The 142179-nt window shown below is 50.2% G+C and overlaps 3 protein-coding genes across 3 annotated transcripts; 1 reads left to right on the forward strand and 2 right to left on the reverse strand.

The window, feature by feature from the left end:
• The first annotated feature begins 40353 nt into the window (after positions 1–40353).
• Positions 40354–80552, forward strand: ACAN (aggrecan). Its single transcript, XM_052659857.1, has 17 exons — positions 40354–40423; positions 42886–43269; positions 44586–44760; positions 46059–46186; positions 46467–46760; positions 49347–49751; positions 51981–52155; positions 52958–53085; positions 54166–54459; positions 57153–57368; positions 59947–64128; positions 73832–73945; positions 77093–77251; positions 77660–77742; positions 78830–78974; positions 79786–79968; positions 80476–80552. The coding sequence occupies exons 1-17, from the start codon at positions 40354–40356 to the stop codon at positions 80550–80552; spliced, it is 7212 nt and encodes a 2403-aa protein (XP_052515817.1).
• Positions 80553–83594: 3042 nt separating this feature from the next.
• HAPLN3 (hyaluronan and proteoglycan link protein 3) lies at positions 83595–100341 on the reverse strand. The gene is made up of 5 exons (XM_052659893.1): positions 100269–100341; positions 92338–92518; positions 88372–88740; positions 84911–85213; positions 83595–84258 (listed from the first exon to the last, which is right to left on the reverse strand). Exons 2-5 carry the CDS (start codon positions 92459–92461, stop codon positions 83972–83974), a joined length of 1083 nt encoding a protein of 360 aa, XP_052515853.1. The 5' UTR covers positions 92462–92518; positions 100269–100341; the 3' UTR covers positions 83595–83971.
• Positions 100342–104107: 3766 nt separating this feature from the next.
• On the reverse strand, positions 104108–119303 carry MFGE8 (milk fat globule EGF and factor V/VIII domain containing). The gene is made up of 9 exons (XM_052659402.1): positions 119139–119303; positions 115927–116055; positions 115416–115544; positions 113078–113259; positions 112349–112504; positions 111339–111483; positions 106211–106395; positions 105010–105165; positions 104108–104886 (listed from the first exon to the last, which is right to left on the reverse strand). Exons 1-9 carry the CDS (start codon positions 119209–119211, stop codon positions 104749–104751), a joined length of 1293 nt encoding a protein of 430 aa, XP_052515362.1. The 5' UTR covers positions 119212–119303; the 3' UTR covers positions 104108–104748.
• Between the last annotated feature and the right edge of the window lie 22876 nt (positions 119304–142179).

Below are 142179 nucleotides of genomic sequence, written 5' to 3' on the forward strand. Positions count from 1 at the left end.
TCATGTCCAACTCTTGGTGACCCTATGGACTATAGGTCGCCAGGCTCCTCTGTCCATGGGATTCTCCAGGCAAGAATACTGGAGTGAGTGGGTTACTGTGCCCTCCTCCAGGGGATCTTCCTTACTCAAAGATCAAATCCAAGCCTCTTGTTTCTTTTGCATTAGCAGGTGACTCTTTACCATTGAGCCACCTGGAAAGCCCAACTGACGCATGGGCCAAAGGTTAACTAGCACAACACAAGGTCATTATCACTATTCCCAGTGACCCACACTGCCTTGTTTCCCAATCGTCCACTTTTAATTTTGAGTCCATGTCAACACCTCGGTCCTAACACAATGAAAGTGTCAGAATGCCGCAGAATCCTCTTGCCCTGCTTTAAGACTCCAAATTGATTATCTTCTCTAAGTCAAAGATGCCAGCTCTTCAGGATTTGGTAGATTCTAGTTGCATGTTAAGGTCAGGATTAGTCAGCTACAGGTGGCAAAGCTCGGGCTGCCAACCAAATACCAGAAGTTGAACTGTAACATGTGGACTGACATCAGACTCTGGAGCTCAAACACTTCTTGCCAGATTTGACTAAAGACAAACCAACTTCACCTCTTTTGAGGTTTCATCTTGGACAAGAAGAACTCCCACCTGTGGGTCCTGACTTGATAGATCACCATCTTCAGCTTCCCGTCCTGATGTATCCTAGTGGTACTTCTGTTCTCCTATTAATTTTCTAACTTGCTATGCATGGGATTTGTAGCTTCTAGTCTTTCTTTGCTGCCCACCCTTGTCAGCTCTAGCCTCAGGCCATGGCCTTGGCCTGCCATCACCGCCTCCGCCCCCCCATCTCTTCCTGTTACTTAAACATTTCCTAACCTTACCATCCCCAGGAAGTTCTCTTGGGTGATAGAGCCTGGCTGATTGGTACTGAGGCCTCACCCTACCCACCCTTAGAGCTCCCCATCCATCCACTCCCATTCATCACTATACACTTTATACATCTTTACTGTCGTATAAAGCTCTAACTCGACCCTCTCAATCAAGCATGCAGGCAGAGGGAAAGAATAAATGAATGTTTATGAGCTTCTGCAATGAACTAGCTTCTTTCCTTCACTCACCTCTTCATTCAAGCAGGATGGTGAGAGGTTAAAGATACAGATTCTGCCACCTAATTATCTGGGACTGAACCTCTGCTCTGCCATTCACTAGCTATGATTTAGGCAAAGCGCTTGACCTCTCCGGACCTCAGTTCCTTTTTTGGAAAACAGGAATAAGTTATAATGGCCATTAACCAATTGTAAGATTACTACGGTTACTAAATGGTTCACTAGATGTCAATGCTTAGAACAGTGCCTAACCCAGAGTGCTCAATGGATGTGAGTTATTATGATTCACCTCCCGAGTCTCTAAACGTGCCAGACACAGGAGAAACAAAGAAGAAAAAAACACCTATTCATTCATTCATTCTCTCAACAAATATCGATTGAGAGCCTGTGTATGACCCACACTGAGCTGGGAGCTGGCGATATGTGTCCCTACCCTCATGAAGCTCAGAGTCTGGTAAGAGAGGGTGGGGGACAATTCACGTAAACAGCTCAAAATACACACCAGCAAGGCGTGGGCTAGACCAGGAAGGGAAGGAACGAGACGCCGTAATAGAAACTGGGGCAGCAAAGGAGTTGGATGGTCAGGGAAGGCCTCTCTGATATTTAAAGTACAATATGAAGATGAAATGGAGCCAAAACACAGAGTGGAAGAGTAAAGTGGCTGGAGGGCACATGAGGTGAGAGAGGCAGGGCCAGGTCATTCAAGCTCTGTTGGCTGCTGTGTCCTGAACTCAACCAAAAGCCACTGGATGGTTGTAAGCAGTGAAGCAACAGGAACTCCCCTGCATCTTTCTCTGGGGATATTGTCCTTCTTCTTTCATTCATTTATATTTATTTATTTGGCTTTGTCATGTCCTAGTTGCCACGTGCGACTAGGATCTTCGATCCTCATTGCAGCATGCAGGATCTTTAGTTGGGGCATGTGGGATGTAGTTCCCAGACAAGGGATGGAACCTGGGCCCCCTGCACTGGGAGTGCAGAGTCTTAGCCACTGGACCAACAAGGAAATCCCTGCAATTCCTCTTCTACTAAAAAGGAAACTGAGGCCCAAGGTCACACTGCTGATAAATGGTGCAGCTGGAACTAGAACAGGTCTCGTAAGCCCTAGCTCAATGAACCTGGCAGTTCACCCCACACTGCTCACCCACCCATGTCCCATACAGTGGGAACCAAGTGCATAGGGTAAGAGCTCATTACCTCCAAATGCCCTTCACCTGCTCATGGGGTCATGGTGCCTGCCTTGATTTAAACTCATACCACACCCAGGACTCTGCCATGTGCAATTGGCTGTCCAGTGAAAGTTTTCACATCAGTGGTTTCTGCAAATGAACTGCTTCCCCGCACTTTTTCCCACCACTGTTTCCATCCCCCACAGTCACCAGAGTTGACACCCAAGCCAACAACCACAGGTAAACGTGTCTCTCCCTGGGACACAGAGTTAAACACACAACCACAGAGATGCGTCTTGGGCCCAGAATGGAAGGGACCAAGGTGCCAGGGATGACAAATCCCCGAAGAATCCAGCTCAAAGCTCCCTCCCCTCAAGAGACACCCCTCCTCAAAATAGGCAGAGGGGTCAGGAAGACTCGTGCAAACAGCTGATCCACAAAACCCCACTGTGTCCATGACTTTCCCCACCTTGGCACTTTCTATTTTTATCAGGAGGGTGAGAGGGGGTTGCCAGGTGGGGCTATGCCGCTGTTTATGTCTGAAATTTGAAAAGATGCACAGTGTACTTGGGAGAAGGCGTTTGCAGTTAAAGGAATTTTGAAGGAGAATTTCAAACCCAGCAGGGTGAATAGGTGCCTTGTCCTCTTGGCTTTTGACTCTGGAAAAGCCACGTTTCCAACCAAGGCATGCAGAGGGGCCAGAGACGGGGAAAAAAACGCACGGGTGTGAGATTTGGACAGGTAGTGGGACCCAGCTCACCTGGGCACAGGCCACAGCTAATTTTCAGACTGAGGGTGCTGGGGGAGGATCTCCTTTGACCCTCTAGTGTAATTTCTATTTATTTCTTCACCAGATAATTCATAGACTGTCCTTGTCCTCTTACACTCACCAATACACCCCCACTCACTGATAGCCATTCTCTCCTCTGTGTCTGTCATCTCTCTCCTCTCTATTGGGGAGTTTTATTGAGTATTAATTTTATCAAGTATTAATTTTCTCATGGGCTTTCCTGGTGGCTCAGACAGTAAAGAATCTGCCTGCAATGCAGGAGACCAGGGTTCGATCCCTCGGTTGGGAAGATCCCCAGAGAAGGAAAAGGCACCCACTCCAATATTCTTGCCTGGAGAATCCCATGGACAGAGGAGCCTGGCAGGCTACAGTCCATCAGGTCGCAAAGGGTCAGAGACAACTGAGAGACTAAGCACACACACGCAAATTTCCTCGTATGTTCATATTTGCTTCTTATGGCTTTAAGCACTCTCATTTGTCAATTTTCTGTTTTTGAATTAAATCGTAAGTGTTCCCTTGGTAGCTATATGGTGCACACACGTACACAAACACACACAGCTTAGGACCTAGTCAACCATTTTACTCTGTGGGCATAACAGTGGGACTTGATGGTCCTATTCCTTCAATTGTGGAAAATGGGAAGCAACAAAGAGCAATTAAATGACACCACCCCCTAAGTTAATGAATTTTACCATGTCCCTTTCCTTCATCCTTCAAAGGTTAAAGTGGCTCTGAAACAACTCTGTGGAGAACTTCTAGCCTGAACTATACATGCCCTTATGAAACCAAGGATCCTCAGGAAGGCTGGCACTACTTTTGTGGGGATGGACATCTGACTTGATCCAGGAACTAAGATGAACTTAATGCCATGGTTCCATGGTGAGATCTGGCCAGTGTGTATAAAAAGATCATAGCTGTTGACCTCATTCATTTGGGCTTATGGGTAAATGCCATGAAGCACCAGATTCATATCTGTGCCTATAAGCTGCAAAAATGCAACAGTAGTTCAAAAAAGGAATTTAAAGACTTCCCTAGTGGTCCAGGGGTTAAGACTCTGCTCCCAATGCAGGGGGCATGAATTCTATCCCTGATCGGGGAAAATTACACATGCCTTGTGGTGCACCTCCCCTCAAAAGAGAATGGATTATGTTACTGAACACTGCGAGGATAAACTGAATTTAAAAGTTCACTAACTGCAAAGTCCTAATAGCCACAAGATGCAGCTGTCAGGCAATCAAACCCCGGTTGTGTCTGTGGCTGATGGAAATTCATCACTTGACACTTGCCTACATTTCTTTTTCTCTAGAACCCCATTACCGGCATCACTTTTCTTTGGGTGTCAAGGTCTCTGGCATATCCTTGCATTTCTCTCCAAAGCCTCTTTTCCTCCCTCTTTTCTGCCCTTCTACTTTCTCCTTTCATTAGCTACAGTATGAAATTAAAGTATATTTTAACATTTGTCAACTACAATTTAATGTTCCCTGTTCTTATCCTGGGGACTTCCCTCATGGCTCAGCGGTAAAAAATCCACCTGCCAATGCAGGAGACATGGGGTTTGATCCCTGGGTCAGGGAGATCCTCTGGAGGAGGAAATGGCAACCTACTCTAGCAGTTTTGCCTGGGACATCCCCTCGACAGAAGAGCCCTGGCAGGCTACAGTCCATGGGGTTGTAAATAGTCAGACATGATTTAGCAGCAGCCATTCTAATGCTAAATGCAGACGTGTGGAATTGCAGACCCAGCATTTCCCTGAGCCCCAGTCCCACATTTCTTCTGCTGTCTTGCCTTCTTCCCCTGGATGTCTCTCCACCTCGGAAAACCAAGCTTGTCTACAATGGGACTCGCTGTCTTGTCTCCCCAAGCCAGCTGCCCTTCCCCCCTGCCCGTTTCCTGATGCTGCTAAGTTGCTGCTGCTAAGTCACTTCAGTCATGTCCGACTCTGTGTGACCCCATAGACGGCAGCCCACAAGGCTCCCCCGTCCCTGGGATTCTCCAGGCAAGAACACTGGAGTGGGTTGCCATTTCCTTCTCCAATGCATGAAAGTGAAAAGTGAAAGTGAAGTCGCTCAGTCATGTCCGACTCCCAGCGACCCAATGGACTGCAGCCTATCAGGCTCCTCCGTCCATGGGATTTTCCAGGCAAGAACACTGGAGTGGGGTGCCATTGCCTTCTCCAAGCAGCCTCTCTCCTTTCCTGATGGGACTCCCCATTCCCAGTCATTCAGCTTCAGAAGGTTGAGGCCATTCTTGATTCCTGCTTCTATCTCTCCCTCAAGATCCAGTGTCTTTGATTCTCCCTTTCAGATGTCCTTTCCTGCCCATTCTCGCCATCATAATATTTATCCAACCACCCATAAATGAATTTTGCTGATCCTTCAGTGTTTTGACACATACTATATTTAAATGTTTAAGTTAATCACCATTGATTAACTTAACAAGATCTAGATAGTTGGTTTCTCAAGGAAAACAACAACTACGGCTACTGTTACCACTGCTAGTTCATGACCCAGCAACATGGAGCCTGAACTCCTGAATGGTAACATTTGGGTGAAGCTGGCTAGTGGCTGGTGGCTGTCCCTTTGGATGGGCCACACCCTCTCCAGTTTAACGCCTCTGGTTTGAGTAAAAGAAGCCAAACGAAAAGGAGTACTCATGGGAAGATGACATTTCTATCAAGTAAAAAATAGACAAAACTGGTCCATCAGTGAGGTCAGAACAGTGATCTCCAGAGGGGTGGGGAGGCGGGAGCTATTGACTAGAAGATGAACAAGGGAATGGTCTACATCCTGATTTGGTTGTGATTGCAATGGTGTTTGTAGATGTGAAAAAATTCACTGATTGTATACTGAAGATGCACTTCAGTCTACGTAACGATACAGCAAAAGAAAAAAAGGGAGGGGGAAAATGGTATAATGCCTAGTACCAGACACAGGCTAGGTGCTCAATAAAAGACTGATATTAGCATTTTAAGTATGAGGGTTCTGAAGCCAGGAGGCCTGGGTTAGAGGCCTGGTTCTATCATTTAGCAACAAAATGAACCTGAGCAGCTTCCCTGTCCTCAATTGCTTCATCAGTGAAATAAAGCCAACAAGACCTCATTGAGTCATTGTGAGGTTTAACGAAGCATTTAGCACAGGTCCTGGCACATAGTAAATACCCAGTAAATATTACTGTGAAAAACAGAAAGTCTGACACCGGTTACAACATGGATGGACTTTAAAGACATTATGCTAAGTGAACAAGCCATCAATAAAGGACTACCACTGTGTGATTCCAGTCATACGAGCTACCTAGAGTAGTTGGACTCATAGAGACACAAAGTGGACTGGTGGTTGCCGGGCACTGGGAGGAGAGAGAGGGCATGGGGAGTATAATGGGTACAGCATTTCAATTTGCAAAGACGAAAAAGTTCAGGAATTGGATGGTGGGGATGGTTGTACAATGGTGTGCATTTACTTACTACCATGGAACTGAACTGTATATTTTAAATTGTTAAAATGATAAATTTTATGTGTGTTTTATAATAATAAATAAATGACAAATAAATAAACACACCAATAAATATTACTATGATGATGACGCTGTGCTAACCCATGAAGAAACTGAAATCCCATTTTTTTTAAACTTGAAATTTTGAGACCAATCAGACAGCCCTCCAGCATCTTAATAATGCCTATTTTTATGCCTATTTTTATGATTCTTTCAAGATTAAAATGCTAACAAGTATAAGTCCTAAGAATAAAAAATAATATACTGAAACACAGCTTTGTCCCCTTATGTATTCTGGGTTTTCTCCTCTTGAAGGAATACACAGTAAGAAGCCAAATAGATGAAGAAGAGTAACTAAAATGTCAAGAGGACTATCCCCCAGCAGTGTATACCAAATGAGTGCCAGGGTTTGTGGGGGAAAGTCATGCCTGTGTCTTAGCAGGTCATTTTCAAACTATGGAGTTGCTGTCTGTCCCTCTTATGTTTCATTTCTAGAAAGCATTTGTTTAGGGGCTATTTTATTTGTTCATATGATACCAATTTTGTTTCTCTACTAAAAGGTGTGAAAATCTAGGAAAATTTCTCCAGAATGACACAATATTTATCAGTGAAAGGAAACAAAAAAATCAAGCCCAATGTGACAAGGGCTGGGCGATCAGTTTCAAAGACTCTGATGGCTGGAATAAAGGGAAAAAAGAAGAGCCAGCTCAGGTCCAGGTGTGGGAGATGCCCCATAGGATTCGGGGTGATGAAGAGATAAGATGGGAAAGCTCCGGGAACTGTGGGGTCTGGAATTACCTAGAGAAGCATCCTTCTATCCCTCTTCTTACCCCAGACCTGTTGTAATTGGTGATGACGATAATGCTATGATGATGACTATGATGGTAGAAACCAACACATTAACACCTCAATCAGCGTCACTCCCTGCGTATCCTCAATAATAAAGCACAAGTGAGTCACGAGTGAAACGTTTGCCATGACTTTCTCTTTTATAAATGGCAGGGTTTATTGAAAATAGAATCTGCGATGAATTCAGGGGGGGAAAAAATCAAACTGAATCTTCAAGAAATGAGTTTCCTTAAACACGTCCTTCAACTTCTATGTCTTAAGTGACACAGCACTTTCCTCTCACTGTACGTCATTGTTCCACACAGTCCTGTATGGAACTGTGTTTCATTAACGTACCCCATGCTCTTTATTATTAGAACCTTTCCCTCTGAGTTCATCACTCACACAGTGTTGAAGAAATAAAACACTTTTCAAATGTTCCACTAGTTCTCAGAAGACTTGGCTTCCTGGCTCACAGTTCTGCTATAAGAGGGCTATTTCTATACCATCTGTCTATGGTCCTTTGCTTCCAAAAAGGATCACAACGTTTTCTACACACATTACATATAGTGTTAATCATTGCCACGCTCTAGGAGGTGACTATTTTTAACTTCTTTTACAAACCCAGAGACCAGCAGACAGAAGAGAATGCACTTATTCAAGGCCATCAAATTGCAGTGAAGGGGACCAGAGAAGAAAATTAACCACCTTGCACCTTGAGCTAGATCATTTGCTCGGTGCTGACATCCCAGCTCTTATTCTAATTCTCATAAAAATTCCATAAGTTTGCTCCATTTTACAGATGAGAACATCAAGACCCAGTGAGGTTACACAACTTGCTCCAGATGTCTGTGCCAGAACTGGGATTCATGCCTATAGCTCTTGAACACACTGGGACCCTTCCCCCACTCAACCCTGTTTTGTTGCTTGAGATAAGCCCTTTTGTGGTGGCCGGCATGAGAACAGTCTGATGGTTTTAACTGCCTACAAGTTTCATTATCAACCAAAAGCATGACATAGTGCTAAGACTCGACAAACTTGTTGACCATACCACCTGACCTAGTCTGATCTCGGAACCCAAGCAGAGTTGGGCCTGGTTAGTACCTGAATGGGAGACTCAACAATCTCTGGCAGCATCAGTAGGTGCAAAATGCCCAAATGGTGAGAGGGGAAGGTTGTCTTGGCTCTGCCCTGGTCAGTCCACAGCCAAACTTGGGCATCCAGTGCTGGGAATTACACATCAGAGGAACAGCCACAAATAAGAGTTTCCAGAGAGCGAGGACGTCAGAAGGAAACTCCTTCAGAAAATAGTTGAAGGACCTGTGGGCATTCTACTATGAGAAAAGACAGAGAAATTCCTCTTGAGCTAAATGAAGCCTGTCCTACAGAGACTGGAACAAATCTGTTGTCGCAGAGGGCAAGCTAGAACACTCACTCATGCAGGAGTATTGGAAAGATGCTTCAGAGGAATTCTGCAAATACATTATACTTGAACTGGTGAGGCATTTACATGGCATCACCATGACAGGGTCAATAACAAGCACTCCATGGTAATACAGTTACATGGACCAGGAGACTGGCCATCCTCTAAGAGTCAGTTTAATGGAGAGTGGAAACCAGCCTCCAAGATGCCACTCAGCCATCACCAGACCCATATTCACACCTTTGTATGTTCCTTCTCACACTAATTCAGGGCTGGCCCTATGTGACCAACAATCTACAGTGAATATGACCATCTGTGACTTCCAAAGCTAGGGTATAAAAGCACTGTGGCTTCCCCTTGGGCTCTCGCATCACTCACTGTCATGGAAGCCAGGTGTCGTGCCTTGAGGGTGTCCCACTGGCAGTGCCCATCCTGAGATGACCTGAAGCCACTGGCCAAGAGCCAATACCAACTTGTAAGCCATGTGAGTGAGCCACCTGAGACCTGGATCCTCCAGCCTTGGTCAAGTCTTCAGATGATGGAGCTGCAGCTAACGTCTTGACCACAATGGCATGAGATGGCCCAAGCCAGAAGTGCCTGGGCTAGCTTCTCCCAAATTCCTCATCCATAGAAACCATGAGAGACAGTGACTTAAGCCACCAAATCTTGCAGTCAAGTGACACACTGCCATAAAAACTGGGATATGGAGCCACGGCACCCTAGAAGGGCTATCTCAAGTGCCCTGTCCTAGAAATCAGCCCCAGCCCAAGTGAAGATACAGAAAAAGTTGTCCTCAACATTCTTTAAGAGCACTTCCTAGCTCAGAGATTCTCTTGTTCTGTGATTTTGTGACTGAATGAGTAAACCTGCTGAAAGATGCTTCTCAAACATAAGCAGATACAGAAGACACCTTATTAAAATGCAGATCCTGAGTCTGGGGTGGGCCTGAGGGTCTGCATTTCCAAAAAGCTCCAGCTGACCTTTCTAGTGTGTCAACAAGTCTGAGCAGCAAGAGGTTAGAACTTCCCAATGACAGCAGACCGGGTCAGGGCCTGGAAAAGGCAGGGGGCAAACTACAAAGTGTTCAGCAGAGGAGGGAAAACCAGGATCAGAAATACTACACAAGGAGTTCTCTTGTGTAGACACCTGAATGGAACAGGGGAATGTCCATATGCCACCAAGGGCTTTCAGACACTCAGGTCCTTTGATTTGCTGAACATGGTCTTTAAAGTGTTCAAATGCTTTCCCATCATGCTGGGTTTTCTATAGCCTGTAAGGGCAGGCAGTGTGGAGTCATGCCAACCTGCACTCATTCACTACCTCTCAGTCTCTTGGTGTGTAAAATGGAAATAAAAACTACCTGCCAGGCTGTGGTATCAAGCAGTGTTTGGCATGCAATAGGTATCTATTATATGCTTTCTAGCCTCAATACAATCTAGATAATCAATAAACATTCATTCCCTTCATTACAAAGATTAACTACCTAATTAATATTTGTTCCTGAATTGAATTATCCTTCACTAGCCCCACCTGTCCTGAGACATACATCAGACATGATCCATTTCACAAATGATGGTATGGTTTGTTCTCACCAGAGAGCATCAACTGAATGAATACTGACAGGGGGAATCCATGACCTTCCTGTTTGAATTTTAAGGATTGTCTTTTTTCTAGAAGGGTCATTTCCTCTGGTCTGGACACTGAGGTCAGTAACTAGTAAGATTTCATCCCAAAGACACTGTTTTCCTACGAGGGGTTCTGATCACCATCTTGTCAGCTATGCCCAAAGTGTTCTGCAACTTAGATACCCGACTCAGAAAAACCAACAGACTCAGGTAGAACAGGGGTGAAGTCAGAGCCGGCAACCAAGGGAACACCTTATAACCCCAGCTCCCAGGACCAGCAGGTGGACTGGGCACCACACCCTCCTCAGGCCCAGGGCAGGGAAGGGATGGGGGGGTGGGGGCACCTCCAGAGAATGTGCTGGGCCAGGGCCAGTCCTACCCCTCCAACAGAGGGAAATATCCACACAATTCTAGAGTAGTCACACTAGGGAAACTGAGGCAGTCTGGCCCCCTTTAATGGAGGAAAAACTGGGTCTATTATCTCCGTAATGGGGCAGCCCACAAAGATCCCACCCCTCGTGCTTCTCCATTCAGTCCCTACCCAGTGACGGGTCTAGCGGCTTCTACCACACTGACCAAGGCCGATAAATCTTATGTCAGTCACCAGCAGTTTCCTCCCTAAAGATGCTGAAGGCCACCAGCCAGCCTGCGTCCCCCAAAAGTTCTGAGGCTGAACCGCCAGCTCGCATAGCAGCAAAGCCAGTGTGACTTTGGGTATGAATTCAGACCCGGCCTTGAGAGGTAATTCCATCACCCTCTGAGCCTCAGTTTTCACTTTTTTTTTTTTTTTTTTTTTTTTTGCGGGAGGTAAAGTAGTTGTAATATGTATTTCCTTGGGCTCTTTGGGAAAATTAAATGAGATATTAATGTGTATTAAGCAGCCAGCTCACAGGTTTTCAAATGCTGTTAGCTCTTTTATTCTTTTGCCTGGAATCAAAATTAAAGAGGGTGGTGTCTGCAGCTACTGGAGAATTCCTGCTCCGATTGAAATACATCCTTGTCTGTCTCTCCTGGATTGTGAAGACCCTCAGCCTTTGATGCTGAGGCTTCCAGCCCCCAGAACGCCTCCCCGCAGTCCCCTAACCTCCTTTGCCTCCTCCGCACTCCCCTGCCTTCTCGGAGCACCCCATCCCCAAAAACTTTCACCCAGTTCCCCAGGAGAGTCCTTCCGGAGCGCGGCCGGGGAGCAGGGGGCCGCGCCCCTCGCTATCGCATCTTGCGGAGCATCAGCCGCAGACCCCGCGCGCGCGCCGGAGAGCCCGGTCCGGCCGCGGCGGCCGCGGAGCCCGGCCCGCCCGGGGCTGCCAGAGCCGGTGCGGCCCTCCGGGGCCCCCTCCGACTGCGGAGCGGCCCGACCGCATTGCAGACGCGGGGCCCTACAGCTCTTCCCGCGCCGCCGTCCTCCCGCGGGCCCCGGTATTGCCGGGGCCGCGCTGCCGTGGGAAGCTCTCCTCTGGCGCCCTGCGCGCCGGGCGGCTTCTCCCGCTGCGCGCCGGACCGGAGCCGGGGTCCAGCGCGCTCCAGCAGCCTCTGCCTTCCCCTCCCCCTGTCGGCCGCCCCTCGGGTCCCCCGGGGGTGGGGTTTCCCTTCGCGCTCGCCCCCTCCGCCCCCTCCCGGGCCCTCCCCTCCCCCGCCCGCCCCTATGTATGTGTCACCGCGCGCCGTGCCCGCCCGCCTGCCCGCCCGCCCACCTACCTTCCCGCCGCTCCAGAGTGGGCTCGCAGAGCTGAGGACGCGCGCGGCGCTGCTCAAGGTCTCTCTCTCTCAGCACCCTCGCCGGCCGGCGTCTGACACGGGTGTCAGGGGGCTCCGGGCGCCTTTCAGCATCCCTTCCCCTGGCCGACCGGGACTCCGCTACCCAGACGCCGCCGCTGCGGCCACCGCCCGAGGGGACCTGCGGACAGGACGCCGGCAGGAGGAGGGGTGCGCAGCGCCCGCCCAGAGCGTCTCCCCCGCGGCGCGGCCAGACCCGGGCCTCCCGGCCCCAGGAGCCCCCGCTGTCTCGCCAAGTGTATGGGACTGAAGTTCTTGGAGAAGGAAGCCCAACTCTTGAAGGTAACCGTCTCCTGCCCTCCAGAGGGAGTCTCTCCCAGCGCGCCTGGCGAGCCGGGGGAGGTGCTGTGGCTCCCCCTCGATGCCGGAGGCTGCGCTGCCTCGGTCTCCCCCTCTCCTGGGAGGCGTGTGCTACGGGCCCCCGACATACACCCGCTGCGTCCGCAATGGACTTGAGCAAACTTTCTGGCTGTTGCAGACTTAGCGTAGATGGGGCTAGGGAACACGTGAGGAGGGGCTCTTGTCTCCCGGAAGAGACAGCAAAGGAGACTTCGCTCCAAACTCCCGTCCGTTTTCAAGCCCCAGGGCCTGGGAGGAGCCGTAGTGGACAGAGTAGCTGCTTCAGAGTCAGAGAACTGTGGGTCCCAATCCCGCTGGGCTACTTTTGAGTTGACGGGGGTGGGGAGATGCTTCATCTTCCCGAGCCTTGGCCTGTCCTCTGTCAGAGGTGAAAGAGGAGGCTTCCTGACAGCAGAGTGATTGGACACCGAATGAAATGACAAGGCAGTGTGCCAGGTACCCAGCAGGTGCCTAAGCAGAGGCTGAGAGAACCCCCCATTTGGTCCCACTTCCTTGGCCATTGGGCACCTGGAGGTGGAAAAAGCCGGGAGAAATTGGCAGACCCTGGGACAGGGTGCCCGCAAGAGAGCCAAGAACAGTGCTCTGAACATGCCACCCAGGAGGAGCATTCCTCAAGGAAGAAGAGGAGAGATGAGGACCCAGGGCCACAGGTAGCCTTTCCATCTCTAGGTTCCCCTGCAGGAGAAGCCAGTGACGGTGCAGCAGGATGGGGTAACCCCCATTACCCCTGGGGTTGGGTAGGCAGTTGCCAATGTCAGTGGAACCCATGTCCTAGGCTAGAGCAGACTGTAGGAGTGGGCGTCATTTCTTATAAGGGGACAGCATCCAACCCAGACTTTTTCATCATTCTCCTCCTTGCTGTCATAAGCGGGGTTCTGATGGGGTTCTTCGACGGTTTCACCACTAAGGAGCCCAGGGCTGTGCATTTTGATTGATGCGTAAATACTGTGGGCTGCCAGGAGGGAAGAGAGGAATATGCAAAGCTGAATTGGGTTACTGTGACGTTTCAGGTCTTGGATACTGCAGTGGGTGGGTGTCTGACAGTCCGGGGAAACCCTGAGCCTTGGAAACACCCTCATCTCTGAGGGAAAGTGATTCCAGAAATGATTAAGGGGCATGAGTAGGACTAGAATGTAGGTTTTCTGAGGCCACAGTCGATCACTAGTCCTGACTGAAGGGTCCAGACGTCTGGGATGAAATCCTTCTCTTTCTTCCTTGCCTTAAGGGTTGCCAAGGAAACAGGACAGTCAGGTTGCCTGAGCTCCTGGGCAAAGGAGCTTACAAGGCTCAGTTTGATATAAGAGTGTTGACCTGTCAGTCACTGGGCCAGGAAGAGACTACCCAGGAATGGAAAAGCAATAGGGGAGAAAAGCCAAAGGCTTATTAGGGGTGAGAACGTGGGGTGGGGGGAAATGATGATTCTAACCTGGAAGATAAAAGTACAGAACAAAAGATCTCTCCAGTTTAAAAAGTTTTGGATGAAGGAATATTCAAAAGGAAGAAAATATCCCTCAGAGAAATACTGGAATTCCTCAGGTGACATAGAGTTGTGTTTAAATTAGTTGTACTTCTGTGAAGTTTCTAGCTCTACACCGGGTACATTCATTCATTCTCTGATATCTGCAAGCGCCACCTAGGTACTGGGCTCTGTGCTCAGTGCTGGCCCAGAGCGGGTCCTCTGTAAACGGAAGGTTTGACATGACTCAAGCAAAGCTCTCAGCACAGTGCCTGCCACCGGACAAGCACTCAAAGCTGTTTGATATTATTATTATTACTAATTTTAATATTAAGTAGAAGGTTTTCTTTCACTAGAAATTTTCAGTGAATTTCATACTTAAATTGGGATTCTCCCTTTATTATCTGAAAGCCCTCTGTTCAACAGCAAAGAATTCAGAAGGGGAAAACATATTATTACTTCTTTGGGTGGGGAGTCTGTGTGTTTGAGGGGTGAGAAACTGCACTGTCTGAGCCCTTCCTCACACCCACGCATACATTTTCCTGTGTCATCCTCTCATACACACAGTCCCATCCCAGGCAGCCTGCACCCCCACCTGCTGAGATGGGGCGTTTCTCCATCCTCACAGACCCAGAATGGCCTGTCAGACTCCCCAGTCAGAGTTGGAATCTGAGAGAGAGCTCACCTCCTGAGCTGGTAGAGAGGAGCCATGTGGCTAAGAAGCCTGCCAGCCAAGGCAGACCTGGGTTCGAATCCCAGCTCAGCCAACTATTGGCCACATGACTTTATCTTACTTAGCCTCCCTGAGACTCAGTTTTCTTTTCTCTAAAAAGGGGAGGAAAACCTCCAACTGGGGATTTTTGTGAGGATTAAAAGACATAAAATAATGCCTTGTTCAGCTCTCAGCAGGCACCACAAACCTGAATTCCTCTCCTCTAGTGGTTTCTAGCCACTCCCTCCACCCCAGGGTCCCAAATCTGTCTCAGTGAAAGACCATGTGTCCAACTTTTGATGTGGACTTTTTTTTAACGATCTTTTCTAGAATCTGGTCCCTCTCAAGGCCCCTCTTGTTAGATGCTAGGAAGACCTCAGCTGAGCCAAGGGAAGCCCATGGGCCCCAGTTAGGAGTGTCATTTTCAGTCTGTTCCCACAAGAACATTTAGCACAGGAGTTGTCCAACTGCCAGTTTTGAAACCAATTTAGTGGCAGTTTAATGAAGTAGGAATAGTGTCTCCCATGTTGCAAAGGTAAGTATTGCTTCTAAAACTTTGCTTTCTGATACATACTTTGCAGTTCTACAGAAGCATATTTGTGTTGACAATCTACATGTATATGTATTAATATATATAAATTTGGTATTTGCATAATATATTTCTCACTGCGGGTTGCGATCAAAAGAATTGGAAAGCCTCTGGTCCTGATGATGTTTCGGCTCTGAGAAACTCTTGCCTCATGGCCCCAGCTCGCAGGCACTGGGGCATCCTTGCTGCCCTTGTAGGAACAAGACCCTTAAGTATCTTGGAAGATGGAAGTTGGAGGTGGGAATGAAGGGCAAGTTCAAGGAAGAGGACAGGCCTGCTTACAAGTGGAGCAGGCAAAGGGACAGGGCTAACTGGCCGCCTTTAGAAAGGGAAGGTGGAGGGGTGGTCTATGGATGGGAACATGTCTTGAAACAGGAGCTGTCCTCTCCTGGTGTCACCAGGCCACCTCTTAGCCATGCTCCCATCATATTTGATGGGAGCTTTACTGCCCCCCTTAAGAAAGCCCTGTTCCAGGGGGCAAAGGCCAGGCTGTCTGTGTGACATCTGCCCTGGGGAGCTGGGGTGGGGGCTGCAAAAGATCTGCTGCTGGGGGCGGGGCAAAAGTAGGGTTCGGGGGAGGGCACGGGATTGAGGCAAAGGGAGGACCAGAAAAAGGGGGAATTTGTAGGGAAAGCGGTAAAACGGTTCCTTTTTTCAAAAGTTGAATCCAGGGCAACAGCGGAAACAGTAGGGTTTACTTTTAAAAACTCAGAGCCTTCTTGTAAGCGGCCCGAGTATGTGTGTGTGTGAGTGTGTGTATGTGTGTGCTGGGAGGGCGGCCCTGCGGGCTGGCCTGGGTGTGTAAGAGGCGACTTTTCTCCCTCTCAATGGCCTTACAGTGTACCCTAAAGAAGCTTTTTGTTAAACTCATGAATAGGTGGATTTGGGGTGTGTGGTGCTGGGCACCATGATCAGGATATTTGGTTACCTTTGAGGTTACATGTTTTTCCTTTTAAGACACACGCTCTGAAAAGGAGCCACCTCTACTGCATAGGGTCTTGCGGGGGACGGTGAGGGGGGAGCACTTGACTGTCTCTCTGTAATTGATTTGACTTGAGGAGCGTGGATAAAGAAGGAGAAACTCAAGATTGGGCAGATCTCAGTGTCCAGCCTGTGGGTAGACAGCCTCTCTTCTGTCCAGGGCTGAGACTCTTCTCAGCCCCTGGACTCTGGGCCTCAGAGATGGAACGTGGCAGTTCACAGACCACTGATGTCCAGGGCTTCAGGGCCAGGGAGGACCCTCATTTAAGAGATGGCAGAGGGGGACTGAGGCCTAAAAAGGAAAAGGTATTGTGCACCAGGCCGTGCAGGTCGATGAGGATCTGGATGGGAACATCGCCCTTCAGGCCCTCATCCTGAAACATACCATGTTCATGGAAACCTCATTCATTCATTCATCCTTTCAGCAGCACTTGCCACATGCCAGGCACTGCAGTAGGCGTGGATAACACAGCAGTACATCAAACAGTTCGCTCTTCCTGCCCTCCAGCTGCCCATGGTCTAATGGGGAAGGCAGGTTATAAACAACTTGACCCTGACTCCTCATTTCTATAAGACAATGGTTCTAAACTGGAGAGCTCGTGTGCACCCCAGGGAATATTTGGTCATGTCTGTAGATACTTAGTGTTGTCGCTGTGAGGGAGCAGTGATACTGCCTGCTGACCTTTAGTGGGTAGAGACCAAGGATGCCGCTGAATATGTATGATGCACAGGACAGTGCCTTCGCCTCAACAAGAGAGAATTACCCAGCCCCAAATGTCAATAGTGCCGAGATTAAGAAACCCTGCTCCACATCATCATTTAGTCACTGGGTCAGGCCATGTCCGACTGTGTCTAACAGCAGAAAAGTAAGCCAGGGGTAGGAGGGCAAGAAGAGAGAGTGTGGCAGGTGAGTAAGAGCAGACAACAAATGAAAAAAAGAGCCAGGGCCACAGAGGTAAAGTAGAGATAACTTGGACTTTGGTGGCCCAGATCCAAGTTGAAATCCTAGCTACAAGCACTTGGGCAAGTCATCTGCTCTGAGCCTCAGTTTCTGCACCTATGAAATGGGGGACATGTGGGACAGTTTGAGAGAATTCAAGATAAAGCAAATAAAGGAGCTGACACACAATCCAATAAAATAGCAGCTGTTATTATTATCTGAGGTTTTTAAAGATCCTGCTCTGGAAAGTTACTGCATCAGCCGGTGTAGACATGTGATTATGAGGTCCAAGAAGATTGCTGTTTGGAGCACCGTTGCCATAATAATGCCTTCTGCTTGTAAGGGTGGGGGGGTCAGCTCCTCCTCCTCATACATATAGCTCTCAGCAAGGGGTGAGAAGATGGGGAAGGCTTTGCTTCAGTGAGAAGCCCAGTGTGTGCATTCTCCACTGTGAGGCGCCCTGGACTTGGAGTCACATGAACTGTGCTGTGTGATGTGAGGAAATTGCTTCACCCCTCTGAGCCTCAGTTTCCTTATCTGTAAAATAGAGATACTAAGGCCTGCCCTCACAGGTCCAAATTAGTGAGAAGTTACTGTCTAGGAAGCTTCCTTGTGGGGGTGCCTGTGAAGCCCAAGCTAGTTTTGTATCTGGTGTACATTGTACCTGAGCCAGGACTGGACACACACAGACAGGCTGAATGTATAAATGAATGAACAAACCAGTGGACCATTGCTCTATAAACTCCTTTCAATTCTTGACAAGGAAAGTGCCAACAATACCCAGATCGGCATCTTCCACTTTGCTGATCTATCCCAAGAAGGCTAGAAACCAGGACCTATGGTTCCCACTGCCTGCTACGGTCAGGTTACTGCACCAGGCAACAGCTCCCTCTAGAGGGAACTGCAGATACAACCATTGAGCTGGGACATCCCCAAGAGCTGGATCCCCATGGGGAGAGGGAGGTAGGAATGGGACCTCAGAACTGAAAAGAGGACCAAATCAGGATCAGGCACCCAGAGACTTATCTCAGTGCAGGCATGTCATTGAATACCTCCATTTTCCTTTCTTTCAAATGGGACCATTTGTCACTCACATGGAGTTGAAATAAATTAAGGCCTAACTAAAAGCCACTAACCAAATGGGTGGATTTGAGAAATCCAACTGACTCACTGGTAAAGAATCTGCCTTCCAATGCAGAAGATGCGGGTTCTATCCCTGAGGCAGGAAGATCTCCTGGAGATGGAAATGGCAACGCACTCCAGTACTCTTGCCTGGAAAATTCCATGGACAGAGCCTGACGAGCTACAGTCCATGAGGTTGCAGAGTCAGACATGATTGAGGGACTGAGCAGGAACACACTTCTCTGAGCCTTCTCAGAATCATGAGGCCTCAGAGCACAGGGGGACTTAGGGAGAATTTAAATCACCTGCCTGGGATTTCCCTGGTGGTCCAGTGGTTAAGACTCTGCACTCCCAAGGCAGAGGACATGGGTTCAGTCACTGGTCAGGGAACTAAGATCCCACATGCTGCAAGGTATGGCCAGAAAAAAAAAATCCCCTGCCTCCTTCATCATACAAGGGAGGAGACTGAGTCCCAAAGAGGGGAGCGCACTGGACTTGGAGGGGGCGCAGGCTGCTCTTAGCAGAGTCATAGTTTTAACCAGGGTGCTGAGGCTCCTCCCTCCATGTCACATGTCACATTCAAACCAGTAACAGGAGGTGCTAGGACACAGAAACACTGGGCCATCACATCTACCTGTGGACACACTGTGTCCTGGGACCACCCATCGCCCACCATTGGGCCACCTTCTGGCTCTGTCCCTCCAGGGTCCTTGCTGGTCTCAGGGTTGTTTTGGGGAAGAAAACCTATTAGAAGAGAAAAGTCCGAAGCCAGGGGGAGTGGAGGCCACATTTTCCCCAACAAACTCTGGATCTTGGCCTGACCTTCCCACCACTACTCCCCTCCCCCGTCAGGGGTGCTCCCTTCCTCCCCAAACGCCTCTTTTTGACCTGCTTATCTGAATGGCTCAGGGGAACACCTGGATTCTAAGATGACTCAGGGAAGCAGCAGATGTTTGTCTGTTTTACAAGACACTGGAAAGGGGGCCTAGAGGCTGTCACCAGAGGTAATCTCTGTCCCTAGAATCAGAAACATTGGAGGAGTTTTTGAGAAACAGGAGTTCCCCAGAGATTGTTGGGGGGAGGCAGGTTAGGCATCTGCGTTTTTCAAAATCTCCCCAGGTGATTCTATTGCAGTCCCATTAGCCCGAACCCCTCATTTAAAGCCCAAAACGGCTTCTCTTGTTTCATTTGATTCTAAGCCCCTCCCTCTAGCCCTACCTTTTGGTATGACTTGTCCTCCCTTTTTTGCAGATAGAACTACAGCCTGTGCCCCTACCTTTGTTCTTTAGGGGAATGAGAAAGTAGAGGCCTGCCTCCCCTCTCCTGTGGGAAAGGCTACCCACTCCAGTATTCTGGCCTGGAGAATTCCATGGACTGTATAGTCCACGGGGTCACAAAGAGTCAGACACAACTGAGCAACTTTGACATATCCCCTCACCATTCTTTCATCATACAGTTGTCCTTGACCCGGGATTAAAGTACATTTAATGTACCTGAATATAAAAGTACATTCTGCCCTAGAGGCAGAAGAAGCTAGCCCAGCGTTCTCCAAAGTGGAACATTCCTTCCCGAGATGTCAATAGGCATTGCATGTAAAAAAAAAGCTCATCCCCAAGGGTTAAACAGAATAAAAAGTACCCCTTTCTTGTAGGATTTCTCAGCATGCTAATGAGCACTGGAAATCACCATCAAGTTCCTCACATTGAATGTGACCAGAGCACTCTTCTTCCCTAGAGCAGAGTGAGGTTCTCGGTCTGCAGATGCTGATCTAAGCAGTCAGCCAGATCTGATGCTGCGGCAGGAATGAAGCTGCAGCACCAGGGCCCCGGGGGCCAACCCAGGACAAGGGGGACCCCACCAAGGAGAGCATAAAGCCCTAAACCTCAAATACAGTCACTGCTGTGCTTAATCACTCAGTCATGTCCCACTATTTGCGACCCCGTGGACTGTAGCCCGCCAGTCTCCTCTGTCCATGGGAATTCTCCAGGCAAGGAACACTGGAGAGGGTTGCCATGCCCTCCTCCAGGAAATCTTCCCGACCCAGGGATCGAACCCAGGTCTCCCGCATGGCAAGTGGATTCTTTATCATCTGAGCAAAGCTGGACCCAACCTCTCCTTTTCCACCTCCTCCCTGCCACCTTCCGTTTAAACACTGGTCTTGCTGGGAGTTCGTTTTCCTTCCTTTTTTCCCTAGATTAAAAAAAAAAAGGAGAGAGGTAGAGCATTCAGTGTGGTTTACTGGAGGGTGGGGCCCTGGCTCCTCCTCTGGCTTGTGCCTCTGAACAGGGTTCTGTCTCCAGACCAGGCTGGTCTCCCTCCGGCACACCCCCCCCCCCCCCCCCCCGCCCCCGCACCCTTGGGCTGCAGGCCTGACCCAGTGTGCTCTACCTGCCGTCTGACTCCAGGGGGCGCCAGTCTCCTGGAAGTCTCTGTGAACAGCACACCCCCCGCCCCCGCCCCCGGGGGGAATGGCAGCCCCAGAGCTTAGCAGAGGTGCCCTGTCTCCCTGCCTGTCTCTGTCCCCCTTCCTCACCACTCCATCTGTGGGTGTCACCCCGCCCCCAGGTCCACACAGCCCAGTCAGGGGGCTTCTTCACCCCTTTACCTCAGCCTTTAATTCCCCTGGCTCAGCCTCATTCTGGATTTCAGTTGCTGCCTCAGCCCCACCTGCCATGGCTTCTGCTCTAGCTTGTTGACATTTTAAGAGGGAAGGTCCCCGTGGTGTGAGAGAACCTGAGTCCTTCCTGCCCGTTCCACAGGGAGAGGGCTGCTGTGTCACCCCGTCAGGAGACTGGAGTGACTTCGTGGTTAAGGAGGCTCCTCACCCTCCATTGCTCTCAGGAGCTCCCTCTCCTCTCTCAGTGCCTCAGGGGTCCCCGCCCAGGGCTTCACCCACAGGGGTCAGCAAGACTCTGATAAACACCGGTAAGGCTCAGGCAACTGCAGTGGCTGGACACTGGACACTAGTCTGGACTACTCCTTAGTCACCGAAAGAACCCTGTGTCAGTGTAGGAACCTGCCTTTAGATGCAGGCACCAGACAGTCAGGAGGGCAGAGGAGGCTCCGCCCTCTGGGGATTGCCGAGGCTCTTAGAAGACCTTAGCGGTGTGGTCCTTTCACACTTAGAATAAAGCCCAAGGCCCTCAGGAGCTGGTCTCCATGATACACTTTCCCCTCACCCACCACTGGCCTCCAACTGGCCTCTTCAGCCACTGGCCTCCCACTTCATTCCCACCTCAGGGCCTTTGCCCTCCTGGGCTCCTCTGACTGGATGCCCTTCCCACAGGGCTCTGCGTGGCTGGCTCTTTCTGGTCGTTCGGGTCCAAACGTCACCTCCTCCATGAAGCCTTCTTGGCCACCCAGTATTAAAAACATGACACCCTCAACCCCACACTCCAGCAGCCCTTTGTCATATTTTCCTTGCAGCTTATCACTGTCTGAAGGTTTCTGCTTGGTTGTTTTCCTCGCTGCTTGTCTGCCCCCTTCCCAGCCCCTCGAAGACCAAAAGCCCTGTCTATCTTAATTGTCTTCTATCTCCCAACACATGGAAAACACTTGCCACACAGAAGGTGCTCAGTAAAAGTCTGCCGAGTGGGATCTCCCTGGTGGTCCAGTGGTTAGGACTCCGCACTTTCACCGCCATGGGCCCAGGTTCCATCCGTGGTCGGGGAACTAGGATTCTGCATGCCACATGGCATGGCCAAAAACATTAATTAAAAGTCTGCCAAGTGACTTCTATCCAGTGCTTTTCAAACTATCCTCCAGGGGGTCAGCATAGGAATTGTGTGTCTCTGACACCCCACAGAGGCCACAGAAGTGAATTGAGAGGGGCAATGATTGTGGGAGTCGGCATCAGATTCTATGAGAACAACTCTGATCTTACGTCTTCTGAAAGCCATTGTATGGTGCATCTTTCTCTTGTAGATGTGAAAGCCGGAACCTAGAAAAATATATGTCCTGCCTGGAGGTGTGACTGTCAGTGCTAGATCGAGGGCCCAATTTCCCTGCTCCGAGTGCTCTGTCTGCTGAACAGGGCAGCTGTCTAAGGACAGTTCCCACCTGCCCCGCCCACTTCAGTGGCCCTGCCCACTTCAACGGCCCCACCCACCCCGGCCAGGACCCAGGGACCCTGAATAGTCACCCCAGGGAGCTGACGTTCTGCCATCAGAGGGGCCCAGCTGAGGAGATGAATGGCTGCTCTCTTTCCAAGCTTTCCTTAATGATTCATGCTGACTCAAACATCGTGAGGAGCAGCTATCTTTAGAAATAAACATTCAGTTTTAGGTCCTGCCACCTTTGGAGTCTCAGGTTCTATCAGTGGCCACCCAGCATGGGTCATGAGCTCTTTTATTGCATTTCCAGTACCTCTTTCAAGCTGCAGGGTCCCAGCACTCCCCATGACATGTTAGATGGCCAGCCAGGCACCAAGGGAGAGGATGGAGAACAAGACAAGGTTTCCCCTGGCATTGCAGCTCAGCATCTTCATGATTCTGAAGACCTCAGTGGGCAGCTCTTCTCAGCCTTCACCATCCACACTTAAGAGTATTCCCCTCCAGCTCTGTGCTCTCAGGCCTCACCCACTGTGGGCCTTCCTTGAACTCCAAGTCCATCTTGTCTCTCTTTTGTGATGGAGGGTCCAGTGCATTGTCACTTACATTTTATTTCCAGCTTCCTTCCTAATGACATCTAACACCTGGACTCACCAAGGAATCCATCAGGCCACTGTTTTCCAGGGGTGCAGTCAGGTTGAAGGGCTCTGGGCCCAGTTTGGCCTGTTCAACCAGAGGTGTGACTTGCCAGGGTTGACTAATCTTGCATGCATCAGTTTCCTTATCTGTAAATTGGGTACACTGACTCTCTTTTCATAAGGTTGTTGGAAGGATAAAGCAAGATAACATAGCTAAACCAAGGTGTGTGGCGCAGAGCAAGTACACTCAAGCAGTAATTGCTGTTCATTGTGAATGTCCCCCGGGCCCATTCCTGGTGTCTCAGAACCTGAATTTTGAGTCAGTGTGTTGGACGATTGTGTAACTGCCTCTTCTTGCCCAAGATGAAGTTGATCAGCTGCTTTCCTGCCCACTTATGCTCTTAAGTAGTCATACAAGCTCAGAACAGGATGGGACCCGAGAGATGCAGCAAGTACCTTATGTTTCCAGCCACCCTGAAGCTAGCGCAGTCCTCCTGACATACCTGGAAACTGCAGCAAGCCCTATTGAACCATTGTAATCACTTTATCTTAACTAAATTACATCTGCAAAGCTTCTATTTCCAGATAAGCTCACATTCACAGGTACTGGGGGTTAGAGCTTCAGCATACCTTTTGGGGTGAGGGGAGAGACAGAATTAAGCCCATAGCATTCTTTATTGACTCTTGTTATATTTGAGATCTATGCTTCATTTGTAGGTCCTTCCTGGTAGCTTAGACTGTAAAGAATCCACCTGCAATGCAGGAGACCTGGGTTCAATCCCTGGCTCCAGACAATCCCCTGGAGAAGGGAATGGTTACCCACTCCAGTATTCTTGCCTAGAGAATTCCATGGACAGAGGAGCCTAGCAGGCTACAATCCATGGGGTTGCAGAGAGTCAGACACGACTGAGCCGCTAACACTTTCACTTTTTGCATTTGTAAGATGTAAAGGAAGTTCTATCAGGAAAGGCAGATTAAATAAGTGATAGCACTCCAATAAGGTCAGTGCTTGTATTCTAACCAGAGGCTGGGCAAGTGGAGTCCATAGGGTATAAATGCCCCCTCATGACCTGAATTGAGCTACACACACACACACACACACACACCTCTTCACGCTGAGTCAACAGAAACTCTATGAAGTAGGTTTAATTATCTCTGTTTTATAGAGGGGCTTCCCAGGTGGCACTACTGGTAAAGAATCCGCCCACTAATGCAGGAGATATAAGAGACGCTGGTTCAATCCCTGGGTAGGGAAGATCCCCTGGAAGAGGTCATGGCAACCCACTCCAGTATTCTTCGCTGGAGAATCCCATGGATAGCTGATAGTGAAACTGAGGCACAGTGTTAGGTTGTAGGGCCAGAACTTGAACTCATGACTATCTGATTGTAAAGTTCATGGTTTCCTGCACTCTGCCTAGAGAGAAGATGAATTTCTCAGACCAGGCCCTGACATCTAGCATAAGAAAGAGAAGCCACAGAGCTTGTCCCTCAGTCTGGGGCTCGTCCTTCAGGGTGTATGTGTAAAGCCCTGTTTATTCCTGCACATCATGCCCTTGATTCATGGTGATTATTTGGCAGATTCCAGGCCACCTCCAGGAGAGGGAGCCATGAGCCAGAAAGACTGTGGGTCCAGAGTCTATTGAACACTGGGGCAGAAGAAAATTCTGTTTCCCAGCAGATTTCCAAGACTTTTAACACGGAGAGAGCTTTCTCCCTCCACCTTTCTCCACTGAGACACTCCTCTCTATCCGCCCCAGCCCCAGTTAGCTGACATTGGTCACTGGGGAGTCTGCTGGCTTTGACCCACAAACTCCAGTTCTCCTAATGGCCTCCAGGACCGGAGTTTATTCTCTTCTGTGATTGTCTTGAATGAAGTTTTTTTAAGGACATAAAACTTCCTTTTCTTTTTAGAAATATTTTTCCTTTAAAAAAAGTAGTGAACCACATAGAAAGTTTAGGAAGTAAAAACTTTCAAAATGAAAAAGGAAAATTGACTGCTAACTCTCCACCGGAAGATAACCAGAGTTACATTTCTGTATATTTCTGTGGTCTTTTTTCCATGAATAGATTTACATAAAAATGAAATGGAGTCTCATTCTACATATTATTTTGCAACTTGTTTTTTTGTGCTCCCTCATATAAGGTGAATGTGTTTCTAAGTCAGTAAATAGTTTTTCCATAATTGGAATCTTCTACATGCCAGGCTCTCTATTGGACACGGTAGGGAATACAAAAGGAGAAATGAAAAGTTTTCCTTGACCTTCAGGAGAGCCCACAGCTTAGATGGGAGAGAATGCTGTCTGCTCATCACATGATGCACAGAGCCCTGGTTCCTTGTTCTCATACATCCACTGGTTGTGCAGCTGCGGGTGAATTTTTCCATCAAGGGAAATTGGCATCAAGCTCTCCTGAGTTTGAAGCAGTACAGAGCAGTGACAGTCACTGGGAGAGAGCATGCTTTAGTGAGAAACTCTGCAGCCGCTCCACTAATGGCTCTGGGTCCCCAGTGAGGCAGAGACGAGGGGTTCAAATTTGCTGTCCCCAGGGTTGACCTCTGTCCCCTTGTTCCTCTCAGAGCATGAGGATCTTGAGGTATCACACCTGCATCTAGTATTTAATGATATGTATTTCTCGTATATCCTGGCCCTCCTAACAAGCCAACAAATTTATCTTCTTCTCAGATAAAGAAATAACAGTCCCACGCAGTAATGGAAGGAAGATGATTGCATTCAACTCATTGGGAGACAATGTTAGTGGGGGGAATCCACCAGGACACCTTTCTTAAGAGATTTTCAAGGGGAGTTTTGATCCTACTTGGGTTCCAGCTTGTGTGCAGCCTTAGAGCCCAACCCCCTGAAGATGCAGATCATTGCTGGGGTATGAGAAAGCATCCCAGGATGCTGGAGGCAGTGTGGTACCCCAGAGAGTCCTGAGTACATGAAGGCCTCCCTGGATATACAAAATATTCCAGAAAAAAATTGGATGGGAAAAATTCCAGTTGGAATAGTGCACAAAGATCTCTAAAGATTATGCCAGACAGGGCTATAGATTTGCCTCCTCAGAAGGAGTAGTCCAAGTCCAGTTCATAGAAACAGAAAGTAGCCTGGTGGTTTCCAGGGGCTGGGGGGAGCGGAAATGGGAGTTCTTGTTTAATGGGCACAGAGTTTCATTTTGCAAGATGAATTCTGAAGATGGATGGTGGAACAACGTGAATGGATGGTTATGGAACAATGTGAATGCACTTGATGCCACTGAATGATAAAATATCTGAACTTGAAAATAGTTAAGATGGTAAATTTTATGTTATTTGTATTTTGCGTGCGTGCTAAGTCACTTTAGTCATGTCTGACTCTTCGCGACCCTATGGACTGTGGCCTGCCGGGCTCCTCTGTCCAAGGGATTCTCCAGGCAAGAATACTGAAGTGGGTTGTCATTTGGAGTGGGTTGCCATGTGGAGTGGGTTGCCATGCCTTCCTCCACGGGCTTTTCCTGACCCAGGAATCGAACTTGTGTCTCTTCGGTCTCTTGCACTGGCAGGTGGCTTCTTTACCACTAGCGCCACCTGGGAAGCCCTATTTGTATTTTACCACAGCTTAAAAAAAAAAAAAAATCAATTTTTTGAAAAAGGAAAGTTGGCTTTCTTGTGAGGAAGAAACCTTGACTAGGAGGATCTGGGAGGCAGCAGACAGCATGAATCCCTAGAAGGTGTTTTCATGAAGGTCGCTGCTCTGGCATCCCATCAGGAGGCTAATAGGCACCTTAGTCCTGACAGCCTTGCAGGGCATAGTCATACCACCAGGAGCAGCTGGCAGCGAACTGGGGACACGGGGGAGAGAGCTGGAAAAGGAGGAAGCGGGAAAGGGGTGAAACATCTTATCATGTCAATATTTGCAGCTCTTCTCCAATTGTTCTGAAACAAATCAAGAGTCAGAAAGGTCTGTGAGGGGTTCAGGGAGCAAGTTCTCTGCCTGTCTCTGGGTTTTGCGCTCATTCTACCGCCCCAAGGTGCCTTGGTGCTTTGAGTCAAAATGTGAAGTCTCCCCATGTAGGAGGCACACCACAAATGTCCCTTCATTGAATCGTGCTTTAAAGCTGAGACCACAGATTGTCAAAGTGCTTTGGGTGACAAGAACAAACCCATGACAGGTTCCATTCTCAGCACCTGCCCCCATCCCTAGCACGGACATGGGAAGCAGGGATCTAGTTAGCAGTACTGGTTTTGGAGTCAGACTGATCTAGGTTTGAATTCTGGGTCTGGCGTTCCCTGGCTACAGAATTTACGGTAAGTCATTTACCGCTCTGAGCCTCTGTATCCTCTGTTCTAAAAACAGGACCAGTAATGGAGCCCCTCCCAGGATGATCGTGAACCTTGAATGAGATGATTTGTTTGTTCACACTGCTGCTGGGCACCATGCCCAGCTTGGGCTCAACCTTCAATCTATAGCCATTTTTAGAGGAAGGGTAGGTGCTCATGGACAAGGGAGAACCAAGGATGGACAAGCCCAGTGCATACCCCAGTGGGTGCAGTCTCCCTGCAGAAACACAAATGCTATAGGCCACATGCACTCCTGCTGTGAGGGAGCAGGGTACATTTGATGGCAATGGGAACTTCACAGAACAGAGATACTGGGGGCCATGGTTTCCTCCTGATAAACACCTGAGATCAGGTCATTCCCCAAAACCCTGAGACAGGCCCCCACCATCACCTACAAAATAAAACCAAACACTTTAGCCCAATCATGGAGGCTCTTCAGAATCTGGCCCAGCTTTGTTTCTAACTTTATGTGATCCTACACCAGTTGGATCTACTCCTTTCACCATACCTTTATTCACATGACCCTCCTAGAATGCCCTTCCCCTACCTCCACAGGCCCATTGTCATCGTTCAGTCGCTCAGTCATGTCCGACTCTTTTCGTCCTCATGGACTTCAGCAGGCCAGCCTTCCCTGTCCTTTACCATCTCCCAGAGTTTACTCAAACTCATGTCCATTGAGTCGGTGATACCATCCAACCATCTCTTCCTCTGTCGTCCCCTTCATCACATCTTTCAAGGCTCAGTTCAAAAGCCATCTCTTCTTCACAATTCTCCCAGGTCCTCCCAAAACAGGAATGATTTCTGTATCTTAGCTTGTGGAGCGGTCTCATTGAGAGAGGCTCCCCTCTGGTGCTGTAGGATTTATTCACACATCTCATCTCCTGCCTCACACAGTGAGCCCCGGCGGCGGATCCACTCTGATCCTTCCTCAACACCTGCTGCGGTTTTCCACATGATGGGTGTTTGACGGAGGAAAAGAGGGAGGGAGGAGAGCCAGGAAATCCTCGGAACTTTTCCAGATGAAAGGCAATGATTCCATCCACGTGAGGGCCAAAAAAAGAATGCTCAGCTCCTCAGAGCACATGCGCCAAGAAGAGAAAGCAGTGTCACTGAGGGATGGCCATGGGGAGAAGCGGGCTTGTCTGCTGTCTACCCGGACCACACTGGACCCCCTGGGCAGGGCTAACTAACCTGGTGGAGCAGAAAGTTTCAGGAGGTCTCCAAGACCTCCTTGTGGTCCAGTGGATTACTAGAAGGACTCAGAGCTCAGCAAAGCTGTTACATTCACAGTTACTATTTATCACAGCAGATGGATACAGATCAAAGTCAGCATAGGGAAGAGCCACACAGGACAGGGTCCCAGAGAGACGGGGCATGAGCATCCAGTTGCGCTGTCCCAGGGAGTTGTGTGGACAACCTTTACTTCCCCAGCAACAATGGGTTGCAGTGTGTACAGAGTGTTGCCAATCCGGGAAGCTCACCTGAGCCTGGCTGTCCAGGATTTTCACTGTGGGTTGGTCATGTAGACATGGCTGACCACCCACATGCTGACCTTAGTTTCCAGTCCTTCCAGAGGTCAAGGTGATATCACATGACCCAAGATTCTCACCATAAATCACACTGTTAGTACAGACAATCCAGCGTGGCCCAAGGCCCCCAGGTAAATAAAGACTTAGAGACTACCTTCTGGGAGCCAGGTCCACAACTCCCAGTGGCTCTCAAAGAGAAGCCTGACCCAAAAGGAACTAAGTGAATGTTCTCTGTGATGTCTTCCCAGTCCTAGAATTAGGGCATACAAACTACAGTCAAGAGAATGAGGCTTAATTCCAGTGGCCCATCCTCTTTCTTACTCTTGACTAGACCCCAAGTCTAGACTAAACTCCAAGAACCTGGGCATCTGCCCCCAGAGTTTAAGGGGTTAGGCTAGTTGCCCCTTGTTTCCTTTCAGCTGCATCCTAGGCACTTGGCCCTCTGCTTTGCTCAGGAATTCATCTGTAACCCCAAACGCCTGTGTCGTTGCTGGCCGGGACCTTCAGCTGCCAGAAAACTTTACCAAAGATCGTTTTGGAAACCTGGGCTCAGTTCCCACCAACGGAGGCCCCTGAGGAGTCCTGCTGGGTCCCCTAGCCCCTTCCCAAACTCCTACAGGAAGGAGCACTCTGTCCTGCCAGGTTGATGGTCAGTGCCAACTGGAGGGAACTCAGTTCTTGGCCCCAGATTCCTGCCCCAGGAAAGGTTCTTGTGCCTGATGGAAAGTTTGGGCCGAAGGATACTTACTCTTTTCCAAACTCCCAAGTCTGATATTTACACAACGTCTGAAATTAATGCAGAGAAAACCTCCAAGAGCCCGGGTTGGAATGGAAGACTGAGAACAGGAAGGGGCAGGTCCCAAGTACCAGTTTTTTTCCACACAGAGAACAGGGCAAAGCTCAGTGTCCTGGGCGAGTGAATCAGGAGGCATTAATGTACCACTCTCCATTTTAAACTGGTTTTACTGGGAATTTGCAGTCGAGGGTAAGGAGAGGTGGGAGTAATGGGGAAAGGCTGGTGATGTGGAGCTGAATTCTTCCCTCTGGTGCCCACCCTGGTCTGGTCTTATGCTTTCGGGCCAGGTTTGGGTGCAGCCTCCCATCCTAAGAAGCACCATCATGGCTGGCCTTCCTTCTCAGCTCTGGACCTGGCTCAGTCCCAGCTCCTGAAATACACAGCCTTCATCAGGCTGCTAGATGACTCTGAGTTCTGTTCTGTCCCTGGGTGCTATCTCCTGGGTCACCCACCACTCCCTGCTTGGTGGTCCCCAGATCCATGCTGACCAGTCTTGGCCCGCTCCTAGCAGGAGAGTAGGGTGAATGGATGTTTCCAGGGGCCATGGTATGCTGCGGGCTACCCCGACCCGCATTCAGAGTTAACACTCCTCCTAGGGTTTCTAATGTGTTTCAGGGTTGAGGAGGCAAGAATGCTTTGAAATCGGTTGATTTGCAACAGTTATTGTCAGTCTTAAGCTTAGTGCTCCTTCCATTCCCAAACAATCCAGAAGGGACATTGCCCATTCATGAAGCACCATTCATTCTTTCATTCAGCAAATATGTGTTGAACACCTTCTATGTGCCAAGCACTGTTGCAGACACCTGAAGTATGTATGCGTGTGTGGGTGCTCAGTTGTGTCTGACTTTTTGTGACCCAGTGGACTGTGGCCCGCCAGGCTCCTCTGTCCATGGAATATTCCAGGTAAGAATACTGAAATGGGTTACCATTTCCTACTCCAGGGGATCTTCCTGACCCAGGGATAGAACCCACATCTCCTCTGTCTCCTTTATTGGCAGGTGAATTCTTTACCACTGCACCACCTAGGAAGCCCAAGTAGGTATAGTGTTAGTCACTCAGTCGTGTCCAGCTCTTTGCAAACCCATGTACTGTATGTAGCCTGCCAGGCTCCTCTGTCCATGGAATCCTCCAGGCCAGAATATTGGGAGTAGGTACCCAGTCCCTTCTCCAGGGAGTCTTCCCAACCCAGGGATCGAACCTGGGTCTTCCCCATTGCAGGCAGATTCTTTACCATCTGAGCTCCCAGGGATAGTAGTGAGCAAAAGTTCCTGCCCTCATGGAGTGTATATTCTAGTAGAGGAAACAAACAATAAACAAGCAAATGGAAAAGTGCAGGAAGTTCTAGTAATGATAATGCTATAAATAAACAATAATAGGGTGACATGATAGGGAGGTGTGAGGGTGACATGATGGGTAGGGGTGAGGGAGGTCAGGGAAGGGACATTTGAACTGAGGCTGGAATGATGAAAGTGGCCAATCAGGGAAAGATCCAGAAATGTGTACCAGGAAGAAGGAACAGAGGAACTAAAGCCATTAAGAGGAAACACATTTTTATGTTCAAGAAATAGCTAGAATGTGGCTGGGAATAGAGGTATGATGTGGTGTGAGCAGGAGTGAGGGCATAGAACGTAGGGACTTAATAGAACATGAGAAGGGGCTGGACTTCACTCCAAGAGCGTTCGTCCTGTTCTGCCATGATATATAGGCCAAGATTTGTTTTAATGGTCCTTTCTGATCCGACCTCTACATCCCTGGCTCACTCAAGATTCCAATGTGATACAAGCTTCCTTCCTCCCAACGCCTTTTACCACCCCACCCAACAGATCAGACTGCTCAGGGAACAAAAGGACTTCTGTTTGATGATTTAGAGGAAATAAGACGTTTAGAGCAATTTGTCATAGGAGTCATCACTCCCTGTTCTCCTCCTAACTGGAAATTAGCAATTTCCAGAGCCATCATTCATGGATATTCTGGCCAGAGTTGTCAAGAAACTTTCTCAAGCTCATCTAAAATATAGCAAGTGATGAGTCAAAGGTATGAATTCAGGTTGTAGTTTTAATGTACCCACCTTCTCCCATACCATATGGTCTCCTAGGAAACTGAGACTAGGCTGTTTCAGGAAATTGCATGGTTCCTGGGTTCAAAGTGGACCCCAGAGAGAAGAAGAATAGCATATCTCTCATCACAGTAGATCCAGGTCAAGCAGTTGTTACTAGCAAGGACCTTTTTCCGTGAGTGAAGGAAATCAAGACAGAAAGGCTAGAGAGAGTAGAAATTGATGTTTTTAAAAACAACTGTGCGCTTCCCTGGTGGCTCAGACGGTAAAGAATCTGCTTGCAATGCAGGCAACCCGGGTTCAATCCCTGAGTTCCCTGAGAAGGAAATGGCAACCCACCCCAGTATTCTTACCTAGAAAATCCCATGGACAGATGAGCCTGGCCGGCTACAGTCCATAGAATCACAAAAAGTCGGACACCGCTGAGCAACTAACACTTTCACTGTGCCCTGAACCGGAATCTACTCCATTCAGGTTCCCACTGTGCCTATCACCCACCTCCACAGGGAGGGCCTTTACCTGCAAACCCACTCACACCTTCAGCCAACCTAAGTCAGTGCTGTTAATTACCTATTTTGGCTGTGCTGGCAGCAAGTGAAAGCTACTCTTTGTTGCAGGCTTCTCGTTGCGGTAGCTCCTCTTGCGGAGCTCGGGCTCTACAGCACGTGGGCTTCAGTAGTTGCCGCTCCCGGGCTCTAGACACAGGCTCCGTAATTGTGGTGCACAGGCTTAGTTGCACCTCAGCACATAGGATCTTCCCTGACCAGGGATCAGACCCATGTCCCCTGACTTGGCAGAAGGAGTGCCACCAAGGAAGTCCAATAAAGGCAGTCTTTAGATTGTCCATGAAGCCGCTGTATAAGCTGATCTTGGCTGTAAGGTGCTCACTGTTGCCTAAGGGTGGAACAGGGATGGCTGGGCTCATTCAGGGAACACGGGGCAGCTCTGAGAGTGACAAGGCTTGGGTCACTGGAGAGGACACCAGCAGCATCAGGATCTCACCTAAACAATCCAGACTTTTATTTAAACTCTCATCCTATCCCCAGGCTTGAGGTGAATATAGTCAGGAGCCCTAAGTTAATCAAGTTGTGGGGGATCCCACTGTTTTCTGTCATTGCAAATCAAATGACCATCCACACATGGGACATCATCTCAATTAGATCTAGGCATGAACTGTACTGGGTATAACTTCTATCAAGTCAGTTCATGTTGGTTGAGGGACTACGATCTGCAGAGCCCAGTGCTTGGTGCCCACACTAGGTGATCAGCGCACCCACAATGGATTGAAGGCCGAGATGTGTACACAATGCAGCTGTTCTCCCACCTCAGCCAGGGAGGATCCGGTCCGATAAGATTTAGGAAAGGAGACAGAATTTACTGAAAGCCACACAGTGCGTGCATGCTAAGTCGCTTCAGTCATGTCCAGCCCTTTTGAGACCCCATGGACTGTAGCCCACCAGGCTTCTCTGTCCAGGCAAGAATATTGGAGTAGGTTACCATGCCCTTCTCCAGGGAATTACAGAAATCCTATATGATAGATCCTATTTGATCAGCACTTTAGAAGTAAGGAAATTGATCCTTCAAGAGGTTAAATAATAGGGCCAAGGTTTTATGTTCACATGTAAGTGTCACAGTTGCGATTCAGCAGAATCTATGTGACTCCAAGGGCTTCCCAGGTGCCTCAGTGGTAAAAGAATCCACCTGCCAATGCAGGAGACACAGAAGACATGAGTTCGATCCCTAGGTCGGGAAGATCCCTGGAGGAGGAAATGGCAATCCACTCCAGTATTTCTTACCTGGAGAATCCCATGGACAGAGGAGCCTGGCGGACTACAGTCCATGGGGTCACAAAGAGTCAGACATGACTCAGCACACACAAGCACATGCATGTGACTCCAAAGCCATCTTCTTCTCACTACACAGCCCCACTCGCCACCCATACACCCCCCATAAGTGCTTAGCCTGGTAGTTTAAAACAACAATGGGGAAGAAATCACAAGCTGGCATGTGTTTGTTAATTAGTTGGTGGTAACCACAAGGAATGACAAAGAACATGGGCAGAAAGGAGATGGTTTCAGGCAAAGGTATCTGGAAGTTCCCAGGAGGTAGTATTTACCCTGGATTCAGAAAAGGCTATGATTAGGTCAGATGTAGAGCTGTTCTACAGATATAAAGTCTTCTGGAAGGAACAAACTGCATGAGCAAAAGGAAGGAAGAGAAAGAGGAGGGCCAGACCCAAGCCACGGGCACCACTTGAAGGCGAGCCCACATTCGTAGAGAGTGCCTGGTGGGCTACAGCCCGTGGGGTCACAGGGAGTCGAACACCACTGAGAGCACACACACACATGCACCAGATGTGACACCTTCTGGACACAAGTCTTTCTTTTTTATTTCTTAGTAACTAATTTATTGTTTTATTTATTTATTCGGCTGCTCTGGCTCTTAGTTGTAGCACACGGGATCTTTAAACTCCATTGCAGCCTGTGGGATCTAGTTTCCTGACCAGGGATCAAACCTGGGTCCCCTGCTTTGGAAATATGGAGTCTTAGCCCCTGGACCACCAGGGAAGTCCCTGGACCTGTGTCATTTCTTGATTTCTTTTCTTGATCATTTCTTGATTTCTCCTAATTCCTCCACTTGAACCTTGCTCCTCCCTTGAGAGCCTGAGGCTCCCCTGAGAGCCTAATTCCTCTGAATTTAGGCATGATACTCATAACCTCACAGCTCCCCTTTTTGCATCCCTCTGCTGCCCCCCACATCTTCCCCAGCATGTGGAGGGCATAAGGGGGCATCTTTCCCTGTGGTTTTGAACCTTCCCAGTGAATGCTGATCTGGGTGCAGGATCAGAACAAGAGATGAGCTCATTTCTAACCTGGGGGGAGGCTGTGACAGGTGAGATGTGACCGACTCTGACCCTGTATCAAATGTCTCTTTTCTGCACTGTGTGGAGCTGACACTTAGAGTCTCAGAGAACTCCAGGGCCAATTCTCCCACTCTACCCTGTGTCAAAGATGCGAAAACTACACTTGGGGTCATACAGACATTCTAGACAGCATCAAGGACCCGGCACCCATTCACATGCCTGCTATTTTCTAGGTACAGATATGTCTCCATTTACAAGAATATAAGCAACTCAGAGGAAAACCCTCCTTTCCCCACCTCACTGTGCCCTCTGTCTTAGCACAGGGCTGCTTGAGGCCAACCCTAGACAAAACTCTGGGTTTGAAAGGTCGCTCTGCAGCACCCTCAACCTGCTGCCACAGCTTTTTCCAGTGGACTCACTTAATTGCCCAGAAAGCAGGAAAACATTTACAGAATTTGCAGTGATAACCAAGCAAGTAATACAAGGCACTGTGCTTAGTCACTCAGTCGTGTCCAACTCTTTGTGACCCCATGGACTGTACCCACCAGGCTTCTCTGTCCATGGGGATTTTCCAGGCAAGAATATTGGAGTGAGTTGCCATGCCCTCCTCCAGGGGATCTTCCCAACCCATGGATCAAACCCAGGTCTCCGGCATTGCAGGCAGAATCTTTACCATCTGAGCCACGAAGGAAGCCCAAGTAATACAATAGGAATAAGGAAATCAACTCTATTTTTTAGAAAAAGATCCAGATGGAGAGAGAATAAGCAAAAAAGAGAGAAGAGAAAGAGGAGAAAATATAAAGTGAGCATCAGCATCCATGCTTCACCATGTCCCATTCTGATTCCAGTGTGCAGATGAGAAAACTGAGGGCTTGTGTGAGTTCACCTGGAATCAGTTTCCTGACTCCCCCTTTCCACGCCTTCCCACCATGTCTGTTTAGAATATGTGGGAAATTAGCAGCTGCAGTTGGAGTCAGTCTTGCCAGATGTGTCCTTGATGTGGGATCCCTGCCACTTTCCCTGTTCTGGGTTTAAAATCTCTCTTTCTGGTATTCTTGCCTGGAGAATTCCACGGACAGAGGAACCTGGGAGGCTACAGTCCATGGGGTCGCAAAGAGTCAGAAACAACTGTGTGACTGACACACTGACCGTGACAGGGGTCACCCCGTGAAGAATGAATGAGCACTTCCTGTTCAACTAGAGACTGAAGACCACCTGCCTCAGCCGTGTAGACAGGATTCCCCCCAGCGAGGTCTTGATTGTACAGCCCCAAAGCCATCCACCAGTTCTGAAGGAACCAAAAACAAGTCATTTGATCCACCATGCTGTGTGGAAAAAGCAAACAGGATGCAAAAAGATTGCGACTCCACGTAACGCAAGTGGATGCCTAAGGAAAAAAACCAGAAGGAAAACTATCAAAACATGAACAATGGTTGGATTAGGATGGAGGATGATGGTGATTTATTTTCTCTAGTTCCTTTATTTTCCAAATGTGTGGTAGGGTGGTGATGTTGGCAAAGGCAGTTTTATCCTTTATGGAAAGTCATCTCATCCAACCCTCACCCCAGGAAAAGAAGCCTCCCTGTAACCACTAGACGCTCTTCCAGTCCCCACATTCTGAGAGGCTCACCCAGGCCTGACTCTAGGGAGGAGGGAAGAGAGTGGTGCTGACGGATGCCTGCTGAGTGCCAGACCCTGGGCTTGCCGCCGAGCCAGAGACACAGCCCCCGCCCTCCAGAAGCCGGGTCTGCCTGGCACATTGTCTCGCTCAGTCTCTGAAATAGCCATGGAGATGGATCTTGGGTTATTAAAGCAGGAGGTGCTGAGCAGGACTGGGACCCAGGTCTAGGGGTCTCCACTGCATGTCGCTGGAATAAGAATTCAGGGCAAGCAGGTGAGCCCCTCCCATTCAGCCCCATAATCTGATGGAATAAAGGTCAAAGTCCTGACTGGGTTGGCAGCCATCTGATAGGGTATAGCTGATGAGGAGGTGGAAGGTTTCCATGTGTTCAACTATGGGTCTGTGTGTGTGTCTGTGTCTCTCTCTCACACACACATACACACACATGGCCTGAGCTCAGATTCAAAGCACTAGCACGCCTTCTTTCCCCCATCAAACTTCCTAATAATTCTGTCCTGAAAAAGCCAGCTCCTTGGTAATGAGCCCAACCTCACACACATGGAGCCCACAGAAGCTCTGCACAGACCCTCCAACTTTCACCCGCTCCTCAAGCCCCTCTTTCCCTCCATTTTAGACAGCCCCTTCCACTGTCCTCAGCCCCAGCCTCCCAATCCCGTCGCCACCAGCTCCACTTCCCCTGCAGAAAGGCCACCCTGTTGTGGGGACTGGCAGAGTCCACCTCCTCACATAAAGGCTCAGTGAGGCCCGGACACACTGGAATCCAGACAGAATGGAATTTCTCCCTATTTTCTTTACAGCTGAGAAAACACACACAAACACAAGAGCATATTTATTACGATATTTCTATCCCAAAGTTTGTCTTGAAAAAAAAAAGAAGAAGAAATAAAATTAATTTCTCTGCCCACAACCCGTCCCCCCTGCCCACCACCACCACCACCACCAATGCCCACTCCCTGCCCTTTTCATTCCTGGCCGAAGCCAGGGAGAAAAACAGAGCAGACCCAAGCCCCACAGAGAACCACTGCTTCCCGGACAATGTCAGGCTTGTTCAGAGAGCGAGGGAAGAAACACAACTCTGAAAACATACAGAGAACTTCCCAGTGAAGGTTGTTCTGAGGGAAGAAGAACAGGCGGCCTTGTGTCTGGACACGCTTTCCCTGAGGCTCTAGGAAGAGACAGCCCTGCAAGTCTAGCCCCCTCCTCACAGAGGAGGAGACACCTGACCCTTTAAGCCTCTGGAGGAATAGTTCTTGGCCGTGACAGATCACACTGGGCCTGAGGAAAAGTCCCCTCAGGAGCCAGAACCTGGAGTCCCAGAGATTTTTTTTTTTTTTAAGGCAGCTTCTAAGGAGAAAAATCCCTCAGGAGAAGCTAGGAGCTGCTTCTTAAGCCTTTGGAATTTTCCAGACTTCCTACTCATCCTCACACCGTCATCTCTGAGCCCCTAGCAGCACCCACACAGACAACCCTTTCATCCCTCAAGTGCCTGCTGTATGTGGAATGAATGAAGGATAGCTGTGGAAAGATCACTCAAATGACAAACTAAGGGACTTCCCTGGTGGTCCATTGGCTAAGACTCCACACTCCCAATGCAGGGGGCCTGGGTTCAATCCCTGGTTGGGGAACTAGATCGCACATGCCACAAATAAAGATCCTGTATGCTGCAACTGAGACCCAGCACAGCCAAATTAAAAATATATCAGTTCAGTTCAGTGCAATCACTCAGTCGTGTCCGACTCTTTGCGACCCCATGAACTTCAGCACACCAGCCCTCTCTGTCCATCACCAACTCCCGGAGTTTACCCACGAGCATCCCCAGAGTCCTGGCCCTACCCACTCCCTTCCCCACATTCTAGGGGTGGGAACCTCAGAGCCTCTTATCCTCAAAGCCATCCAGCCACAGCTGATGGTGACTGAGCCAATAGAGACTCCTAGTGGGTCATCAGACGCTGATGGAGTCCAGGTCAGGGACACTGGCTGCAGCCTCAGTTGGGCATTGCACTCAGCCTGTGAAAGCTCCCTTCCTGTCTTTAGGGTACACGTCATGGAGTGCAAGTCACAAGTGTCCACAGTGTGACTGCATACCCTCTAGCCAGTGGTGCCCTGGCCACATTTTAGAGCCTTCTGGGGAGCTTTTAAAATGTCTGAGGACCAGGCTGAAGCCCAGGTGATTTCAGTGTGTAGCCCAATTTGAGAACCATCCCTCGGTTGACCTCTTGTAAATTCAGATGGGTCTCCTTGAGGTCTGAGTACTCTGGCCCACTCAGAGTCAGGGTTCCAGTTACGCAGGGGGTTCCCTTTACATTTTGTCATCACAGGTTAGTATACTTTGCGGGACAGTTTTCCAACAGATGACAGTAAGGAAAGTTGGTTTCTCTAATTCATAGGAAGTCATTGTTTGGGCCAACAGGGGTTGGTTGCTTCAGGGGTCCTGGGCTGTCATTTCTCTAATGGTGCTAGTGATAAAGAACTTGCCCGCTAATGCAGGAGATGTAAGAGAGGCAGGTTCAAGCCCTTGGTTAAGAAGACCCACAGGGGAGAGAATGGCAACACACAGTATTCTTGCCTGGAGAACCCCCTGGACAGAGGAGCCTGGCAGGCTACAGTCCATAGGGTCACAGAGTCAGACATGACTGAATCGACTTGGCACACATCCCACAGAGCAATCTCAGTGAGTATCCTTCCCCTGACTTGAATGAGACCCCTGAATTGTGCCCCAAATCTTGGTACATTCTCTGACCTAAAACACATAGGTTCCTGAATTTGGAGTTGATGGCAGTTCAGATTTTATCAAAGAGATGGGGTAACTCGCGTCACTTTTCTGGGCCTGGGAAACTGTGTTAGTCAGGGTTCCCCAGAGAAACATAACTATTTAGTTGTGCATATACATACAGAAAGAGATTTATTCTAAGGAATTGGCTCACGTGATTGTGAAGGGTTTTGGCAAGCTAACAAATTGGCTCAGATGGTAAAGAATCTGCCTGCAGTGTAGGAAACCCAGGTTCAATCCCTGGGTCAGGAAGATCCCCTGGAGGAGGAAATGGCAACCCATTCCAGTATCCTCACCTGGAGAATTCCATGGACAGAGGAACCTGGTGGGCTACGGAGCATAAGGTTGCAAAGAGTTGGACACAACTCAGTGACTAACACTTTCAGTTGGCAAGCTAGAGAGCCAGGAGAGCCAGGGTGGGAAGCCTTGAAACCAAGAAGAAGCAATGCTTCCATCTAAGTCTGAAGGCAGTTTGGTGAGCATCAGGCAAGAGACATTATCTCTTATTTAGGGGAGGTTCAGCCATTTTGGGCAAACTGTGGGCCTTCAACTGATTGGGTGAGGCCCACTCACATTGGCAGTCCAGTCTGCTCTACTCAGTCTGCCAATTTAAATGTTCATCTCTTCCCAAGACACCCTCACAGACACACCCAGAATAATAGTTGACCAAACATTTGAGCACCTCATGGACCAGTCAAATTGACACATAAAATCAACCATCACAGGGATCCTTTAGGATGAGACTTTACTGGTTAGAAGATGAGAGGTTCCCTAGAAAAACCAGAAGGAGATAAATTTAATTATAGCCTCACACTGGTAATTAAGGAATCCATGAAGGTTTTGTGAGGACAGGATTCTTGGAGAAGATATCTCTCAGATCACAATGCAGCCTCCTTATAGTTTTTTTTTTTTTTTTCCAAATAAAACCTCTTTATTTTTCTTTGCAGTCACATAGGTGAGATAAACAGTAGATCAGCTGAGGATATTTTATAAGATTTAATGTGTGTGTGTGTGTGTATACACTAAGTCGTTCACTCATGTCCAACTCTTTATAGCCTTTTAGATAAATATCTGTTGTTTCATTTAATCACAAAAGCTATACATGCTTATCATAGACACTTCATAAAACATGAAAAAAAATCCGAAGTGCAAAATAAAATTATCCATAAAGCCATTGTTCGAGTATAATTATTATCACTTTTTTTAAATTAGCCTCCTCTTGATGTGATTTCAGATCCATGGATGAGGAGTTTATCACACTTGTCATGTGACACGTGACCCTCAACCTCACCGTATCTGAACCTCTGAATAACATCTCTTTTCCCCTCTCTTCCAGGTGAACTATGACCACTTTACTCTTGGTGTTTGTGACTCTGAGGGTCATCACAGCAGCCATCTCAGTAGAAGTTTCAGGTGAGGACATCCCCACACATGTCTCATTTACCCGGCAGGCACTGAGGACTGGACTCGGGGGTCGGAGACCAAGCCTGGCACTGATAGTGCTTGATCTGGGCCATCACTTTAGAGGCCCCCCTCTCTGACTCTCCTACAGCCCCAACATTCCCTAAAAATGAGGAATTGTAGGGCCAGCGATATGTGTCCACCCTGCTCTATTCTCCCCCTGGGTACCCAGGATGCCCAGAATTCCCTGTCCAGCTGGACCCAAATCATCCCCAGGGCTGCATGGTTTGCTCCTCTGGGTCCACCCTTCCACAAAAGGACCACCCACCACCGCCAGTCTGAGCCACCAGAAGGCCAGCGGGAGAGGTGAAGGGGTGACTGTTTGGGTGTGAACACAGCTGGGTTGTGAGAGCCTGGATAAATACAGATCCTTCACAGCGCAGAGCCGTGGAGGGAAGAAAAGGGGTCCTGATTCCCTCTCCTCCAGCGTGGCCACCACATCCCAATGCAAAACTCTAAGGGATCCAAGAATTCTAAATTTGAATCTGGTTTTTCATTTTGAAAGGTATCATTGTCAAATAAGATGGAACATTTTTTAAAAACAAGTTATGGGTCTATTGGCTTGATTTATAGCTTTTAAATATTTAGACATATGATCCATGAGTCTCCACTTGTACTCTTTCCCTGAGACCCTTGAATAGCCAGCTGGCTATACCCTGGGGTGATTTGCCCACACAGGCCAACCATTGCATGAGGGTTGGTTGAGAGCTTTAAAAACTGCAGGGCTGGGTGCTGCTGTCACTTCCAGTTGTCCCTGGAGAACCGTGTGTGTGTGATCAGTCAGTGCAGTATTGTCTGATTCTTTGTGACCCCATGGACTGTAGCCCACCAGGTTCCTCTGTCCATAGGATTCTCTAGGCAAGAATACTGGAGTGGATTGCCACACCTGCCTTCAGAGGATCTTCATGACCCAGGGATTGAACCTGAGTCTCTTATGTCTCCTGCGTCAGCAGGTGGGTTCTTTACCACGAGTGCCACCTGGGAAGAACCTGCCCTGGAGAGCTACCACCACAGAAACCATGCTGTGTCCTGTGCTAGGGCAGAGCCTCAGAGCGATATTTCTGTGAAGGGCCTGCTAGTGACCCCCCAGGATATCAAAAGGTTAGGGCTGGACCCCAAACATTCCTGGCTCCCTCTTTCCTGCCTTGCTGTGTATCTGCCACCCACAAATATCTGAAACATTTTTATGGTCAACCTGCAGGCTCTCCTGGAAAAAAAAAGTTCAATAAGTATATGACTGTTCATAAAAGTGCTGTTTTTTCAAAGGCTCTTTCTTTCCAATACCAGGAAGATTTTTTACTTCTAACAGAATTTACAAACTCTCTGCATCTTCCCTATCAATACCATCTAGGTTTGTTGTTGGTTTTTTTAATGGAATCTAATCATATCCCAGGAGAAGGCAATGGCACTCCACTCCAATACTCTTGCCTGGCAAATCCCATGGACAGAGGAGCCTGGTAGGCTGCTGTCCATGGGGTCATGAAGAGTTGGACATGACTGAGCGACTTCACTTTCACATTTCACTTTCATGCACTGGAGAAGGAAATGGCAACCCACTCCAGATCCCAACCTCACCCCAGGCTGACTCTTTGCAGACTTAAATGTCTGATCTTCTCTGATGCCTCTCCAACTAGGCCCCTGATCCCCCAACAACAGAAGAGAATGACTAGTCCTTCTGCAAGGTCAGGATGGAGCCCAAAGTGTTTGATATTTTTATATCTTAGCTTTACAAGTTGTATAAATTTTTTCTTCCCCATAGTAATTTTCTCTTGATGTTGTTCAGTCACTAAGTCATGTCTGACTCTTTGCTACCCCATGGACTGCAGCATGCCAGGCTTCTCTGTTCTTCACTATCTCCCGGAGTTTGCTCAGACTCATGTCCATTGAGTTGGTGATGCCATCCAACCATCTCAACCTCTGTTATCCCCTTCTCCTCCTGCCTTCAGTCTTTCCCAGCATCAGGGTCTTTTCCAGTGAGTCAGCTCTTCACATCAGGTGGCCAAAGTATTGGAGCTTCTCCCCCAAAGTAACTTACCAATTTTTGAGTCAAGCTGTCACTCCAGAAAGACAGTTTCTGCTTATCCCATGGCTTGTCACTCCAGAAAGATGGGTTCTGTTTATCCCATGGCATGGCATCACCTAGGGTACCCCAGTTTGAGAAACAAAGAGGTACACCTCTGAGTTTCCCAATGGCCCCCTCTGCAATCCTTTCTGGCTCCATAGTTCCCATCTTGAGACACAGAGACCAGGGGGTCTTGAGAAAGCTGCTCTGGAAAGGGAATTCCATATGACACAGGAGCCTTCCCCAGCACCAGCACAGACATTGTCATTTCCAGAAGGACTGACAGAGAGGCTGGGTGGTCCTCTCTGGGCACTAATGGGTCTGTCTCCCGCCCCCATGTCTCCCTGCACAGAACCTGACAACTCGCTGAGTGTCAGCATCCCTGAACCATCCCCGCTGCGGGTCCTCCTGGGGAGCTCCCTCACCATCCCCTGCTACTTCATCGACCCCATGCACCCCGTGACCACCGCCCCCTCCACCGCCCCCCTCGCCCCGAGAATCAAGTGGAGCCGCATATCCAAGGAGAAGGAGGTGGTGCTGCTGGTGGCCACGGAAGGGCGGGTGCGGGTCAACAGCGCCTACCAAGACAAGGTCACGCTGCCCAACTACCCTGCCATCCCCAGCGACGCCACCCTGGAAATCCAGAACCTGCGCTCCAATGACTCCGGGATCTATCGCTGTGAGGTGATGCACGGCATCGAGGACAGCCAGGCCACCCTGGAGGTCGTGGTGAAAGGTGAGAGCCTGCCCGGGGGTACCCTGCTTCACCTACAGAAAGAACCAGAATGGCATCCGCACTGGTGGGCACCCAGGCAGGCTGGCTTGCAAACCCCGGCTCCTCCTCCTGCCAGTTCGCACCTCGGTTGAGTTACTTAATTTCAGTTGCTTCCTCTGTAACGTGAAGCTAGTAATATCACTCTCGCTGGACTTTGAGTGAATTAAACACTCTGTGGCCACAGTCACGTGTAATGAATGACAATCTGTGCTTCCCAACAATCTTGTGATTCGATTGCTTTGTGACCATCCCCATTTTACAGACAAGCAAACTGAGGTTAAGTGACTTGCTTGAAGTTTCCCAGGAAGGGAGCCAGAGCATCTCCTGACTCTCCACCCACATGTCTTTTCCTTCCTCCACCTCCAGTTCCAGAAGCCAAAGAGGGATGAGGACTTTCTGGTCCCCTACCCTCGATGGACTAAGGAATATGGCTGTGTTCTTGGTAGGCTTCAGGACTTCAGTCAGCACCAAGTTTTTCCTGTTGGGTTGTTGTTGTTCATTTGCTCAGTTCTGTCCAGCTCTTCCCAACCCCATGGACTGCATCATGCCGGGCTTCCCTGTCCTTCACTATTTCCTGGAGTTTGCTCAAACTCATGTCCATTGAGTTGATGATGCCATCCAGCCATCTAATCCTCTGTTTCACCCTTCTCCTCCTGTCTTCAGTCTTTCCCAGCATCATTGTCTTTTCCAATGAGTTGACTTTTCACATCAGGTGGCCAGAGTATTGGAGCTTCAGCTCCAGCATCAGTCACTCCAATGAATATTCAGGGTTGATTTCCTTTAGGATTGACTGGTTTAATCTCCTTTCTGTCCAAGGGATTCTCAAGAGTCTTCTCCAGCACCACAATTCAAAAGCATCAATCCTTTGGTGCTCAGCACTCTCTGAAAGGCAGTGTGCTCCTACCTGTGCCTTAAAAAAGACTCTCACTGGGATGGCCCTGGGCTGAGGGGGCATCTTTCTGCAAAGCAAATATGGGGTCCTGGAATGACATGAAAAATTATGAGGAAAGCAGATTTTGATCCAAGTCAAATAACCTGATTATCAGAATTATCACAGGTTTCCAAAAAGATGCCTTGTAAGGTAATGAGCTCCCTGTTAATAGAAATGTTCTAGCAAAGGCAGAAGGACCCCATGCAGATATGGAGCTGGGATCCACCCATCAGCTGGAGGCCCAGCCCAGATGTCTCTATGCCCCCTTGGCTCTCCCTGATTCTATGAAGGCCTGGATGAGGGGAGGCTGTGCTGACCTGCCATCTCGCTCTCCTGTGTCTTGCAGGCATTGTGTTCCATTACAGAGCCATCTCCACGCGCTACACCCTGGACTTTGACAGGGCGCAGCGGGCCTGCCTGCAGAACAGCGCCATCATCGCCACGCCCGAGCAGCTGCAGGCCGCCTATGAGGACGGCTTCCACCAGTGCGACGCCGGCTGGCTGGCCGATCAGACTGTGAGGTGAGCCCCGGGGCCACCATCGGAGCGGAGTGGGAGATGGACTGGAACACTGACCCGCACTGAGCTGGTGCCAGCCTGACACCAGGACCAACCTGGGCTGAGGCTAGACAGGTGCCCTGGCCAGTCTGAGGTCAGGTCCCAAATCCTTGGTCCTCTGTCCTGTGGTGGATGAGTGATCACTAGCAGCATAGCTCTGCATGAGCATTTTCTCCATGCAAATTATACATCATTATTCTTCCTACTCATTTTTCCCTTTACATCTTTTTAAAATTTTGGTGTTTATATATTTTTGGGAACCACTTTCTATTCTGTTTTTAATAGAGCAAGACACATGTAAAATAAGCTTTTTGGCTCATTTCCCCTGAGCACAGCTGCTAAGGGGTGGGTTCCCCGGCAAGACAGACAGAGCCTTAGCTTCAAGGGAGGGCAATCATGTAAGCAAGCCTGTAAAAGCAAGATGAGACAATTCATTTGAAGTGGATCAAAGCTCCAAATGCAAAAGCCAGAACCACAAAGCCACAAGAAGAAAACAAAAGGAAATAACTCTGTAATCTTGGGATAGACAAAAGATCTCAGGATAAAAAAAGCCATTAACCATTAAAAAAGGCAAAGTGATTCAACAGCCTAGCACAGTGCAAAAGACCACACCTCAGATACAAGAGGTACTTATATACCACAAACCCTAGTTTTGATACTTAGAGGCTGTGTGACCTTGAACAAGTTGCTTAACATCTCTGGGCCCCACTTTCTTATAGTTTAGAGAGGTTATAGCACCTTCCTTCTTAGGTTGATGTGAGACTCCAATGTTACAGAGCAGGGTTCAGCAAACTATAGCTCATGGGTCAAGTCCAACCCACTCCTTGATTCTGTAAACAAAGTTTTATCGGAACACAGCCACGCTTGTTATTTTGTCTGTGGTTGCTTCGTTTGCACTAGGATGGCAAGGTTGAGTGGTTGGTCACAGTGGAGACCCTCTGGCCTGCAAGACCTGAAATATTTACTATCCATCCTTTTACAGAAAAGGTTTGCAAGCCCCTGATAGAACGTTTGGTACCAATAAATATTTAGTAAAAGGCGCCGCTTTCTGTCACCAATAGTTATGAAAACATCCATCTCAATAAAGCTAGGAAAAAACTGTAGAAAACAAGTAGCCCAGAGATCTCAGCAGATCCCAGCAGATCCCGGCAAACACATCAGTAAGTCACCGTTCCTCCCACAAGGGAGGAAGGTACAAGGGCACAGGTCATCGGCCCCCTCCGTCCCCCGAGTGTCACATCCCTGCTTTGGGTTCCCGGCAGGTACCCCATCCACACGCCGAGGGAAGGTTGCTATGGAGACAAGGACGAGTTTCCGGGCGTGAGAACCTACGGCATCCGGGACACCAATGAAACCTATGACGTGTACTGCTTCGCGGAGGAGATGGAGGGTGAGGCCGCCCCGCCCTCTCATGAGCCCCAGCCCAGCCCCTTCTTCCTGCCGACTCTCAGCGTCACGCGGGCCTCCTCCTGGGCAGGGCGATAATCCAGGATACCATACCCTACCTCGACGTCCCTCCCAACCCCCCATCCTACCCCTGAAATACAGATACGTGGGACCAGGGCTTTGCCCAGTTAAAGACCAAACTCAGAGGAACCTGGGGATCTCCCTGAGGACTCAGGGCAGACGTAGGAAGGAGCTCCTTACCCTCCTGGCTGTGTCTTTTGCAGGCGAGGTCTTCTATGCAACATCCCCGGAGAAGTTCACCTTCCAGGAGGCAGCCAACGAGTGCCGGCGGCTGGGCGCCAGGCTGGCCACCACAGGCCAACTCTACCTGGCCTGGCAGGGTGGCATGGACATGTGCAGCGCCGGCTGGCTGGCTGACCGCAGCGTGCGATACCCCATCTCCAAGGCCCGACCGAACTGCGGGGGCAACCTCCTGGGAGTGAGGACCGTCTACCTGCATGCCAACCAGACGGGCTACCCTGACCCTTCATCCCGCTATGACGCCATCTGCTACACAGGTGGGTTTGGGCTGGAGGCATTTCAGTGGGGGAGCATGCCACCGAAATGGGGACCCAGAGGATGAAATCTTAGAATGGGGAGTTGGGTTTTACCTCCTTCAAGGGTCCACTGGGTACCTGAACCCCATGTCTTAGCACCCCCTATTCACATGGGTTCCTTGGGAAGCTAGAATCACTGCAGCCTGCAGTGTACCCAGTACTATCTCATCAGCCCAGAACTGGGGAAAAACGTGAGATTCAGAGGCTGTTTTCTCAAGTTTGAATCACGTCTCTGCCACTCACTCCTGGGCAGCTGTGATAAAGTCAAGGCCCTGAGCCTCACTTCCCTTATCTGTCTAATGGGAAGATATGGGGCCTGACTTGAGACCACGCGCCACAGGAGGGCGCTGTGATCTGCCCTTTTTAAAATTTTAAATATATTTATTTCTTACTTGAAGGATAATTGCTCTACAGAATTGAGTTGCTTTCTGTCAAACAATCAGCCATACGTATACATATGTCCCCTCCCTCTTGAGCCTTCCTCTCCGCAGTTACCCTTTTTAATTGAATTCACTTCAAAATGAGGGCCATAGTGTTACTTAAGAGTGGGAAAAAGTTTTTGACAAGGGCTTTATTGTGAATATTTAGACTAAAACTTTTTAAAATGTTTTTATCCTGTATTTTACACTGTCTAGGGTTATTTGTGCAAACATAATTAGAATTACCCCCAAAAGCTTCTCTTCACTTTTCTTTTTTTTTTTTTTACTTTATTTTTTTATTTTTTTTTAAGTTTTTTATTTTTTTAATTTTAAAATCTTTAATTCTTACATGTGTTCCCAAACATGAACCCCCCTCCCACCTCCCTCCCCATAACATCTCTGTGGGTCATCCCCATGCACCAGCCCCAAGCATGCTGTATCCTGCGTCAGACAGACTAGCGATTCAATTCTTACATGATAGTATACATGATAGAATGCCATTCTCCCATATCATCCCACCCTCTCCCTCTCCCTCTGAGTCCAAAAGTCCGTTATACACAGCTGCGTCTTTTTTCCTGTCTTGCATACAGGGTCGTCATTGCCATCTTTCTAAATTCCATATATATGTGTTAGTATACTGTATTGGTGTTTTTCTTTCTGGCTTACTTCACTCTGTATAATCGGCTCCAGTTTCATCCATCTTATCAGAACTGTATCAAATGAATTCTTTTTAACGGCTGAGTAATACTCCATTATGTATATGTACCACAGCTTTCTTATCCATTCATCTGCTGATGGACATCTAGGTTGTTTCCATGTCCTGGCTATTATAAACAGTGCTGCGATGAACATTGGGGTACATGTGTCTCTTTCAGTTCTGGTTTCCTCGGTGTGTATGCCCAGCAGTGGGATTGCTGGGTCATAAGGGAGTTCTATTTGCAATTTTTTAAGGAATCTCCACACTGTTCTCCATAGTGGCTGTACTAGTTTGCATTCCCACCAACAGTGTAGGAGGGTTCCCTTTTCTCCACACCCTCTCCAGCATTTATTGCTTGCAGATTTTTGGATCGCAGCCATTCTGACTGGTGTGAAGTGGTACCTCATTGTGGTTTTGATTTGCATTTCTCTGATAATGAGTGATGTTGAGCATCTTTTCATGTGTTTGTCTAACACCACACACAAAAATAAACTCAAAATGGATTAAAGATCTAAATGTAAGACCAGAAACTATAAAACTCCTAGAGGAGAACATAGGCAAAACACTATCCGACATAAATCACAGCAGGATCCTCTATGATCCACCTCCCAGAATTCTGGAAATAAAAGCAAAAATAAACAAATGGGATCTAATTAAAATTAAAAGCTTCTGCACAACAAAGGAAAATATAAGCAAGGTGAAAAGACAGCCTTCTGAATGGGAGAAAATAATAGCAAATGAAGCAACTGACAAACAACTAATCTCAAAAATATACAAGCAACTTATGCAGCTCAATTCCAGAAAAATAAACGACCCAATCAAAAAATGGGCCAAAGAACTAAATAGACATTTCTCCAAAGAAGACATACGGATGGCTAACAAACACATGAAAAGATTCTCTTCACTTTTCAATATTCCCACCACCCTGTTTGCAGTTGTAGCATCCTCATGAATGCTCTCTTTATTCATTACTAAGTGGCTCATTTGTTCATGACTGAGGCAGGCAGTTCTCTCATGGCACTTTCATCAATTTCATGAGCTCCTGCATCTCTGGGAAGATTTTTTCGTTTCTCTTTCTAATTGATTTACATTTTCCCATTGGCTAGTTCTAACATCAGAGGTTCAGCAGGTGCTCACAAGATAGGTAAGGAAGCAACTGGCTGGCAAGGGATGTTGGAACAAGATGGGTGTAATAAGCAGTGAGCTGATTGGTCAGGGTCTTGTGCTATGGTGACTGCATATTCTTGCAATCTAGGGCACCCCTATAATAAATATTCAAGCCATTGAGGTCTCCAACAATGGCCCTGGCCAGGTGCCTGGCACACAGTAGGTGCTTTCTTTTCTTAGCAGAGAAGGGGAGCATCTGATATTCATCTCCATCAAGCCAGCCCCAGGCCAAGCACTAATGCCTGTCTCTGCCCCCTGCCCCAGGTGAAGACTTTGTGGACATCCCAGAAAACTTTTTCGGGGTAGGCGGCGAGGAGGACATCACCATCCAGACGGTGACCTGGCCTGATGTGGAGCTGCCCCTGCCCCGAAATATCACCGAGGGTGAAGCCCGAGGCAACGTGATCCTCACGGCAAAGCCCGACTTTGAAGTCTCCCCAACCGCCCCAGAACCCGAGGAGCCTTTCACGTTTGCCCCCGAAGTAAGGGCCACTGCATTCCCCGCAGTGGAGAACAGGACTGGAGAGGCCACCTGGCCCTGGGCCTTTCCCAGAGAGTCCACGACCGGCGTGGGAGCCCCCACGGCCTTCACCAGTGAGGACCTCGTCGTGCAGGTGACCTTAGCCCCAGGTGCAACCGAGGTCCCTGGGCAGCCACGACTGCCAGGGGGTAAGTGTCCGCCACTCAAGGGGCTGCACCCAGGGCTGGGGGAAAGGGCTTGGTCTGGGGTCTTCTGTGTGCAGTGCAGGAAATGCTCACTCAGTCGTGTCCGACTCTGCGACCCCACGGACTGTGCCCTCCAGGCTCCTCTGTCCGTGGAATTCTTCTGGCAAGGATTCTGGATTGTCCCGGGTTGCCATTTCCCTTCTCTGGGGGATCTTCCCAACCCAGGGAATCGAACCTGCTTCTCCGGCGCTGGCAGGCAGATTCTTTACCACTGAAGCCACTTGGGTGGAGGTTCTTCTGTACTTTCAACTTCACCTGGGATGTGAGACAAGCCTCCCTCCTCTCAGACTCAGCTCTCCTCACTTGTGAAACAAAGAACAAGGGGGATGGTCCAGACCAGTGGTGCTCACGCTCTTTTATGTGTGTGTGGCTCTCTGTCACAAAGCATTTCCTTCAAACGAAGTCAGAGGTAAAAACCAGCGAATGTATCCACAGGTAGAGGTGAAGGGCAAAGAAAAACCCGGGGCCCTTCTGTCCACGGGCCCTCCTCGCCCCAACAGACATTTCCGCAGAATAGAGCCGCTGAACTCGGCTGCACTGGGTACCCTCAGGGCTTCTCACAGCACTGGCCTTCCAGAACAGGGGTCTGCAAACTGTGGTCCATGGACCAAACCTAGCCCTAGGCCAGGTCCAGTTCTTCTGTGACCCGTGAACTGAGAATTAAGAAGCTTTTTAAGTAGTTGAGGGGGAAAGTCTAAAGAAAATAACATTTTGTGACATATTGTGAAAATTATATAAAATTCAAATTTTAACGTCCACAAATAAAGTTTGACTGGAACAAAGTCACACCAATTCGGTAACATGTTGTCTATGGCCATTTAGGGCCGTTTAGGGCTATCAGGTTAGGATCAAGTAGATGTGCAAAACCCATTTAGCCCACAAAGTCTGAAATGTGTTCTATCAGGCTTTTTCCAGAAAACATTTGCCACCTCGGTTCTGGGATGGTATTGTTTCAGACGCTTAATAAACGTCTGGATGGGGACTTCCCTGGCAGTCCAGTGGTTAAGACTGCACACTTCCAATGCATGAAGCATGGCTTCAATCCCTGGTCAGGAAACTAAGATCCCACATGCCAGGAGACCAAAAAAAATAAATAAATATTTGAATAATTGGGATGTCACATCACGTGGAACTTGGCTGGTTCCAAAACTCAAGTCCATGAATAGGAAAGACGTACTGGGGTGACCTCCATCAAGACCCTTGGTAGTATCTCCACCTGGGGGTGGGGCAGATGGCCACCGCCATCCACCTTCACTCCCATGATGCCACCGAGTGAGATGTCAGCCTGAATCACGCAGATAAATACAGTATGTTGAGAAGGAAGAATTGCTTAGAAGTTTGGGGGTAAGGCCAACAATAACGATATCCCAAAGTTGGCTCAGGGCTGAAGAGACCCTCACTCCCTCCACGTGGCCGCCTCCCATAAAGGTGCCGATGGATAGGTGAGCATCTAACATAGGACAGGACAAGAACGTGGGGGAGACTCAGATAAGGGATCCATCCGCAACTGGATGTAAACTGGCCAGTCACCCAGGGAAATGTCAAAAACCAATGTGTGTCCAGTTAAATGCAATGGGGGAGGCAGAGTGAGTGGGAGTTCATGGACAGGCTGTGTCCTGTGCTCCTCCCCCAACATATACCCAGTGCACCGGCACAAACTCTTCCAGCTGTTTTCAGGAGGACCACCTACCCCCTGAACCCGGGACTTTGGGCCAAGTGGAAGAAAGGCAGTGGTTTGATAGATTTGTTTGGTTTTTTCCTATGTCCTTCTCTGTATTTTCCGAATGCTCTGCAATGATCACCTAATCTTTTCATACTAAGAGCAAGTGCCTTTGTTTTCAAGAATCCGGGGACAAATGAGCAGCCTTGGAGTGAGGAAGCCAGAATGAAGGGTTGGGGACACCCATGGCAGAAGGTTCCTAGAAGGCTTTCTCAGGAAGGTGAATTTCAGGAGCAGTGTGAACAAGCAGAGATTACCAGCTTGACAAGGAATCAGATGGGGAGTAGGAAAGGAAGGAGGGGATGAAAAGAGCTCGTTCCTCAAGGAGCCAGGGCTCCTTCCACACCTGCAAAGCCTTAAGAACCAGGTACCACGGATATTGGCATTGTGGCCCTTGGTCCATGCCCTGATCCTGACCTGTCTCACCTTCTCTCCCTCTCCTCCCCACCCAGGAGTCGTGTTCCACTACCGCCCGGGCTCCTCCCGCTACTCGCTGACCTTTGAGGAGGCCAAGGAGGCCTGCCTGCGCACTGGGGCCGTCATCGCCTCGCCCGAGCAGCTCCAGGCCGCCTATGAAGCAGGCTACGAGCAGTGTGACGCCGGCTGGCTGCAGGACCAGACAGTCAGGTGACAGACGAGCTGGGCTCCCCTGCCAGTCCAAACCCAAACATGCGAGGTCAGGCTTGGGGAGCCTGAGCCTGCGGCACCCACCACCAAGCAGGCACCCACCTCACTGTGTGCTCCGTTAATTAGTGGCTCCTGGCTGACCCCTTAATTTCTCCCCCAGAACCAAAACATATTCCGAGAGGGTGGGAATGGGTTCCAGGAGACATTAACTCCTTGGTCATTTCTCCTCAAAAAACATACTGAGAGCTCCTTGTCAAGCCCCCCAGTCCTCCCCAGCCTGACCCTTCCATGCTGTGGGCTTTCTTCTGAAGCCGGGAATCCCTCGATGGCCCCCAGGCGGCCGCATCCCCAGCTGCACAGGGAACGTGTTGCATGAGAGGTTCCTTCCTGTTTTGTTTTGTTTTTTTTGGCTGCACTGGGTCCCCACTGCTGCTTGTGGCTTCCTCTAGCTGTGGCGAGTGGGGGCTACTCTCTCGTTAGTGTGTGCAGTCTTCTCGTTGTGGTGGCTGCTCTCATTGCGTAGCATCGGCTTTAGGGTGTGTGGCTTCAGTGGTTGCAGTGCATGGGCTCAGTAGTTGTGGTACACGGGCTTAGTTGCCCCACAGCGTGTGGGATCTTCCCAGACCAGGGACAGAACCCATGTCCCCTGCACTGGCAGGCAGATTCTTAAGCACTGGTGCACCAGGGAAGTCCTCCTTCCTGGTTTGAATCCTTCAGGAGACCTCCCGGCCTCACCCTGGGGCCCCGCATCTCCAGTTTTCCAGAATAAACTCTCATCCGCCCCTCCCAACCTCCCTTGCAGATACCCCATTGTGAGCCCGCGGACCCCCTGTGTGGGTGACAAGGACAGCAGCCCAGGGGTCCGGACCTACGGCCTGCGGCCATCATCAGAAACCTACGATGTCTACTGCTACGTGGACAGACTCGAGGGTACAGGCCCTGTTCTCACATTTCGGGCTGTGGAAGGGTGAGGGGACTGATGCAGAGATGCAGAGGAGGGGGAATCACCATCCATCTAGTCCCGTCTTCACCTGAACAGGCAGCCGGGAAAGGATCCTATTTAAGAAAGAAGGCCTTCCCAGTCCCTCTCTCAGGCCAGGCCCCTTGTCTGCCTCCCAGATGGTTCATGTGGATTCCCCAGCATTGCAGGGAAGCACTGGTTTCTTGAAAAACCAATAAGTTCTATGGATAAATAAATTAATTTACTTATACCAGAAAATGTTATATGCACCTTCTGCCTCATTGAGAATCTCAATGCCCATGAACAAATCAAAGACTATGAGAAGTCCTGCATTAAAAAAAAAAAAAAAAAAAACACTTCTTCAACTCTGCTTAACCAAGCATCACCCAAGCTTAATGAAACACAGAACCTTTCTTTGGTCTTATTTCTTATCATTTCAATTAAAATCACCAAATTACTGTCCCACTGAACGCAGTCTTGGAAATGCTGACATTCTGGAGAGATTTCAACACTGCCACTCACTTGTTTGGGGACCCGGGCAAGTTACTTAACCTCTCTAGGCCTCAGTTTCCTCATCTATAAAATGGAGCTGATTTATGCCTATATCAGAAACTTCACTGAATATTAAATGAGATGTGCGTGAAAAGTGCCTGGTATAAGCAGATGTTCAATACATGTGAACTTCCTCCCCCCAGATCAGAAACAGACTCCAGTATTGTTCTGGGTGTTGGGACTCCAACCCCTGAGAGTGGCCACAGGCCCCGCTCCCTGAGTTCACAGGATCCAGGTGGGGCCACAGGTCCCTAGCATTCAGGGCTCCATGATTAAGTGCTGAGGTTTAAGGGAGCACAGGGTGCCCAGGAGTACCTCTCTTAGACAGAAGAGGGGGTGCCTACATGTGACTGGAGAATCCAGAGAGAAGGAGGGGAGGTTGTTCGCATGGAGAGTGACTAACTCATCTTAGTGCAGCTGCCCTGCCCCTGGGTGAGCAGCGTCTGCTCTGGCCATGGGCACGGAGGCTCACATCTGCCACCTGCCTCTGCCCCCAGGGGAGGTGTTCTTTGCCACACGCCTGGAGCAGTTCACCTTCCGGGAAGCCCAGGAGTTCTGTGAATCCCAAAACGCCACGCTGGCCACCACGGGCCAGCTCTATGCTGCCTGGAGCCGCGGTCTGGACAAGTGCTATGCCGGCTGGCTGTCCGACGGCAGCCTCCGCTACCCCATCGTCACCCCAAGGCCCGCCTGCGGCGGGGACAAACCAGGCGTGAGAACCGTCTACCTCTACCCCAACCAGACAGGCCTGCTGGATCCGCTGTCCCGGCACCACGCCTTCTGCTTCCGAGGTTTGTGTCCCCATCTCCCCTCCAGGCCCCCTCTGTCTTGGGGTTGACCCCTCCAGGCTCATCCCTCCTGATCTCTGCCCATCCATCACAGCAAAGAGGAAAAAGTCAATCCCTCTGGACGGGATGACCTTAGGCTTTGACTCTGTGGCAAGTACATCCTTCTCATGTGCCCCCAGAGACACATAAAGAGAAACAAGTAAGACCTTGGGTTCTAAAATCAGGCAGATCTGAATTTTAATTATGACTCTGCTGCTTTGTGGCTGTGTGACCTTGGGTGAGTCACTTAGTCTCTCTGCTTCTCTGCTTTCTCTATAAAATAATGATATAATATTTCCTACCTCGAATTGTTGCTGGAAAGATTAACTGGGATAGTGCATACAGAACACTTAGCATAGTACCTGGGAAATAGCAAATGTTCAATAAATATTAGCTTTGCAAATAAATAACACACATATATGTTGTGTGTATGAGTGTATATAAGTATACATACAGTTTTTATTTGTACAGCCTGGTCAAACTTTCATCTGCTTCTAAATATTTCTGTGGTGAGTTTAATCAAATTATTATTCACTAAGCACCAAAAATTCACATTTCTAACTGACCCATGCTGAGGACTCTATACCATGTTATCAGAGTTCTGAGAGGGATGTCATCAACTCAGTAGGCATGGCCAGGGCACGGCCAAGGACTGGCTAGGCTCTGATTGGATGAGTTCTTACAAGGTCCATGGGTCCAGATACACTGCCCAGAATGTAGATTATAGTACTGGCTTGTTCTGTATTTCACATATCATACATCAAAACTCAGTATATTTATAACTTCCTGTGAATATGTAATTATTTCAAAATAAAGTTAATTTTTTAGAAAAATCCCTGAGGGACTCCCCTGGCAGTCCAGTAGATAAGACTTAGCCTTCCAATGCAGGGAGCATGGGCTCAATCCCTGGTCAGGGAGCTAGGATCCCACATGCCTTGTGGCCAAAAAGCAAAACATAGAACAGAAACAATATTGTAATAAATTCAATAGAGACTTTTTTAATGGTCTAAATCAGAAAAAAAAAAGGGGGGGGGGAATCTTTAAAAAAACAAACCTTGAACATCCCAAAGTTTCCAAGACTTTCAGTGCTAAGTCACTTCAGTTGTGTCCATCTCTTTGCGACCCTATGGACCATAGCCCACCAAGATCCTGTCTATGGGATTCTCCAGGCAAGAATAATGGAGTGGGTTGCCATGCCCTCCTCCAGGGGATCTTCCTGACCCAGGAATCGAACCCATATCTCTTACGTCTCCTGCATTAGCAGACGGGGTTCTTTACCATTAGCCCCACCTGGGAAGCCCCAAGGTCACCTTTTAAAACCTAATTCAAAAAAAGTTCAGTCTCACTCTGTCAGTCAAGAAAGCCAATCCCTTCCCAGAGGATTTGATGAGGCCCTCGCCCCAGCACCCCTCTCCTTGCTCTGGACATCAGAAGCCAAGCCAATTAGCCCCCAAGTAAATTCTCAACCAAGCATCTCTACCATCCATCCCTGACCCTTTGTAGACTCAGCCTTTTATACATCTGCTGAGAAACCTGGCTTCCTTCCCAATCAAGTGCACAAAACCAGCACAGTTACTCCCAATCAATGAATCCTGCCTTCACCATCCAGTGCTAGGATGGCTCCATGCATGTTAAATAGCACTCTCCTGATTTTGATCCAGACACACTTGGAACATAATTTCTGTCCCCAAGAAAGGCAGCATCATTGCAGTACTTAGGAGCAGAGTCTGACATCAGATCGTGCTGTGTGCTCAGTCACTCAGTCATGTCTGACTCTTTCGCGACCCCATGGACTGTAGCCTGTCAAGCTCCTCTGTCTGTGGAATTCTGCAGGCAAGATTACTGGAGCAGGTTGCCATTTCCTCCTCCAGGGGATCTTCCTGACCCAGGGATCAAGCCCACATCTCTTGCATCTCCTGCATTCGCAGGTGGATTCTTTACCACTACACCACCTGGGAAGCCCCCAGCACCAGATACTTGGGCCCATGGACTAGATCTGTCACTTAGAAGCCACTGACACTGGAAAAGTCACTTAACCTTTGTTTCCCTGTCTGTAAGTGAGATAATGTATCTCTCTCACACGGCTGTTGTGGGATAAAATGATTTTATCTTATTTTAAAATATTTATTTATTTGGCTGTGCTGGGTCTTAGTTATGGCACGCAGGATCTTTAGTTGTGACAGGAGGGATCTTTAGTTGCTCCACACAAACTCTTAGTTGCCGTGTATGGGATCTGGTTGACCTGGTTTCCTGACCTGGAATTGAACCCAGGCTCTTGCATTGGAAGCACTGAGTCTCAGCCACTGGATCACCAGGGAAGTCCCCTAAGATGATTTTATGCATTGATGCATCATGACACCTTTAAACAATTCCTGGCATGTATAATAGATTCTGCAAAAGAGGTGCCCCAGACCACCCTGAAATAAAGTGCTGATGGTGTGTGCATATTGATATAGTTGAAGCAAACAGCTCTTATTGATTAATGACAAACGTCGTCTCACTGGACTGGGTGGGGATTGGAAGGCCAAGGACCAGCAAAATTTGTGCACAAGCCTGGCCCACCTCATGGTCCCCTGGGTCCCCTGAAAAAGGGTCAGCCTGGGGTGGGTCACTGGTAAGGAGGAGCCCCCAGCCCTCACCACCCATATCCCCTTTAGGTGTTTCAGCGGTGCCCTCTCCAGGAGAAGAGGAGGGTAGCACACCCACAGCGGGCCCTGACGTGGAGGACTGGATCGTGACCGAAGTGGGGCCTGGCGTGGCTGCTGTCCCTGTCGGGGAGGAGACGACTGCAATCCCAGGCTTCACCGTTGAGCCAGAAAACAAGACGGAATGGGAACTTGCCTACACCCCAGCGGGCACCTTCCCACTACCAGGTCCGTCCGGGCTCTCCTGCACGTCCTGCTGCCTCCCTGGGCCAGGGTGTGGCCTGGATGGGGCAGGAGAGGGTGTTCTCTCCCTGGGACCCGTGCCCTGATCCCCAGCCTTGATGTTATCTAAGTGTGCTGCCATGGGCAACTTCAGCCACCTCAGCAGGCATCTAGGACCAACTCCTAAGGGAGAAAAAGGGCAGCTTTGTTCATAAAGCACACCTCTTCTCTCTCTTTCACTCTCTCTGCACTCAATTATCTTCCAGCTACATGCCGCAAATGCCCAGCACTGTATCAGCTGGAGGACTCTCACCTACTCTGTGCTCCTGCATTCACACCTCTAACTCCCTCACCTCTTAAAACTCTTGTGGGAGGAACTCCAACAGAGGGGAGAGGACCTGGGAGGGGGTGGCTGTTGGCAGTCCCACTGTGACCTGTCTTCTCTTGTTTCTCCTTCTGGGTCCTTTTTTTGGGCCAGGTGTCCCCAGTCAGAACTTCCTGAGCAACAGCTGTCATGATTAAATCACATGGGACTTGCTGGGATGAAATCCACAGACTCCAAACCCTATTGGAAAAAGCATTTACTAGGCATCAGGTTTAGGAAATCCTGACTTACAGAAACATTAATAGCACCCACCCCACAACCCCCGCCACTGCAGACCTCAGAGCCTTGGATGTGCTAATATGCTCTGTAAAGCAGAGAGGGCAGTGTATTCAGTGGGTCCCAAATGAATGTGACCACAGGGTCTTTTTTTCTTTTTTTTTTTCATGGAACATTTTTAACATGGCCCACTTTGGGTAAGGCTGATTTATAGTGATGCACAGTAGTCTGTGTGTACCTGCCAGAGTCAGTTTGCCCAGGGTTACATGCATTTGAAGACAGGAATATATGAAAACTTCCCACTAATTCATCCGGTCACTCAGTCAGTGCACAGTTCCCAAGCAATCTGGCCACACCAAGTGCTCCTCTGGGTGCTGGAAATGCAAACCCAGAAGGTAAAGTCGCATCAGTGGAGTAAGTAGAATTTTCACTCAGAGACCTCACCCAGTATTCACACCTGCTCCAGGCCCTTTCCTCGCCCTTCACCAGGACAGGAAGAACTGAGTCCTCTTGGGCATGAGTGTCTGGCTTGGCACAGGACTCGGGCAGCCAGTAACAGAAGTTATTCATGGGAGGGGACTCCAGTGGCCCCACAGAAATATTTCCCAATATTTCGTCAGTTCCCTACCACCTCACTGATTTGAGCCATATGGGGAACCATCTCTACTGCTGTTAACTCTGGACCTTTTTCTTTAAATTGACTTGCTTTTGACAAGAAACCAAAAATGTAATATCTGTAAGTGGCTATTTTCTGATTTTTGGTGTGTGTATATATTTATGTGTATGAGTGTGGGGAAATTCCCTGGTGGCTCAGTGGTAAAGAAACTGCCTGCAATGTGGGAGACTTGGGTTTGAGTCCTGGGTTGAGAAGATCCCCTGGAGGAGGGCATGGCAACCCACCCCAGTATCCATGCCTGGAGAATCCCATGGACAGGGGAGTCTGGCAGGCTACAGTCTATGGGGTCACAAAGAATCGGACACAACTGAAGTGAAAGAGTGTGCATGCACGCATGTGTATGTGTGTTTAAATACACAGATAAATATCCACCTAAAATCCTCTTGTATGCATGCCACGACAGTTCCTGAGCTCCCCACCCTTATCCAGGATTCTCCTTTAAGTGAGAGTAGGCTGTGAGCCTGACCACTGGGACCCAGCACCCTCTGTGCTCAGGTTCTCTGCCTGGGAAATTAGCCCAAAAATACATGCAAGGTACAATCCCAGCTAGTTATTTTTCAATGCCAAAGGAAACAGGACAGAAAGGAAATAATGTAACCATAATTACTTAGAGTTATGGGGTTTCTGCCTTTTCTCTCTCTCTCTCGTCCAAATCCTCTCTATTAGCCCTATTAGGGGTCTCAGAATGGAAAAGTTGATGTATTTTTGCAAACATCCCTCTTGTCCTCAGAAGGATGAGTTCTGGTGCACAATTCTCACTTACAAAGATTATCAGTATGGTCAGAATATTAAAATCATTATGCCATGTCCTGCCCCAAACATGGGGGTATAAATGTTAAAACACATTGTGCCATGTCCTTCCCCAGAATTCCTAATTCAGTGGAGCTGGAGAGGGACCTGAGAATCTGCTTTTCTGTCCACTCCGAGCTGATGCAGTGCTGATGGTCCAAAGACCACACTTTAAAAATCATAGTTCTAGATAAATGAGGTGATAATGTAGAAACACTTGAAAGAAGGTGACCTTGATTGCCTTCAGCGGCAGCCAGGCTCTCACATACTGTGAGTTGTATGGGTGGTTGCCCCCTAGAGTCTCACAAAGCAGAGCCTGAGGGTGGTGGGGAGTTTCCTGGTCCCCATTCTCCCAAGTGTTTGTGCGAGGGTCCATTACAAAATGTCTAGACAGATCTCTGAGCTCTTGATGAAAAAGTCCTACTGTGGAAGAGATGGAGTTCAGCTTCTCTGCATGAGCTTAAAATGGGGCAGAGTTACTAAATTCATACCTCATCTTTCTTCTTCCTTTCCTCCAGGGATCCCTCCTACATGGCCTCCCACTGGAGAAGCAACAGAGGAGCACACAGAAGGCCCTTCTGCAACGGAAGTGCCCTCAGCCTCAGAGAAGCCGTTCCCCTCAGAGGAACCATTCCTCCCAGAGGAACCATTCCCCTCAGAGAAACCATTCCCCCCAGAGGAACTGTTCCCCTCAGAGAAGCCGTTCCCCTCAGAAAAGCCATTCCCCTCAGAAAAGCCGTTCCCCTCAGAGGAACCGTTCCCCTCAGAAAAACCATTTCCCCCAGAGGAACTGTTCCCCTCAGAGAAGCCAATCCCCTCAGAGGAGCCATTCCCCTCAGAGAAGCCATTCCCCCCAGAGGAACCATTCCCCTCAGAGAAACCAATCCCCTCAGAGGAGCCTTTCCCCTCAGAGAAGCCATTCCGCCCAGAGGAACCATTCCCCTCAGAGAAACCAATCCCCTCAGAGGAGCCTTTCCCCTCAGAGAAGCCATTCGCCCCAGAGGAACCATTCCCCTCAGAGAAACCAATCCCCTCAGAGGAGCCTTTCCCCTCAGAGGAGCCATCCACACTTTCAGCCCCAGTGCCCAGCAGGACTGAGCTACCAATCTCTGGGGAGGCATCTGGGGTACCCGAAGTCAGTGGTGACTTCACAGGCAGTGGAGAAATTTCAGGACACCTAGACTTCAGTGGGCAGCCCTCAGGGGAAAGTGCAAGTGGACTGCCCTCTGAAGACCTTGTCTCCAGTGGGCTCACCCCTACAGTGGGCTCAGGCCTGCCTGTGGAAAGTGGACTGCCTTCAGGGGAAGAAGAGAGAATTACATGGACCAGTGCTCCTAAAGTTGACAGGTTGCCCTCTGGGGGTGAGGGCCCAGAAGTTTCTGCTTCTGGAGTAGAGGACATCAGTGGACTTCCTTCTGGAGGAGAGGTTCATCTAGAGATCTCTGCCTCTGGAGTAGAGGACATCAGTGGACTTCCTTCTGGAGGAGAGGTTCATTTAGAGATCTCTGCCTCTGGAATAGAGGACCTGAGTGGAATTCCTTCTGGAGAAGGTCCAGAAGTCTCTGTCTCTGGAGTAGAGGATCTCAGTGGACTTCCTTCTGGAGAAGAAGGTCATCTAGAGATCTCTGCCTCTGGAGTAGAAGACCTGAGTGGAATTCCTTCTGGAGAAGGTCCAGAAGTCTCTGCTTCTGGAGTAGAGGACCTAAGTAGACTTCCTTCTGGAGAAGGTCCAGAAGTCTCTGCCTCTGGAGTAGAGGACCTCAGTAGACTTCCTTCTGGAGAAGTTCCAGAAGTCTCTGCCTCTGGAGTAGAGGATCTCAGCAGACTTCCTTCTGGAGAAGTTCCAGAAGTCTCTGCCTCTGGAGTAGAGGACCTCAGTAGACTTCCTTCTGGAGAAGGTCCAGAAATCTCTGCCTCTGGAGTAGAGGACCTCAGTAGACTTCCTTCTGGAGAAGGTCCAGAAGTCTCTGCCTCTGGAGTAGAGGACATCAGTATACTTCCTTCTGGAGAAGGTCCAGAAGTCTCTGCCTCTGGAGTAGAGGACCTCGGTGTTCTTCCGTCTGGAGAAGGTCATCTAGAGATCTCTGCCTCTGGAGTAGAGGACCTCAGTAGACTTCCTTCTGGAGAAAGTCCTGAAGTCTCTGCCTCTGGAGTAGAGGACCTCGGTGTTCTTCCTTCTGGAGAAGGTCATCTAGAGATCTCTGCCTCTGGAGTAGAGGACCTCAGTAGACTTCCTTCTGGAGAAAGTCCAGAAGTCTCTGCCTCTGGAGTAGAGGACCTCAGTGTTCTTCCTTCTGGAGAAGGTCATCTAGAGATCTCTGCCTCTGGAGTAGAGGACCTCAGTAGACTTCCTTCTGGAGAAGGTCCAGAAGTCTCTGCCTCTGGAGTAGAGGACCTCAGTGTTCTTCCTTCTGGAGAAGGTCATCTAGAGATCTCCGCCTCTGGAGTAGAGGACCTCAGTAGACTTCCTTCTGGAGGAGAGGATCATCTAGAGACTTCTGCTTCTGGAGTAGGGGACCTTAGTGGACTTCCTTCTGGAAGGGAAGGTCTGGAGATCTCTGCTTCTGGAGCTGGGGATCTTAGTGGGTTGACTTCTGGAAAAGAAGACTTGACTGGGTCAGCTTCTGGAGCCTTGGACCTTGGCAGACTACCTTCTGTAACTTTAGGAAGTGGGCAAGCTCCAGAAGCAAGTGGTCTTCCTTCTGGATTTAGTGGTGAGTATTCTGGGGTGGACCTTGGAGGTGGCCCATCCTCTGGCCTTCCTGATTTCAGTGGACTTCCATCTGGGTTCCCAACTGTCTCTCTGGTGGATACTACGTTGGTGGAAGTCGTCACAGCCACCACAGCAGGTGAACTAGAAGGAAGGGGAACCATTGACATCAGCGGTGCTGGAGAAACATCTGGGCTGCCCTTCAGTGAGTTGGACATTAGTGGAGGAGCAAGCGGACTCTCTTCAGGAGCTGAACTCAGTGGCCAAGCATCTGGGTCTCCTGAGATCAGTGGGGAAACCTCTGGACTCTTTGGTGTCAGTGGACAGCCCTCAGGGTTTCCTGACATTAGTGGGGAAACTTCCGGGCTTCTTGAGGTCAGTGGGCAGCCATCAGGGTTTTCTGGAGAAATATCTGGCATGACTGAGCTTAGCGGACTGCCCTCTGGACAACCAGAAATCAGTGGAGAAGCTTCTGGAATTCTTTCTGGCCTTGGTCCACCATTCGGCATAACCGACCTGAGTGGAGAAGCACCCGGGATCCCTGATCTCAGTGGGCAACCATCGGGTTTGCCAGAGTTCAGTGGAACAACATCCAGGATCCCTGACCTGGTTTCCAGTGCTGTGAGTGGCAGTGGTGAATCTTCTGGCATTATGTTCGTGGACACCAGTTTGGTTGAAGTGACCCCAACGACATTTAAAGAAGAAGAAGGCTTAGGATCTGTGGAACTCAGTGGCCTCCCTTCAGGAGAGGCGGGTCTCTCAGGCACATCTGGGCTAGTGGCTGTCAGTGGACTGTCTTCTGGAGCAATTGACTCCAGTGGGTTTACGCCCCAACCTCCAGAATTCAGTGGCCTGCCAAGCGGAGTAACTGAGGTCAGTGGAGAAGCCTCCGGAGCTGCGAGTGGAAGCAGCCTGCCCTCCGGAGCATATGATAGCAGTGGACTTCCGTCTGGTTTCCCCACTGTCTCTTTTGTAGACAGGACTTTGGTGGAATCTGTAACCCAGGCTCCAACTGCCCAAGAAGCAGGAGAAGGGCCTTCAGGCATTCTGGAACTTAGCGGTACCCCTTCTGGAGCACCAGACATGTCTGGAGACCATTTGGGATCTTTGGACCAAAGTGGGCTTCAGTCTGGACTAGTGGAGCCCCGTGGGGAGCCCGCAAGTACTCCATATTTTAGTGGGGACTTTTCTGGCGCCACTGATGTAAGTGGGGAATCCTCTGCAGCAACGAGCACCAGTGGGGAGGCCTCCGGACTTCCAGAAGTTACGTTAATCACGTCTGAGTTGGTGGAGGGTGTTACTGAACCAACCGTTTCCCAGGAACTGGGCCAGAGACCCCCTGTAACATACACCCCCCAACTTTTTGAATCCAGTGGTGAAGCCTCTGTGTCTGGGGATGTGCCAGGGTTCCCTGGATCTGGGGTAGAAGTGTCACCAGTCCCAGAATCCAGCGGTGAGACATCAGCCTATCCCGAGGCTGAGGTGGGAGCGTCTGCTGCCCCCGAGGCAAGTGGAGGAGCTTCCAGGTCCCCTAACCTGAGTGAAACCACCTTCACCTTCCATGAAGCTGATCTGGAGGGAGCCTCAGGCCTGGGAGCAAGTGGCAGCCCCTCAGCCTTTCCAGAAGGCCCCACAGAGGGCTTGGCCACCCCAGAAGTGAGTGGAGAGTCAACCACCGCCTTTGACGTGAGTGTAGAGGCATCAGGCTCACCTTCCGCCACTCCCCTGGCTTCTGGAGACAGGACTGACACCAGCGGAGACCTGTCTGGCCACACCTCAGGGCTGGATATTGTCATCAGCACCACCATCCCAGAATCCAAGTGGATTCAGCAGACCCAGCGCCCTGCAGAGGCGCGTCTAGAAATCGAATCCTCAAGCCCTGTGCACTCAGGAGAAGAGAGTCAAACAGCCAACACAGCCACCTCCCCAACTGATGCTTCTATCCCAACCTCCACAGGAGGGACAGATGATTCAGAGGCAACCACAACAGGTACAGTTGGAATTATTTTCCCCTAAGTGGGTCGGAGTGATTCAGACTGTAGCATGGTAGGAAGCAGTGTAGACTCAAGGTTCTGAGCTGTGCAGGCTTAGGCGAGTTTCTTAACCTCTCTGAGCCTCATCTATAAAACAGCAATAGTACCAGGGGAGAGTAAATGAGATACAAATATGTCGAGAACAAGGCTATATCTTTTGCACACAGTACACACTTGTAGGTTCACAATTGTTATGGTCACAGTAGAGTTACATCATACAAACATTTACATATGAACTCAACTATCTGGACTCAGCACGAGAAGTACTGTTTAGATAGTGCTGGAAATTATTCTCCTGCCCCTGGCCCATGGAGTGAGTGTGAGAAGAGAGAATTAATCTGCTGATGACATATATGTGCCAATATTTGCTTTGTGCAGGGTTAAAACCTGCACAGTTCAAGTTAATATGATGCATCAGTTCAGCTGTGTCCTGCCTTTGGACCCTGGGTCCTCGCCCCGACCCTGTGCAAGTAAACCCTCTTCTGTACTGTGGTGATGGTCTCGCCTTGACACAAACCCGGAAGCTGCTGGTTTTCCTTTATTTTCTGGGACCCCTTGCATCCCCCTGTGTACTGAGAGTCCAGTCAGAGAATTCGGCCCTGCCAGAAGCAGGGGCTCAGGAGGGAGAGAGTCCCCAGAAATCATGTTGACCCAAAACCAGCCTTGTGGGTTTCTGTGGCCTGGGGCCCCACCCTGGAGGTCTTGGAGGCTGCACTGTACCCCCAGGCAGCTACATTCTTGATGCCCAGCCTCTCCCTGGGGGTTGCAGCCTCTACCAGTTGCTGTGCTGAGAAGCCCTGTAGCGCTGGGACCTGCCAGGAGACGGAGGGACAAGTCATATGCTTGTGCCCCCCAGCCACACTGGCAAGCACTGCGACGTAGGTAAGACCCTCGGCGGCCATGGGGGTGCAGACAGAAGGGTCGGGAGGAGGTGTCCGAGGTCACCTGAGGTGCAGGCTTCTTGTCACACTGGCGTAGGAGAGTACATAGTGATATGTTGGGGTAGCAGCCACAGGATAAACATGGCATGTCTTTCTAGAGGGTCTGTTCTGCATGATGGTTTAGGAGAAAAAAGTCATTAAATTGAGAAATAGTTCTTTTTTTTTTTTTTTGTCAAGCCAATGATTGTTTTATGAGCAAAATCCAAAAGGTGCTTGAATTTTGAAGATAAAGCTGGAGACTTAAAAAAAATGTTGAGCTAGGCAGTGTATTGAAGAGAGCCAGTCATGCCCTGAAGTCCCTGGGAGGGAAAGTCTGAGGGTAGGCTGTCTTGCATCATGCAGAGTGGACCCCTCTGGGAAAGCCCCTCTATGCTTAGGCCTGGGTGGGGTTTGAGTACCTTTCTTGCCTTAAATGAAATGACACAGATAGAACTCATCACTCCCAGCTCCAGGATTCATGGCTGCAGGTCAGCTATGACCCAGCAGAGCTCCACCCTTGAGCACCCACCATGCTGGGGCCTCTGTTTGTCCAAGCAGCTTGTGAGATAAGTGAGGAGCCTGGGGGATCCTCTGACTGGAGGTGGCTCCCAAAATGAGATGATAGAATCTATGTGTCGCTCCCTGAGCACCTAGAGGCCTGTGGCCGTGAGGACATTTCAGCTCATCAACATCACCACCCTTGAGGGAAGAAATACCCAGTTCCCTCCAAGCTCAGATTCTTGGATTAGCTCTCTGCACTGCCTCCACATCCTTACCCCTACTTGTGTCTGGAGTCAGAAATCCGAGACCCAAGGCCTTCCATTAAAGGGCTTCATTCCTAAGACACATGCAAAATGCCTTTATATCCTACACAGAGGTACATTAATATAGATACCAATACATATGCACAATAATACAGCAAGTCCCCTCCAGGTAAATGAGTTCTGTACTAAGACCACATTCATAAGTCCAGTTTGTTCTAAGTTCAAGAAAATTAGCCTAGGTACCCAACTAATACAGTTGGCTATAGAGTACTGTACTGTAATAGGTTTAGAATACTTTTCACACAAATAATACATACAAAACAAACACAAAAACAAAGAAAACATTTTTAATCATACAGGACAGTACCTTGAGAAGTAGAACACTGGCATACAGGCGCTGGCATTGAGTGAGCAGGCAAGAAGAGTTACTGACGAGGAGGGAGAGGAGGTGGGAGATGGTAGAGCTGAAGGGGCGTCAGCAACAGGAGACGGAGGGCACGCTGCAAGGTCACTCATGCCTGATGCTGATGGCACGGGTTCCATTTCCTTGCTGGAACCACATGCACGTTCGCATCTTTGAAAGTTTGCAACTTGAAGGCTCACATGTAGGGAAATTACTGTGAATGAGTTATATACTCGTAATATATATACACTCTTAATATAAACCTGCTATATACTTGGCACTTACACAGGAAATGTATATAGATAGATAGATAGATAGATAGATAGATATAGATATATACAAACAGGCTCTAGGGTATATACTGTTCACTCTCTTCCCCTTTGGGATCAGCCTCTGCCCACATGTGGGGGCCGTGACTGAGAACACTATAGGCCTCTGTGGCCAGAGAAGGTTGGTTCTCCTAGGAAGGTCCTGGCCTTTCTACCAAGGGGACAGTGCTTCCACTGAGCCATAGTGACCCCAGGGCTGTAGACACACCCCTCTGTCTCCCACCCCCACGGGGAAGGCAGAGCACTACCTCTGTCCTGGGAGAGACCACCGCTGATGAAAACTTGGAAAGACCTGGTGTGCTTTGCAGCACACAGAGTCCTTAGTCGGCAGTAGAAGTGACTGGTAGACGTCTTGCCAGGTGTGCAGACACGTCCCCACTCCCAGGTCTGGGTGTGCAGGTGGAGAGCAGCAGGGCGCCCGTCTTGGGTGAAGTGCTTTGGAGCTCAGCTCTGTCAGCCAGCCCAGCCTGGGTCAGTGAGGAACAGACTCAGGGCCCAGCAGGGCTTCTGGGATGGGGGCAGCCACCAGGATCAGAGCCCCCTTGCCCTCTTTTAGTATCTTCTGACACCTCTCTCCATTCTTAGCAACTCCTTCTCCAACCTGATACTTGAAACAAAAATGGAACACTGGTATCAGAAGTCACGCAGCAAGGCTCGCATCCTGGCACCTCTGAAATTAGAAGTAGGTGACAATGGGCCTTAGCTAATCTGCTCTAAAGACACCTTTTCTTTAATCATGTATATTTCCAATGGGCGTTCCTTCCTACAGTTTCTTCCCAGGCAGCTCTGAGAGCCTGTTAATCATGTCCATTTGAAAGTGCAGCCCCTAGAGGTTAAGCAGTTTGCCTAACTCCACTGAGTGAGTCCAGTCAAGAACTGAGGTCTTCAAACCTATTCTGTTATGTGCATGTGGTGAGGGTGGCGGATAAAAGTGCGAAACACTCTGTAATTAACGCATATCCCAACCAATTGGCTCAGACGGTAAAGAATCTGCCTGCAGTACGGGAGACCTGGATTCGATCCCTGGGTCAGGAGATCCCCTGGAGAAGGAAATGGCAACCCACTCCAGTATCCTTGCCTGGAAATTTCCATGGACTGAGAAGCCTGGCAGGCTACATATAGTCCATGGGGTTGCAAAGAGTCAGACACACTGAGCGACTTAACTAACCAACTGGGTTAAAAGATGATTACAGTGACCAGTTGAGGAAACACTTATTATTTCAATTAACAATTAAATTAGATCTATTCAATAATTACCTAATCAATTGGCCATTTAGTTTGAGTTATATTGATAGGCATTATTTTAATAGCATATTACTAGTTCTTTTTCCGGGATAGAATTTCCTGGTGGCAAAGAAGGTACAGAATATGCCTGCAATGTAGGAGACCCAGGTTCATCCCTGAGTCAAGAAAATCCCCTAGAGAAGAAAATTACTACCTACTCCAGTATTCTTGCTTGGAGAATTTTTTGGACAGAGGAGCCTGGTGAGCTAGAGTCCATAGGGTCACAAAGAGTTGGACACGACTGAGCGACTAACAATTTCTAACACTTTTTGTATCGAAAACATTTATGTGCTAATATCCAAGAAATGAATTTGTGATTTAAAAAAAAAAAATTGAAGTCTTCACTGCTTAACACATCCAGCTGAATAAGAAACCTCTTGAACATAACAACCAGTTGTTGGTCTTAAAAAGCTAGAAGCTAGATTTCAGGGGAACCAGAATGAAGAGTGGCTGTAGTATTGCATTGGTTCAACTAGACACAGACGAGCCCTCGCTACCTCAGTTGTAAACAGGGTCAAAGATGGTGGTTCTCTGCTTTAAGACCTGGTGCCTTGGTCCCACTCCTACAGACTCTGATTAGAATAGTCCTGTGGCCTTGGCACTGGGGTTTTTTAAACTCCCAGGTGACTCCAGTGGAGGCAGAGCGGAGAAACACTGCTGTGAGGATTAAGATCATCCATGTACATCTCACAGGTTCCCTTTTCTGTCTCTCATGCCGCTGATTACGAAAAGCTTTGTCATCTCGAAAGAGCAAGTAGTAAGAATCGTCCACGTGCAAAATCTGGCATCTCAATGCCCACCTCAATACCCCTGGGGTCCCAAGTCACTCCTGTTCAATTTAACTCAAGACTTGGTGCTTCCAAAAGGACTGCAGATGGTGTCCAGCATCCATCTGTCATGCGGCTCTAGAACCAGGAACTACAGGTTGTTAGAAGGCCTTATAGATCTGTGTCATCTTGTTTAGTCAGCGTTCTGTAAACAAGTTCTTGATAAATTATTAATCTGTACTCTTTACAGCAAAATAAATGCTTAATGAATACTCAGATTCTTTAGCAAGGCTTCCCAGGTGGCACAATGATCAAAAAAATCTGCCTGCTAACACAGGAGATGAAGGTTCAGTCCTTGGGTTGGGAAGATCCCCTGGAGTAGGAGCTGGCAACCGGTATTGCCATACTGGAGATGGCACCCGCTCCAGTATTCTTATCTGGTAAATCCCATGGACAGAGGAGCCAGGAGGGCTACAGTCCATGAGATCGCAGTCAGACACGACTAGCTGCTGAGCACTACTACTGCTACAGATTCTTTGGCAGTAAGCACTGAACTGGAGAGTTCCCTGGCAGTCCAGTGGATAAGACTCTTCGCTTCCATGGCAGGAGGTGCAGGTTTGATACTTGGTGGGGGAACTAAGGTCCCACAGGCCACAAGATGTGGCAAAAAATAAACCCAAGACTATCCTATTCCTATCAACTTAAAAAGCAGAAGCACTCTCCTCACTTCCATTGTTAACACAGTATTTCCTGTAGGAATTAGATTTCTGATCCTGAGGTTTCAATCCTCGCAGCTCCTTAGAATCACCTGGGATACTTTATTATTTTTATTTATTTATTTATTTTTGGTTACCCTGAGTCTTTTGTTGCTGTGCATGGACTTTCTCAAGTTGTGGCAAGTGGGGACTACTCTCGAGTGCTTGGGCTTCTCATTGCAGTGGCTTCTCTTGTAGAGGATGGGCTTTAGGCACACAGGCCTCAGTAGTCATGGGTTTAGTAACTGTGGCACACCAGCTTAGTTGCCCTGTGGCACGTGGAATCTTCCCAGACCAGGGATCGAACCCACATCCCCTGTGCTGGCAGCTGAATTCTTATCTACTGTACCACCAGGGAAATGCTGGAATGCTTTTTAAAAGTGCCATACCTGGGCCTCACCATGAGCAATTCTGATTCACTTGGTCTGGAGAGGGACTCTGATGGTGTTGGTAATTTTTTTTTAATCTAAAAATTAACTATCACAATGATTCTAATGGGCAGCTAAGTTTAAGAAATCAGATCTCACATTCAATTTCCTAGCAATCACTGGCATTGCCTGGATTTCTCTAAACTCCATGGTTAGAAGGGCATGAACTTAAATTTTAATCAGACTCTTTTCTGTTTTATTGACATTTTTCACTTTGTGGATTTGAAATTCTGATCTATAATCTGACACTGTCTCTTCCCCCAGTGGGGTGATGTTTGAATTCCAGTGAAACCTTATCCCTGGGGATTGGGGGAAATGCTTTCAAACCAAGTAAAAATACAGGGTTACAAGTGAAGATACAAATTACATCTTGACTTGACATAACCAAGAAGTCCACAGGCAGATTTTAACAGGCAACTAATTGAATTTAAGAAGTAGGATATTAAAGTTGCATCCAAGATCAACCTTTAAAATATAAAAGACTTGACCGTATAAATAACTATACTTTAGTCATGTTTATTTTTAAAGCTAATTGGAACTGATAAATATGCTGTTATAGTCCTTCTCCTGGAGTAGGAAATGGCAACCTGCTCCAGTATTCTTTCCTAGAGCATTCCCTGGACAGAGGAGCCTAGCAGACTACAATCCATGGGATGGCAGAGTCAGACACAACTGAGCACACACACATAGTCCTACTATCAATTGTGATATACCAGAAAGCGAGTATATATGTTCAGTTCTGTTCATCCTGATAGATCCTAGGTCTTTGCAGGGTGTGGAGCATCTGTCGAGCTAAGAAATTGCCTCTATGCTTCTTGAGGGGATTTCTCCCCCCACGTCCTTGTTCAGTAAAGTCATGTCCAGGGCCATCATATAGAGCCACACAGGTTGTGCACTGAACAACTTGAAGGGTAGCACTTATACCATGGTGTTTATGAGTGGCAGCCCCTTTGGTTGGATATCGCTTGAGTAAAAGCACCTGTCACTCAACTTTTTCTGTAAACAAAAGAAACTCTAAGTTAGATGTCTTGAGTTCTGACCCAGGCAACAGCTGGACAAGATATATTCAGGGTAGAGGCCTGAGTTCTCCAATTCAGAGGCCAAGGTGATTATTTGCAAGTATCTTTATTCCCATCACCTTTACCAGGGGTTCTTAGCTAGCGACATCACTAGAAAGCCTTGTTCAGGAACAAAAAATCCCTTTTGGTTAGAATAGTGAAAAGCCGACTCAGAGTCCCTACTCAGTGATGACCTGTGAGCCCTTGGCTGGGGAGGTACAGATGGTAATGAGATGGTGAGATCCAGGACTCCAGTGTCTCTCTCTCTCCACATATAACAGAGGCCTGGCTTTCATCCTCATGGTCTAATTCTCTCCTCCATCTCCTCCAGTCTGTCTCCCCTGCTTACCAGCATGGGCAGGTCACTTCATTTGTTTTCTTATCTATAATATGACACAATGATATCCATGCTATAGGGACACTTGGAGGATAAGTGGTTGTGAGATATGGTGTCTGGCTCAGAGAAGATTCTTGAAAGATAATGGCTCCCTCTCTTTCCTCTCTTCCTTCAGATAGTCTGCCTCTGACTAGAAGAGCCGTTCTGGCCCTAATTCGCCCCACCTCTTTCAGTGAAGGCAGTTAGAACATTGCTTATCTTCTGAAACCATGAGAACAGTTGGGCTGGGCCCTGCTGTACTTTGGGGACCCCAGACAAGGTGACAGCAAATTGAGAATGGGGCGAATTAGGGCCAGAATGGCTCTTCTAGTCAGAGGAAGAGAAGAGGCACCACAGGCTTGAGTGACTAAAGAGAAGGCCCCACTCAGGCTGTCCCGCCCTCTCCATACTGCCGACGGCCTAAGTTGCCCCAGTGCTGCTCACAAGCTCTCAGGTCTTCAGGATTATGGCCCTTCCTTCCCTCCTCATCTGTGAATTTGGGGCACTGTATGAAACAGCTTCTGAGCCCAGGAAACTAGTTCCTTGAGTTTCAGTCCCTGCAGCCTTCTCAGATTCTGCGCCTTGGCCAAACACAACAAAAGAAAATGCACTGTCCCAGGGCGCAGGCCACCTGGGGAGGGCAAGTGATGTAAAATAAGCCTCTGGGACCACTGGAGGCCACTGGGCCTGACCTCCCCTGGGCCTCTGCCCTCCCACCCTCTCCCCCATGGTTGGCCAGAGGCCCCAGGGTTGATGTCTAGCTCTTCTTCCCAAGAGCCATTCCCGTCCCTGCTCTGTACAACTGCTTTAGCGCCTACATTTGCTTAATACCCCCTTGCCCAGTGCTTCCCGTCTCCCATAATGATGCTAATGGACCAAAAGACAACAGTAGAAGCAAAAGAGCCTCCCCCAGCTTCTGCCCAGCCCACCGGCCTGACCTATTGCTGCTACTGCTGCTGCTGAGAATCCTGGTGCATGCTGGGAATCCAAGTGCATGCTGGGATTTCAGCCCGTTCCTCCATGCATTTTGGTTTTGCTTGGAACAGTTTCAAACTTGGAACTGTTGGTTTCTAGCCCATGGTATACAACTCCCTGAAATGAAGTCAAGAACTCTGTGGGAAGAGAGACCTCCCTGAGGACTTGAGATTCTCAGGGCCTCTCATGGCACAAACCCAGCTCAGGTCTAGATGACATCAGTGACGCACTAGTGAAAAGGATCCAGAAGAAAGTGCTTTTATCTTCTTCTCAGAGGATTGACTTTTAACGGTTTAGTCTGTTCTTTAGAAGTCAGAACTAAATCCTGGAACGTATTTAGGAAGGTGCCTACGTGGAGACCGCCCATCAACACATCAGGTCCTGAAGTTTGTATGAACATAGCTTTACACATCATGCTGACTTATAAGACAGTGGAATCTATTCATTCCAGAATTGTATGAATCCCCTGGGAAGAGAAGCTTCCAATACCTTTTGTCATGTTCTCAGAAGAAGGAACCCAGCAGGTGCCTTTGAAGAATGAATACAAAAAGAGTAGAAGGATCTTCTAGGTCTCTGGCTTCTCTGAAAGATACAGAAAGACGAGATAAGGAGTTCCAGTTCTCACCTTGGCTAATGGATGAAAACTTGAGGCAAAGGCCAATGACTTACCAGTATAAGTCCCACAAAGATGGATCACAAAGAACATCTTGGACCAGAAGAACAGAAGGAGAGAAGAGTCTTCTGGGGAACGAGGCTGATGGAGACCTGCCAGTATCCCAGGCTGGTGCTGGTGGCTGGCCACTTACTAAGTGCCTCGCCAGCTTCCAACACTGGTCTCCCACTGGCCAGGATGCAACCCTTCTAGAAATCATGATTCACTGGAGATGTCCCTGTTTTGAGGCCTTTGGCTGGAAGAGAAGATTACATGGGGAGATATTAGACTGGGTTTCTGTTCCATCCCCCCAAGATAACAAAGTTGGCTTCATCTTTATAAGATACTCTAGACTTTTATTTACTGAAGACAAAGAAGGTTCTGCAACCAAAAAAGAAATCTCGTGAATATTCCATGCTGCCATTTTCTCCTGAACCTGTACTCTGCAAACCACTTCTAGCTTGTTTGTTCTAGTACTGCATGGCCTTGTCCTCTTTTCTTGGTTCAAAATGACAGAAGTTAGGAAAAGAAAGAGCTCTAAGTTTCCAGTATTTGAATTCCAGCGTCCTTGCTCACTGCCATGTTGAGAGCCAATTCAGACCCCAAGGCTGCTTGAAATATTCACAAGAGAAGACACCTGGAGGAATTCCAAGCTCACTCTCACAATAGGCCTTTGCCTTCAGAAGCCCCAGATCTCTTCACCTGCTGGGAAACCTGGCTCCAATGCCCCAACCTTGCCAGTCAAGAATCACACACATGCGAGAAAACCCTTGTTGGATCTTTGGGTCAGTGCTCCAAGATGGCGGCGGCAGCAGCAGCAGCAACAGTTCTTAGGAAATCCAGGGCTGTGGAGAACCACAGGGCTGGCCACCCATAAAGAAGCTGCAATGCAATTGAGAAGCTGGAGTTGCGGGCAGGAGACCTAATGGTGGCCCTTGGTTTCTTGCAGACATTGACGAGTGCCTCTCAAGCCCTTGTCTGAATGGAGCCACCTGCGTGGACGCCATCGACTCTTTCACATGCTTATGCCTTCCCAGCTACCAAGGGGACATGTGTGAGATTGGTACGGCTGTCTCGGCTTCAGCTAATGTTACTAACTGCTGCACCCACTCTTCCTCCCTCACCCTTCCCTGCTAACCACAGGTTCTAGGCCCTGGCTGGACTCCCCCCCACCCAAGATCCATCCAGGCAGCCACTTCCGGGGCCACAACTGAGAAGTCAGCCTCCCTCACTCTCACTCCTTCTCTCGCTGTTCCCCACAGAAACCCTCCTCTGGTGCACTGGCTGACCTGACCGCAGAAGAGCCAGGCAGGCCAGGCCAGTCTGTGTTTTGGAAGGTGGGGCTCTAGAGGAAACTTTCAAACACTAACCTCCTCCAGGTCTGCCAGATGCCACCAGCAAAGTTGGTGCCTGCATCAGACTAAGAAGACAGAGCCGATGCCATGCATTTGTCTTGAAGGAAGCTGTGGGTGGGAGTCATTGGTCCTTGCTCTGGATGATGGCCATGGATCCTCCCAGCATGCCCATGGGCTTGTGTCTGCCTGCCGTATTGCCCATGGGACCTGAGTGGCCCCTCCATGGCCCGGGGAGCCACCGCACCACACTGGCCAGGCTGACTTCTTCTCTGGAGAGAGCTGTGGTCAATCTGTCTGAGAGCTCCCATGTCACCAGCATGCTCAGGTCACACATGCACAGGGACTGCTCCGTGTCGCCTTGTCATCATTGCCACCATGACCGCTGCCATGTCAACACCACTCCGGTCTGCGCTTCCTTTCTCACTTCCTTGTGCAAGGCAAAAGGCTGGTCAGAGAGAACAGAACCTCGTTGCATGGGACAGGAGCTGAGCTTCCTATTCCTTCTTAAACAATTTTTTTTTTTTTTTTTGGGACACACCACGCAGCATGTGGAATCTTAGTTCCTGACCAGGGATCAAACCCATGCCCCCTACACTGGATGAGCTTCCTCTTGCCAACCCCTCTGCTTCTGCATCTGGGCCAGGACCTGCCAAGGGGAGCTGTGGGCCAGGAGCTTCCTGAGGCCAGACTGTGCCTGAAGCCCTCTCACCTTTGGTGTTTCCTAGTCTCCCCATCTTCCTGGGTCCCAGGGCCACCCCAACTCAGAAAGGCTTGCTGTTGCTAGTAGCAATGATCCATGCAGAGCTGGTAGTGTTTAGGGGCTCAAAGCCATTTACAGTGAGACCTCAAGTTGGACATCCCAGAAGCTTCCAAACAGCAGCTGAAACTCCTAATCAGCCTGGGAAGATAGTTTTGGAAGGTTTCAGGCTGGTGGAGGAAATTCTGAATGAAAAGGCTTGGCCTGGACCCTCCTTCTCTGCAGGTTCCCATCCTCCACCTTCACCCAAGGCTCCAAGAAATTGGTGCAACGGGTCTTTTCTGGGGTGTGAGTGGAGAGTTATAAGGATTTTCTCCCCGGGGTGCCAGAATATTTGCCACTGGGAGAAGAATCTGGAATGTCCATGCAGACCACAGCTCTTGGGTGCCAGGCTGGGCGAGGAGGTGCCTGCACAGGGCTCTGCCTTCTGATGCAGCAAAGAGAGGGTGCTGCCGGAGCCCCGGAACTGGGCCCTGGGCCTGGACACCCAGCTGAGCAGGGCTGCCTCTCTTCTCCCATCCAGTCCTGAGCACTCACCACCCGCAGCGGGTGCTTCCAACCTTGGCTGTAGCCCTGAGCCTTCTTGTAGCCTTCCTGGAGGTCTGTTGTTTATTTCCCCAGAACCTCCATTTTGCAGGACCCTGGCTTCTCCCAGCTCAGCTATTCCCTGCAGCTTTGCCAGCCCAGCTCAGCCCTCAGGCCCCAAGGGGGTCCAAGAATTGACCCCCCAAGTCAGCCCTGGGATGATGTATGTGGTTTCCTTAGGTGCTCAGTTATCTCTGAAGCCTCTCCGCCTTTCTTTCCAAACCCTTTGGAGAAGTTGTTGGCAGCAGGGGGACCAGCAACCTCCTCCTAAGCACTTCCTGCTGCTCTGCCTCCTTCTTCAAAGACTGCTGGCCACGAACTCTTCTCTCTGTGTCTGTCTTCCAACCCTGCCAAGCAGTAGTGATCCTTTTCTTCCTAGAACTGCCCGACCAGAAGGCCGCCACACAGCCTGAGGGGTTCATGGCCCCACACTCAGCTCCAGGGCCCTAGGGACAGTCCTTCACCTGTGAGACACCAGGGGAAGAAAGAAGAGAGGATCTTGGAATTCCCTCTGTCCAGGGCTGTGCTGGTAGATGTTTAACAACTGCCTCTCAAAGAGAATGTGGAGCACCTGCCGGTTTCTAAGATTCAACACTCCCACGAGGGCCAGGGAAGCTACCGATGTCATACCACTACAGGCCAAGTTGGGGGGCTTCCATAATGGTCCAGTGGTTAAGAGTCCCTGCTTCTACTGCAGGGGGCATGGGTTCTATCCCTGGTCAGGGAACTAAGAGCCCGCGTGCCTCATGGAGCGGCAATAAATAAATAAAAATAAAGGCCAAGTTGGGAAGACACACACCAGCTCTAGCACACCCCTGCCTCTGTCTGTCCCTCTAGACTGTTCCAAGAGCTGCACCTCAGTGCTTTCTCCTGAACTCAGAACCCATTATCAATATAGATTTAGGGGGAGAGAAGTCCCTCTTCTCATCCGCCACCAAGAAATAACACGAAAAACCAGGGTCCCTGGGTCATGGACCCCAAGCCAGTATTGCGTGCTCTCCGAGCCAACTCTGATCAAAAGACTTAGAGGTCTATGTCTTCTTTGGACCAAAGCGGACTTGGTTCTCCTCCTCTGTCCCCACCCAAGCTTCCATTCCATGCCCCCAGCACTTCCTGCTCCTGCCACCTGCACACACTCCCCTGGCACCCCCTCTCTCCCTGAAGCCCCTCAGAGTCTCCTTAAGTTGCCCTTAACCCTCAACACCTCCTACCTTCCCACCTCTTTTTACCTGGCCTGCTGAGCTCTGCCAGTCCTGCTGAGCAGGCATCAACAGGAGAAAAGATTCAGGGGAGGGAGGCGATATCAGAAAAAAAGAGGGTCCCTGGCATTTCCCAGAGGCCTCTGGGGGATGAGAGGTGGGACCAGGCCTCCTGGCTTCCCACTTGAGCCTCCATCCAATGGGGCCTCTCACTGCCTTTCGGGGTGTGACGCAGAAGGCAGGATAAACACAGGAATCTACCACCCCTAGTCGGCCCCCTGGCCCTCTCCTCAAGCCCCTACCCTGTATTGCAGACCAGAAGCTGTGCGAGGAGGGCTGGACCAAGTTCCAGGGCCACTGTTACCGCCACTTCCCCGACCGGGCAACCTGGGTGGACGCCGAGAGCCAGTGCCGGAAACAGCAGTCACACCTGAGCAGCATCGTCACCCCCGAGGAGCAGGAGTTTGTCAACAGTGAGTTCAGTGGAGCCTTACGGGCCTGAGAGGGTAATGGCCACGTAAGCCAAGGGCCTCCCTGGCCAGCAGTCAGTGGACTTGGGCCCAGTAGGGGCAGGGAGGGAGGGAAAGGGGGCATTTCCACAGGCTGAGGGGCCAGTGGTTCTGACTGTACCCAGGACAGCCCACAGTCTGTCAGAGCCAGCCTCAGACTAACCCTGTTGTCAGTCTACGTTAGCTCAGGGAGGTGGGCCCAAGTGCACTGCAAACATGCATGTATCATGACCCTTGTCAGGACCCCGGAGGCAGGTGGCACACTCCTGAGCACCCACCCAGCTCCTGCCACCCCTCCGTCCCCTCTGTCTCGATTAACTCAAGTTTCTCCCAGATACCTTCAGGTGCCCGATATCCATGCCCTTTCTCTAGACAATGCCCAGGACTACCAGTGGATCGGCCTGAATGACAAGACCATCGAAGGGGACTTCCGCTGGTCAGATGGACACTCCTTGGTGAGTTATTCTGGGGGCACCCAGGATAGTTGGTGGCCCAGAGAGGATGAAGGAAGACCCCCCCAGAGACAGACATGTTCAAATCACATGCAAACGTTCACTGAGCAGGTGCTAGACCAGGAGCCCTGAGGTCGGGATTGTGTCTTGTTTGTCTCACCTTTAGAGACTAGCCCAAGACTGGACACCTGAATAATAACATGAAGGGAAGGGTGGGGATGAAGCAGGCAATGAGTGAATGAGGGCAAATCACCAAGAGGGTATGTATGCATGCATGCATGCTCAGTCGCCTCAATTGTCTCTGACTCCCTGTGGCCCTATGGACTGTAGCCTGCCAGACTCCCCTGTCCATGGGATTCTCTAGGCAAGAATGCTGGAATGGATTGCCATGCCCTCCTCCAGAAGGTCTTCCCAACCCAGGAATCGAACCCATGTCTCCTGCATTGGCAGGCAGATTCTTCACCCACTGAGCCACCTGAGAAGCCCCCAAGAGGAAGGTTTAGAGAGGTTCCTTGCCCACAGAGCACTAGAGTCCACACAAGGAGGTAGACAGAAAGCAACATAGATGCCAGTTGAACAGCATACGTAGTAAATAATGAAGATCAGTAAAGGACCTCAGGGAAGACTTGCTAGAAGAGGCAGATGTCAGCCACGTCATGGCTCTGTTATGGTCATGGGGAAGAGGAGCAGCTACATCAGAGGAAAGGGGCCTCGTTTGTCTGCAGTCAGGCTAGAGGGAGAAACTTGGAAAGGCAGAGTCTGGACGTGGGAACAGTAGCTCTACCACCCGGTCCTGCCCAAGCCTGGCAGCTTGGTGACCAGCCCCACTGGCCCATATGGAAGAGGAGATTGGCATCAGCTCATTAACAGGGACTGTGAACCCGGGGTCTTCTGAGTTCCTGACAATGACCCAGCCCGGTGGTGTGATCAACGCCCTCCTTGGAGGGCCCGTGAGTCCCACGGCACCACCAGACTCCCTGCAGTCTTTGTGCCATGGCCAGGAAGGGGCTGAACAGGGAGTGAAAGCAGGGGTTAGGCAGGCTGTCCCACTTCTGCCCTCTGCTCACCCCTTCCCCAATCCCACCCACAGCAATTTGAGAACTGGCGCCCCAACCAGCCTGACAACTTCTTCGCCACTGGGGAGGATTGCGTGGTGATGATCTGGCATGAGAAGGGCGAGTGGAACGATGTCCCATGCAATTACCAGCTGCCCTTCACCTGTAAAAAGGGCACAGGTAAGTGGCAGCATGGGAGGGGTCCCACAAGGACAGACTCAAGACCCCAGGTTCCTGCTGTGTGACCTGAGCCATGTCACCTGGACTCCTGGCTGCTGGCATCACTCACCTGCCCAAGTAGCAGATTGGAGCTGACCTGGGGGGCAGGGGCCTTGCCCCATGCCAGCATCCCAGAGCCAAGGGAAAGGCTCAGCCCACTAGGGACAGGGAGAGGGTGCAGGCTAGAGGACAGAGCCCCCTGCAAACACAGTGCCCTGGGTATCAGCACAGAAAGTCACCCACAGTTGCACATGAGTTGGGAGCCTCCCTCTCTAGGATCCCAAGTCCATCAGTCGCACGAGTTGGAATTGTCAGGCCTTGATCCTTGGCTTTGAGTCTGCAGACTTGGAGGTGTGGCTGGGACACTCGCCAGTGTTCCTGCTTCTGGCCTCGTGCCCCTCTCCCCGCCCCTAGCCTCCTTTGGTTCCTCCTTCCCCTGCACCGCAGTTTTCATAGCCCATTATCATAGCGAAGTCACAGCCAGTCTGCCTGGCCCTCACCCTCTTTCCCAACTCCTCATCCTTTTATTCCCTTCCTGCTGCTCTAAATCATTGAGGAGCCCAGATGTCAGAACCAGTGGCTTCCAGATTCTCAGTGCAGAGTGAAAGTGCCCCTCCCCTGCAGGCAGGGCTCGTGGCCGGGTGTCCAGGCTCCCCACCCCTTCCTTGGACTCTGAGCTGGCTCCTCAAAGCCAGGGCGACCACACCGGCTCATCACAGGGCATCAGGGGAGACCCTCCAAGAGCCCTTTCTGAAGGATGTTTGCCCCTCAGTGGCCTGTGGAGAGCCCCCTGTGGTGGAGCACGCCAGAATCTTCGGACAGAAGAAGGACCGATACGAGATCAACGCCCTGGTGCGGTACCAGTGCACCGAGGGCTTCATCCAGCGACACGTGCCCACCATCCGGTGCCAGCCCAGCGGGCACTGGGAGGAGCCTCGGATCACCTGCACGGACCGTGAGCATCACCCCACACAGCGTTAGATCCGGCCAACACATCCTCCTCCCTATCCCCCACTGCCAACACCATCGAGGGCTCTGTCACAGATGTTCCCTGCCCCTGGGGAGGTTCACTTTCACTGAGAGGGGGAAGGTGAAGGCGAGTGCCCTACTGTCCTTTTCAACATCTGCCCCGAAGCCCCCTGTTATCAGTCGCTCAGTCGTGTCCGATTCTTTGCGACCCCAGGGACTGTAGCCCGCCAGGCTCCTCTGTCCATAGGATTTTCCAGGCAAGAATACTGGAGTGGGTTGCCATTTCCTACTCCAGTATTCTAGCCTGAAGCCCCTTTGCCCAAGGTGGTTCCAAGAAAAATCAAAACCAAGAAGCAGGTAAAACCTCAGGCTGCCTTCATGAGCCCATGGTTTCTACAGGGAGGGGATCGGCAGAGAAGGACTGGGGGAGGCTGGGCTGGCCTGCTTTCTTCCCAGAGTTCACCCAGATTTTTCCATTTCCCTTGCACCCCAGCCGCCACCTACAAGCGCAGACTACAGAAGCGGAGCTCACGGCCCCTGAGGAGGAGCCGCCCCAGCACGGCCCACTGAGAGGAGCTTTCGGACGTGCCCAGGACGCTGAGCCCAGAAGCCTGGCCAGGCTGACACCCCATCCGGATGGTGTCCTCTCCTTGTCGCTTTCTGTCATATAAGGAATTCCATTAAAGAAGGAAAAAAATAAACCCCACATTGTGTATGCACCCGCCCACCCCCAAATCGCCAAATCTGCATCTAATGTTCCCCCCAAACGCCAAAGCAAAGCAAACGTATGGTAACCCGTGAACTGAAGTTTAGAGACGTTCCTTCAGTCTCCCACCGTGCATTTCCAGGGACCAGCACAGGGACGGGGGAGAAGGGAAGGGGTTAAGTTAAATAAAGAAGATTATTTTTTGTTTCCTGACTTTATCCAAGAGCAGTGCAATCGTTGGTTCTTTCACCTCCAGGGAGAGCTAGGGAGGAGGGAGGAGGGGCAGAGAGACCCGAGGGCTGAAGAACTCTGGAACCGCAGCTGAATGTATTGGATAAGATGGAGTTCATCTGTGTCGGGGAGAAGCCCAGGGGAGAGGGGGCGCCTTCCAGCCCACCAAGAGCGAGCCATCAAGGGATCTTCGAAGCATGGGGGTCGGATTCCCTCCAAGGGTCCCTCCTCGAGTCCTCTCACCTGGGTCTGCCACCCGAGCAGGTGTCCATCTCAGCAGGGCTGGGTCGGGGGGGCACTTCCTTCCCTATGGGAGTGTCACCCACCCCTCCCCTCACCTTTCCCCACCCTCCGGGACCGTGCAGGCACCAGGGTTCCGTGCACCTATTTATATTTTTGAAAAGTAAAGATTATGATAATTATAATAATAAAGACATTGGAAGAGATCTACTTTTCTTTTCCCTTCTTTTTCTTAAAGAGAAGGCAACCATGGTCCAGGATCTACTGAGAAGTTTCTCAGGAATGGGGGCTGTAGGGACACACTTTGATCAAATGACTCTAAATTTGTGCGAGTCCTGTTTGATCAGAAGGCCTGGGACAGTCACACCTCTGGTGCTCTGTTCTTACATGAGTTCCTCTGTGTGTGTGTGTGTGTGTGTGTGTGTGTGTGTGTGTGTGTGCATGTGTGGGTGTGTGTGTAACAGCCAAGAGGTGCTGTGTATGGATCTTTGAGTTGGCACGCTGTCAGAGAGTAACTCAAGTCAGACTTCTGGCCACTTTCCATAGTTTGGTCCTTTGATTTACACTGTTTGCTCACACAAGAAGAGTCGATTTATAGAGTGAGTCCAAGAACAGAGGCAAAATCAGGATTTATAAGAGGAAAGAAAAAGAACTGCAGACAGTCTGGGAATAGTGAATCTTGTTTATACATTTTTGGGGTCAAATGGGTTAGCTAGCCACTAGCACAAAGGTCTGGGCATCCTGCCTGTAAGTAGGCTGTAGGTTATCAATGAAAACGCTTTCGATTGTTTATGTATTTCCCCCAGCAGACCTTGAGTGGAGCTGGGCTGTGTGTGCCAGACAGTTACCATCCACCAGCCTCCTCCCTGGAAGGTCAGGTTAGTGCCACCCCCTCATCACCCTTGCTCAATGGGCGCTGATTGTGTGTGGAAGTGTCTGATGTTGGTTGTAGATGGTAGAGTCCCCCTGCAATGCGGGAGACCGGGGTTCGATGCCTGGATTGGGAAGATCCCCTTGAGAAGGGAATGGCAGCCCACTCCAGTATTCTTGCCTGGAGAATTCCGTAGACAGAGGAGCCTGGCGGCCTACGGTCCACAGGGTCACAAAGAGTCGGACACAACTGAGGGGCTAACACTGGTGCTGGTTAGCATGTGTCAGTGTGAGTCTGCTGATGTCTCTTTGGGTGTGTACTTGTGTGGTTGAGTGTTTGCTGGTGAGTATTTTTATGTGCCCAGGTTACCTACAGCTCTGGAAAGGATCCGTGGACAAAAGTAGAAGATGCAGCGATGGTCACAGAGTAGGGACTCAAAAATTGTGCCTTTTTATTAAGTAACTGATTCATTGGGAACACAGCTATGTCATTGGTTTTCAACCTTGAATCTGCATTAGAAGGGCTTGTGAGAGATCCCACTCCAGGGTTTTCGAGTCAGTGGGTCTGAGGTCAGGTGCAGAAAGTTGCATCTCAAACACATTCCCAGGTGAAGCTGGTGGCGCCAGCCACACTTGGAGAAGCACCTTGCTAAGTAAAGGACCGACTGGGGGTGGCAGCGGTGTGCCTGTGCAGAAGCAGGAGACCTGGTTTCTTGAGGCTGACATGGGGGTGGGGACCAGGGTGAGGAATAGCCTCCTCCGGCCTCCCACTCTTATGCTGGGTCCACGCAGACACACAGCCTGGAGTGGGATGGTGGGAGAACACGCCAGGAGGGCCTCCAGCCGCTAGGTCAGTCCCTGAGGCAGGATACACACAGGCAGGCCAGGCCAGACCAAGGCAGCCTGAAGGTGCAGCCCATGGCGTTCCCTGCCCACCCCAGTGGACAGACCCAGGCGACCTCTTCAGTCTAGGACAGAACCGTCCCCCATGCAGGGAGCTGGACCTGCAGGGAGCTGGACCCTAAGACTGAATGAGATAAAGACTGAGACACAGGGACTTCTCTGGTGGTTAAGTGGCTAAGACTCCATACTCCCATCACAGGGAGCCTGGGTTCGATCCCTGGTCAGGGAACTAGATTCCACATGCCACAACTAAAGGTTTGCCTGTTGCAATGCAGATTGAAAATCCCTCATGTCACAACTAAGACCTGGTGCAGCCAAATAAGAAACACATTTAAAAAAAAAAAAAAAAGAGAGAGCGCAACACAGAGGAGGGCTCAAGATGGAGGGAGGGGTCACAGCACCATTTATTGTCCAAAACAGTACCTAGACCTGAGGGCCACTTGCCAAACAGGGAAAAATGAGAACAAAACACGGACTCTTTGGAGCCAAGAGAGAAGGAAAACATGGGGCAGGATCTCTCTCTCTTCCCTGGGATGTCACGTGGAAGCCCAGGGACCCACCTCCCGCCCAGGCTCCTCCACCGTGCTGACACAGGCCAGCTGCTCCCCAAAGAAGTACGAGGGTCAGGAGACCACCAGGCCTGAACCCCAGCTCGAGCCACCTGGCTGCCCTCTCGTCCCCAGGTGGAGGCGGAGGACAAGTCACAGCCCTGGCTCCCCCTGCCACTGCTGGCTCTGGAAACAGCCTCCCCGGGGCTGGGAAAGGGGATGGATTCAGTGATGGCAGAGAGCGCTCATGAACCCAAGGACCTCAAACGTCCCAGAGGAGAGAGATAGGAGGATTCAAGGAGGGTGAGAGCCTTGGTAAAGGGACCCGAGTAAAGGGACGATTTGGGATCTGTGGGATTTACCCAAAAAATAATATTTAAAAATAATTTTAAGTTGGAAAGTATAAAAACAAGATGAAAATTGCCCCAACCTGCAAGGGAAAACGAACTACTCAATAAATACAGCCCATGAGGGGAGGGGGCGACCTGGCGTTAGCGTGGCCGGTAGCAGTAGACGCCGTACTTGCGGCTGTGTGGGTCTGGGAAGCCGAAGCTTCGGACCCCAGGCTCCAGGGCCCCACAGTTGGAACGTGGGTGGGCCACAGGGTAGCGGGCACTGCCGTCTGCCAGCCAGCCAGCATCGCAGCGGTCCAAGCCACTGAACTTCCAGGCGGCAAACAGCTGGCCCACCTTTGCGATCTGGGCTCCGTCTTCCCAGCAGGCCTCCCTTGCCTCTGCCAGCGTCAGCTTCTCAGGGTGCTCCAGGTAGTACACCTGCCCTGTGGGATGCGGGGCGTGAGGACGGAGAAGCAGAGGGGCCAGCCAGAGAGGGCCTGGGGCAAGGCCAGCCCATACAGACCCCACCACCCAGCCCCCAAAAGACCTGTTAACTCTCTACGCTTAGGGAGCTGCCACGTGATGGAGCATCTGCAGCGGAGACTGTCAGGGGCATGTTCCCAAATCTCAGCCCCTCTCCAAAAGCATCATCCCCCCTGCCATGGTGCTGGGTTCCCCACAGTCAGATCTGTACTCTGCCCAGCCTTTCCTAATTTTACTCTAGGTGGGCGCCCCACCGCTGCTAGACCAATCAAGAGTCTCTCATCTGCTCAGCCATTTACTGAGCACCTACTAAGTGCCAAGCTGGGATATGGCACTGAACCGATCTGTTTTTATCCGTGTATCTTCCCATGAAATGAGCTCCTTTGTGAGGGCAGACTGTGTTTTATGTGTCTATGATGACCCAGCACCTAGTAGGCCCTCAGGGAATGTGGGATGATTGACTAGACCGATGATCGGTGTGAAGCGGCAGCATCGAGGCACTCAGTTGGACAGGGCTTCAGCTGGAAGTGCCAGCAGGATGGGCAGAGAGGACTGAAGGCCCCGAGAGGCTGCCCTCCCACCCGCGGGCCCGTGCTTGGCCAGTCCACTCACCCCTGAGGGCAACCGCAAAGCAGAACACGTCATAGCGGTGCAGGCGGCGGTGGCGCGGGCCGTAGCTGCGCACGCCGGGCGCCAGGCCCAGGCCTCCGCAGCGGCGCCGGGCCTGTGTGACGGGGTACTGCACCGAGGCATCCTGCAGCCAGCCCGCATTGCACCAGTCCAGGCCCTCCTCCCAGGCCCGGAACAGCTGCTCGAAGGAGGCCACCACCGCGTCCTGCTCCTCACAGGCCTGCTGGGCTTCGTGGAAGTTGAACTTGTAGCGCCCTTGGGGGTGCTGGTAAGGAAAGACCACACCTGGGGAGGGCAGAAAAGGGGGCTTGATTGGGTGGGCAGGGCCCGGTGATGGGAGACCCACTTCCACTGAGAAAGAGGCTTCCCTCAACACACACACACACACAGTCCCTCAGAAAAGGTCTACAAACCTGTCACCTCCTGTCCACTGTCCAAGTCCAACGCAGAACCAGTATCTGCTTTACATCTCCCTCCCAGAGCTAGACAGGCACACAGCAGCACTCAAAAAACTACTAATTTGTTAACAGAATGAATGAGTCAGTCAAATAATATCCCCAATTACAGAACAGGGTTAATACCTAACCCACAGGGTTGTTCCAAGAACCCCAGTGCTATGGGCTCAGTATGCCTGCTGAGTCACTCAGTTGACTCTTTGTGACCCCACGGGCTGGAGCCCACTGGGCTCCTCTCTATTTTTCCAGGCAAGAATCCTGGAGTGAGCTGCCATTTCCATCTCCAGGGGATCTTCTCGACCCAGGGATTGAACCTTCGTCCTCTACGTCTCCAACATTGCAGGAGGATTCTTTACCACTGAGCCACGGAGGAAACCCACGGTCTCAATTCAGATGTTTAAATCCTAATGCCCAGGAATTCCCCCTCGCAGTCCAGTGGTTAGGAAATGGTGCTCTCACTGCCAGGGCCCAGGATTGATCCCTGATCAGGGGACTAAGATCCTGAAAGTCGCACAGCGCAGCTAAATAAGTAAATCTTAATGGCCAATATGATGGTATTAGGAGATGGCGCCTTTGGGACGTAATTAGGTCATGAGGGTGGAGTCCTCATGAATGGGGTTAGTACCCTTAAAAAAAGACACCCCAGAGAGCTCCCCCCAAGCCCCTTCCACCGTTGTGAGGACCCAGAAGTCTGCGACCTGGCACCCTGGTCTGGGACTTCCAGTCTCTAGAACTGTGTGAAATGAATCTCTGTTGTTCAGAGGTCACCGAGGCTGTTTTGTTACTGCAACCTGATCTAAGACACCAGTGAGGAGGTGCTGCCACCTACAGGAGACAGGCGTTGCCGGGCTCTGACTCAGTAGCTGAGACCTCATCATCTATGTTAACAATAATATGGAAGCTTCAGAGGAGGATGCAAGAAACTTCCCACATGTGACAGATGACTTTCAGGGGAAGAGGAAAGAAGACAGTGAAAGTATCAGTGGCTCAGTCATGTCTGACTGTGACCTATGTATGCAGCCCGCCAGGCTCCTCTGTCCATGGGATTCTCTAGGCAAGAATACTGGAGTGGGTTGCTATTTCCTTCTCCAGGGGATCTTCCCCACCCAGGAATCGAACCTGGGTCTCCTGCATTGAGGGCAAATTCTTTACCGTCTGAGCCACCAGGGAGGCCCCAGGGGAAGAGGAGGGATGGGAAAAGGTCTTACTAAAGGAGACTCGAGGTCAGGGAGGTCCCAGGCAGGGGGCTTCCCTTTCTGGTACCATGGTCTGGGAGGAGCCACAGGCTCCCTCAAAATGCCATGTTTGAAATTTTACTGTAATAAAAAATGTTAAACCCCCTGGGCTCATTCTCTATCAAGTCAGATGAAACCTTAAGGAGAAGGGGTGTCCCTAGGGCCTGGGACTGGCGCTATTCAAAGGCAGGGTCTGGAGTGAGAGCTCCCTGGATTGGGACTGACATATACACACTGTATGATACATACACTACTATGTATTAAACAGAAAACTAATGAGGCCCTGCTGTACAGCATGGGGAGCTCTACTCAGTGCTATGTGGTGACCTGAAAGGAAAGGAAATCTAAAACAGAGGGGATACATGAATACGTATGGCTGAGTCCCTCTTCTGGGCAGCAAAAAGCAGCACGACATTGTAAAGACCCTATACTCCAATTAAAATTAATTAAAAAAAAAAAAGTGTACCCCCCAAAAAAGTGAGGACTCCCTGCTTCTCTAGGCTGCCCCTGTGGTTCCCAGACAACTGGCTCTGACCAGCTCACACACATCCCACACCATCCCCAACATCAGGGACAAGGAACATGGCCCCTCTGGGTCACCATCTAAGCCCCGCGGACTGGGCAGGTGGCTGCTGGTGGCAAGGTCCACCTCTGATTGACAAGCTCTTGAGCCACATTCTAGCCTCATCTCCTCGAAGAAGGTAAAGGAGGAAGTACCCTTATTCTTCATTTTACCTGTGACAGGACTGGAGCTCTGGGGGGAAGGCATCGATCTGGGGTGCCACAGCTGGGATGGGGTGGACATGGAGTCAGATCAGCCTTCCCTCTATACCCTCCCAGTGACCTCCCTACCAGGTAGGAGAGGTCTAAGGACACACAGCCCCGGCCCAGGGTCAGAGAAGGCAGAAGTCGTGTGGAGATCACAGCTGGCAGCTTTGGACAGCACTAGCTGTTTCTGCTTTTGTTTTTAATCAGGCAATTTCTACATTAAAATCCAGAGGTTTCACATACGAATATAAGCTTCTCATGTCAAATCAGAAAATCTGGCTGCAGGGACTTCCCTGCTGGTCCAAGGGATAAAGAATCCGCCTTCCAATGCAGGAGACACAGGTTCGATCCCTGGTTGGGGAACTAAGATCCCACATGCCTTGGTGCAACTAAGCCCAATTGCTCTAGAGCCCACGCACCATGACAAAGACCCCTTGCTTGGCAACTAAGACCCAACGCAGCCAAATAAGTAAACATTTGAAAGAAAGAAAGAAAATCGGGCTGCACTGGGCTTGCTTCTGATGTAGCATCATCAGCTGGGCCTGAGTAGGAGGGCTCAGGAGTGGCCCCCGTCCCCACCACTCCGGATCACCCACCCTTGGGCTGCCTCATTTGTTTGTGTCGCCTGCCAACCCTGTGCAAATCTCAGCTCTGACTCAGTGAGCTGTGTCACCACCTCCTGTCTCCCTCTCTCTGAACAGGACGTGAGCAAGAGGGAGTAGAGAGCAGTGGATTCTGGAGTCTGACTGCCTGTGGTCAAACCCCTACTCAGCCATGTATGAGCTGTGTGACCCTAGGTAAGTGACTTGACTTCTCTGTGCCTCGGTTCTCTCATCCACACATTGAGGGTGAGAATAACAGGAGCTTCGTCGTGGGGTTGTTCTGAGGATTGGATGTTTTATCTGCCAGAAGCACAGAGGTCTAGATGCTTTCTCAGGGCCTTCTCCCTGCAGCCCCCAGGACCAAGCCACCGTCAGGGTCTCACCCCGAAGCTCCAACTCCACGAGACCACTCTCATCCTCCAGCCCATCAATGACCTCGCAGCGGTAGCGCCCGTAGTCCTCCAGCCGCAGGTCCCAGATCTCCAGCGACACTTCCCGCGCTCTGTCCTGCCGTAGGCGCACCCGACCTCGGTAATGCCCAAAGGTGCGCTGCCTCAGCCCAATGGCCACCAGCACGTCCTGTTCCGGGACCCCGTTCTCCGACAGCTTCCACCATTTGATGCGCACGGGCCGCGGAGAGGCCAGGGCCGGCTTGTAGTGGTAGCGGCAGGGCAGGGTCACGTTGGCCCCTCGGTGGGAGAACAGGGTCTCCTCGGGCGTCTCTACCACCAGCTTCACTCCATTGAAGATGCCTGAGGGGAGAGGAGGGTGCAGATGGGGGCCTCTGGCGGCACATCGGTAGTCCTGCAGGGGCCACCCCTTCCCTCACCCTCACCCCCAGCTCCCACCAGGCTCAGGAGTCCTAGATTGCACCGCCCCTGTACCCACATACTCTGTAATGTGACTTCACAACTCCTTCCTTCAGGAGGTGACTCTATGAACCACCCCCAGTCCCTGAAATCCTCGCTGGCCCTGCCACTTGCTTTGACCAAATGAACGCGGGGGAAGTGAGTGTCCTGAGGTGTTTGTTTGGAGTCGAGGCTCCAGGGGCCCTGCTGAGGCCTCTCTCTCTCGGAACCTTGCCAACCACCATCGGAACAAGGCCTGGGCTCCCTTGCAGGGTGAGAACATGCAGAGAGCAGAGACAAGCCCTCCCAGCTGAGGCCATCCTAGACCCACCAGCCCCCAGCTGACCTGCCCGCCTACCGCAGGCACAATCAATTAAGTGAGCACAGCCAAGACAGAAGGGACAGAGCCCAGCCCAAAACGCCGGCCCATGAAACCATGAGCAAAGCACATGGCTGTTGTCTTAAACCACTAGGCTTGTTAGGCAGCAGACGCGAACTGGTGGACTTCCCTGATGGTCCATGGACGGCAGATGAGAAGTTGCTGTGTAGCACAGGGAGGCTATCTCTGGTGCTCTGTGAGAACCTGGAGGGATGGGATGCGGAGAGGGGAGGGAGGCTAGAGACAGAGGGGGTGTGTGTATAATTATGGCTGATTTGTGTTGTATAGCAGAAACCATGGAGAAGGCAATGGCACCCCACTCCAGCATTCTTGCCTGGAAAATCCCATGGACAGAAGAGCCTGGTGGGCTGCAGTCCATGGGGTCGCTAAGAGTCGGCACGACTGAGTGACTTCACTTTCACTTTTTACTTTCATGCGTTGGAGAAGGAAATGGCAACCCACTCCAGTGTTCTTGCCTGGAGAATCTCAGGGACAGGGGAGCCTGGTGGGCTGCCGTCTCTGGGGTTGCATAGAGTCGGACACGATTGAAGCGACTTAGCAGCAGCAGCAGCAGCAGCAATACAACACTGTAAAAATGTTTTGTTGTTATTGAGTCGCTCAGTCATGTCCAACTCTTCATGACCCCATGAAAGCAGCACACCAGACTTCCCTGTACTGTTCACTTTTAAAATATATTTAAATTTTTTTAATGGGGGGAAAAGAATCTACCCTTTCACTGCGGTGGCAGTGGGGGGAGGCAGGTTTGATCCCTGGTCAGGGAACTAAGATGCCATGTGGTTCAGCTAAAAAAAAAAAGAAAAGCAAAAGGCAAATTGGTGCAGCTGGCAGTGAGAGCGCCTCAGATGGGAGTGCGGGGGGACTCAGGTCATCTGAGTCTCCTTCTCTAACACACTGAACACAAGAGGGCACAGCCTGCCCTTCACTCAGTCCAGCTGTCCACCACGACTCTTCCCAAACACCTAGAGACACAGGAGAGATAAGGCCAGGACTTATAGAGGAAACTGCAGTCAGGCTCAGGGGGACAAATAAACTCCGAGCCTAACATGCACCACAAGAACCAGATTTATGGGCTAAGGCTGGCCCATCTCTCACTTGAGTCTTCCTATTGGGGCCTCATGGTCTCACGGCCTTAGGTCTGGACTTGAGACCTTAGAGGTACACAGGGAAGGGGGGGTAACCCTAGGAGTAAGCAAGGGATAGACAGGGAGGCTCCTTGCAGAGAATCTCATGCTGAAAAACAGCCATACCTAATGACTCCTTGCCTGTGTCCGAGTTTCTATGAGGCTCATATGACCTAGCAAACGATGCACAATAGGTACATAAAGCTGCTGATAAAAAGTCACCTGGCTTTTCCAGTAACTGGCCTGAAGTCACTTCTAAAAATGGTTTGCTATTCACTTGACCCAGAAAACTGCACAAAATCAAGAGGTTCAAATTTTCATGTTCACTTTAAGAACACTGCTTCCCTGGTGGTTCAGCTGGTAAATAATCTGCCTGCAATGCAGGAGACCCCAGTTCTATTCCTGGGTCGAGACTATCCCCTGGAGAAGGGATAGGCTACCCACTCCAGTATTCTTAAGCTTCCCTGGTGGTTCAGCTGGTAAAGAATCCGCCCGCAATGCAGGAGACCCCAGTTCAATCCCTGGGTCGGGAAGATCCCCTGGAGAAGGGAAAGGCTACCCACTGCAGTATTCTGGGCTGGATAATTCCATGGACTATACAGTCCATGGGGTCACAAAAGTTGGTCGACACGACTAAGCGACTTTCACTTGAAGAACACTCATGAAACCACCCAGGCCATGAAGGGTATGCATATCTGGAAAGCCACCAAGTATCTGAAAAATGTCACTTTAAACATATTCTGTGCTATTCCATCATTACAATGGTGTTGATAGGTGTTCCCAGGTCAAACAGTGGGGCTGGGTGCAGGGTTGGTGGCCCAAGAAGAGTGCTGAATTTTTATTGCACATGCTCAGAAATGCAGAGTGATTCCAGACTTCAGAGCTTAGATGTAGACGTAGACTCTCTGGTCATCAAGCACGTCCTGGTGAACAAAGCCTCTAAAGATGCGGGACAGGACTAGCGAGCTCAGGGTTGGATCAACCGATACCTAAGCTCCCCTGCCACATGTAGATGATCCTTACCGAAAAAGGTCAGATTATTCCTAAACCAGAAGAGAAGGCTGCACAGAAGAAAAAGATATCCCCAAAGAAACCAAAAAAACAATACTTTATGGCCCTGGGACTTCCCTGGCGGTCCGTGGCTAAGACTTCACACTCCCAATGCAGGGGGCCTGGCTTCAATCCCTGGTCAGGGAGCTAGATCCCCACATGCCTTAACTAAAGATCCCAAAGTGTCACAACTAAGACCCAGCACAGCCAAATAAATAAATAAATATTTAAAAAGAAACGTGCGGCCTGGGGCAGAAATGCCACAAAAAAATAAACGCAAATAAAAGTTTAAAAAAAGGTCACCTGCCCAAAGCCGCATAGCTAGTAAGTGGCAAAATGGAGAGTCAAACACATCTCCCTAACTCCAAACCCCTTTTCCACTGGGAAAACCTGGGGAAGTCACGTTTAAGTGGAATTTTGAAAAACTGGCAGGACTTTGGGGAAAGTATAAAAAGCAAAATTGACTGTGCTACAGTGCATTCAGCTCCACGCCCATGGGTTGTTGTTGGTTTAGTCGCTCAGTCATGTCTGACTCTTGCAATCCCATGGGCTGTAGCCTACCAGGCTCCTCTTTCCATGGGATTCTCCAGGCTGGAATGCTGGAGTGGGTTGCCATTTCCTCCTCCAGGGGATCTTCCCAACCCAGGGATCAAACCTGGGTCTCCTGCACTGCAGGCGGATTCTTTACTGACTGAGCCACCGGGGAAGCCCTCCATATCTAAGGGGCCAGTAGACATGGAGTAACAGAATCACCCTTCAGCTCATCTTAGCAACAAGGCTGGACCACTGCACAGGCCCAGATGGGAGCAGGACTGCTGGCTTCACCCCCTGAGCCCCCACCCAACTCGGACCTTGCAGGGGCCAGGAGACGCCTTCATCACCTAGCCGAACCAAGAGCCGAGCTAAGAGCAGAGCCAAGAGGCCACCCACCTTCGCTGTAGCCGTTGTCCAGGTTCCGGCCGTTGGGACGGTTGGAGTAGTAGAAGCCGTTGTAGAAAGGCAGGCCGGAGACACAGCACAGCAGGAGCAGCAAGATCGGGAGCCGCAGGCCCATGGCGTCACACACCGGGCAGCGCCAGGGTGTCCAGACAAGGCTGGGCCCTGGGGCAAACTGGGAGGAGAAAAACAAGCCAGTGAGAGAAGTCTGCAGTGGGGCCCAGGCTTCCCTTGTGGTTCAGCAGTAAAGAATCTGCCTACCAAGCAGGAGACGAGGGTTCGATCCCTGGGTCAGGAAGATCCCCTGGAGTGTGTGTGTGTGTGGGGGGGGGGGGGGGGTTTCAATCCCTGGGTCAGGAAGATCCCCTGGAGTGTGTGTGTCTGTGTGTGTGTCTGTGTGTGTGTCTGTGTGTCTGTGTGTCTGTGTGTGTGGCTCAGATGCTAAAGAATCTTCCTGCAATGCAGGAGACTGGGGTTCAGTCCCTGGAGACTGGGGTTCAATCCCTGGGTTAGAAAGATCCCTTGGAGAAGGGAACAGCTACCCACTTCAGTATTCTTGCCTGTAGAATTCCATGGACAGAGAAGCCTGGTAGGCTGCAGTCCATGGGGTCGCAGAGTTGGTCACGACTGAACGACTTTCACTTTTCAACCTTTTGGGCACCAAGGACCTGTTTCAAGGAAGATAATTTTTCCATGGACTGGGGCAGGGTGGGGGTAGGGGTGGTGATGGTTTCAGAATGATTCAAGCACATTACACTTATTGTGCACTTGATTTCTATTAATACTACATCAGCTCCATCTCGGATGACCAGGCATTAGATCCTGGAGGTTGGGGACCCCTGTGGTAGAGCAGCTTCGGCATGCAAGGCACGGTTCTCGCGGCCGGGTAACAGCGGTGATGAGCAAGATGAGGTCCCTGCTCTCAGAGGACTGCACTCTGCAGGCAAGATGGGCAACAGGCAAGCCAACAAATCCTAAGCAGGAATTCATTGTCGTTTTTTAGTCCCTAAGTCGTGTCAGACTCTTTTGTGACCCCATGTACTGTAGGCTCCTTTCTCCATGGCATTCTCCAGGCAAGAATACTGGAGTTGATTGCCATGCCCTCCTCCAGGGGATCTTCCTGGATCAGGGATCAAACCCTTGTCTTCTGCATTGGCAGGCAGATTCTTTACCACTGAACCACCACGGAAGCCCAAGCAGGAATTAGGAGGCAGTGAAAAGACTGCAGAAAAAATTAAGCAGGACCATATGACAGTATCACCATTTTTCAAACTGCAAGGTTGAATTGGAAAAGTTGTGAGCAGCATTTTAAAATGACATTGAAGAGACCAGACTAGACTAGAAAATATCAGGTGCATTCATGGTTAGTGAGGATGAGTCCTGCCCTGCAAAGCTTTTGTTTCAGTCCAGAAACGCCTGTGGAGGTAGAGGTTAAAAAACATTTTTTTATACCATGCTAGACTACTTCTGGGGGGTCCTTACAGTTTAAGTGGACACTCAGATAAAACAGGCAGCTGGCCCAAGGGCTATAGATTGTTGATTCAATTTTCTTTGTATTGCATCAAAATATTATGTCTTGATCATTGAGATTTTTGGCACGCACACACCCCTCCCTTAAATTTTCACATGAGGGGACTTCACTGGTGGTCCAGTGGTTAAGACTTTACCTTCCAATGTAGGGGGTGTGGGTTTGATCCCTGGTCAGGAAGCTGGGATCCCACATGTCTGGCAGTCAAGAAAACCAAAACATAAAATAGAAGCAATGTTGTAATAAGTTCAGTAGAGACTTTTAAAATGGTCCACATTGAGAAAAAAAAAAAAATTTGCACACAAGCCTAGTGCCCCACATACCTCCCCCTCATTCCTGCCCTGCTTGTCCATTTACTGAAAGTGCCGTGTGTGTACTCAGTTACTTCAGTTCAGTTCAGTCGCTCAGTTGTGTCTGACTATTTGCGACCCCATGAATCGCAGCACGCCAGGCCTCCCTGTTCATCACCAACTCCCAGACTTCACTCAGACTCACGTCCATCGAGTCCGTGATGCCATCCAGCCATCTCATCCTCGGTCGTCCCCTTCTCCTCCTGCCCCCAATCCCTCCCAGCATCAGAGTCTTTTCCAATGAGTCAACTCTTCGCAAGAGGTGGCCAAAGTACTAGAGTTTCAGCTTTAGCATCATTCCCTCCAAAGAAATCCCAGGGGTGATCTCCTTCAGAATGGACTGGTTGGATCTCCTTGCAGTCCAAGGGACTCTCAAGAGTCTTCTCCAACACCACACTTCAAAAACATCAATTCTTTGGCGCTCAGCCTTCTTCACAGTCCAACTCTCACATCCATACATGACCACTGGAAAAACCATAGCCTTGACTAGACGGACCTTAGTTGGCAAAGTAATGTCTCTGCTTTTGAATATGCTATCTAGGTTGGTCATAACTTTTCTTCCAAGGAGCAAGTGTCTTTCAATTTCATGGCTGCAATCACCATCTGCAGTGATTTTGGAGCCCAAAAAATTAAAGTCTGACACTGTTTCCACTGTTTCCCCATCTATTTGCCATGAAGTGATGGGACCAGATGCCATGATCTTCATTTTCTGAATGTTGAGCTTTAAGTCAACTTTCTCACTCTCCACTTTCACTTTCATCAAGAGGCTTTTTAGTTCCACTTCACTTTCTGCCATAAGGGTGGTATCTTCTGCATATATGAGGTTATTGATATTTCTCCCAGCAATCTTGATTCCAGCTTGTGTTTCTTCCAGTCCAGCGTTTCTCATGATGTACTCTGCATAGAAGTTAAATAAGCAGGGTGACAATATACAGCCTTGACGTACTCCTTTTCCTATTTGGAACCAGTCTGTTGTTCCATGTCCAGTTCTAACTGCTGCTTCCTGACCTGCAAACAGATTTCTCAAGAGGCAGGTCAGGTGGTCTGGTATTCCCATCTCTTGAAGAATTTTCCACAGTTTATTGTGATCCACACAGTCAAAGGCTTTGGCATAGTCAATAAAGCAGAAACAGATGTTTTTCTGGAACTCTCTTGCTTTTTCCATGATCCAGCGGATGTTGGCAATTTGATCTCTGGATCCTCTGCCTTTTCTAAATGCAGCTTGAACATCGCTGACGCCTGGCTTGGAGAATTTTGAGCATTACTTTACTAGCATGTGAGATGAATGCAATTGTGCAGTAGTTTGAGCCTTCTTTGGCATTGCCTTTCTTTGGGATTGGAATGAACACTGACTTTTTCCAGTCCTGTGGCCACTGCTGAGTTTTCCAAATTTGCTGGCATATTGAGTGCAGCACTTTCACAGCATCATCTTTCAGGATTTGAAATAGCTCCACTGGAATTCCATCACCTCCACTAGCTTTGTTCGTAGTGATGCTTCCTAAGGCCCACTTGACTTCACATTCCAGGATATCTGGCTCTAGATGAGTGATCACACCATTGTGATTATCTGGGTCATGAAGATCTTTTTTGTGTAGTTCTTCTGTGTATTCTTGCCACCTCTTCTTAATATCTTCTGCTTCTGTTAGATCCACACCATTTCTGTCCTTTATCGAGCCCATCTTTGCATGAAATGTTCCCTTGGTATCTCTAATTTTCTTGCAGAGATCTCTGGTCTTTCCCATTCTGTTCTTTTCTTCTATTTCTTTACATTGATCACTGAAGAAGGCTTTCTTATCTCTTCTTGCTATTCTTTGGAACTCTGCATTCAGATGCTTATATCTTTCCTTTTCTCCTTTGTTTTTCGCCTCTCTTCTTTTCACAGCTATTCGTAAGGCCTCCCCAGACAGTCATTTCGCTTTTTTGCATTTCTTTTCCATGGGGATGGTCTTGATCCCTGTCTCCTGTACAATGTCACGAACCTCATTCCATAGTTCATCAGGCACTCTGTCTATCAGATCTAGTCCCTTGAACCTATTTCTCACTTCTACTGTATAATCATAAGGGATTTGATTTAGGTCATACCTGAATGGTCTAGCGGTTTTCCCTACTTTCTTCAAATGAAGTCTGAATTTGGCAATAAGGAGTTATGATCTGAGCCACAGTCAGCTCCTGGTCTTGTTTTTGTTGACTGTATAGAGCTTCTCCATCTTTGGCTGCAAAGTATATAATCAATCTGATTTCGATGTTGACCATCTGGTGATGTCCATGTGTAGAGTCTTCTCTTGTGTTGTTGGAAGAGGGTGTTTGCTATGACCAGTGCATTTTCTTGGCAAAACTCTATTACTTCAATTGGGTAATTGAAGTACTCAGTTACTTCAATTGGGTCCAAATCTTTGCATCCCCATGGACTGTAGTCTGTCAGGTTCCTCTATCCACGGGATTCTCCAGACGAGAATATTGGAGTGGGTTGCCATTTCCTTCTCCAAGGGATCTTCCCAGCCCAGGGGTCAAGCCCACCATCTCCCGTGGCTCCTGCATTGGCAGGTAGTTTCCTTACCCCTGAGCCATCATTAGAGAGTCTTTATTGGAAACATCCAGGGTGAATTCTGCTTCCTGCCAAAGCTCTGGCTGAAACTTGGGAGAGGAGGACAGAAGGACCAGTGTCTAGATGCTCCAGGGTGTCAGATTCAGCAGCCTGTCCTTTGTCCCCAAGGCCCTGGGGTGCTAGTAGTGGCTTTAGGCAGAGGAGCCACAAAGGCTTTAGGCTTTAGGATCAGACCTACATGTTAAAAAAAATCCCTCCAGCGGCTGAGTGGAAAGCGGACTCTGGGGCTGCGAGACCAGAGTTGACAGCAGGCATTTGGAAGTCTGAGTATGGTCATCAGGCAGCAACGTGGAAAGTGCACAGGGTATGATTTGGGGTAGACAAAGCAGAACACAGCCTTGCCACTCTGCTATGATTGTAAGTGTGTGACCCTAAGAATGCCTGTGTACAGGAACTAGAAGGGAGGGATACAGCAAAACCAGAGAAAAGAGGAGGAAGGGAGGGAAAAGAAGAAAAGCATTGGCCTGTAAGAGTGGTGGAATGTGGAGGAAACATTCTTGTTTTCAGAACAGTTAGGAGCTCTTACTGGAGACGAAGCAATGATGTGAAGGAAGTTGAGGGGTAGAATCCACTGTGCTCTTAGACCTCTTTGCAGGGAGCCCAAAGCCCAGACTTGCCCTGTGTGCTGTGCATGACAGGACACTGTGAGCCTCGCTCCTTGTCCAAGAGGAATCCCCAGGTGACATCCACAAAGCCTCTTGATGACTCGGATCTAAGCAGCCTACGCACAAAGAGGAGCTTCACAGGTAGCTCAGTGATAAAGAACTCACCTGCCAATGCAGGAGATGCCAGAGACACAGGTGCGATCCCTGGGTCGAGAGGGTCTAGAAGATCCCCTGGAGGCGGGCATGGCAACCCACTCCAGTATTCTTGCCTGGGAAATCCCGTGGACAGAGGAGCCTGGTGGGCTACAGTCCATGGGGTCGCAAAAGAGTCAGAATGAACAACTCAACAGCTCAAAACACATGCAACTTTGTAATCAGGGCACTAACAGAAACAAGAGCAATCCTGAAAAAATAAAAAACCAGCAGGTCAATCCGCGCTTTGCAGCTTTCACCCACCACTGGGGCAAACACTTCTTCCTTCAGGATGTGGGTTCTTAGGGGCCCTGGATTCCAAAAGATACTGGGTTTACCAAAATTAAAAGTCTGACCCAGGGTAAAGTCATCTTCTTAAATGTTTTGTTTTGTTTTTTAACACAGAGGAAATATCTTTGCAACTTCTTCAGCTGTTTCCCACTGTTTTTCGGCTACGCTGGGTCTCTTTCCATTGGGCAGGCTTTTCTCTGCTTGTGATGCACAGGAGCTTTTCTAGTTGCAGCGGGTGGGCTCACTAGCTGTGATGCACAGGCTTCTCTAGCTGTGGGCTTCTCTAGTGGCTGCTTGCAGGCTTAGTTGCCCTGGGGTAGTGCTAGTCGCTCAGTCATCTCCAACTCTTTGTGACCCCATGGACTGCAGCCCACCAGGCTCCTCTGTCCAGGGGATTCCCCGGGCAAGAATACTGAAGTGGGTTGACATTTCCTTCTCCAGGGGATCTTCCAGACCTAAGGGTCAACCCAGGTCAGCTGCATTGCAGGCAGATTCAATACCATCTGAGCAGTATTCAGGCCAGGAGAATTCCATAGCCCTGAGGTATGTGGGATGTAATCCCCCCACCAGGGATCGAACCTATGTCCTCTGCATTGGAAGGTGGATTCTTAACCACTGGATCACCAGGGAAGTCCCTGGTTTCTACTTTTATCAGAAAACTTTATGCTAAGTTCTGTTCAGCAGCTAAACCAGCAGTCCAGTGCTCCTCCTTCATCAAATCTCTCACATCCTTCAGATGGGATGGCAAGAGTTTGGATACTGAGAGTTTGAGAAATCTGGACAGGGAAGGATGCTGTGTTATTCAAATCTATTTGGTTCTTGAGCGCTGGACAGTGAATAGCAAGCATTCGAATAGTGAGGGACATCAGTAAGAAAGGCACTTTCTGCAGGACTGACAGCATTTATCTTAAGGAATTCACGCATTGCTGAGGTTTGCTCTTTAGTGGTGAAGAACTCTTGTTTTGGTCACTTTAATGTATTAGTGAGCTGGGGGGGAAAAAAATCACCACCAGACCATGTTATACGGAGGTTGCTCCCCCAGGGTTCTTACCAGTCATGCATAAGGTAATGCACGGTTCAGAAACTAAGCTCTGAGCCAAAACAGCTTAGTTTCTGGTCTGGGAGTGATTTTTTTCCCCCCTAGCTCACTAGTGTATTAGAGTGACCAAAACAAGATGTGTGGATTCCCTGATTCCTGACGACCCATCCTTTGCTTTTCCCAGCCACCACTTGCCTTAGGACCCCTCCGCACATCTGAATAAGCTGAACCCAGACTTGTTAGGAAGATGAGCTACAGCCGAGTACCCCGACTGCACCACCGGACACCACACGTCTCCCTGACACCAGCAGAGGGCAGCCTTGCCCTCCAGGTCTCCATCAGCCCGCGCCCGGAGAGGAATTTGACTTCGGTGCCCCAAGCCCTTTGAAACCTGCGGTTCCCGGAAAGTAGAAGTCCGGAGGTGTTTCCTACCGGCATTCCCAGCCCGCTGGCTCATGCAGGGCTGTGGGAGAGGGGCCAGGCCGCCTCTCAGTCACCTCCTCCTGCGGCAGAGGGCAAAAGGCCCTCCGGAGGTCAGCGCTGGGAGTCAAGGTCCAGATCGGGTCACAGGCTGCTGAAGGCCACCCAGCGAGTTGGTGACAGAGCTGGGTCCAAGTGTCCGGCGCTGTTTTTTGTTTTGTTTTGTTTTGTTTTTTTCCTGGCTGCTCAGGAGCCCTTAATTCCTCCCTAAAGGATACCATCTCCCACCCAGGACTTCACTCTCCGCGCGCTCCGACTGTTCCCTAAATTAGAAACCCCACTGAACCCAGGCCTGAAACCCACGAGCATCCATTGCGCTTGCCCTGAGGGCCAGAGCAGGCAGGCAGAAGACCACCCGCCCGCTGCCTCAGGAGGTGTCCCCAGCCCCTCGCAGTGTTCCCGACGCCCGTCCCCGCTCCCGCCCCCAACAGATGAGCATCCAACAGATGCCCCAGGGCAGAGCCCGGTGCCTGGGGCGCTGTGCTGGAGGCTGCGGGATGAGTTGTGAAAAGACCCGGTGGGAGAGAGGAGACCCGGGAAGTGGTCTCGGAGGCCACTGGTTTCCCTCTGAATTGGCCTCCTCACCGACCAGGGTCCAGGCACAAGGGTCCCACGCAAGCCAGCTCACGCCGCGCGCTGCTCTGAACCCGCGGGCGCCCGGGGCGCCCCCAACCGGCGGCGGCGATCACAACTTGGCCCCGGCCCCACGGGGTCCGGCTCACTCCTCCTGCCGGCTTCCCCAACCCTGCCCGGGAAGCGTGGGGCTGAGAAAGCAAGAAGAGAGGAATTGGTCCACAGGGCGCCCCAGGAGCCCGGCCACCCCTGAGCTACGTACCGTCCCCAGGCGGCTCCTCGACGGCTCGAACGCTCCGGGCTGCGGGGCTGATCCGGTCGGAGGAAGCAGACGGACTCAGGGATCTTGAACGGCCAGAAGGGAAGCGGCTGCGGACGAACCCCCGCGCTCCCGCCGGGCCAGCCCCTTAAAGGAACACACGCCCCTTTCCCTCCCTTGGGCTGGGCCCAAACGGAGGAGGTGCGACAGATTTGGGCGGCCTCCAGACTTGCCTGGAGACCACCCCAAACCGGCTGGAGACCACCCCAACCTGCGGAGCATCTGGCAGGCCGCGCGGTGAAGGGAGTGCCCAGGAGTTGAGGCTGTCATATTCAGGGGCGTGGAAAAGGAGCGTTCGCACAGAGAGGGTCTCATTAGAACGTGCGGGTTTACCAAAAGCAACGGGACTAAGCAGGGGGTAGCCTCCCCCCACCCCACCTCCACACTGCGATTGGGCTATGGCCGACTCCCACCTGAAGGTGGGGGAGGGGTGACCGCTCTCACTTGCTTTTCGCCCAGAGAAGGGGAAGGGGCGCTGACATCCCTCCTGCCCTAGTTTGACTGTCAGGAAATCTGCCTTTCGGCTAACTCAGCATCAGGCACGGGGAGGCTGCCCCTAGTAGGTGGGGCTTGAGTGAGTGGTCCTGGGAGCGGGAAGGGGGAACACAGGATGGGCAGATGGTGCTCCCAGCAGCCTGCAGGGGCGATCAGGCTTCTGCCTGGTCCTCTAACAGGGGTGACTCGGCTTTAGAATCCTGACCTGTCAGGACAGCTATCAGGCAGCCAGCTCCCGGGATGCCTGTTAGGGCTGGGTGTTTAATTTTCCCTCCATGCCAACAGGAGGCCTGGTCTGGAAGCCCCAGTGGTTCCTCAGCAGCCAAGCCTAAGGAGATCTTTCCGCCTTGACCAAGCGGTCACTGAACCCGGAACCTCTTCCTAGATGCACCTTGACAGTATGTGTGTGTGTGATTTGCCAGGAGCATCTCAGAGCACAAGGAGCTGCTGTAGTAGAGTGTGTGCGATCAGTCGTGTGCTCCTGGGACCCCGTGGACTGGAGCCCGCCAGGCTCCCCTGTCCATGGGATTCTCCAGGCAAGAATACTGGAGTGGGTAGCCATTCCCTTCTCCATGGTGGACTAAATTGCACCCAAAGTGAATGCCAGCCTGATGGGCAAAAGGGCACCAGTGCCGTCTCCTCCCCAAGGGAGAGCTGTCAGAAGCCTGGGTGCAGAACGGAGGGGACTGGGGAATGAGTAGGATGTAAGTTACAATCAGGAAACCCTTGCAAGCTCTGGTGACAATGACCCAGGTTTCCGAGGCCCCTGATGAGCCCGGCTTTGCATCAGTGCTTCTGTACATTCTCTCCATCCAACCCAAGGCCAGGGAGTTGGTCCTCTTATGTCCGCTTTACAGGTGGGAAATGAGGCTCAGAGGGATTTAAGTAAATTGCCCAAGATCACTCAGAGCCAGGATTTGAACCCAGAGTCTCCAACTTGGAGGCTTCCCTGGTAGTTCAGATGGTAAAGAATCTGCCTGCAATGCAGGTGACCCAAGTTCGAGCCCCACGTCCGGAAGATCCCCTGGAGAAGGAAATGGCAACCCACTCCAGTATTCTTGCCTGGGAAATCCCGTGGACAGAGGAGCCTGGTGGGCTGCAGTCCATGGGGTCACAAAGAATCAGACATGACTGAGCGACTAACGTTTTCACTTTTCTCCAACTTGAGGCCTTGTGCTCCTAATCACTCCACTATATTTAAACCAGGAATGAAAAGGTGTCTAGACTCCTTGGAGAGGCAAGTCAACAGGTCCCAGTGCTGACAGCCACACATGTAGGGAGAGGATGGACAGCAGGGAAGATCACTTTTGTTACAGCAAAGCAAGTTTAACATCCTGGCCAGTGGCAGGGATGACTAGCAGGTAAAATCTCAGAGGTGGCTCTCAGGACTGTGGTCAGGAATAAAAAACATAATTGGTAGAGGTGATGGTGAAGGCTCTGGAAGTGGAGGGGGCTGGCTGCCCAGGAAGAGAAGTCAAGGACAGAAGGGGTCAGGAGGGAAGGAACCCTCATCTAGGGTCCCAGGAGGGGGACTTTCAGAAGGCTATGGGCCAACACATCCAAAGCTGCAAAGATGAGCGAAAGAAGGGACTGAGAGGTGGCTTAGGCAATTCCAGAGTCACCTTGGGTCTCCTGGACCAGGTGGAGGTTCGTGACTACTGCCCACCAGTCCACCTGCCACCTGGCCAGCCATCCAGTGAAACTGGCCAGCAGGAAATATCCAGTGCCACAGAGGGACAAGTTGACAGACTGGAGTCAAGCTCTGTTTTCCCTTCTGCAAGTGGGACTCCTGGGACTTACTGCAAATGGGACTTACTGGGGGAACGGAACCATCCCAGAGCAGAGATGCAGGGTAGAAAAGATGCTCAGTCCCCAGGAGAGGCCTGAACAAGTTTGGTGGTAGGATATGCTCCTAGGAGGGAGTCCTAAAGTCAGTAACCACCCAGAGATGCCAGACCCAAACAATGCAGCTCCACAGAGGAGAGCTTTGAAATGGGAAGGAACCCCAGCCCCCAGGGATGGGGAACCCCACCCTCCCAGTTCATTCAGAGACCACAGTCTGCGCCTTTTATTCTGTCCCTGCCCAGCCAAGAAGCCCAGCCAAGAAGTTCCAGGGGAGGAGCCACTTCCAGACTAATTTCCCTGATGATTTTCCAGCAAAACCACACCCTCCCTTTGGCAGCCACATGGCCAGATCTGCAGCCCAGACACTGCCTAAATGTGTCAAGGCACACTCCCAAAGTCTGTTCAGGAAAACCCATCTTGGATCCCAAGACTAAGGGGTGGTCGCATATGCCCCTCTCCCAGGTAGTCAGTCCCTCCTTTATCTGCAGCCCCCCTTGCAGATCACTGGCTTGCAGTGTGCCCCCCTACACAGGAGCCACTTCCTGATGGCTCCTCGCTAAGGGTGGGGAGTGGGAAGAGGGGTACCCCCGGAGTTTCCTCCCAGCCCTGGAGTAAAACTGTCAGTGGCTTCCCAGGACCCAGTGTGCGTGGCCAGTAGCACCTCGCCCCTTTGGCAGAGCCCTGCCACCGCCCCCATCCCACACTGCACCCCACGCTGGGGCCTCCCGCAGCTCTGGAAGCAGCCTAGGTTCAGTTTCTAACAGCTCCTCCAGCCCACCGTTCCAGTGGCAAAGAAAATGGAAACTGCCGAAGGGGAAAACCAGCTGCCTCCGCCTGTTTTCCTGGAGCCAGAAAGGAGCAAAGGCAGGCCTGAAGGAAGCCACTGCGCAGGGCGCAGGCTCCCAGGGGCCCCTCACCTGGCAGCAACTAAGGCCCTGGGCTGCATGGCTTTGAAGCAGGAGAACTATGGGGAAGAGTCCTGACCCCTCCAGTGGGACTCCAGCCCCTGCCCCCCAGCAGCCTCCTCCCTCTCTGCAGCTAGGTCAGGTGACACAGAATGCTGGGGCTCAGCGAGGGCTGAGGGTGGCAGGTAGCAACCAGTCCAAGTCTAAGTCCATTGAGTGAGTGAAAGTCGCTCAGTGGTGTCCAACTCTTTGCGACCTCATGGACTATACAGTCCATGGAATTCTCCAGGCCAGAATACTGCAGTGGGTAGCCTTTCCCTTCTCCAGGGGATCTTCCCAACCCAGGGATCAAACCCAGCTCTCCCGCATTGCAGGCAGATTCTTTACTAGCTGAGCCACAAGGGAAGCCCAAGAATACTGGAGTGGGTAGCCTATCTCTTCTCCAGAGGATCTTCCCAACCCAGAAATCGAACCGGGGTCTCCTGCATTGTAGGCGGAAGCCCATTTCGACGGAACAATGACGAACCACAGCGAGCGTTCAGAGGGTGATATAAATATATTTTGGAAGCTGCCTGTATACTCTGGGGTAAAGAACCAGCACAGAGGGGCTCCCCGCCTTCTCCGTGCTCATCCGCCTCCTCCACCGTCACTCCACAGACCCACCCCACCCCACCTTCCACCTCTTTCTAGGCTTCAGGATGACAGTGAGTCAAGAGGCGTCTGTGGGGGGTGGGAGGGGATGAAGGGGACATCTCGGGGGCCAGGAGTGCAGCGTCATGCCTCGGGCTGTTCTCTCCAGCCTGGGGCCTCAGGGCCTGTTTATTCCTCCAGGGCCCTGGGGGTGTGGGCTGTGGGAGCGGTGCAGGGAGGACACGGGGGCTGGACATGGGGACCTTGAGAGGCACAGGTCACCCACGCTCTGTACTTTGCCCTTCCCTGTCCATCCCAGACCTACTCAGCTCCCACCGTGCCTAAGCAAATGGGATGGCTTGAGGACTGGGTGCCAGAGACCCCTGGGAGGGGGCAAGGGAAGAGGAGGGACGGAGAGGTGACTGGGAGGGAGACACTGCCTGCCCCAGGTCAGCTACAATCAGGAGGGCAAGGCGGAGGAGGCAGCAGGTCCACAGAAAGGAGCATCTGCCCCAGGGCCCTTCCGGTCACTGCGGCCGGGCCTACCACTAACAGCCCAGCAGCTCCACGCGCAGGGTGATACGGTTGTGCCAGGCCACGGGCTGGATGCGCACGAAGCGAGCATGGAACGGCGTCTCAAATATGTTCTTCTTGTGGGAATTATTGTCCATGTTACCAGGGAAAATCTGGAGGAAGAGGAGGTGTCAGGAGGCCCTCAGAGCCAGTCCTCCTCCCCCCTCAGACCCCCAGATCTGACTCACAGGGCACCGCTGGAGTGGGGAAGGCAGGACAGCTGGACACACACTCACCTTGCTTTTCGAGGTCCCCGGATCCTTGTACTCAGTCCAGGTCACACCATCATCACTGTAGGCCACCCTGTAGGCAGCCACATATTGAATGTGGCCAAAGTCTCGGGCACCCTGGGTGATGATGCCGGTCACTCGCTTCTGGGAGCCCAGGTCAATCTACAAGGGGGAAGAAAAAAAAAAAGAAATCAATCCCATCTTCTTTGCTTGCACCATTTCCAGTAAGGTGGGAAAAGGCACACATAGATGCTGGGGCATACATTCTATTTTTGGGAAAATTACTTCATTTGGCAGAGCCTCAGTTTCCCCATCAATCAAATGGGCATAAATAATCCCACCAACTTTGTCAAGCACTTCAATGCAACAAAGGTCAGATTTCAGAGCCTGGCCCCAGGCAACCCTTGTACAATGGCAACAGGGGCAGAGAGGCCATAGTCTATAGGGACATAAACTGCTCATGAGGCCCCTGCAGGCTGTCCAGGACCTGACATTGGTCCTGGGGGATTCCAAAGGCAGGCAGCTTCTCATGGAAGCCAGTTCCCCAGGCTAATGTGCTCCTTGGGCCCTAGAGACATCACCAACCTCCTGCCCCCCAGTCCAACCTGGGGAGCCTGCCAGCTAACCAGGAGAAGACGGTGCTCAGTAAGATCCAGGCTACAAACCCATCTCACTGCCAACCAGAAGGGGAGCCCCAGGCAAGTCCTCGCCCTGCCAGGACCCGGCTTCTTCAGAGATAAGAGAGGATGCTCTGGTTTTCCACGACTCTCCTGAGCTTCCCAATTGCAATGAAATCCAAGGGCTGTCGCACAGTGTGCTCTCAGCGAGTTAGAGAGCATACTCTGAGAGCAGGCACAGAAACCCCGACACGAACCTCCTCCATCCTGCCCTGCTGTCCCTGGGCTCAGCCTTATGCTGTGGCAGCCAATGGAGGTGGCCCCACCTCCACACACACACACACACTCAGCACCTGGGGCTGAGAACCTTGACAGGAGCAGCTCTGAGCTCCTCCACCACCCCCCCCACCCTTGAGTGACAGAATCAGCAGAAAGGTGGCAACACAAGAGGAAGAAAAGAGCAAAGTCGAACACAAACAAGGCTCAAAGAAACTCCTTCTTGGCAAGCAGAAGCCAAGGTTGGTCCAGGGTCATAGATCCCACAGCCCCACCCAACCCCAACCCTGCATCCCCGGAGGAGCCTGACTCACCTGCAGCCACTCAGAGGCACTGTTGGTCTGGGCGGTCCAGGCGTTGAACTTGCCCCAATTATCCAGTCGTGCGTAGTAGGGAAACCAGCTAAAGGCACTCAGGCCCCAGGTTTTGTAGTAGCTGGAGGCTGTGATGTGCTTGTTGGGGATGGTATTATCCTTCAGGCCTAGGGGTTCAGTACATCCTGCCAACAAGGAGGTGGGGGTGGGGGGCTGTCACCCAGATCTGGGATCCACAGCCTCCCCTGGTGGGTGTGAGAGCAAGGCAGTGAAGGGAAAAGAACCCTGGCTTCTGACAAGCCTCTGGCATCCTCTTGAACACACAGAAGCTCCTTCAGGCTTCCCTGGTGGCTCAGTGGTAAAGAATCTGCCTGGCAATGCAGGAGACAAAGGTTCAGTCCCTGGTCCAGGAAGATTCCACATGCCATGGAGCAACTAAGCCTGAGCACCAAGACTACTGAGCCCTGGAGCCTGCGGTCCACAAGAGAAGCCACTGCAGCGAGAAGCCCGCGCGCCACAACTAGAGAGCAGCCCTCGGCTCCAGCAGCCAGAGAAAAGCCCACGCGGCGGTGAAGACTCAGAACAGCCGAAGAATATAGTTACACTTAAAAACCATGAAAAACAAAAGGACACTCTCCTTCCACCTTTTAGAGCCAGCTAACTGGTCTAAATATTTTTTTGCTGACAGCCCTACCCACACCTCAGCTCAGCTCCCGCCCCACGCCCCTCCATTGCTCTGAACAGATCACCCACCACGCCTCTCCCTCCACCCCAGGGCAGGGCCCTGATCCACCACCTTTCACCCTCCTTCAAAGCCTGACTCTTAGACCCCTCCTCCAAGAAGCCTGCCCTGACCACCTCACTCAGTGGGACTCCTCTGGACTCACAGCACTTCCCGTCGTTCCTATGGTACGGCTGCAATTCATACCACCAAGTCCTGGAGTAACTGATAGTAACCATCTCACTGACTCAGTGCTGACTTCAGTCATTTAATCTACCACACAAAAACCGGAATCAACAGGATATTAGCAACCCCATTCCACAGATGAGAAAACTGAGGCTAAGAGCCATTAAGCACTGTCCCCAAGTCTCTCTGACACACACACACAGAGCTAATCACCATGCCACACTGCGACACTGTCTCCACCACTCCTGCACCCACTCAGAGCTGGGAAGGCCTGCCTGGTGATGACCCAGTGATGAATAGCACTGCATTCCTGCTCTCCAGCAGGTGGAAGCTGAGAAGTCAGAACTCCTGAGGCTCGGGAACGACCATGTCTCCCTGCCCCACAGCACACCCCAAAGGGTTTACACATTCACTACTCTGCTGCTGTCTGACGTGCCTAGGAAGGTTGCCTGAGAAGCTGGCCTTGGGTTCACTCGGGCCTGCTCCAAACATTCAGGAATGTGCTGGGCTGTTTTGTACCCTCATCTGCACCTGCAGGAGGCCAGAACAGCTGGGGATGGGCAGGAGACAAACTCCCACAAGGGGACTTCCCTGGTGGTCCAGCAGCTAAAACTCCACACTCCTAGTGCCAGGAGGCCCAGGTTCGATCCTTGGCCAGGGAACTAGATCCTGTAATGCCAAAACTAAGAGTTCACATGCTGCAACTGAGACCTGGTGTAGCCAAATAAATAAATATCTTTAAAAAAAAACTCCCAAGAGAATAATGGGTATGTCTCCCACGTCAGAATCTTCACTGCACAACTGGCTGTCCCTTTGCAGAATCCGGGGTAAGACTTGCAAATCCATGGTGCCGTCTGGGAGCAGACAATAGCACACAGTGCTTTACATCACCATCTCCCCAGATGCTGGTGACCTTGCCAGTAAAGACATTTGCCTTCAGACAGTGCCGATGCTGATCAATCATACCATCTCTTTGTGATGGTGGTGCATCAGGTAACCTCCAGCCTCTCCCATAAAGACAGGCTGATGGGCTGGGAGCTGGCTCATCCCAAAGCTCCAGACCTGGAAGGCCACGGGGCTGGCACAAACCTGGAGCACTCTGGAGAGGAGCCAAGGCATCATTTGATCACGGTGCACCCTTCTGCAGCCCATCTGCTTCCAGCACTGCATTTCCCCATCATTATGGGCCCCCTGCCCAGAAGTCAGACAGCCTACCAGATAAAAGAGAACTGGGCAGGGCACCAAGCAGAACTCTCAGCTCCACCACGCCCTGTGTGACCCTGGGGAAGTCTCCTCCCCACTCTGGTCCTCAGACTCCCCACCTAGGTACCAGAGCAGTGTTTCTCATAGATCAGTGGAAGTGAAATGAAGTGTTAGCCGCTCAGTCGTGTCTGACTTTTTGTGACCCCATGGACTATAGCCCACCAATCTCCTCTGTCCATGGGATTCTCCAGGCAAGAATATTGGAGTGAGCTGCATTCCCTTCTCCAGGGGATCTTCCCAATCCAGGGATCAAACCCAGGTCTCCTGCATTGCAGGCAGATTCTTCACCATCTGAACCAGAATACTGATGGTTTTTAGATCACTGTGCGTGCGTGAGAGCTAAGTCACTTCAGTCATGTCTGACTCTGTGCAACCCCATGGACTGTAGTCCCTCCAGACTCCTCTGTCCATGGGATTCTCCAGGCAAGAATACTGGGTGGGTTGCCATGTCCTCCTCCAGGAGATCTTCCCAACCCAGGGATCGAACCCTTGTCTCATGTCTCCTGCATTGACAGGTGGGTTCTTTACCACTAGTGCCACCTGGGAAGCCCTTAGATCACTAGGGGACCCTGTTAATATAAGGATTCTGTCTCAGCAGGTCTAGGCTGGGGCTGGAAGTTTACAAGCTTCCAAGTGATGCTCATTCTGCCGGGCCATGGAGCTCACTTGGAGTGGAAGACACTCATCCACCCAATCCACTGGCTCCGCCACCCTGACCCAAGCCACCTTGTCTTCTACACATCTCCCCCTCACTCACAATGCCCCTCTGCCTCCATTCTCCCTACACAGCCTGAGGGATCCCTTCTAGACCCAACTCTAACCACAGCCTATCAGCACCCCCACAACAATGGTTGCCTCTTGTTCTCAGTACAAAGGCCTGAATCCTTAAAATGGTCCACACGGTCCCTGCCTGGTCCATCTCCGCCCATCACCCACCAAGCTATCCTTCATTTTCTAGGCTCCAGCTCCACTGGCCTCCCTTCTACCTTTCAATGTGTCCCAGGGGCTTTGCACTCACCAACTCCTCACCTGGGATGCCCTTTCCAAGTTCTTCTCATGGCCTGATCTGCATTATTCAAGCTTCTACTCAAAGGCCATCCCAACAGAGCAGTCCCCATGCCATTCCCTCTCTTCACCCGAAGTCACCAGTGTCACATCTCCTGCTAATTTTTCCTTTATTATTCTTACTGCTATCTGACCCTTCTTTTATATTTGCTTCTTGTCTCACATCAAACTCCCTCATTAGAACCCAACAGCCTTACTCCCTAGAGCCAGACACTCAGAAGGAGCTTAATAAATACCTTAATAAATATCTACTGAGTTAAATAACTAATCAATCCACCAAGGAGACTGTGCCTGCTGGTAAAGAGGGATCTGGTGCAGGGCATGCCCAGAAATGCCCAGATCAAGTCCCACACACATGCACACATGTATACACACACACACACACACACACACACCAATACTCTCTCCAGCCGACCCAAATGCCTACAAGGGAAAGGAGACTGGTCCAATCCTTAAGGAAAACAAACAAGTCAGCTTCACCTCCTCCCCTTGCCAAACACACCCTCCCTCTCTTGGCCTTAGAAGGAGCCAGTTGTGACACGAGAGGCTCAGGTCAACAACTTTAAACAGGCAAGGGCTTCGGACTATGACAGCAAGTAGTGAGGGATGCCAGGGAGAGGAGCCCAGGATGTGGGTTCCCAGACCTGTTTCTGTCTTTTATCAATTGTTTAAATTTTCTTTCAGCAAAAGGGATAGTCTTTAACTCCCCAAAACAATTAGATTCAAAAGGCAGTGACTCTGGGAGCAAAAATAAACTGACTTTACTTCATGCTTTAAAAAAAGAATAACCCCAGACAGGCACTGAACTCAACTCTGAGTGGTTTTGGGTGGTAACTGAAATGCGATAACAGAGGGTCCACAGAGGGGAAGGAGGCACAAAGGGTAGGCCCTGGGTTAGGACAAGAAAGGCAGAGAGCCATCTGCTCCGCAAGCTCTGCCTAGAGAGCCCTGCAGTTCTGCCGGCAGCCAGCAGGTGGCACTGTGGCTGCAAAGAGAGAAAACTGTCCGGCCCTCAGGGAGAAAGCAAGGCTGGACTGAGCTGCGCAGACAATGCTCTCAGCCCAACCCCTGTACCCTGATCTCTCCGGAAAGTCTGGAAAGAGACAAGAAGCACGTCTCCAGCCCTATGACCCTCCATGTCCCGAAATGTTTCCCCTGAATGCAGATTATAGGTTTGGGAGGGAGAAACAGTGGATGAGTGGGTGTCAAAGCCCAGGGATTCAGACCAAGTTTTAATACCTACCAGCTGTGTGCCCTTGATAAACAATTTATCTGGGCCTCACTTTCCTCCTTCACTCATTCACTCATTAATCAGTATTTATTGAACACCTATGATCAGTGCACTGGGAATGCAGCAGTGAACAAAACAAACACAAACTCCCTGCCCTTGTAGAACTGACATCTGCAAAACAGAACTAACGCTACATGTTCTAGAAGCTCAAGGAACCAATCAGAGTACCTGCAAATATTTTGAAAACTGAAGTGGTATCTCTTTTCCTCTTTGTTGTCATTTGCTATTTAATCGCTAAGTCATGTCTGACTCTTTGCAACCCCATGGACTATAGCCCACCAGACTTCTCTATCCACAGGATTTCCCAGGCAAGAATACTGGAGTAGGTTGCCATTTCCTCCTGCAGGGGATCTTCCCACCCAGGGGTCGAACCCGGCTCTCCTGCATTGCAGGCAGATTCTTTATCACTAAGCCGCAGAAGTCCTTTTTTCCTCTTACCAACCAGCTTCTAGAACATGTAGCAACTGGGCAGGACTGCTTAAGGCCGGGAGATCCTTCTGTGTGAGCCCAGGTTCCTGGGCTTTGCTGCCTGCCTACCCAACTCCTCACCCTGGCTGAGAAAAGAGGGGACAGGAACAGCCATCTCCAAGGACGGCACTCACCATCCAACTCACAGCCAAGGAGCTCAAAGCGGAGGGTGCAGCCCCGGTGGCAGATGATGGGCACCAGTCTCACATATTGCACCTCCAAGGGGCTATCAAACAGGTTGATCTTCAGGCCGCTGTTGTTCACATTACCCACAAATATCTAGGAGGGAAGAGGCAGATTGGAGGAGTGGGTCAGTGCGGGCAGTCCCGCTTCCTGGGGTGGTCTCTCCCCAGCTTCCACTTTGGGCCTGGAGACAGAGGTGTGCGTAACAGAGCTGGCAGGAGCTCCCCGTTCCTCTAGACAGCCCACAGCCCTCAACAGATTCCCCTTTTCATACCTTCTTTGGTCACCACGGGGCGTAGGTGTAAATCCTCATCTTTCACTCAGGACCACCTATGATCTACAGGGTGCCTCTGTGCAAATTAGGAAAAGGTACTCCTTTCTCAAAAGACTTTGTAACAACGATTTTCCCAGACAGAAGTACACATGAGGTCTACATGGTGAATGATGTTAAGTAGTAGCCCTTGAGCAGTGCATAGCCCGTACAACTGTACATGGTGTCCCTGAAGGCTGTAAATGCATCCCATCTCCACCACTACAGCCACCCTCAACAAGTCATTGAAACTTCTTGAGTCTCACTATTCTTATCTAGGGCTTCCCTGGTGGCTCAGTGGTAAAGAATCCACCTGCCAATGCAGGAGACGTGGGTTTGGTCCCTGAGTTGGGAAGATCCCTTGGAGAAGGAAATGGCTACCCACTCCAATATTCTGGTCTGGGAAATCCCATAAACAGAGGAGCCCAGCAGGCTACAGTCCGTGGGGCCACAAGAGTCAGACATGACTGAGCAACTAAAAACAAAGACACAATCTGGGCTTCCCAATTTCTGCGAGCCAAGATACACCTGAAAACCCACCTTATGGCTCATCATCCCGGGTACCCTCGCCTCCTTGGGAGCCCTCAAACAGCACTGACCCCCAGGGGTTGCTGACCACAGCCCTTCTTCAGGGTTCCCAACAAACCTCACCTTATCTCCTAACCACCCTGCAGCCTGGATGAACTGGAATTGGCGCCCATCGTTGCTGTAGGCCACTTTAAAAGTCTTCAGGTACTCAGCACTCCCTGCGCGGCTGGCCCCCTGGGTCACCACGCCTGTCACCCGCATCTTCCGCAGCAGGTTCACCTGGACCAGGGCAGGCAGAACAGAACCCCTATCTCCCGGGTTCTTTCTACCCCTATCACTACCCCAGTCAGGACAAAGAAGCAGGGGCTTTCTCATCTGGCCCTCTCCAGGCTCTGGGCCCAGGGCTCAGGACACAGGGACAAGATTCCAGGGACTTCCCTAGTGGTCCAGGGGTTAAGAATCTGCCGTCCAGTGCAGGGGGGGTGTGGGCTCCATCCCTGCTCTGGTCGGAGAACTAGATCCCACATGCCTTACAGCCAAGAAAAACTAAAACATAAAGCAAAACCAATATTGTAACAAATTCAATAAAGGCTTTTTTTAAAAAAAGGACAAGCTTCTAGAGGCTGCAAACAGTGCAAACCCCCCTCTAACAGCCTCGTATTCACTCCCTTCATCCCACCCACCCACTCCAGGCTCCCAGAGCAGCCCTCCACTTAAAAGATACTTCACCCGTGGGAACCGGCTCCCTTGCTACCTGGACCCCTGTTCTAAACCCTCCCATGGCATCCCCCCCAACATAGGCACCCACATTCTCCCATCACATCACCCACCCCCAGGCCACCCCTTCCATACCTGGATCCAGGGGTTTTTGTCATAGTTGCTGGATGTCCACGCGTTGACGATGCCCGTCTGGTACAGGCGGGCCAGCTCCGGGGCCCAGCGCTGCAAACCCATGAAGCCCAAGTGCATGGACGAGGCAGAGATCTGGGAGTTGGCAATGGCGCCCGTCTGCATGCCCAGCGGCGAGGTGCAGGCTGAGGGGGGAAGGGCAGTCAGAGGGCCACCCATGCAGGTGCTGCCCAGAAGCCACGAGAACAAGACAGTTGTGGCCTCTGCCGAGGACCCAGAGGACCCAGAGCAGAGACCGTGAAGGGACGATGAGGGCCGAGGAGGAGGTGTAGAAACAAAGTGCACAGGGAGGAACAGAGAGAGGGGCCGGGCAGAGTTGTGAAGGGGTTTGGGACACTGGGCTGCTAGAAGGTTCCAGGCAAGGCCCACAGGTCACGACTGGCAGCTGGAGTCCCCCACCAGGCTGCAGGAGGTGGTTTCTTTTTTACAGGACATCAAGCAGCAATTATTCTAACACAGGGGGTGGGCTAGTGAGCAGATACCAGTATGACCTCCTGTCTTCCTCCATGTCCCGCCCCATCCAGCCCAGCCCCCTGGTCCCCCAAGAGGATGGCTTTGGAAGAAGGGCCCCTCAGATGGCAGCGAACAGTCCTTACACTGCACATAAAGCACATGTGCCTGGACTTTTCTAGAATCTCACTGGCAGGAGTTTTCTGAATGGAGTGTGAGAGCCATTGTTTTCTCTGGTACCCTTTGTGCCTTCTCACTACTTGTCCTGACCAGCCATCTGGGACAAACCGCCCCCCCGGCCAAAGCCCATCACCTTCACCAGCAATGTGGTCTTCGGGGGCCAAGCCTGCAAGCCTGGACCTTGGGTCCCAAGCAGAGAACCCAGGAGGGCTCCACTTGTATTCCAAAGCCCCAGGCTCATGCCAAGCTCGGTGTATGACCCTCTCACAGGGAGAGAGAGGCACAAGTGAGGCCATACGCCCGAGATCAGAGCCGGCCACTGGCTGAACAGAGATCCAAACCCAGATCTGCTCTGTCCTCAGCCCTCATGTCCACACCCAGCGGGCCCCAAACATGCCTGCGGGGTCCTTAAGAGCTCCAAAGACACACACCAAGTAACAAGGAGGGGCGGCAAAGGTCCCTGTGGGGGGGTTCCTCGCCCTTTGGGGTCGCGGCCACATCCAGCCTGGGACAGACCCCAAGCCGAGAAGCAGGAGGAGGCGAGATGAGTAATTCGCACTCAGGCACACCCAGGGTTACCTGGGCTCCAGCATGGTAATTAGTGGGCCCACCTGGCTCCACCCAGGGCTCCCAGCGGCTCCCGCCCCTCCCCCCACAACATTCCTCTACCCAGTGTCTCAGACATGCTGGTCTTAGCCCTGGGCACAGGGCACAGGCCCTCCGGGCCTGTCTCCTCTGAGCTGCAGAGTGAGCAGACACTTACCTGGCCTCCCCCGGAGCTGGCTCCCACCCGGCTGGCCCAGCCCTTTCTTCTTCCCCTGGAAACCGTCCACGGATCTGCCCAGAGCAGGACACTGCCCCCTGCCCACCCGCTCAGGGACAGACCCCCTGGACTGCAGAAATCAGGCACCACCACCCTCACCCGATCCAGCCCTGGGCCTGGATTCACCCACCCGACGGCAAGTGAGGAAGAGCCCTGGTTTGTGGGAGGAATCTCAGCTAGGCCAGGAGTGAGCACAGCATGGACAGATGCTGCTGGCAAGGTTTGCTGGGCACCCGCCAGGGCCAATCTGTGGCTGGGTGGATAACCAAGCGAGCCAGGCTGGTCAGCCCCTCTGCACACGCCGGGCCTCTGACCGCTTGACCGTGAGCGGACGGCCCAGTCTGCCCAGACCTCTCCCTCCTCTTTGAGCTCTGCGAGGAGGCCAGAGGTCACACTTGGGCCAGCACTGTCAGACCCTGAGGATCAAACCATATTAACTGACTCCCTGGGCCCCAAAAGATTAAGAATGTGTTGGTTTTCCCTTCTCGGTAGAAAAATCCCAGGATTTAACTCTAAGGCTGTATGTCTCGTTCCTAGTGACAGAAAATAACACTCCCATGACCTCTGGGGTCACCACCACCCCTCACTCCCCTGCAGGGACATCAGGCCTGACCAGCAGTCCCAGGAGAGAGAACCAGGCAGGAAGAAGCCTGGGGAAGGACAACAGAGTCCCTCCCTGCCTCCCCAATCCACAGTAACTGAGTTCTGCCCCGTTCCGAATCCTCCCGAAGGAGATCCTAATGCAGGAGGAATTCTGGCATGTGGCCTGAGATGCCAGGTCTGTGGTACAGGGTCTGCCCCTCGGAGCAGGCACCGCTGGATACTCACTGCTCTCACAGTGGGTGCCCACGTATCCAAGGGGGCACTTGCAGATGTAATGGGTGAAGACATCCCCTCGGAGGGAGTCGGTTACCTGGCACTCAGCATCATTGTGGCAGGGGTTTGGGAAACAGGGACCTGGGGAGGAAGTGGTGAGATGGGCAGGTGATCAAGAAGGAGCTGGAGATAGGCAACAACAGACAGGCCAAGCCCCAAAGGACCCTCCACCCAAATTCGGCCTGCTGCCTGCCAGTGCCCACCAGCTCCTCCCTCCCCCCTCTCAATCTGCCCGAGGGGGCCTGGGCCATCCTGGAGCCAAGAAGGGTCACGTGGAGGTGAGTCAGCCCAAGTGAAGGAAGCACCCAGCTTTCCAAGTGGCCTGGAAGCTTCCAGGAAAAAGGCCAGCGGACAATAGGAGGGGTGCTGGGGACCACTGCCCACAGTGGGACAAGCTAGGCCAGCAGCCAGGGCTGCAGCTGGGAGCTGGTGGGGAGCAGCAGGCATGGCCCAGGACAGGTACCATGTTCCGTCTCGTTGCATAGGAGGCCCATGAAGCCTTCGGGGCAGAGGCAGTAGAAGGGGGGGGTTTTCTCCTCATTCAACAAGCAGGTCCCACCATGCAGGCACTGGCTGGAGTCACAGAAGTCACCTGCAATGACAGTTCTGGGTTAGGAACAAGTCATTCATTGAGTAAATATTTGGGGCGGGGGGAGCGGCGGTGGTCAGCTACCAGGTATATATTCTGGGCCCCTAAGACAGATGCAGTCTGGGTCTCAAGAAGCCAAAAGAGGGACGTCCCTCGTGGTCCATTGGCTGAGACTCCGCACTTCCAATGCAGGGGGCCTGGGTTCGATCCCTGGTCAGGCAACTAGATCCCACATGCCTCAACTAAGTTTGCATGCTGCAATTAAGATTGAAGATCCCACATGCCACAACTAAGACTGCTGCTAAGTCGCTTCAGTCGTGTCAGACAGTCTTTGCGCCCCCACAGACGGCAGCCCACCAGGCTCTGCCATCCCTGGGATTCTCCAGGCAAGAACACTGGAGTGGGTTGCCATTTCCTTCTCCAACTAAGACTGGGTACAGCCAAATGAGCAAATACCTATTAAAAAAAAAAAAAAAGTCAGAGGAAAGAGGTGGTGACCTACAAGTCACCAGGTAATGAGGCACTATGAGCTCTGAAGGAGCCTGTGTGAGGGGCCAAGGGAGGATGGTTTCTGCCAGAAAGCTGGAAGGTTCAGAGGTGGGGACATTTGAGCTGGCTATAAGTCACAGTGGGAAGGTGCCAGGCAGGGGAATGAGGAAAGAACTTTCCAAAAAGAAGCAGAAGCCCAGAACACATGGTATACGGCAGATCAGGAAGAAAGACATCACTGAAAAGGGAGGCTGAGGCGGGGGCACCTTACGAAGGACAAGTGGAGACTCTTCATCCTGCAGAACAAGAGCTCTTAACCCTCCTTCAGCGTCCCCACCACTGGCCGCCAGGAAAAACTCAGGTTCGCAAGCATGAGGTGGGAGTGGGGAAGCCATTTCCTAGCTGGTGAGGGAGAATGTCAAGGCCATGTGCTGAGACATGGATGGGCTGCCAGGGTGGAGAAGTGGCTCAGAAATACACAAAGATCCCTCTGGCTCTGCGTGGAAATGTGACTGAGCAGGTGAGAGAGGAGACCAGGAAAGCATCAAGGATGCTGCCACAGGCCTCCTGGTAAAAGACGAAGTCAGGCTGAGAGGTAAGGAGGAAGGTGGATTTGAGAAACAATGGACAACAACGAGAGGTAGGAAGAGGGCTGGAGAGGACTTCACAGCTTCTATCTGGGGGCCCAGGTGACAAGTGTTAGCCTGTCCCCAGTGCTTTGACTCGGGTGCACTTCAGCCCATTAGGTCAGCCAGACCTTCAGAACATCTTCTAGTTGATCTTTGCATCCCAGAAGGGCTGCCCCAGACCCCACACCCCTAGGCATTACTTGGGGTGAGACATGAGAAACCTTTTTTCCTCCCTGCAGAGTCACGCCATCCCAGGCTGGAGGGCCCCTCTGAAATCCCAAAGCCCTGGAGAGCTGGGCGGGGGCTCCAGGGAAGGGAACACCGTTAATGAGCAGTGGGGGCCTCAGGAGCTTAAGGCGGCTCCCAATGAGCCATTAGTCATTGGCTTTAAATAGCAGGTTAATCCCCTCCCTGACCTGACAGGCAGCAGGCAGAGACTTGAGAATGGCCAGAGCTTTGGGCTCCTCCTGGCAAAATCCGACTCCCCTCTGTCCCCCTCCCAAGGGCCCTCATCCTGCAGAGCTCCAGGTCAAAGCAGGGGAGAGTGGAAAGAGAAAGGGGAAGGTGTTCCCTACCTGGCAGGCGCCTGACCCACTCACCCACGCATCGCAGCTGTGGGGCTTCCCCCTTCCTGCTTAAGCTGGGTCTCCAAAACCACCTTTGGGATTTCAGGGTCCTGCCTTCTCTGGGAGATCTCCCCAGGGACATTTTGCCAGGGCCCAGGCTGTGGGGCCAGGGGAGGCGAGGCAAGGGGACATTTAAGACCCAGCCATCTCTCTGTGTCTCCAAGAGACTTCAAGTGGCTTCCACTCCAGTTGGGGGGGGTGGGGGGGGGGGCGGTGGTCAGATCGGCACCGGATGGCAGAGCAGGGGCTCAGCCATGACTCTCCCACCCCAACGAATTTCATCAATCCTATTTCTAGGGAGAAAGGATGGAGGTGGTGCCTGAAGAGTCTTTGCCATATCCCGCTCACCTCATGGGCACCCTTTCCTCAGCCCGCGGTGTAGGGCATCGCCCATCCCCATCACCAGCCTGCTGGAGGCCCAGCTCTCAGCAGGATGCGTCCTAGGCAGGGGAGGAGGGCCAAGAAAGATAAAGCGGCAGGCCAAGGCCATAGGGAGAGAGGGGAGTCAGGAGCCGCCATCTCCGGTCGAGCCCTTTTCCGAATCCCTCCCTAAGCTCCTCACCCCATCCTGGGTTCCCCCCACCCCGCACCCAGCCCCAAGCCTATCCACTCCTCTGGCTCCCTAGCCAGTCCCTCGCTTATCTGACCAAATACCTGTTTTTAAACGGAGGATAAAATCCCAATGAACAGACCAGCCGCCGGCATGGCCTGGGAGGGAGTTTCCAGGTAAAGTTGGCTGGAAAAGATTTATCAATACAAGAGTCCTAGAAACTTCCTGGTGGAAGGAGCGCAAGAGCACTATGTTAGTCGCTCACTCGTGTCCGACTCTTTGAGACCCTATGGACTGTAACCCGCCAGGATCCTCTGTCCATGGGATTCTCCGGGCAAGAGTACTGGACTGGGTTGCCATTTCCTCTTCCAGGGGATCTTCCCTACCCAGAGATTGAACCTGGGTCTCCCGCATTGCGGACAGATTCTTTCCCGTCTGAGCTACGAGGGACGTGGCCTCATTTTACAGATGGGAAAACAGAGGCCCGACACAGCGGATTCCTTTGTTCTGTGTAAGCCACTTTTCCTGGGGGAGGCTGGGCTGTCACCCAGTGTCCCGAGCCCCCGCCCAACGCTCACGCCTCTAGCACGGACCAAACCCCACCCCCAGCTGGAGAGGCCGAGAGCATCCCCGCCGCCCGCCCGGGAGCAGCCGGAGAGCTAGCCCCTCGGCTCAGCCCCGGGTCTTGGACCAAGTTTGTAAACAGCGGAGGCAGAGGGAGGGCGCGGCGGCGAACTTCCGAGCGGCGCGGAGGGGAGGGGCGAGGGCGCGAGGGCGGCGCGATCAACTCACCGGAGAAGGCGAAGAGTCCGGAGGCGCAGAAGAGCGCGCCGCACAGCGCGGCCAGCAGACGGGGACACGGCATGGCGGGGGGACGAGGGCGCGGGACCCGGCGCTGGGGCGGTTCAGACCCGAGGGCTCGCACTCCTTCTCCTGGACGGGAATAAATCAGGCAGCGCGGCACCTCCCACCGGGCCACGTGCTCCGCCCAGGCCCTCCAGAGGCGGACTCGGGGCGGGGCTCCGCGGACTGGGGAGGGGCTGGGAGGAACCGGGAGTCAGCGGCCGCCCGCTTCAGTCCGAGCCACGCCCTGTATCCCGCAGGGTGCGAGTGACCAGGCATTGAGTTCCGAGTCGTCTGAGCAGTAAAGGGCTCAGAAGGAGTTGTCTATTCTTTGCTTTTTGGTTTTGCTTTGGTTTTTGTTTTTACTTTTTAGGCTTAAGAAAAGATGCTAAACCTTATTCATTGTAAGAAAAACCCAGATTACAAGTATGGGTACCATTTGCATTAGATTGGCAAGCATCAAATTAGTAGCGCACTGTGAGTGCGAGGCTCCCGGAAACAGGCTCAAGCAAGCATTGTTGGAGAGACTGTAAATTGGTTCAACTTACCCAGAGAGCTGTGTGGTAATATCTATCAGCATGACAAAGGCTGAGACCGGAAGACCTAGCAATTCCCCATAAAGGAATTCATTCTGCCGAAACTCTCACGCATAAAATGACATGTATACAAAGATAGCATAGCATATCATAGCATCATCCTTTGAAATGGTCAGAGACTTTAAAAAAAAAAAAAAAAAGAATCAGCATATTTTTCTGTAAAGGGCCAGGCAGAAAATACTTCAGGAGTTTCATGCTATAAAGTTTGTGAGGCAACTGTTCACCTCTGCCCTTCCTTGTAGCAGGAAAACACCTCAGTGTTCCAGGAAATGAAATGAACAGGGTGGTTGTTTAAGGGGGCAGAAACTGAAGTGTCGGGGTCAAAACAGACTTGCTTGTCATGGTTGAATTTTTCCTAAATAATTATTTTTTTATCATGTGCAGGTATTGCTTATTTACATGGGTAAAAATTTTTAATAATAGTGTTCTCATCCGACTAGCCACAAAAAAAAAAAAAAGAGAGAGCAGCAGGATATCTCCCCTACCAGCTATGTTGATACCTAGGTTCAGACTAGAGTCAAACTTAACTACTGGCTGGAGACCCTTCTTAAAACTACTCAGAAGGAAAAACGATACACATACATGATCTACTCGGTAGCCACAGAAAAGCATTTGGTAAAAATTCAGTACCCTTCATGATTTTGTTGTTGCTTAGTCACTAAGTTGTGTCGGGCTCTTTTGCAAGGTATGGAATGTAGCCCTCCAAGCTTCTCTGTCCATGGAATGGGTTGCTATTTCTCCAGGGGGTCCTCCCAACTCAGGGATCAAACCCAAGTCTCCTGCATTGGCAGGGGGGTTCTTTACCACTGAGCCACTAGGGAACAATTCAAAAATGGATTAATAATTAAGAAAAAATTTTCATTCACAGTAGCATCAAAAAGAATAAAATACTTACAAATAAATTTAACAGAAGAAGTAGAAGACTTGTATACTGAACACTAACAAACATTGAAAGAAATGAAAGAAGACTTAAATAAATGGAAACATTTTTGTTCATGAGTTGGGAGACATACTGTTAAAATTTGTTAAGATAGCGATACTCTCCAAACTGATTGACAAGTTGAACACAACTCCTATCAAAATTCCAACTGTCTTTATTTGCAGAAATTGACAAGCTGATACTAGAATTCAGGTAGAAACAGAAGGGACCTAGAATGATCAAAGCAATCTTAGTAGGGGAAGAACAAAGTTGTAAGACTCATACTTCACAATTTTAAAACCTGCTCCAACATAACTGTAATCAAGACTGAGTGGGAACTTTTCTGGTGGTCCAGTGGCTAAGACTCCACACTCCCAACAGGGGAGGCGAGGTGGGGGCTTCTCAGGGAACTGGATCCCAAAAGCTGCAACTAAGAGCCCACATGCCTCAACTAATATCTGGAACTGCCAAATATATTTTTTTTAATTAAAAAAAAAACACCATGTGGTACTAGCATAAGGAAAGATACATAGATCAATGGAATAGAACTGAGAGTCCAGAAATAAAGTCATACATCTATGGTCAATTGATTTTCAATGAGTGGCAAGATAATTCAATAGAAAAAGAATAGTCTGGGAATATCCCTGGTGGTCCAGTTGTTAGGACTCAGCACTTTCACTACCATAGGCCTGGGTTTGATCCCTGGTCACGAGACTGGAATCCCACAAGACATGTGGTACAGCTCAAAAAAGAGTAGTCTTTTCACCAAATTGTGCCGGAACAACTGCTGCTGCTGCTGCTAAGTCGCTTCAGTCGTGTCCGACTCTGTGCGACCCCATAGACGGCAGCCCATCAGGCTCCACCGTCCCTGGGATTCTCCAGGCAAGAACACTGGAGTGGGTTGCCATTTCCTTCTCCAATGCATGAAAGTGAAAAGTGAAAGTGAAGTCGCTCAGTCCTGTCCGACTCTTCACAACCCCATGGACTGCAGCAGCCTACCAGGCTCCTCTGTCCATGGAATTTTCCAGGCAAGAGTGCTGGAGCGGGGTGCTATTGCCCTCTCCGGCTGGAACAACTGGATAGACATAAAAGAATAAAGTTGAACTCCCATGTACTTTATACAAAAGACTAACTCAACAGAGATCAAAGAACTAAGTGTAAGAGTTAAAACTATAAAACTTGTAGAACAAAACAGGCACAAATCTTTATGACCTTGGATCAGGCAGTGGATTTTTAGACATGACACCTAAAACAGAAGCAACTAAAGGAAAAAAGATCCACTGGACTGCATCAACATTTGAAAACTTTTATACTTCAAAAGACACTTTCAAAAAGGTCTTTTCAACTCATAGAATCAGAAGAAATAAACACAAGTCATTTGTAAGGATCTAATATCATGCAGATGACACCACCCTTACGGCAGAAAGTGAAGAGGAACTAAAAACCCTCTTGATGAAAGTAAAAGAGGAGAGTGAAAAAGTTGGCTTAAAGCTCAACATTCAGAAAACGAAGATCATGGCATCCGGTCCTATCACTCCATGGGAAATAGATGGAGAAACAGTGGAAACAATGTCAGACTTTATTTTGGGGGGCTCCAAAATCACTGTAGATGGTGATTGCAGCCATGAAATTGAAAGACACTTACTCCTTGGAAGAAAAGTTATGACCAACCTAGATAGCATATTCAAAAGCAGAGACATTACTTTGCCGACTAAGGTCCATCTAGTCAAGGCTATGGTTTTTCCAGTGGTCATGTATGGATGTGAGAGTTGGACTGTGAAGAAGGCTGAGCGCCAAAGAATTGATGCTTCTGAAGTGTGGTGTTGGAGAAGACTCTCGAGAGTCCCTTGGACTGCAAGGTGATCCAACCAGTCCATTCTGAAGGAGATCAGCCCTGGGATTTCTTTGGAAGGAATGATGCTAAAGCTGAAACTCCAGTACTTTAGCCATCTCATGTGAAGAGTTGACTCATTGGAAAAGACTTTGATGCTGGGAGGGATTGGGGGCAGGAGGAGAAGGGGACGACAGAGGATGAGATGGCTGGATGGCATCACGGACTCAATGGGCGCGAGCCTGAGTGAACTCCGGGAGTTGGTGATGGATAGGGAGGCCTGGCGTGCTGCGATTCATGGGGTCGCAAACAGTTGGACATGACTGAGCAACTGAACTGAGCTGAACTGAATATCATGAATATATAAATAATTCAGAATTCAACAACAGAAGGACAAATCAATTTTTAAACGGGAAAAGAATTTGAATGGATATTTCTCCAAAGAAGATAAACAAATGGAAGAAATACATGAAAAGATGCTTTAAGTCATCAGAAAAACGGAAATCAAAATCAAAACCACGTGAGGGACTTCCCTGGTGGGTCCAGTGGCTAAGACTCCTCACTGTCAATGCAGGGGCCTGGGTTTGATCCCTGGTCAGGGAACTAGATCTCACCTGCTGCTTCAGAGATCCCATGTACTGCAACCAAGACCCAGTGCAGCTAAATAAGTAAATAATTATTGAAAAAAAAAAAAAAACCATATGAGACCACTTCACATACCCACTATGATGGCTATAATCAAAAAGTCAGATGATAATAAATGCTAGTGAGGATATAGAGAGATTGGAACCCTCACACATTATTGATGGGCTCATCAGATGGTACCGCCACAGTTTGGCAGTTTCCCAAAAAGTTTAACATAGAGTTATCATAGAACCCAGCAATTCTACTCCTAGGCACATATCCAAAAGAACTGAAAACAAGTTCATACAAAAACTTACACATGAATGTTCCTGACTCATTATCAACAGCTCACAATTGAAAACAATTCAAATGTCCATCAACTGATGAATAGATAAACCGACTGGTATATCCACTCAATGAACCATTATTCAGCCATAAAAATGAATGAAGTACTGACCATTGCTGCAACATGGATGAACCTTGGAAACATTATGCTAACTGAAAGGCAGTTCACGGGTACAAGGTTTCTCCTAGGGGTGATGAAGATGTCCTGAAATTAGCAGTCAGTAATGGTTGTACAACTTAGAGAGTATACTAAAACCACTGTACATTTTTAAAGGGTGAATTTTATGTTCTCTGAATTATATCTCAATAAAAAGGAAATACAGCTCTTCAGAAATCCCACCTAAGGGAATCCCCTAGTGGTCCCCTAGTGTAGGACTCAGTGCTTACACTGTGAGGGCCTGAGTTCAATTCCTGATCAGGAAACTAAAATCCCACAAGCTTTACAGCACAGCCAAAAAATAAAAGAAAAATGAAATCCCACCTCAGATAGCAGATAGAGAGGGCTGTGAGTTCAGCATCCTTGCTGGTTAATGCCACAAACTCCAGCAGAACTGAAGCTCCTGATCACCCTCACTGACTTTCTGCCACCCACCTGGTACAAATGCAGAGTTACCAACTTAAGTTACATTTCATCATTGAGTCATTCAACAAGCTGTTTATTGAGTACCAACTGTGGTCAGCATTCAAGCTGGAAATGGTGGCTGCACACTGCCATCAACTCGGAAGCTTTAAAAAAATACAGGTGACCAGGCCGCATTTCCACATAATTATATTAGAATCCCTGGGGTGGAGCCTGGGAATAAGTATTCTTAAAGTTCCCCCAGTTAAAGCTAATGCACAATGAGAATGGGAACCACTGGCTCCACTCACTGAGGAGAGAGACAGAAGACCTGGGTCTTGGGATCTGGAGCTGACAAAGGATTTAACAAGTGAGAGAGGGCTAGAGAGGAAGGGGATTTTCTTTTATGATCTGCCCCTTTTGGAGTTCAGTGGGATGGTATCTCCTTGGCCTGAACACTTTCTTACCCGGTACTAGACAGTTTCAGGTCTTAGTACTACAGAGACAGCACAACAATATGACATGATTTGAATAAAGGAGGACAAGTTTAGATCGGGTGACCCAGAAAAACCTCTTTAGAAAGGTGACTTTCACACGGATCCTGAATAAGAAGCCAGCCTTACAAGGATCTGAAGAAGCAAAAGCTCTGAGAAAGGGACAGAGCAGAGAGCTCAGAAATTAACCCCAATATATACACCAATTTGATAAACTGAATTTTGAAGGTGCCAGGACGATACCTGGCAAAGGATAGGTTTTTCGACTAAGGATACTGGAAGAATCAGATGACTGCATGCCAAAAAAAAGAAAAAAATTTAAACTTTAATCTTATATAAAACTTAACTCAAAAAGGATCATAGAAATAACTCTATACCAGAAATCTATAGAACTTCTAGAAGAAATTCTGTGTAACTTCTGTTTGGGTGATGAACTTGAAATACTGTACTAAAAGCAGGATCCGTGAAAGAAAAATCGACAAACTGGACTTCATGAAAGAAAACTGTTTGCTCTGCAATAACATTGTTAAGAGAAATAAAGACAAGCCACACACTAAGAAAACGTCTGCAAATCACATATCTTATAAAGAACATGTATCCAGAATAAAGAACTCTTAAAACTCAAAAATAAGAAAATATACAATCCAGTTTGTTAAACAGGCAAAAGATCTAAACTCACAAAGAAGATAGTGAAAGTCTCTCAGTCGTGTCCGACTCTTTGTGACCCCATGGCCTATACAGTCCATGGAATTCTCTAGGCCAGAATACTGGAATGGGTAGCCTTTCCCTTCTCCAGGGGATCTTCCCAACCCAGGGATCAAACCCAGGCCTCAGGCAGGTTCTTTACCTGAATCTGAGCCACAAGGGAAGCCCAAGAATACTGGAGTGGATAGCCTATTCCTTCTCCCATGGATCTTCCTAACCCAGGAATCGAACTGGGATCTCCTGCATTGCAGGCAGATTCTTTACCAACTGAACTCTCAGGGAAGACCAACAGAGATGATAAGTGGATGGCAAATAAGCATAGGAAGAGATGCTCAAAGTAATTTTTCACTAAGAAAATAAAAATGCAAACAACTATTTAATATTGCTGCAGACCTATAGAATAGCCAAAATCAAAAAAAAAAAAAAAAAGACCAAAACAAACTTGATCACCCCAAATACTTATTGACAGCAATGCAGAGCAATAGGAACCCTCATTCACTGCCCATGAGGATGGAAGATGGTACAGACATTTTGGAAGACAGTTTGGTGGTTTCCTATAAAATTTAACATAGACTTATGACACACAGGCAGTTACACTCTAGATGTGTATCCAAGTGAATTAAAACATATGTTAACATGGAAATACAGATGTTTACAGCAGCCTCATTCATAGTCATCAAAAACTGGAGGACTTCCCTGGTGGTCCAGTGGTTAAAAATCCACCTGTTACTGCAGGGGACACAGGTTCGATCCCTGGTCCAGGAAGATTTCACACGCCCAGGGCAACTAACCACAGCTTCTGAAGCCCACATACCCTAGAGCCCATGCTCTGCAACTAGAGAAACCATCTCAATAAGAAGCTTATGCACCACAATGAAGAGTAGCCCTCACTTCCTGCAGCTAGAGAAAGCCCAGGCACAGCAATGAAGACCCAACACAGACAAAATAAATAAATAAAAATTTTTTTAAACTGAAAGTAACAAAGATGTCTTTTAATCAATGAATTGGCAAATTGTAGTGTAACCATATGACGGCATACTTATCTGTGAAAAAATTACTGAGATAGTGATTCATATGGCAACATGGATGAATCTTAAAAGCATTTTGCTAAAATAGAGAAAAAAGACCCAAAAAACTACATGTTTTATGATTTCATTCACATAACATTCTGGGAAAAGTAAAACTATAGGGATGAAGAATGGATGAGTGGTTGCCAGGGGTTTGGGGAAGCAGGAGTGGTTAACCGCAAAGGGCAAGCTTGGGGGAATTTTTGGGTGATGGAATATTCTGTATAACACTGGAGTGCTAGATACGTGATGATACCCAATTTAGCCAAATCCACAGACTTCACAACACAAAGAGTGAACTTTATGAACATAGACAAATACTGAAAAATCAGCCAGGATGACAAATACTTAAAAATCAGCCAGCATGGCTGCGGCACCCCAGACTGTGACAGAAGAGTCTAACTTGATTGCAAATGTATGACAGACCTCAGTGCAAGTAGTTGGTGGGGGAGGCAGGAAGGGGAGTGGAGAGGAACTGACATAAGTAGCTTAGGAAACCAGTGTTTTGACTGGAAACTATAAGGCTAAGGACAAACAGAATTCTCCATAATCCCCAAAAGCTAGTCAGGAAAGGCAGTAAAGTTGTTTTTCATGGAGTTTCAGGCTAACATGTGCTCAGTTGTTCAGCTGTTCAGTCATGTCCAGCTCTTTGCGACCCAAGGACTGTAGCCTGTAAGTGCCTCTGTTCATGGGATTTCCCAGGCAAGAATACTGGAGCGGGTTGCCATTTCCTCCTCCAGGGGATCCTCCAGACCCAGGGATCAAACCAGCATCTTCTGCATTGGCAGGCGGATTCTTTACCACTAAGCCACCTGGGAAGCCCCCTGTGTGCATGTATACTGGGGCTTAAACAAGTGAGTAAATGGATGGTTGATGGTAGGACTCAGATTTCTCACTGTTGGACAAAGAAGTTGTAGATAAACAAGGAAGGAGGTTAGAATAATCCACACAGTACTAGATTAATCAGAGATACTAGTATGACTTCAAGTTCAACTTAACCTAGATACGGAGGAATAGTGCAGAAATAATTATAGATACGTGTGTATACAAGAGGTGTAATGTTGTTGTAGTTTAGTTGCTAAGTCATGTCCGACTCTTCCGCGACCCCATCGAATGTAGCCCGCCAGGCTCTTCTATCCATGGGATTTTCCAGGCAAGAATACTAGAGTGGGTTGCCATTTCCTTCTCCAAAGAGTTATACTATGTTTATTTCCTAGCTCTGTCTGCTGAGAGGGCCTAGAAACAGTGACACCCCAGTAGCAATGAGCACCTTAGTGCTCAGACCTTTGTCTCTAATACCATTCTCCAACAAAAGGGATGAAAGTGCTTTGGAGAAATGGCTGGTTCTAGAGCAGGGAGGATATAAGAAGAGCCTGAAGCATCCATAAAGTGCTCAAAAAGAAAACAATGCTCTCCAATGATAGCTGCTATGTTTGTATTGGGAAACAGATTGCTGTTGTTGCAGGGGTGGGTCCCTGTGGCTGGAGGGATTCAAGCAAAGGGCATGAGTCAGGAGGAGGGTAAATGAGAGGCACAGTGAGGACAGGTGATCTCTCAGATCTTCACTATCTCTAAGATGCTGGTTTATGATTATGTGTTTGTCAACACTGCCCAACTCCATTGATGTGGAGAGGAAGGAAAGGAAGTTTGTCTAGCCTAGCCATTCCTCTTCTGCCCTCCAGCATCTGTGAATGCAGGCGGGGCTGGAGCAGAACGGCAAGGCAGTCCCATGCTCACGCTCCTTAGAGACACACCTCCTTTCCCAGACCAGATGCTCCAAGCGCACATCATGATCTGTGAGCAAACATCCCAGCCCAGGGACTGAACAACCTCCTTTTGTTTTTCAGCCAAAGGCCAAGAGCCAAGGGCCGGCACTGAGGAATAAACATGCTTTCAGTTTAAAAATGTAGAAGTATTTTCTCGCTGAAACCAAAAGGTGGGCCAAATTCTGAGGTTCCTTTATATGATTTTCCTCACCTTTGAACACTATCCTCACTAATTTCCCTGGCAACTCCCTCCAGCCTCACTAATTCTCCTTCTCTGAACTCCTGAAGCCCTGATGCTCAGAACAGCCAATGGTCTCCTGTTCAGAGTTCCTGGCACCCTGAGATGCCTCCCCACCTGGTTTGTCTGTTCCTCTGAGAGACAGTTGGGTATTGCACAGAGAGATTTAGACCCGGGACCTGGATTTGAGCCCCAGCTTCCCATCTTACCTGCCTGGTGCCTCAACCAAAGCTGCTAACCAGGCACATTAATCTTCTTCATTCAAAGTCTGCTTTTTTTCTCCTTCCCAGGAGGTTAGTGGCATGCCGAGAGGTTGCCTCGCTGGCCCAGAGCAGTCCTCAGAGTCAGCATCTGGTGTGGAAAAGAAATACCACCACACCTGGGTCGGGGATTTGATCTGCAGAGCATAAAGGGGACATGGAAGAAATGCCTTAGAAAGATCTATTTTTGTAGGGCTCTGTTCAAAGCCTTTTTCATGGGGCCAGCTGGACATCTGGACAAGCCATCTCCTGCCTGAGTCCAGAGCAAGGCCATTTCCGGGAAGAACATCAAGTCCTTTCTTAGAAATTGAACCCAGGGAGGAATGAAGCCAGAGCCCCAGGTTGGGCAGGGTCGAAGGATCGTCAGTAAACCACAGGCCCAGGAGCGTTTGTCATGGACTAACCCCACCCCTCCTACTCGCCCACCCAACCCTCGCTCATGCTCCAGCTGGAAGGGTCTCCCTTTAAGGATATGGGTGCCTTGTCTATGCAGAGATCCCGGCCCTGTCTCCTTTCTCTTGCTACTGCTTCCTTTTCAAGCCAGCAGCCCCAGGAGAACTTGTCAGACGGTCATTTTGCCATTTCTCCCAAGAAATAGTCGACCCTCTTGTTAAAAAGAAAAAAGAGACAACAACAATAAAAATAAAAGGTTCAAAATGGAATTACTTATGTTAAAACCCCTCCTTAGCAAACCAAGACTTAATACCTAACCCAACTGCAATTACAGCCTCCCGCAGCAATGTAATCTTTAACCAACTTGAAATTACCTGGTCAGCACTAATGAGATATTCTGCCTCGTAGGTCCCTTCCGTTCCCCTTAGGAGGGCAACCTTGCCTGAAACAATACTTTTTTCTTTTGCTCATAATTTCCTTTATCTGCCCCCTCTCTGTCTTTAGAAATCTTTCATTTTTTCCAGCTTGGTGGGGCTCCTTTCTACTTGCTAAGTGGAATGCTGCCCAATTCACAAATTGTTTAATAAAGCCAATGAGATCTTTAAGATTTACTTGGTTGTGTTATTTAACCCTCAATGAACTGACCAGCAGACTTAAAATTTCTGATTGCTTTCTCCAAACCTACTATGCTGCAGCTCTGGCCCCAACACCCCTTTGAACTCAATTCCCAAGTCCTAGCAGAGGTCACATGCACTTTTGTAAAACTGCCAGGTGAACAAGTTGGTCTACCCAGTCTTTGACATATTCCAAAAATGTCCCTGAGTCCAGAGGAAGGTCAGCTTGGCTGTGGGGCAAACTTCTCTCCAGAGAGGAATTGGACTACATCTCCTGCTCCAATCCTTGGTGTGAAATGTGTAGCCATAAATCAACATCCTCCCTGCCTAATCTCTACTGTGTTCATTCATTCATTCATTGAAAAATATTTACTGAGCAATTGCCAAGCTATGTGGCACGAGGGCCCATTCAGCACCTCAGAGTTGGAACAAGGATTATTTTAAGCTGAAGACATCTGGAACTCAACTGATGTGGAAAGAAGCCTTCTCAGAGCTTCCCTGTATGACTAAAAGCAGAAAACTTTGAGACTTGAGGATTGTCATAAATGCCCTCTTTGGGGTGGCTCTGCTCCCAGGAAGAAACAAAAAGTAAACTACAGTAAACCCCTCTCTATAGAAGTTTTAGGGTCCTGTAGGTGACAGAAAGACCACTCATACCTTTTTAGAGAAATCTCTTTGCAAATATTCTTATGTCCCCTTAGTTCTCCTAGAGAAACCTATTCCTTCCATAGGATTCTTTTCTTCCTCTTTCCTTTCACCTGCTAAGTTAGATACTCAGACCCCTAATTCTAACTCCCTTTTTGGGTTGCTCATCATTGATCACCTGTGTGTAAGTAAATTCTTGTTAAACTGTCTTTTGTTAGTTTAATTCACAGACCCTCAGAACAGAACATGAGAGTGTAGAGGAGGAGTTTTTTCCTTCTCAGCAATGGTTTGAAATGAATCTTGTTTTACCCTACAGTTCTCAACAAGACCTGGAGCCCCTAAAGCCCTTACCTAACACTGCCAACCTCTTGATCCTAAGGCATTAAATCCTCCTCACAGGACCTTTAGGGGGTATGCCAATTCCTAGCCTTGCACACTTCCCATTCTCACTTCCCCAGTATCTGCTAACCTCAGTCAAGGAGCTCACTGAGACTTCTGCCTGGAGCCAGAATCCACTCCTTTCCCAGCATATCCACAGGTGTAAGCTATTTGTCTTTCTAGAATTTAGATTCTAGAGTCTATTTGTCTTTTTAGAATCTAGAACCTTGATTAACGCCCTGGGGACTAGACAGCTTGTGTGATGACCTTTGGCTGGGAAAGCTTTGGCCTACCAAGTCCAACCCCATCAAGGTCTCACCAGCAAGGTAACTTGCAGACCTCTTCATTTTCCCACTAATCCAGCCCATCACTGCTGACTCAGATGCCCCCAGGCTTCACAAGGGCAAACACTCATTCTCAGAAATAGTTTCCCAAGTGGTAAAGAATCCACCTGCCAACGGAAGAGAGCCAAGAGACACAGGTCAGATCCCTGGGTTGGGAAGAGACCCTGGAGGAAATGGCAATCCACTCCAGTATTCTTGCTTGTAAAATTCCATGGACAGAGGAACCTGGTGGGCTTACAGTCTGCGGGATCGCAAAGAACCGGACACGACTGAGTGACAGAGCACAGTACACAGCAGTACAACCCTTAGGAAGGACAGAGCAGTGTCCTAATGGCCCTCAGAGACGAGTTAGCACTTCACACCACCCTGCCCCCAGCCCCTTGGGCTGCCAGGAGTGAGAAAGGGTCCCAGCAAGAACGGTCTCCTTAAAGGGCCATTCTCAGCTGCACTCACAAAGACCTGGCTGGGGCTTTGAAAGGAAACTTGTAAAAGGGCAACTGCATTCTTAGCCGCTGAGGGTGGCCCTCCTCCTCTTCATTCACTCTGCTGTCTGGCGTGGTTGGGGGGAGGTTGTTCTTCAGGTGATCTTTGTGTTTGAGAATATAAAGCTGGGATGTCCTGAGGCATTGGGGAAGTTGGCAGTAAAGCCCCTGGGAGCTAGTTGATCCATACAGATAGATGTGAAAATCACCAGCTCTAAGGTGGCAACCCAAGGCGTCAAAATGCAGCCGCAGGAAGAAAGCCAAACCTGTGTGCTTTCAACTGCAGGGCTCTGCAAACACACGCTCCCTCACCTCAGTCCAAGCTCTGCTTGCTGCAAGCCAGGCCAGTGGGTCCGAGATGAGGTGTAGAGGCAAGGAATACCACTTCATTCAGAAAGCCAGCTGACGGAGAAGATGCCAGACTAAGGCGGCTGGATGCCATGTTCTTTTATAGAACCAGAGAGAGATGTGAAGAGGAACTAAAGTCAAAAGGCAGGAGAGGGAGGGGCAGTGAGGAAGTAAAGTGAAAAGGGCCCTCAGTCTTGCAAAACATCTCCAGGAAGGGCCAGACTTTGGAAGAGGTGAGTTAATCTCTCCTTTGTGGCCATTCACAAGTGGGCAGGGTCCCATTATCTCTCTATGAGCTGAACAAAGGCACTTTAACAGTTAGGCAGAAGGGCTGGGTCCTTTGAGGAAAGCCATTATGAATGATTATAATAACAGCAATAACAGCAATGAAAAGAACCCAGTACTTTAGCCACATAATGTGAAGAGCCCACTCATTGGCAAAGACCCTGAGGCTGGGCAAAATTCTCCTCTTCACCCAGGAGAAGAAAGTGGCAGAGGATGAGATGGTTAGATAGCATCACCAACTCAATAGACTGAGTATGAGCAAACTCCCGAAGATAGTGAAGAACAGGGAAGCCTGGTGTGCTGCAGTCCACAGGGTCCCAAAGAGCTGGACATGACTTAGGGTCTGAACAACAACAACAACAGCAATGAGAGCAAGTCAAAGAAACAGTTCCAACATAGAGTCAGAACTGGTTCTTCTCTACATCAAGCCCAGATTCCCTGGATGCTTGAAGGAGAAGAAGGGGCAGCAGAAAATGAAAAGGTTTTGAGTACCTGCTGGCCCTAAGGCAGCATTAAGACATGAGAGGCCCATGGACTTCTGAATACTCCAAACTGGAATGTGTCAACTACAAACCGGCACTTGCCACCAGTCAATCCTAAAAGAAATCAACCCTGAATATTCATTGGAAGGACTGATGCTGAAGCTGAAGCTCCAGTACTTAGGCCACTTGATGTGAAGAAGCAACTCATTGGAAAAGACCCTGATGCTGGGAAAGACTGAAGGCAAAAGAGGAAGAGGGCAGCACTGGATGTGATGGTTAGATAGCATCACCAACTCAATGGACATGAATGAATTCAAGCAAACTCCAGGAAACAGTGAAGGACAGGGAAGCCTGGCATGCTATAGTCCATGGGGTCACAAAGAGCTGGACACAACTGAGTGACTGAACAGCGGCAACAACACAAGGGCCTTTGCCATCTGCCTCTGGGGAGGTGGGATCCTGTGCTGCTGCAGCTGCTGACCTTTGACACTCCCTGAAGGGAATTCAGGTTGGAGAGTGAGGCAGTCTGCTCCAGGGAAACTGGTGGAACAAGTCTTTAGATAGATATTTTCAAGAACTGACTTCATGATCCCAATCCTTGCATCTCCTCATATCTGGAAAAGCACTAAATCCCTTCATGGTGACCTCAGCTCCTCATGACTAGTAGAAAATCTTTTGTAAAGTAAGCGTTTGATTGCATTGAACTCTCCCTTCACCGAAATCTTGTATAATGACCTTCTCCCAGTCTCTCAGAACTATCTGAGGTGCTATCTTCCGGGCTGCAGGCCTCATTTGGCTCCAAATAAAACTTAACTCGCAACTCTCGTGCATCTTTTTAGTCAACAAATGGAACCTTGGCTCTGCTGTTTTTTATGGTGGGGTACCTGAAGTGAAGTGAAGTGAATTCGCTTAGTCATGTCCGACTCTTTGCGACCCCATGGACTGTAGCCTACCACGCTCCTCTGTCCATGGGATTTTCCAGGCAAGAGTACTGGAGTGGGTTGCCATTTCCTTCTCCAGAGGATCTTCCCAACCCAGGGATTGAACCTGAGTCTCCCGCATTGTAGACCTGAGACCCAGATTATTCCCAGGTGGCGCAGAGGTCAAGAGTCCATCTGCCAATGCAGGAGCTGCAGGAGAAGCAAGTTCAATCTCTGGATCGGGAAGATCCCCTGGAGGAGGAAATGGCAACCCACTCCAGTATTCTTGCCTAGAGAATCTCATGGACAGAGGAGCCTGGTGGGCTACAGTCTGTGGGGCTGCAAAGAGTCAGACATAACTCAGCAGCTGAGCATGCATGCACTCAACCGGCACCCACTACGTAATGTGCCAGGGCCCAGCAGCCCTCTCGAGCCCTCATCAGATGCATCAAGATGAGAATCAGCTGCTCAGGCAGACCTTTCTCATTACCTGTAAGCTTGACTTTGCTACATTATTATACTAAAAGACCTCTTTTCTCTGGGATGGGAGGAGAAGGAAATAAAGTAGGGAGGGATACATAAAAGCAATTGGACCTCACACTACCAGCCACAGTTAATCCAGATTACTTTTCCAGCCTTGCAAAGTGGCCCTGGAAAATTACAGATGATTCACTGAATTCTCCATCTTCACCATGAGTATTTAGCATCTGCCAGGCCTGGTGTGAATGCCAAAGGGGCATAAAGGTGACCAAAAGGGGCTCGAAGCCCAGCAGGGAAGCAAGCTCATCCAAGGCTAATGAGGCATAGCGTGATAGGGGCCCCCTGACACATTCTAACGTAGACCACTGTGGCTCTCAGAGGCTGGACAAACTGCTGGAATTGCACACCACACTCTCCATGTCTCTCTCCGTAAGGCCTTCCAGTGGCAACTTTAAACCTTTTCAATGCCAGGGATCTTGGCAGAGCCCTGAGACCCATTTCTTCCTTGAACTAGCAAGTGGATGCCCTTGAGTTGGGCTTCCCGGGTGGTGTTAATGGTAAAGAATCTGCCTGTCAATGCAGGAGACATAAGAGATATGGGTTCGATCTGAGGTCAGGAAGATCCCCTGGAGGAGGGCATGGCAACCCGCTCCAGTATTCTCACCTAAAGAATCCCATGGACAGTGGGGCCTGGAGAGTTACAGTCCAGTGGGTCACAAAGAGCTGGACTCAACTGAGCAACTTAGCACGCCTGCCCATGAGTTACCAGACCTCCCTGATGAATGTGAAAGGAGGGGGTCTCCCAAGGCCCTCCCCCTTCAGAGTTATCACTGGCACTTGGCTCTTGTGTCCCAAGAGTGACAGTTCTCAAATGGCTTCCCCAGCACTTTCCAAAGAACTGGTGCACACCCTTTGTCCTGCCATCCCCACCTAGACTCTTTTTTTTCTTCCTTTCTTTTTAAATATTATTATTATTATTATTTTTGGCCACACCACTTGGCATGCAGGATCTTAGTTCCCTGACCAGGGATGGAACCCGTGGCCCCTGCAGTGGAAGCTTGGAGTCTTAACCTACTGGACCACCAGGAAAGAGCCATCAACAGGCTCTTTCTTGCTCATTTTCCACACTGCTGCTACTGAGAACTCCAGCCTGCATTACCTCCCTGAGCTGCCACCAGCAGCCCCTTTGAGTGGGGGCTCAGACCACATCTTGCTGCTCAGTTCTCAGGGGGCAGGCTCTGCACTCTGAACACTGGATGCCCCTCTTTGTCATCCTTCAAAAGACAGATTCACTGCTGAAGATGCCCAGAGGTACACCTCCCTAATGCTAGTCTAGGGGCCAACTTCCCCCAGGGGCAAGCATGGACCCCAGCCAAACCAAAGCCGTCTCCCCTCCTGCCAGCCCCAGCAGGTCCCTCTGTTTCTGCTTTTCCAGCCAAACTTCGCCTGTAGAGACTCGGGCTGTAGCCTGCCCCCTCCCGGCTTCATCTGGGCCCACTTGCCGCCGTCTTCAGATCTCGCTATTGCGCCCATTTCACAGTTGGGAGAATGAAGCTCAGAGAAATCTCCGCCTGCTGGCCTGCTCAGGGACACGGTTGCTGGGCGCTTTGTCTGTAAGCCCAGCTTCTGAGAACAGAGAGAGTAGATCCTGGCCTGGGACCTGGCGCTCCTGGGAAGAAACCTCATCAGAGCCGTCCCCCGTGGGCAGCTCCCAGGCTCCCGTCCGGCCTCTTTCCCTCCCTCCTCCAGTGAGCTTGGAAATGGGGCGCAGGCTCCCTGGGAATCAAGTGCACCGGAAGGGAAGCCTCTGGCAGACCTTCCAGACTCAGTGTTGTGGAGGAGCAGAGAGCTTGGGGGGTTGGGGTTGGGGTCAGCGGGTGACAGAGAGGGCACAAACAGGGCTCTTTGTAGGAAAAAGCAGAAAAACACACTTAACTCCCAATGACATTTCCTCCTCAGCCTGGGCTGGCCAGCTCTCCCTGGCCTCCTACCCCCACGCCAATCCCAGAAGGCTGGCTGTCTGGACACGAGCATGGAGAGTTCCTTCCCAGCACAGCAATTAGGTCCAGACGTGGAGCAGATGTACATTCCCAGGGAGGCCAGGCCCCCCGGCCTTGGCAGGGACCCCCAAGGCTGCCCACAGCCAGCACAGCCATCAAAAGGAGGTGAGGCGTGGGAGCCGGGCCCTTGGAGTGACCAGCACAAGACCCGCCGAACTGCCATCAGGTCTTGGCAGGAAGAGAAAACTTTTTTTTTTCTGCTCTTATAGACAGCAGAGAGAAAGACAGCATGGCCCCCGGACAGGCCAGCTCCTGCCAGTCTTCAGGGGGCGGAGAACAAAACCCTTTTTTCCTCCAGGTCCTGGAACCTTCTGCCAGGCCAAGCCATTGGCTGGTTTTTTTCCCAGCTCTCTTGGCACCCAGAGGTGTGTCGATCAGAGCTGCCTGGGCCCATTGAGGGAAAGTCCTGAATAGGAACAGGGCTTTCGGATGTGCCCTCCCAGAGTCAGCGCCTTACAGGCTTTGCATCCTAAAAGGCCTGATTTGCCATCCAGGCTCCATAACCCCAGGAACCTCGTGGGTTTAAAAATAATGTGGGGAGGGAGTTCCCTGGTGGTCCAGTGATTAATATTTCCCCTTGTAATACTAGGGGTACAGGTTCCATCCCTGGTTGGGGAACTAAGATCCCACATGTCTAGTGGCCACAAAACCAAAACATAAAACAGAAACAATATTGTAACAAATTCAATGAAGACTTTTAAAATGGTCCACATAAAAAAATAACTTTAAAAAAGTATTAATATTGGGGAGGCTGTATTGCTAAGTAAAGTAGATGAGGTACAGACTGGGTGGATAGTCTCCAATGGCCACCACTGGAGAAGGCGGAGGAGCAGGACATAATATTTATACACGTCTCCTTGTGTGTGCAAGAAGTATGTCTGGAAGGATAAACAAAAAAATGGGCTGTTTGGGTTGCTGCCAGGAAAGGAAATTGGGTGGCTGAAGACCAGGGGAGGGAGGGAGACTTTTTAGAAATGTATGTTTTGGAGCTTTAAAGTTCTGAATTATTTCAATGACTTTAAAAAACAGAAGTTGAGTTAGATAAACCAAACCCGAGGGTAGCAGTGAATACCTCCCTGGATTGCCTCAAGGACAGAGTGAGTTAACGCGCATGAAATGCCAGCAGGATGTGAGTGAGATCCCTGGGGGTTACAAAGCGCGCGCGCAGGCACACACACACACACACACACACACACACACACACACACACACACGCAGGTGTACTGACTCTCGCCACTGAACAAGGAAGGGTGCAGGCAGTCACAGGTGGGACCGTGTGGTCCAGAAGGGACATGCCAAGGTCTCGCGACTCAAAGTGATCGAAGCTCAAAGTGATGGATGGTGTATCTTGGACTGGAATCCCAGAGGGCCTTGGAACCTTTGCAGAAACTAGGAAAACTATTAAGATCTTTGGAGATACCAGAATCAAATGAAAATCAGACCCTTCCATGATAACGTGGCTTTCAAGTTCAGCCTTCAGAAGACAGGATGCTCAGTCCTTAGCTGATCAAGGCAGGACTTTGGGCTAAGGTCTAATGGCAGAGAGACTGGATTCAGAATCTAGCCTCTTGCCAGACCAGGTCCAGCGCAGAGGCTCATTTGCAGACACTTCTATCTATGATTTCTCCTCCCAATCCGGAACCCGGCATCAGCTGAAGATGAATCTTTTCAAAATGTCCCCAGTTCCTCCCACACTTCTCCGCTGACTTTGTATGTCCACTCTGTACTAGCCATTCAGCCATGCCATGAAGACATCAAGAGGTCTAAGGCATCTCTTTTTTAACATTATTTTTCTCTTTTTAATTTTTTTTTTTCAGCCATGCTATGCACCATGTGGGATCTTAGTTTTCCCCAACCAGGGATTAAACCCACACCCCCGGCAGTGGAGTCATAACTGCCCGCACCTCTTAGAGCTTCTAGTTTAATCAGAAGATAGGTCAGGTAAGAAGTTAAGACCAAGGCAGTGGGTACAGGTGGCCTGATCCTGTCTTTTCTTGGAGTTTTGGCTTTGCCACTTTCCAGTTATGTGACCTCAAGTCAGATACTGCACGACTTTCAGCCTCTGCTTCCTTGTCTGGAAAAATAGATTTGATAAAAGCCACTGCTTAGCTTGTTTAGGAGATTAAATGAGATAGCATCTCAGGTGGCACAGTAGTAAAGAATCTGCTTGCTAATACAAGAGACACAAGAGACTCTGGTTCAATGCCTGGGTCAGGAAGATCTCCTGGAGGTGGAAATGACAACCCACTCCAAGTACTCTTCCCTGGAGAACCCAGGACAGCAGAGCCTGGCGGGCTACAGTCCATGGGAGGCAAAGAGTCGGACACAACTGAGCAGAGCACGTATGTCCATGTAAATGAGATAATCCACAGAACGCACTGAAATTGTCCATAGAAAGTGCCTGATCCATAGCTCTATCAGCTGCTGTTGTTTTACGAGAGAGAAAGGGAAAAGAGGCCTTTCAAGACAGAAAGAACTAAAGGTTGGGTGAGTGGTGTTAAGTCTATACTGCAGAGTCCTATGACCGAGTGGATCACATACTAAGCCTTGAAGCAAAGTGAAAAAGGAGCAGGCCTTCCAAGGAGGAGGATCAGTGATGGCAAAGATATGAATTGAGAATGAATCCGGCATATCCAGCTGTGGAGTCCAAACCAGCAGTCTGTCTTTGGGGAATTGGACCCTCATCCTCGTAAAGCGTCTGCCTGCAATGCAGGAGACCCAAGTTCGATCCCTGGGTCAGGGGGAAGATCCCCTGGAGAAAGAAATTGCAACCCCCTCTGGTACTCTTGCCTGGAAAATCCCATGGGCGGAGGAGCCTGTAGGCTACAGTCTATGGGGTCACAAAGAGTTGGACACGACAGAGCGACTTCACTCCACTCCTTCCTTCCTCCAGATGAGAGTGAAAAAAGTGAAAGTGTTCACTCAGTCGTGTCCAACTCTTTGAGACCCCATGGGCCTGCCAGGCTCCTCTATCCATGGAATTCTCCAGGCAAGAATCCTGGAGTGGGTAGCTGTTCCCTTCTCCAGGGGATCGTCCCAACCCAGGGATCAAACCCATGTCTCCTTCTTTGCAGGAAGCTTCTTTACCATCTGGGCCACCAGGGAAACCCAAAGTGAAAGTGAAAGTGTTGGTTGCTCATTCATGTCCGACTCTTTGCAACCCCATGGGCTGTAGCCCACCAGGCTCTTCTGTCCATGGAATTCTCCAGGCAAGAATACTGGAATGGGGTAGCCATTCTCTTCTCCAGGGGATCTTCCTAACCCAAGGAGCAAACCTGGGTCTTCTGCATTGTAGGCAGATTCTTTACTGTCTGCACCACCAGGGAAGCCCCCATGTGAGAGTACCGGGTCTGAAGTAGTCCTCCCTGGGCAGCACAGGAATAGCCAGAGGTCACCCAGAGCACTTGCTCGCAGCTCACTGGTGTCAGTTTACCTCTTCCCTCTGGGTCCAGATGCGCAAACTCAGGGTCAGGATGCTCCATTCCCACTCCTGGGCAAGACCAAGGCAGTGGGTACAGGTGGCCTGATCCTGTGCCCTCCGCCCTCGCTTCGACTCTAACCCACACCAGGGCATGGCTACACGCTCGTCAGGCTCTTTCCTGCTTGGGCAGTCAATAGAACAAAATTTCTTTTCATAGGACTTACATGCTCCTTATTAGAACTTCAGAAAATATGGAAGCCTTTCAAAAAGGAAAGAAACAATACCTTGAGGACTTCCCTGGTTGCCCAGCAGTTAAGAATCTACCTTCGCAAGCAGCAAACATGGCTCAGGAACTAAGAGCCCGCCTGCCTCGGGGCAGCTAAGCCCGCCCACCACCACTAGGGCAACCCGCACACCACCGTGAAGGTACAGCACAGTCAAAAAAATAATAAATTAACGTTTTAACTTTTTTTCAGTAATTAAAAAAATTACTTATTTATTTTTAATTGGAAGATAATTGCTTTACAATATTTTGTTGGTTTCTGCCACTTGTCATATGCCACCTGTCAAGGCTCTGGGCCTAATTTTGCACTTATATTTACATAACTGTAATCTAATTTGTTTTAAAAGAGGGCCCACCAATTGTATAAGTTTCAGGGCCTCACAAACTTGGATCTATCCCTAGGAAAGATAATAAAGGAATAGCAATTACCACACAGGGTGACTGTAAAGATGGAGGAGGCAATGTATTTAGTGACTTAAAATCAAGTCTGATGAGACTTCCCTCATGGTTAAGACTCTACACTTCAACGCAGGGGACACGGGTACGATTCCTGGTTGGGTAACTAAGATCCCACATGCCACATAGTGCAGGCAATTAAAAAAAAAAAAAAGTTAAAAAAAATTCAAGTCTGACAAGAGAAAGCCCTGGCTATATGTTGCAGCTGCTGCTTTGCAGCGTGTGAGAGCAGAGCTTGCTTTCTTCCTTTTCTTCTTTTTACAAGTAACTGAAACACAGCAGGACTCTGTGGTCCTTCCCCCATGTACTCTGCCTGCCTTTTGTCTGTGGAAAACTTTAAAGAATGAGTTTAATCAGCGAAATGAGAACATGCAGAAATGAAGGAAAACAAAGGAGACCAAATAATAATAATGTACTCATCAAATGCAGTCAAGGACCTTTCGTTTCTCCTCAAGGACTATAGATAATATTCTGAGCCATGTCCTATGAGCTGTCTTATAGATACTGAAACCCCCACAGGGTGGAAGAAGTTAACTACACAATAACCAGACTGTAGCCGTGACATAAGCTGCCACAGTTCCAAGGAACGGCCTCAAAGAAATGGAAGCAAACCGACCCTGGAACTGAAGATTAACTGTACCTAAAACAGTCAAGATGATGCTGGTCAGTCTACTGATAACCAATCTGAAGATGACTGTCAGAGCTGACTCTGTTGTTTCTGCATGCAGCCCCCTCCCTCAGCTTATAAAAGCTCTCACCTCCTGCTTAGCAGTTGGCCTTTGAACAGACATCCACACTCCCCCCACCAGTTGCCAGCATCTAAAATAAAGCAAATTTTTCTCTCCACCAACCAGGCCTGTTTATTGGCTTTTGAGCAGCAAGCAGCCGGACCCCACATCTCAGTAACATAACCACTTCAGGAAACAATGTTCAAAACCCAAGTTTGGGGAAAGAGGATCCTCGAGAGGATGATCATTCTAGTCTGGACTCACTGACCAGTGTCAGGAACTTGACGTTTTCAACTGATGTCTGAAAAGCATCAATGCATCTACCGAGCAACCAGAATTATTGAGATGCTGCTGCTGCTGCTGCTATTGCTGCTGCTGCTAAGTCGCTTCAGTTATGTCCGACTCTATGCAACCCCCAAGCACTGCGAAATCCTGGGGGAAAAGAGGGATAAATGGAACTCTGGCAGCCGCAAGAGGCTCCCAGTTCAATGAAGAGCGGAGGACCTCATCCCCTCTCCAGCTCAACCCTGAGCCTCTCACAATCCTTAAACACCAGCCTCCTTCAGACCTAGCCTGTCCTTTCGGAAATTCCCTGAATTTCAGCCCCATCCTCCCGCAAGAACAAAGTCACATACAACCGAACACAGCTGGAGGCAATATTTCCTGCCTGGCCCTCCTGGCCTGCTAAGGAGGTGAGCCAGCTCTAGGCGAGAGGGGAGCCCCTGAGTCAGATGGCTTCAGGCGGGTACCCATCAGAACTTGTCCTCTGTCCCTGGGCGGTGTGAGCTGAGGCTCCGCGCCGACCCACAGGGCCCTCAGAGAGCAGCCCAGCCCCGGCCCGTGCGAGAATAGTTCCTTGGACCACCTCCCTGTGGCCAGATGTTCTATGATCTTGAGGCACTTGTCCCCCGTCCTCTGGTCAATGGAAGTTCTAGGTCAAGGCCTGACTCCCTGGGAAAGGATGTCCTCTGGGAACAGAAGCCTGGGCACCTCATCCTTTCAAAAGCTGCAGAGCCTTCCCCAGTCTCAACATAAGGCCCAAAGGGCTCTGTGACCCAGCACATGCTGGACTGGAGCTCCCACCACCTAGCAAACAGCATCATAGCTAACCTTAGGTAATACTGCCTGTGCTTTCCTGGACGCTCAGTGGTAAAGAATCCACCTGCCAAGCAGGGGACACGGCTTCTATCCCTCGGTCAGGAAGATTCCCCTGGAGAAGGAAATGGCAACCCGCTCCAGTGTTCTTGCCTAGAGGATTCCATGGACA

This window comes from Budorcas taxicolor, chromosome 21 (assembly GCF_023091745.1).
Source record: "Budorcas taxicolor isolate Tak-1 chromosome 21, Takin1.1, whole genome shotgun sequence".
NCBI classification, from domain to species: Eukaryota; Metazoa; Chordata; class Mammalia; order Artiodactyla; family Bovidae; genus Budorcas; species Budorcas taxicolor.

What these genes read in the sequence shown, in the direction of transcription:
- HAPLN3 (XM_052659893.1), bottom strand. Translation starts at nt 92,461, where the DNA reads ATGGGCCTGCGGCTCCCGATCTTGCTGCTCCTGCTGTGCTGTGTCTCC. An exon ending in GGACAACGGCTACAGCGAAG is followed by an intron (nt 88,741 to 92,337) that starts GTGGGTGGCCTC and finishes CTCTCCCCTCAG; the next exon opens with GCATCTTCAATGGAGTGAAG. An exon ending in CGTGGAGTTGGAGCTTCGGG is followed by an intron (nt 85,214 to 88,371) that starts GTGAGACCCTGA and finishes TGCCCTCCCCAG; the next exon opens with GTGTGGTCTTTCCTTACCAG.
- ACAN (XM_052659857.1), top strand. Translation starts at nt 40,354, where the DNA reads ATGACCACTTTACTCTTGGTGTTTGTGACTCTGAGGGTCATCACAGCA. An exon ending in CTGCAGGACCAGACAGTCAG is followed by an intron (nt 52,156 to 52,957) that starts GTGACAGACGAG and finishes CCTCCCTTGCAG; the next exon opens with ATACCCCATTGTGAGCCCGC. An exon ending in GGAGCAGGAGTTTGTCAACA is followed by an intron (nt 77,252 to 77,659) that starts GTGAGTTCAGTG and finishes CCCTTTCTCTAG; the next exon opens with ACAATGCCCAGGACTACCAG.
- MFGE8 (XM_052659402.1), bottom strand. Translation starts at nt 119,211, where the DNA reads ATGCCGTGTCCCCGTCTGCTGGCCGCGCTGTGCGGCGCGCTCTTCTGC. An exon ending in ACAAAAACCCCTGGATCCAG is followed by an intron (nt 112,505 to 113,077) that starts GTATGGAAGGGG and finishes GCCCTGGTCCAG; the next exon opens with GTGAACCTGCTGCGGAAGAT. An exon ending in CAGGGTGGTTAGGAGATAAG is followed by an intron (nt 111,484 to 112,348) that starts GTGAGGTTTGTT and finishes CTTCCCTCCTAG; the next exon opens with ATATTTGTGGGTAATGTGAA.